The 144,179-nt window shown below is 39.3% G+C and overlaps 7 protein-coding genes across 10 annotated transcripts; 3 read left to right on the top strand and 4 right to left on the bottom strand.

Annotated features, from left to right (window-relative positions):
- Positions 1 to 27,417: 27,417 nt before the first annotated feature.
- On the bottom strand, positions 27,418 to 32,380 carry LOC131972997 (serine/threonine-protein kinase pim-3-like). Its single transcript, XM_059334833.1, has 7 exons — positions 32,377 to 32,380; positions 31,536 to 31,630; positions 31,394 to 31,441; positions 31,069 to 31,287; positions 28,225 to 28,402; positions 27,964 to 28,131; positions 27,418 to 27,855 (listed from the first exon to the last, which is right to left on the bottom strand). Exons 1-7 carry the CDS (start codon positions 32,378 to 32,380, stop codon positions 27,764 to 27,766), a joined length of 804 nt encoding a protein of 267 aa, XP_059190816.1. The 3' UTR covers positions 27,418 to 27,763.
- Positions 32,381 to 38,591: 6,211 nt separating this feature from the next.
- On the bottom strand, positions 38,592 to 46,019 carry hbp1 (HMG-box transcription factor 1). Of its 2 annotated transcripts, XM_059336128.1 has the most exons (11): positions 45,985 to 46,019; positions 44,496 to 44,657; positions 44,222 to 44,402; positions 43,777 to 43,897; positions 43,511 to 43,625; positions 42,833 to 42,951; positions 41,813 to 41,969; positions 41,480 to 41,624; positions 40,304 to 40,591; positions 39,758 to 39,899; positions 38,592 to 39,623 (listed from the first exon to the last, which is right to left on the bottom strand). In XM_059336128.1, the coding sequence occupies exons 2-11, from the start codon at positions 44,566 to 44,568 to the stop codon at positions 39,606 to 39,608; spliced, it is 1,359 nt and encodes a 452-aa protein (XP_059192111.1). In that variant the 5' UTR covers positions 44,569 to 44,657; positions 45,985 to 46,019; the 3' UTR covers positions 38,592 to 39,605. The 2 variants fall into 2 exon arrangements, with proteins under 2 accessions (XP_059192111.1, XP_059192109.1); XM_059336126.1 differs by lacking the exon at positions 45,985 to 46,019 and having other exon boundaries at positions 44,496 to 45,972.
- Positions 46,020 to 46,463: 444 nt separating this feature from the next.
- hsp90b1 (heat shock protein 90, beta (grp94), member 1) lies at positions 46,464 to 71,201 on the bottom strand. The gene is made up of 28 exons (XM_059334725.1): positions 71,048 to 71,201; positions 70,434 to 70,536; positions 69,962 to 70,103; positions 69,100 to 69,216; positions 68,674 to 69,005; positions 68,318 to 68,429; positions 68,058 to 68,186; positions 67,432 to 67,548; positions 67,211 to 67,348; positions 67,036 to 67,113; positions 66,884 to 66,949; positions 66,063 to 66,332; positions 65,670 to 65,915; positions 64,754 to 64,890; positions 64,537 to 64,615; positions 64,184 to 64,343; positions 63,819 to 63,880; positions 56,124 to 56,430; positions 55,046 to 55,081; positions 53,142 to 53,194; positions 52,905 to 52,988; positions 52,560 to 52,666; positions 51,527 to 51,680; positions 48,638 to 48,739; positions 48,464 to 48,538; positions 48,305 to 48,373; positions 48,058 to 48,193; positions 46,464 to 47,915 (listed from the first exon to the last, which is right to left on the bottom strand). The coding sequence occupies exons 1-28, from the start codon at positions 71,094 to 71,096 to the stop codon at positions 47,782 to 47,784; spliced, it is 3,594 nt and encodes a 1,197-aa protein (XP_059190708.1). The 5' UTR covers positions 71,097 to 71,201; the 3' UTR covers positions 46,464 to 47,781.
- Positions 71,202 to 73,663: 2,462 nt separating this feature from the next.
- nt5dc3 (5'-nucleotidase domain containing 3) lies at positions 73,664 to 84,284 on the top strand. Its single transcript, XM_059335925.1, has 14 exons — positions 73,664 to 74,135; positions 75,115 to 75,299; positions 77,446 to 77,520; positions 77,635 to 77,690; positions 77,910 to 78,000; positions 78,092 to 78,229; positions 79,084 to 79,144; positions 79,340 to 79,442; positions 80,413 to 80,514; positions 80,708 to 80,789; positions 80,887 to 80,973; positions 82,627 to 82,767; positions 82,858 to 82,922; positions 83,017 to 84,284. Exons 1-14 carry the CDS (start codon positions 73,850 to 73,852, stop codon positions 83,285 to 83,287), a joined length of 1,743 nt encoding a protein of 580 aa, XP_059191908.1. The 5' UTR covers positions 73,664 to 73,849; the 3' UTR covers positions 83,288 to 84,284.
- Positions 84,285 to 85,064: 780 nt separating this feature from the next.
- LOC131973317 (parapinopsin-like) lies at positions 85,065 to 87,997 on the top strand. The gene is made up of 4 exons (XM_059335284.1): positions 85,065 to 85,526; positions 86,566 to 86,894; positions 87,046 to 87,291; positions 87,835 to 87,997. The coding sequence occupies exons 1-4, from the start codon at positions 85,175 to 85,177 to the stop codon at positions 87,982 to 87,984; spliced, it is 1,077 nt and encodes a 358-aa protein (XP_059191267.1). The 5' UTR covers positions 85,065 to 85,174; the 3' UTR covers positions 87,985 to 87,997.
- A 3,326-nt stretch (positions 87,998 to 91,323) lies between these two features.
- LOC131973316 (octopamine receptor 2-like) lies at positions 91,324 to 94,036 on the top strand. Of its 2 annotated transcripts, none has more exons than XM_059335282.1 (2): positions 91,324 to 92,883; positions 93,579 to 94,036. In XM_059335282.1, exons 1-2 carry the CDS (start codon positions 91,324 to 91,326, stop codon positions 93,732 to 93,734), a joined length of 1,716 nt encoding a protein of 571 aa, XP_059191265.1. In that variant the 3' UTR covers positions 93,735 to 94,036. The 2 variants fall into 2 exon arrangements, with proteins under 2 accessions (XP_059191265.1, XP_059191266.1); XM_059335283.1 differs by having other exon boundaries at positions 92,989 to 93,722.
- Positions 94,037 to 94,447: 411 nt separating this feature from the next.
- On the bottom strand, positions 94,448 to 132,447 carry kcnd2 (potassium voltage-gated channel, Shal-related subfamily, member 2). 2 transcript variants are annotated; one of them, XM_059335280.1, is made up of 7 exons: positions 132,238 to 132,447; positions 130,806 to 131,987; positions 101,017 to 101,179; positions 100,468 to 100,563; positions 99,450 to 99,548; positions 98,212 to 98,432; positions 94,448 to 95,820 (listed from the first exon to the last, which is right to left on the bottom strand). In XM_059335280.1, exons 2-7 carry the CDS (start codon positions 131,915 to 131,917, stop codon positions 95,637 to 95,639), a joined length of 1,875 nt encoding a protein of 624 aa, XP_059191263.1. In that variant the 5' UTR covers positions 131,918 to 131,987; positions 132,238 to 132,447; the 3' UTR covers positions 94,448 to 95,636. The 2 variants fall into 2 exon arrangements, with proteins under 2 accessions (XP_059191263.1, XP_059191264.1); XM_059335281.1 differs by lacking the exon at positions 100,468 to 100,563.
- Positions 132,448 to 144,179: the final 11,732 nt, after the last annotated feature.

Raw genomic sequence — 144,179 nt, 5'->3', positions numbered from 1 at the left:
TGTATTTTATTGTTTACCTTGTTTAAATAAACATGTTCAGTCATAGTGAGCACAGATGAGTGTAAGAATAGACACTAATTACTTTTGTAATGTACAGTGGGAAACAAGCCAATGACGCTGTAGTTAATCAAAAGCTCTCAACTTTTTATGATGATTTTTTGCCTTTAATTTGATCATAAAAATGAAATATGAAAGACATATTTCATTGGGGCCCTAAAATGATTTTCCAATAGACTAACATTGGGAAAGAGACGAAAATCACAACCTTCAGAATTCGATTCATCAACAACAGTTGGAGTTCAAGAAAAGCCGCACAATTAAATAATTGTATTTCCATCCAAGTTAGTGGAGTGCTAACCTGGAAGTAGCTAAGTAAAGTTCTATAGGCCCAATAGATGCTGAAGAGACAAATAAGTTCCTGGTATTTTTACACACTGTTTGGCCTCATGCACCATCAAGTACCATACATAGGAATGAACAGGGCCCCACCTCCAATGCTGTATCCATGTCTCAGTATTATCATCTACCAGATTGGTTCTGTTTAGCTCAGAGATCTTTGCATAGAACAAAAGCTGTCCAGTTTTTTTAATCAGCATGTGATGTGTTTTTGGGTTTTTTTTGGAGGGCGGGCATAACACTCTCCTGTATTTACATAATATGTTAAAGCAGAAAAGAAGAGTAAGAAGTGGAGTACATTGATTCAATCACAACCTTTTATGGTGCAAACGGGCCTGCAATGTGCTCCTGTCCACTCTACTCTCTGGAGTTTGATACAAGAAGCATCTCATTCAGCTGCACATTGATGGAAGTGTGGAAGGCCCTGTTTATTTAAAATGCAGCGTGTAGCCTCTGGTCATCCTCAACCCTGGGAGCAAATAAAAAGATAAAGTAGGGTGTTCTGAGTCAGCACTGATGGATGAATTTCCATGTGCTTAGCACCGAGACATTACTTCCAGGGTAGCATTATATCATAAAAATAATGCACTGTAGCCATTGTCTTGCACTGGCCTTGTACAATGAAGGAAGAGTTGTGTAGCCCACAGGTTTACTGTGAACAAGCCTGAGAGTGAAATAAATATATAAATCTCAGTATCAATTTTCTTCAGAAGTGTGTGTCACACAGTTCATCACGCTCCATCTCTGACCTCAGAAATTGAAGTGAGTGAGCCACTTACAAACGTGACAAGTGTGTAAGACCTGTCTTTCTCTTTTACATCTCTTCTTAAAACTGTTTCACTGCATATCAGTTGTGTTTCTGGGTACTGTGCAATCACAATTCCTCACATTTGTCTGGCAAGGTTTTGACAGGACATTTTGAAACATAAAGCATCAGCATATGGCTGCACAGAGACTCTTAAAAACAAAGAAGGTGAATAAGGTAATGACTTTATGGTTAGCAGGTGGCAGAAGTAGTAAATGTTGCTTCCCAAAAGCAAAAAAAAGTGCATAATTTAGTTGCACCTATACTTTCACAGCTATTCAGGCTGATTGCTTTGTGCAGCATCTGGCAGTGATTTGATCAGATATGGGGAAATCTTTCTCTTTGAGCCCATTTTGCAGTACAAAACCTGATCCTACTTTATTTTCCTCCGCTGCAGCTGGCAGTTGCTTTGTCTGCATTTCGCCAGCTTTTAGGTCACTTCAAGGAGTCAGGTCAATTCCCCTTTTATCCTGGTTGCAATAATGAAACCAGAGCTGTCACCCATCTTTGATGAACTTGCAGTTTGTCTGAATAGTGACTAATTTGAGTCTGAAGACATGGTATTGACAGATATGACAGAGATTGACAGAGATAGATAGATTAGACTGAATAGCTAATTGCCTCAGTAAGTGAATCACGGCATATCTGGTTTGGAACAATATTGTAACAATACAGTGGACTGATAATGACATTCATGTAGTAGTAAATAGTTGTGTGATTGTAGTTGTTGTTATTAAATCAACTGGAATTTCATATTAATGTTGTAAAGGTCTTTGGGGGAATACTGCTTCTATGCTGCATGTAGAATGTAACCACCCAGATAGTGATGATAGTACAACTAGCAACCTTTAAACTGTCTCTGGCAAACTCTGCAGAGACCGCTTGTCAAGCCGTATCTCAGACAGCTAGAGCAGCAGATCTCTTGGTATTTCCCTCACACCTTCACATTTTCCTTATGTAGTGAAAAGAAAAGGAAAACTGGGCTAGTCTCCCGGCACACGGCGCTCCAGAAATACCTGCAGGTGATAACTAGCTGAGGTTTTGTAGCAGGTGTCCTGTCACCTTCGCCATTATGTATGCATCATACCTGTGGGTGGAGGTGGTAATTAACTGTTGCTTTGTCATTTTTAGAACGTTGCCATGACAGCTCTCTATGTGCTCTCTCTTTCTTCTCACCTTTATTTTCTCGATAACTGTCACCTACTTCTAGTGTCTCTCTGTTGCATTTTCCCTCTGTGCTGTTCCATTTTCTCGTTTCCTGTTGTCTTTATGTCATATATTTAGCGCATGTAGTGTTGTTGTAACATATAGTCAACATAAAATCCTACCACCTTATGTTCCTGGTGCATGTGTGATTGTGTGTTTCTGAGTTTGGGGTGGTCCTGACGGGCTGGCAGTACCATCCATCACGGTCAGATCAGGTCACAGCGTCTGTCCAGTGGGCTGTGACCTGCAGGTAGCTGCACCTGCAGCACAGCGTCTCGCTGTCATCCATCTACACAACGATGGTGTGACGAGCGCTGTCTACTTCAGTCGGCTGAAACCGGTCTTTTTATGGTCAAAGTCTGCAAATTATAGCAAATGTGTGGCCTGATTGACACTGAGATCCGTGGCTGATGATTTACAGTCTTTTCAGTCAGCATGTTTTTGTTCCGTTTCTGATAAATATGTATTCACCACTTTTTTAAATTTCACACCGTGATTTATTTAACATGTCCTCATACCTAATGGAGGACATGACTGTTCTAGTTAACATTGTGAAAAGGTCACACAGTCCCAGTTTTAAACACATGGTTAACATTGTGAAAGAAGCTGGTTGGTAATTATTTGGACAAAAGTTGAAATAACTCAAATATCCTGTTGACTTTTAGTTTTACACTGAACATGAACTGCGGTGTCCTGGATCAAAGTTCTGTGTTTGTTGACCCATTTGTGCATCGACCTCTCTACGTGGACTTTGTTGCTCTTTATAGTGTGTCACCTGACTTCCTCCTTTGCTCCTGCCACAATTATAACGGCCTCTACAGGTTGCCGCCTAACAATAAACATTAATATGGGTAGCACTAAGCTGCATGCACAGGTAACCTATACGACTGTTGTTGTTTCTTCTGAATAAAAATGAAAACATTTACAGTCCTGTATGTTTCATATAAAATAGTTAACGGGATTTGTGAATTAATCTTTGAGCTGCTGACTATTTTTCTGTCAATCAACTATTAATATAATTGATTAATACTTTCAAGTGATGTCAATCAAAATGTCAAACATTGTCTGTTTCCATGCTCTTCAGTATATTTGGTGTATTTCTCTGTTTTATATCATTTTAAACTGATTTTTTGGGGATTTTTGGACTGTAAAGATACATTTTGGACATTTATCACATTTCTCTTATCATAGACTAAACTTTTATATTTATTCTATAACTGATAGAATAATCAGCGGATTCATTGATAATAAAACACATTCTTATTCATAATACTAGCATTCGATTTATATAAGCAAAAAAAACAACCAAACCAGTTACACGAAGACTTATTCAGTCTATATAAATGTGGTAAACACTATTATAATTCAATTTATAGAATTTACAGGAAAGAGTAGCTCAACTTTAAATACTACTTTTTACTCTTTATTGAGATTGTATGAAGGACAGTAATTAAACTCATATTTCAGAAGTATTTATTCAGTATATATTTCAGTTTTGTTGCGTTGTAATGCGTACCTATTATTATAATAGGCTGTGGGCTGACCTTACAATAAGATGCAATCAGGCACTACAATAACACAAATTACAGCCTCAGAAATTATCCTGCACAATACCTGTCTGACGCATTGAAAAAAACCCAATAGTCTTTACATAAGTAGTATTTTATTTCAGTGCTATTGTATTAGATTGCCTTACATTATGATGCGTCCATCCCCTGTATGTATCGAGTACAACCTGTCACATTAAAATGATGATTCCCCGCCCTAGTCCACTGCCACTATTCTCTGACAAATGCAGTAATAAAATGAAATCGCTGTCCGTTCTGAAATATTTAATAACCAGGAGAGCAAATATTAATGTTTGAAAGTAGCAGTGAGATATCATCAAAAGGTGAGCATTAGTTTGAGGGGGAGGTGACGTTTGAGTGATGATATCTGAGGTCTGTGAAAGCTCTTCTGTGTCTGTTATTGCAGTGAAGATAGAGAACAGAGGAGATGTAGTCCAGACATGCCAACATTCACATGCTACTGTAAATCAGTCATGCGTCTCCCCTTTTCAGACCCATTTTATTCATTGGCTGCTAGGCTCAATCACGTGTTATCTATCAAGATCTGAAACACCTTACCATATCTGATTGTTTCTACCATGCAATCTTCAAGTAGTTGCTTAGACAGGATTACAGGTAATTAATGACTATAATATATATATATATATATATATATATATATATATATATATATATACAGTGCTAAAATGGAGAGTAATCCCGCACAAGGCCGGCTTAGATGACAGAAGAATGATAAAACATCTTAAAAATGGTGGCATCAGCCTGCAGTGTAATAAATCTACAGGACCATTACACCGATAGCCAATCTAAATGTTGCGAGGTTGTGAGGGCTTGGATGTCTCTGAGGTGATCAACTTTGCCATCATGGATGTCTTATTGAATTTTGCACACAGCACCTCAAGAACTACACAATAAGCCCCTAACCTGACATCATGCTGAATCTCAATTCTGCACCTTCAAAGAGGAAAATGTGCTGCCAGTGGTGCTGTAATGTGTTGCTACTATTGATAATACTGTACTATGTGTTTACAATACGTCACCTCAGGCAAGAGTTTTCCATAAGTGTCGGCTTTCAGCTGGTTGGCTGGACATTAAAACGTTTCCTTTTGTTATATTGAGTTGTACCTCGTTAAATAAATATAACATTAGATAGAATTGTAACCTAATCTCATTTAATCAGTCACGTCTCCTCTTGATGACCCTTACTATGACTATACAAAGATTTATATGACTTTAATGTACAATCTTTGGAAAATTTAGAGGTAAAGTCACCTCAAAATGCATTACAGCACTTTCATAGTTTCCTCATATTATAAATTTAATCTAAAATGTCCAATTGACCTCGATTTAGGGTGACCCTGACCATGCCCATATCTAATTTAATGGGTTTTCACTATGCAGTTTTCAGAAATTTAAATTTAAAGTCAAGTTTTTTTTTAGGTCTTTTGATTATTTGATGACATGAATCACTTTGTATGTTATTAATTGATAATAAGCATCAGCCCCATCCTGTCCTCAGCAGCCCCACCCAACTGGACATTGTCTGTACTTGTGATAAACCCTGCCTTAGGCTTGTTGAAACTTTAAACATTATCTGTTATTAAAACACTAAATTGAGAGACTTATCCTGCAGCTAAATTGCTAATGGAAAACAATTGTCAGTTTCAGCCTTAGTTTCTAATTTCTAAACAAAAAGTTGATTTAGATAGATTGGATAACTTCATTGAATTTAGCTCCCAAAATACACAGCTAGTCTCCTGAAAGACCAGTCTAAAAAAAAGCTGTAAAGTGTTTTGGACGACTAGTGTTGGATGTAATGTTCACATGTGATTGGCCGTCCAGATATCAGGGTTTGGCTCATACCACATGCAGGCCCAGAGCAGCAGCCTATTAGGTTTTTACTGATGTCTCCAAAGATTCAATAAAAGATAAGGCACCCATATCCAAAGCATTGCTCTCTTACCTTCTTCTGTGTCCTTGACACGCGCTAATTCTCACTCATGGTGACATATTTCTAATGTGAAGCACAAGTTGACTGCTAGGTTACAGAATGTGTCTTTTACTTTGGAATTATTGAGGAGGAACTTTGAACTACAGTTAGGCGATATAGGACAATATATTTAAATTTGTCATCAGAGATCATGACCTCATTGTTTATACTGCGGATCCTATCTTGCTAATGTATTAGTGTATTAGATATTTATGGGTAGTGTTACAAGTCAATGAAAAAAACTGTGTTATGACTATATTTGATATGCCCAGCTAGCAGTGTAGCTATCAGCTTTAGTTCAGACTAGAATATCTCAAGAGCTATGTGATGGATTGCCATGGAACTTGTAACAAATTCACAGGGTCCACAGAGAATTGTTGAATTGTTATGCCTTTGATGATCACTTATTCTTTCTACTGGCACAATAAGCAAATTTATCAACATCTAGTAGATGGATTGGCTGAGACATTCATGCCCACCTCAGGATGAATTGTAAAAACTATCTAACGTTTTTCTTTAATATTATCAAGACCAAATTACATTGGTTTGGTTTATGCAGAAGCCCTGAGAGGCAAGTGAGAAAAATAATTCTGGTGATTCATTTTTGTTAGTCTGATATAAACTGTTTTCTTTCCTGTGTTTGTGGCTGAAGAACAAGCAAAAAAAGGTATTACTGTCAGGATAATCTTTCAGTCACTGAAATTCACTTTTAAAAAAAGTTCATCAGAGAAACGAGTACAAAAATACATTTTTGGGGCTGATATTTATTTTTTTGTCGCATTTGCTGCATTAGCCACAACAGATTAAAGTGCACCACTACCTGATGTTCTATATAGGCATAACAGTTTGAATTTTTATTTCTCTATGCATTCTAAACAACAGGTTAATTTATTTTGTGTTATACAATATTAACTAAACAATACAAAACACATTGTACAAGACATGCACCTTGTGCATGGGGAATTAAAACACGTTTAAAACATTATGACCTGTACCCTTTTTAGTTAACAGTCTGCACAAGCATCCAGCAGCCACCACAGAGCACTCACAGTCCTAACCACTGATATTCTCTTTTTTTATTTAAATGTAAATATTAATTTGAGTTATTGTTATGATTAATGTCTGCCCTTCTTCTAAAATGATTTCCCACTGCACAGTCACAGCTTAATTACAAACTCTCGCTGCTTCTCTATGGAGATACAGTCAGTCAGTAGCTTGTGAACCAGCCCATGACCCATTATCATCTCGGTAGTTGTGCGTAACTCTGAAATTCAAGTACGCCCACGCTAGGTAATGATCATAACAGCATGTCATACCCCCGACAGCTGTTCTGCTGCAGCGAATGTCATGTTACAACCGATGGCTTCTCTGTTTTGATAAATTAGCCGGCTGCATGAGTTCAAATATCTTTATTGGTCTCCTGATAGCACTACAGCCAAGACTGAGGCCTCCTGGGTTAGATTAGAGGAGTTGCAATGGTGAGTCAATGACAACAATCTAATTATCTTTTAATTCACCCTAAAATATGTCAACAATCAATATGTATAATTTCCTGTTGAGATCTCACTAACTAGCATTTTATGGGGCCCTATAGGTGAAAATAAATCTATTTAGCCCCTGTTGACTCTCAGCATAACACCGGAGCATAATGTACAGTACGGTGTTGGTCTCCATCTGTCTGTCTCTCTTTCTGTCCATCTCTGTCATGTCTTGATGTCTCATTAGCGGTGTGCTCTGGGGTTATTGATCCCAGCGAGACGTTAATTACGTTATCAAAGCTTGAGTTGTATCTTTCGATATAGTAAACACAGGAAATGAGGATCTGAGGCTTATTATGTTGACCGTTTTCAGTCATGTGCTGGCTTGAGCCTCTGTCTGAACCCTCAATAGAATTTCTTGGAAAATATTAATCGATTAGTGTACAGGCAGGAATAAAAGCTGATTGCATCTCATTTAATTCATTTTCACAGGAGGGGTAGCTTTTCTTTTCTAACCTTCCCTCTTTTATTTCAATTATATTCAGGCTGCGATCAACAATTGTCTTGTTAAATATGGCAATTATTTTTTTGATTAGTTGTTAAAGGTATGCCCATCACATTTCCCACAGATGCACCGATCCAACTCTTTCTTTTCCTAAACTCCAAATACTCAAACTCAAAGTGTACACATGCACAGTAAAATAACACTGTAATTTCACATAACTTTATTATTATATTTATTATTATAAAAGGGGAAATAGACAACTATTTAACTGCAAAGACGAAAACACGTGCAAAAACGTAAGAAACACAATTTGAATTAGAAATCCTACTCTCAGTGCTTTGATAAAGGCACCGGTAGTATTGATCAGTACTAAGCTTTTGTTACTTACTGATCTCGGAGAGAGAATGCTATATGGCTGTAGGTTTGGAGCCCTCTTAAGTCCCAGAGTTGTCCCCATCAAGCGAATGTGTCTCCAAGGTCCACTTTGTTTTTAGCTCAGTTTTTATTACCCTCCCTCTCTGCCATCTTTGCCTCTTCCGTCAACAGGGCTGTTTTTCTTTTGCTGGGTAGAGTTTCAACCCTTTCCGCTACCTGGGGGATAGCAACCAAGAGCTACCGGGGAAATAATAAAGCACCACCCTCTTCCTGTTTGGTTGACACATTTCTTTTGGTGGTGTAAATCAAGTCTTCATTTTCCAGGAGATCATACCCGGTTGCAAACAGAATTGAATATTGAAAGAAAGCTTATAAGGAACCAATCTAAATGCAGATGGTGACATTATTCTTTAGCCATTATTCTACATTGTGCAATCAAAATGTAAATCATAATGATAAAGGTGTGAATTGCTACCGATACATTTTGATGACATGATGGATTAATTGATGAATCCGTTTAGCACTAGTTCATATGGTATTAAAAAGTTATGTCACACAACCTGCTCTGTTGGACTAAAAAAGCAGTCGTCTGGAAAGGGACTCGTCCAGACTGAGCTGAGCTCGTCTACATGAGCAACTGTGTAATCCAGGACAGCAGCTACAGTATAAGCATTAGCATGGATTAGTATGCCACGCAGCGATTGTGCTCCTGTTTTCCATTGTTTGACTCTACTGAGATTTCTGTCATTTTGGCTGTTTTGTTGTTCAGCTGTCAGAGCAAAGTGCAAATTCTATCAGCGGGGCTTTATTCAATTCGGTTCTTCGTTGCCTGAAACCTGTGGACCAAGAAAATGGAATGATTTTCCTCCTTTCACAGTGTTCACACACCATCCAATTAGGTCTCCGAAACACAAGGGAGAGAGCAATAGGCAGGCGGAGATGTGGGCAGTATAAAGAGACAAAAGACGAGCAGTAGTGTGACAGGTTATAGAATATAGTTAGAGAAAGGAAGAGACAAAGGAGAAAGGAAATATGCTGCCTTTGAGTACAATCATAATTGCTTGTATAGTATTTGCCTGTTTAAACAGAATTTGTGTTTTGTTCTTGAGCACTGTTTTTATTTGATCACTTTCAACGTTAAAAGCGTGTTTTCTATATTATGCAAAACTATCTCGCCATACCACCAATATATCAGTGCATAGTTTATTTATCTCAGCCAGTAATGAAGAAGAAATCCCACTATGAAAATGCCACAGATGTGTTTGAAGTCATTTAAAAACAGTGTCACTGTTACATACCAGAGAGCACTGCCAAGTTTATTTTTCACAAATTGAACAGATCCAAATGTGTGTGTGTGTGTGTGTGTGTGTGTGTGTGTGTGTGTGTGTGTGTGTGTGTGTGTGTGCGTGTGTGTGTGTGTTTATTTAGTTTTATCTAACTATGGGCAAATACATCAGTTGTTTAAAAAACTCTTAAATATCCATTGGTATCATCCTCAGAAATGCAATATAGGTTGCGTTATATTTGACTCCAAAGTCTTTTTACTTTTGTTAAAAGCAAGTTAGTGCAGCTACTAGATTTTAAGATGTATGGCAGTTTATTTTCACTAAGGCCAAATATACTAAGTGGCAGTGATTTCATTGCAGACCAGTACTATTTCAACACTGCCAAAATTGTACCATATATACATCACTCTAAAGCTTTCCCAGGTTTTGACAAATGTATGTTAAGTTCATGTAACATTTCAGTTTGTATGACAAAATTGGCAAAATTCTACTATTTTTGGAAATATATCCAGGTGTAGTTGTCAAATTCTTTTTTTCAAATGAGTCCATTCTTTAACTGCATGACAAGACATATATATTGTAAAATGCACATTATTTATGGCTCAAGTGTCTAAATCTCTCACATGACTACAACAGGTTGTTTGAAAACAAGGGGAAAACACAGTACATTCATCAACAATAAATATAGTGTTGTATTCATGTAAAGAATAGGTGATTCATAGACTTGAGCTTGATTCGATCCATTCGGGAAATCAAAGTGTTTTCCTCACTGCATCAGAATCTTGGCTTCAGCTTCTTCTGTGTGATCTGCACTTCAACATCAGACAGATTTCCACCAGCACCCTGCTGCTTTGGAGTGCACTCTGTATCAACAGCCCACTCCTGAGTGAAGGTTGAAGTCAGAGAGCACAGATTTGTGATTGTTGCTCTCTGTTGCCCCCTTGTCGTTGTAATGGGCAGAACCACTGCACCTTGTGCTGCTGCAGCTGGTTTCAAATTACTTGGTGACGGAGTGAAAGTGGCAGGATAAAATTCACTGCTCTTTGCTGGCCTCTTGCTGGGCTGAACAAAAGCGAAAGATTTAAGTTTTTTTTAGGTCAAGTGTTGGGCTGTCTGTCACACTTGTTGCAGAGCAGGCCACAGTCTGTGTTCAGCTGCAGGATTAGAAATGCAACGACAGACCATAACCACTGTAGTATTAAATTATTTTGTGCACAATAATTGACAGTACACACAAAAGTTTAATCAAGACACAATATTGGATTGACAACGATGCGATATTTGCCAAACTGCTAAATTTATATCAACTCACAAACACAATTTATTTCTGCACTCGAAAAAAAATCCTTTCTTTCTTACTACAAAGAATAAAAAATAGACCTTATGTTCACTATAAAGTGCCACATTGCATTTAAGTGAAAATGTTTCTATGGGTTAAAGAGCCTGTGATGATCTTTCAATTATGAACATTCCCAAGAAAAGTTCTGTCTGTTTGCTCAGTTTACTTCTCAGGGAGATTGTCAGAATAAAGCTTATATTAAAGATGGCAATATGCGTCGGTGTTTGTGGATGTTTTTGTAGTTTGATCATTCCCAGATTAATCCATATATCGATGTATTGTTACACCCATAATATGTAGCAGGATTGTCTAAAAAGAACCCATTTGTTACTCACTCCTTTACCTTATTCTTCCCCGTCATTGTTGTCAATCCTGTGAACCTGCAGAAATCTTCAGCTCTCTTCAAATGTCACAGCATCAGTGAGGTGCCAGTGATGGCTGTAAAAGAAGACAAAATAAATCCACTTATCTTTTTCCATTTCTTTCCTTTTTTACCTGCAGTCACCTCATAAATGTCAGCTCCTTTTTCCAAAATTGAGTATCTTGCACAGTGATTTGAGACGGGTAACAAATGAGCACGAACGTGCAAAGCGTTTTTTGTTCCGGTGAGTGATAATGTACTGATGTAAAAATGGAGACGCTCTATAAATCCAGCTCCTAGTTTCGTTTGAACGGATCATACAGAAAATGGTGACTCAATTATTGATGTAAAAAGCAAAAAAGAATCAGAAAAACAAAGTAATTTATCCACAACACTGTTCCATTTAGAGATGACTGCCACGCAAACACCTTGCTTCAGCAAAGACACAGTCTGCTATCTCTCACTGAATTACAAAAGCTAATTGCCCCTAATTAGGAAGCCTTGATTAAGATGCAGATTCTGATTTAAGAGGAAGCCAGCAGTGATGATCCCTGTCTCAGTTTTTCTCAATTAATTGTTAATTTTAGTATTCATTTCCACTTTAATTGTTCACGTCAAAAGACCTTATGCATAAATGCAAGAAATGTGTGCAAAACTACACTTTTCTCTGCAGATTGCAACCCATTGACCTTAAATAAATTAGATGACTGATTTACTTAAGGCTTAACCCCTGTTTTAAGCCAGGGTTGATGGATGCACTGGTCAGATGGTGGTCTTACCACTATCAGGGATCTGTGCATTGACAATCATTTTGCTTCTTTTGCTCGACTTCAGGCAAAGTTCAAACTCCCTACTAGTCAATTTTTTCGTTATTTGCAAATTAGGAATTTTTGCCAAGCAATCATTTTCTAGCCTAGATGTGATCCCGATACAACATGTCTTCTATGATATTATGACCAAACCTCCCACCTCCAACATTTGATCTCTCGATTACTTAATCTCTTCTCTATGGCAACCCCCTCTCCCCATATTAAAGAGGCGTGGATTAAGGACACCGCTGAAGTAATTTCTGATGATATGGACAAAAGGGTTAAATAGGATAAAGGCATGCTCTATTAATGCTCGACTTCAGCTCATTCAGTTTAAAGTAGTACATAGGTTGCACTACTCCAAGACTAAGTTGAATAGAATATTTCCTGCGGTCTCTCCCACTTGCTTTGATAAATGCAAATCAGCTGATGGAACTCTTGGGCATCTTTTCTGGTCCTGCTCTAAGCTCACAAGTTTTTTTGTTGATATTCTTGTATTTGTATAGTGCTGTATATGACAGTCCCTGACTGTCTCTTGGTTATACTGGGCTGCTCCAACAGATCATTGGCTCTTCCCTCTGCTTTACAACAAGCCCTCATGTTCGGTATGGCCATTGGCCAATGGCCAAAACGGGTCATCCTAAGGGAGTGGAAGTCCGCTTCCCCTCCCTGCTTCAAAAGGTGGCTGAATGATATGGTTTCCTGTTTATACCTCGATTTTCTATGTCCAATTCTCATGATAGGTTTAAAAAGATCTGGGGCCCTTTTATTGAATACATTAGAACAGATAGACCTCGAACTGGGACCTGAATGCACTACACATATATATATGTGCCAAACTTTGCATAAATAAATATAAATGATAAATATATATGTGCCAAAACTTTGCATAAATAAAATTTACAAAAAAAAAAGACCTCAGTGTTTAATTTTTTAAAGGAGACACATAATCCTCATTTTAAGGTTCATACTTGTATTTTATGTTCTGTTTAACATGTTTTAATGTTTAAAAAGTAACATAATATTTTTCTCATACTGACTGTATAGGTTTGTATTCACCCTCTGTCTGTTGAATAACATTTTCTGATCTACGCAGCACACTGGGGTGTCTTATTTCATAGTTTCACAGATACAGTACATAAATGTATGTTCACAAGCAATGACAATTTCATGAAATGAGTATAGTATGTTGTCCAAATATCATGAACAAAGTCATAGTATAGTATGTCGTCCAAATTGTACAAAAAACATCAGGTCGTCCAAATTTCACACAAAGAAGTAATTGTATGGTATGTCATCCAAATTTCATGAAAAAAAGTCATAGTAATTGCTCAATTGCTAGTTTTCTTCAATACAGCATAATGTTCAGTTTTTAAATAATGGCCCCATTCAGAGTAAAACAGATGGCCAACCTTATGATTGACAGGTCACTAGACAGTGCATTGTGTGTTTTCATCTTAGAGTTTTCACCCTTTCCTAGTGTGTTTTCAGTCAGTCAGAGTTAACTGTTACCTCTTAAAAATGTAGAGACAGACCAATTGTCTAACTAACTAACTAAGTAACTAACTCAGTAAAAAATAAAAAGTAACAAAGTACCAAAGTAGCTAAATACAATTGGAAATGCCGTCCACGGCTCACTTTTGTGCCTCTCCAGATGCTCTGTTTATGAAACCTGATCATTTGCATTGATTGCATAACACACCTATCTATAGGACCTGACTTTGATTATCATGACTTTTTCTTTAAAGACATAAACGATGTACCACTTTGTTTTGGTCTCAATCCAAATCTGCCATTTCTGTCTCCTTGTCTCCATCCCAGCAGCCCTTTTCAACATGAACGGGACAAGCCCACACATCTCCCTGTCAGAATTTCCTGGTGACCAGCGGAGAGACGTGGGACCGTTTGTCCAGCGATGTGAGGAATTGACTGGCAGGAAACAGACACACACTGGTTGATGTATTCGCCTTCCACAGACACATAGGGGACGCCTTTTAAGAGCAATTTACTTTTAATTCTCAAGAATGTTGAACATTGGCATTGAAATGTAGAACAATAAATAAAATATCTTTATGTAAATAAAATTGCACTTTAACAAATATTAAACATTTACCTTACCTGGGAATATCCTGCCAATCAAGTTTCCAGTTGGTTAAGAAAAAGTGCAAAGTAACAACATATTAATTTGGTAACAGTAACAACAAGTAACAGTAACAACAAGTAACATCACAACGAGCAGATCAAAGTAACCTGTTTTGTATAAAGAAAGTTTAAAACTCCTCCGTTTAAAAGTGCTCACAAGAGATCACTGAACCCTTTTCCCACAAACTACATAAAGTGGCCAAGACAATGAGGCATTGTGCTTTTTGAAAATTTGTAACATATATGAGAAAATAATGGTTCTGTGAATAAGCACATAATTGCTCACAAACAAAAGAAAATGTCCTCAAAACAAGTCAGGTGTAATGTCCCATATGAGCAAAGACAGACACCTCAAAAGGCCATATGCAAATCTGTATTTTAACAGTTCTGAGCAAGGAACACTAACATGTTTACCTTGTGAGGCTAAAGGCAGCATCTCTCTGAGGTAGCAATCTGACACGCTGTGCTGAACATTCTCTCTGAGCTAGTGCTTGTTGCACAAATGCATATGTATTTTTTTGCCAACTTGGCAATGACAGGAAGTCTTCTCAGGTTGTCACGCCACCACATTAAGGGATCAGATGATGCATCAAGTGCTTCTTCCTGGAGGAACTTTGTCAGCTCTGCATCAGCCTGCACTCTTAATGGCACCACAGCCTGGGTCTGACTGGTGAGATGGGCTCTTCTGTTCTGCAGGAGTCCACTCAGCCTCTTCTTCTTGGCAGGTGCTGGTGGGAGTTCAGCATCTCCTCCTGCAGCTTTACTGCAGCTCTTATCACTGCTGGCACCTTCTCTGCTTCCTTCTTGCTCTTTCATGTCAAGCAGCTCTTGCACAGCTGATGTTTGACATCATCCAAGACCTCTGCATCCTCCATGCTTCCACCATACCTCGGATCCAGGATGGTGGCCTTTCTCAACAGGAGTTGGATTTTAGGAGGGCTGTATTTCTCTGTCATTACCCTGCACACGTTGTCCTTTATTTTTTCTGTCAGTTCAGTGTCATTGGGGTGATAAAAGTTCACCTTTAAGTAGTTCCAACACAGGCTTTACTGAGGACACTGTGACATATTTTTCACCTGAAAGAACATATGTGAGGTCAGCCACTGGCTTCATTGCTGCATTAATGGGTTCCAACACAGAAACATCCTGCCAGGTTGAGTTGAGGTGCTCGTGTTTCCGATCTTCCACCAGGACATGTCTTATGGCTTGGAGTTGTTCCAACGCAGTCTCTATCATCTTTTGCTTGGTGCCCCACCCTGTGGCCACATCCTAAACATTTTCATTGTTTAGTCTAAATCAACATTATTAAACAAATGCTAGTTTTTACATTAACATTGTTTCTCACAAATAATTGTGCATCTTATATTAGAATGTAAATAGTGATCTAATACAAACATGCTAATGAAAGTATGCTATAGGCCCTGAATGAGTCATACAGTAAAAAAAATATACTTTAAAATTCACTTTTAATTGAAATTACTGTTAATATTTTGTGTTGCACATGTACACACCTCATGATTTTTCTTCCACTCACCAGTACTAGACTGTTGTGGGAGATTGGCTTCAGTCTGTGCCTTCCTCAGGTCTCTCTTCTTTATCCAGCTGAGGTTGAAGGTGTTTACAAGATTCCTAGAGTCCCATGGCACGTGCTGTGCGGTCCTTATCATTGTCCAAACCATGGCACACAGCCAAGTGGAGGTTGTGGCCAAGGCAATTGAGCCATGGCAGCCAAGATTGTGTATTGCAGCCACAATGTTAGCACCATTGTCTGTGGTTATACACGCCATTTTGCTCTCCTGCTGTGTCCAGTCTGATAAAGCAGACTGGAGATTTTCTGCAAGTGTGTCAGCAGTATGGTCCTCAGGTATGCATCTGGTCTCTAAACACTTCGACTGCAGAGTCCAGTCAGCAGTAATGAAATGTCCTGTCAATCTCATGTATAGGGTTATATTTGAGCTTGACCACATATCTGTAGTGGCAGAGCAAAATGACATGTGTTCTGTCTCCTTCAGAATGTACTCTTTTACCTGGATGTACAAGGCTGGACGGGCTGTTTGGGAAATGTAAGTTCTTTAAGGCAATTCATGCTGCCTATCAAAAGCATTTTTATAAGCGCTGGTTTCTCAACAGTGTTGAATGGCTGCATCTCTCTCGCTAGAAAGCGAGTTGCGCTATCAATGAGCGTGCACCATTTTGCGCTCCCCCGATCATATTTGCATTGTTGGGCAAAGGCATCCTTAATTGCAAGCTGTCAGGAAGTGGAGGGCCCTCCATGTCCCACAGTGTTTTTTGTTTTTGTTTTATGATATTGTGTCCATTTTATTTATCGAACGAAAAGTCGATATAGTAATTGCTGTGACAGGCCTACAAAATGGAACACAAGCAGCTCTCAGTAGCTCTCCCGAGAGAAGTCACCACACCTCTCCACTGTCTTCAGCATGGAGCCTTTGTAGTGGTAAAAGACTTCAGGACAAAAAAAATTGTAAGGCCAGGCGTTGGCAGGGGCCCTTCCAAATCCTGCTACCACTCACACAGCAATAAAGAAAACCCAGAGAGCAACTTGGATACATGCGAGTCACTGCAAGAAAGTACCCATCCTCTTCCCGCAGAAGCAAACAATGACCTCTACAGACCAGTAAGCATTAATCTACACAGGATCTAGGTGTGAGCCTAGCGCCGCCTGTTCTCACTCCAACACATCTTCACCACTCTGACCTGCAGTTCGTTCTGTTGGGCAAGGATGGAAAGCAAATCTCAACCATGACATCCCTTCAGACATCCAGGCTTCTGTGGCTTTAGAGGAACATTACTGTTTCTGTTTTTTGTGAGTATGATTATTGTAATACCAATATTATGGTTGCACTGACATACATCACCTGCCACTGACGTGTCTCCTGTAAATGTTACTGCTTATTCCCTTACATCCAATAGCGTGCTCTCCCTACACACTAGAGTATGACGTAGAACAGGGTATTCTTAATATTTTCATGGAAAATTTCCATGTTTGACCTTTTGTTCCTTATAATTTTTTTGTTTTTTTTGTTTTCATGCTTGCTCATGTTATTTTAGATTCTATCCCACAACAAAACCAGCATCTGACTTCACAGTTTGTCTCAATGAGGATGTGTTTCAAACCATTGTGTGACCTTATGTATCTGATATTGACATACTCTGTTTGTATTATACTGTTCTATGTGTTTATCTTGTTTACTTCACTTCAGGAGGCCCGGGGGGTTTTCCTCTGTTTGACGTGAGGTTTTTAACCCTGTTCCTGCCCTAGTGTAGCCAGAACACAGGTGGTCTTTTTGTCCTTCCAAGTCACTAGCAGAAGGATTTTTGGCTCCTGTGTTGCATGTGACCCATGACCCCTACTGTTTTTCTCTCTGGTGTTGTTGTCATCTCTGTATTTGTCTTTTGCAGTGTCCCCGTTGGCCCAGTGGAGCTCAAAGATCACATTGCTGGCTATTTTTCTGCTGTTCACTGCCTTGATTGATCTATGAATGATCAAAAGGGAGAATATGTAATAGAAATAACAATAGCACACAAACTGTCTTCAATATAACCTTTTCTGCCTCAGTTACAGGCAACAATTGTTCTCATGTTATTGAATTGTTTTTAATAACGAATAATGTTCTTGTTCTTATTTGTCTTGCAAGTTGTTACTTCAAAGGTGCAGCTACAGTAGGTCTGCAGGTGTTCTTCGTCAAACAATGACTCAAGTCTCTTTTCTCCTCTCCCTTTTCTCACGCACACACTTTGTATGTATAAATGACAGTGCTTGAACACAGAACCTCAGAACGATTTTGCAGGCTATATCTGACACTCTGTACAATTTGCTCTCATCTTGCAAGATTTAAAAAAAAATACAAAAGACAACTTCTTCCTCTCCAGTGTTTATTTCGGTGACTTCTCATTGAATATTGTTTCTTCAGTTATTTTCCACAGCAATAATTTTACAGAAATTAACTGTATTTTTAAGTTTAAAAGCCATAAAAATAGAGTAAATAACAAATGTAAACCATAAAATAAAGGTTGTAATGTGTAACTAAATATTGTGGAAAATAGAATCATTCAGTTGCTGAATGGTCTTGAATGAATTACATTTTACAGTAAAACTTAAAATTTTATATAAAAATGGTAAAGGTCTGGCAGGTTGGCAAGTTGTCCAACAGTTGCTGTCAAAAAATATGTGTATAAACATACATATACTTTCATAAATACAGATATTCATATATTAAATTGTCTGTATTTTTCAGTCAGTAACTAAGTACCATAGTAATTAAGTACCAAAGACTATCATTAGCATTTTTAGGCATTTTAAAATTTGACCATTTTTGACAAAAATCGACATACTATAGTATGACTTATTTTCATTTTTTGGACATCCCAAAGCCTTGGCTCCTTGCTGGTTGCTGGCTGTATGTGATCTACTGTCTGCAGTCAGGGTTACCCCCAGTGAACACCTAATCCCCATTTAGTATGCGAGTGAGTGAGTGAGTGAGTGAGTGAGTGAGTGAGTGAGTGAGTGAGTGAGTGAGTGAGTGAGTGAGTGAGTGGTAACCTTGGTACTTTGGTAAGAAATCTTGTGCCTTTTCGGCGGAGTTGATTTGAGGGGGCAAGGCATTTGTTTGAAGGGGCATTGCCCCCTATTGCCCTAGCGTATAGCCAGCCCTGGACAAGACCCAACTGATGTGTGTATTTTTACAGCAGCATGCCATGTCCCTTCACTGCATCCACAAATGGACATCTCTGCTTCCTTGTTGTGTAGTCAGCCTCATGACAGTGACACATTGTTTTCATTTACAAAACTGTGACAAGATTTGAAAAATGCTTTTAATTTCTGGCTGCAGTAACTACGATATTCTTTAATGCTCAATTTAAAACTTATATTAGTGTTGAGCCAGGAGCACATCCGACACAACTTTCCATTTTCTCCGATACTCCATAAAGTATTCAACTCGGATCATTTTGGAGTGGCCTGTTATGGAAATGCTATAATTAGATTCCTATGCTTGAGAGGTTTGCAGGGTGTTGATCATTGTTATTTTATGAGGCATAGAGTTCTATGAATCTCATATCATCCTTTCAGACTTTCTACTTGCACACAAGTAGGGCCCTCAAGATATTCATAAACATGAAAATAATAACTTCCCAATGTCCATAAATCTTTTCAGATATGTTGTTGGGTAGTTGTTTTTACATATTAACGAAAAATGCTGATCATTTACAGCTATTTTATATGTTTTAGAGACCTAAACCACAGATGCAGAATTGTCAATGTTATCTCTATGTTGACCTTATAATCATGTTAGAGAGAGGATTAAGATGAAAGATGTGTGAATGATGGGAGAAAAGTGGCATGTCTTCCACTGTACAAAAATGGAGTGACGGCGCCCTCTGGCTACGTAACGATGTAAATTATGTTGAAATAGAGTTGAAAAAAACAAAATGCTTATTACCAGTTGTCTTTATGCCTGTGTAAGCATCAAGCTGCAAGGTAAATCAATCAAATATTTTACATCTAACTACACTGCCTTAAAAAGAAAGTATTCACCCCCTTGGATGTTTCAACCTTTTATTGCTTTTACACAAACCATCATGATTAATCATGGTTAATATAATTTGCCTCTTTTTTTTTTTTTTTTTTTTACAATAATTTGCAAAAAAAAACTCTTTAAATAAGTTTTGGATCAAATTAAAGCTAGTAATTCATGCTAGCAAGGTTTGATACAGTAAGCTAGTTTTGCTCCAATTAATACTATTTCTATTTCTGTGTGTTTTATAATTGTTTTTGCAACTTTCCGTTTTGTGTCTCAGTTCAGTTATACTGATACGTAGTCAGAGATAAAAAATTAAAATAAAAAAATACATAGATCGATAAAAAATTCCACGTGATCGATCAAATTCTTAACGACCATTAATCATCATCGATTAATTATTCCAATCTCTACTTTGTCAAATAAACTATTTACACTCGCTATCAAGACACTTGCACATTTGACCTCAAAGTCACAAATAGTTTCCACCAGAGGCAGGGACCAACTGTCCTTGTATTGCATGTTACAAGTAGGTCCCAAGTCTTTACACTCAAGTCCCAAGTCAAGACAAATTAAGACAAACGGGTCCTGAGTTTTGTGTTTTAAGTCTTAAACAAGTTGAATGCTCTCTTGACTGAATTTAATGCCATTTCAATAACTTATGAATGCTTTTTAATGAGCAAAATAATTCACAATAATGATATTATTGCTGTATCTGAAGTGCTATCAGTCAAATTCATCTTTAATCATGTCATGCTTTTCCTTTTCTTTTTTTCTTCAAAGAATTAACAACTATGAACAGTGAAAAGTCAACTACATTAACTGATGGACAAAAAAATAAAAACAAGGTGCCTGATTTTTTACAGGATATTATCATACAACCTGTTAAAATAATTGATTATTTTCTATATTGGTAAATTATTTTATGCTTGATTTCTGCTTCTCTGTTGTTTGACTTCCTGGTGTCTGTCCCTGTGTCCCTGTGATTTTGATACAATGATTATGTTTGTGTGTTAATGTTATAACATATATTTCATTGTCTGTTTCATATTTTTTAGACTTTTAGAATCTATGTGAGACAGTAAAAATCCTTTGGCTCTGTAAGACATAATATCTTTGTAAGAGGTGAGGTTTTTTCTGTTGGTGACAGATTATCAATTTTCAAGGTTTCCTCATGCAATTTTTCTAACAGAGGGCACCCCCTCATTTACAATGATGTTGAGTACAGAGAAAACACAAAACAGCACGGACAAAACACATGCAAAAACATTAAAAACAGTTGCAGTGAAAGGCAGAGTTATTGGTTATCATAGTTTTAAACTGGCCCATAGTTATAATTGTGTTGAGTTTGAGTGAATGTTGTAAGATGTTCCAGGTAGATGCAGCAGAAAAACTGAAAGCAGCTTTTCCAAATTCAGTATTTGTCCGGGTAACATTGAGCATTAAGCAATAGAGCATGTTGGATAATTACTATTTGACCAGTTTAATAAAGTGCTGAGGTATAGTGGCATGTCGCCAATCAAGATTTTATAAATGAAATGAAAATACTGATTTGGGTACGATTGTACAATTTACATTCAGAAAGGTGAAAGGGGCTTAAAGTTTAGCTCTGATATAATCCATACATGGTTTTCACATTCTTTCAAAGTTATCAGCAGAGCCACATATTGTGACTCTTGATTTCTAAAGTTTAAGATGATGCTTCATATCCCTCAGCCATTGAGTGCAACTCTGTGGATGAGGTGTTTTCCAGTGATGAAGAATCAATCTCCGGGTTAACGGTGACAAATTTTACTATTTTGAGTTTAGTTCCAGAGAGGTTGTTGTTGTTGTTTTCTCCTACTATGTAAAAAAAAATGTTATCAATTGATAGCCATAAAGAGATCAAAATTAATTTCCATTTTGAAAATATCTGGCAGTGTTTTAAAGATTGAGCTCCAGACAGTGGACAGACTTGATGTTGATTGATGATGTCTATGAACTATTAATACTTAAATTTTTATATTGGCCACTTAAATGTATATAACTTTGTAAGACACAGGTGTGTGTATGCCACATGGGAATTTAAAGGACCTCAATCACATTTACGAGATGCAACTATCTAGATTTCATGTGGATTTTGACCAGTTTCCCCAAAAGATGACCTGGAAAAGAAAGAACATCAGGGCAGCTGTGACTATGACAAACAGTTGGAAAGTGGATGATTTTGCAGACAATAAATTTAGCATTAAACATCAATGTGACCTTACTGCTCTTTGTTATATAGAAAAATATAGTGATAATTATAGCAGTTATGTATTGAGCACATTTTTAGAAAGAGAAAAAATATGCATTAAAAACTGTATAGCTATAAAATACAATGTTGGACATCATCATGTATGATGAACTCCCACTTCAAAGTGTATTGGTTCATTAGGCCTCTCTGCTTCCATCTGTATCACAAACACAAACAAATCATTTAAAATGTAATGGGAGGAAAAGCCACACATCGCTGAATTAAAACGGGTTTAATTTAGTGTTTCAACAAACAGTACAGCAGATCTTATTGGTATGCAGCGCCCCCCAGTGGAATCTTAGCTGGATACAGTGGGATGTACACAAACTTGAATTAACCATAGTCTTAAAGTGAATATCTTAAAATCTTTCATTCAGTTCCTATTCTACAACCTGTGGTCAAAGGCCCCGAAGCAAACACAAACAGCATAAATATATCTGCAATATTTCTTTTTTTTAAAAGTGAGTTTCTGTGGCACTTTTTATTTGTTCTCCCTTTTTCCTTTGCTTTTATTAAAACCTTTCTTTTAATCTTCCTATATGTTACTGTTACCTAAGTTGTTACTTAGCAACAGTTAACTGCATATTTTTTATATCCAAGTCTATTAAATGTATTTTATTCTACTGCTATTATTATTACTTTTTCTTTTATCTCTTTTCCCTTTGCTTTTATTTAAACAGACAGTTTTAATTGGAGTTCAGTGTGACAGTGTGTCAGTAGATGAAAGCACCTTGGCACAGCTAAATATCCATAAAACCAACAACAACCTGTGGCTTCATTTATTGAATAGTGTTGCGTTCATTAGTTCAATAGTTAAATATGGACACAGCCAGGCTCACTGGTTCTCTGTACGGGTCTTTGTGCTAAACTAACGTAACAAGCTACTTCAGCTTGATATTGAATGTATAAATATAAATATTTGATTGGAATTAAAACTTTGCAGACAGTCACAATTTTTGTCCAGTGCTACCCCCGCGACCCGGCCCTGGATAAGCGGAGGAAAATGGATGGATGGATGGTTCACTTCAGCATAATACCTTTTGTCTGAACCTTCAGATGGTTTGTCAACCATTTACTAAATCATCAGGTTTCAAGATGAGATTCTGAAGTGAAGAAAGGTTTTATTTATTTACATATTACAAGCACTAACTAATAGTCTAGACGGATTTCAGAAAAAAAAGGCTTTCTATAAGAAGTGAGGAGCATTTCTGGGTACAACTCGGGAAGTAGTCGGGAGTCAAAAAAAAATTGTTCCAAAGCGAAATTTTGAGTTTTTGACCTTCTAATTTGCATATCAAAATGGCCGCCAAACTGCCCATCTAGCACAGTCATTGGACCATTTTCCCCTAGTTTTTTTGTAAGTAGGCAATCAAGATGACATGCAAAATACCAACTTTTAAGGTGAAGGTCATTTTTTAAGGCTGACATAAATATTCAATCAATATCACTTTTAAATGTTCCCAGTGTATATATGATATGTGATGTATTCCATATTCCATAATATTCCCTTGAACAGTTCCACAGATCACATCTGACAGGACATTGGTCATCACCCTGACATGCACACATTGCAGTGCATAACAGCCCCGATTTTCGGCATTTGCACTGGCGTGTTGTGCATTGTTTTTTACAGGCACACAGGATCATTTCCAGGCAACTTTTTAGGTATTGGATTCTGTGACATAAGAATGGGCTGTAGTCCTGAATTGCCATGTTTCCATCCCATTTCCAAGGGTGAATGAAGCTCAGGTTTGGCATAGTGAGCATTTCTCCAAACCATTGCCCTATAACTTGTTGTGATACGACATCATATTTATTTATTTAGCGAATGCAAAGAACTTAAGCCAAGCAGTTGCCTCCTGGTCTGCTGTATGGAGGGTAACTAATCCTCCTTTCAGTCTTTGGAGAGGACAAACTTCTATGATGTGTTCCATGGTTTGCTCCTCTCCAAAAGCACACAGTGGGGTAGGGCGACTGCCCCATTGTGAAGGCTGGCCAAGCAGGGGCCATGTCCAGTCCTGAAGCGACTGACCACTGTCTCCTTGGGAGGTTGGTGCCAGGGACCCGTTGGTTGGGGTCTGGCACCAGATGTTTGCTTGGGACTTCCTTGGACTCCCATTCCATTTTCCAGGCCAATTGGATGGTGAAATCAACTGGTGGGATGTTCTTCCAAATTGGTCATCTAGATGGAAGTCGAGCAGTGGGTGGGTTGTAGATGTCTGCATGGATTGGTAAATGGGGAGAGACTTTGACATTTTGAAGCATCTTGTGAGTGACTACTTCTCACTGGATATGTGTGGGGGCGGGGGTGTTTGATAGGACAGGAAGCCAGGGGAGTGGTGTTGAGCGGATAGTCCCAGTTCAAATCAAAATCAAATCAACTTTATTTCTATAGCCCTTTAAGACAGCGTTAGCTGATACAAAGTGCTGTACATGGCAGGACAGACCAAAAATAAAAACAAAGAACAAGCAAAAACAACTAAAACAAAGCAAGTCTCATGCTGGGTAAAACAAAAAACAGTAAATAAAAGTGGGTTTTAAAATTAATCTCAATTTTTAAAATTAATCTTAATTTTAAAAAGCCACAAAGAACAAATAAAAACAAAAAATAAAACAGAGCAAAGACTCATGTTGAGTTAAAAGCCAGTGAATAAAAATGGGTTTTAAGATTCCTTTTAAAAGCGGACAGTGAGGAGGCCTGCCTGATGTGCAAAGGTAAATTGTTCCAAAGGTTGGGAGCAGCGACAGCCGCGGCCCCCCACTTTGAAAACCAGAGCACAGATTTATCCAATGAGGCCCAACTGCTTGTGTACATTAGATTTATTTCCCAGGAAAGATTTGTGGAGGAAATACTATTTTGTAAAGCACTTGAAAGAAGAACCACTGGGAAAGACATTTTTCAAGTTTTGGACAATTACATGGAGTCTAACGGATTAGACTGGACCCGTTGTGTGGGGGTGTGTTCGGACCATAGACTGTATATAAATAATGGACGTAGTGACCGTGACGTCACCCATTGGTTTGTGGCCCGTTGGAAGCATCGAGTTCAGCGTTATACTCGTCGCCATCTTGCGTCGCCATCTTGTTTCCGATACAGGAAGCATGACCATATCTGGACTGTGGAGGAGGAGAGGGATCTGATCACTGACTACAGCCTCTCTACACCTCAACCTGACTGAGAGAAGCTGCTGCTAATTCATGTTAGCATTAACTGGAGCATTAACTGGGATGTTAGTTTTGGCTAGCAAAAAAACAAAAACAAAATGTTTGTTACTGACCTCAGAAAACTGAGCAGCGACTCCTTGGAGTGTCTGTTAGTCCAACCAAACACTGAACAAGACATTTTTACTGAACAAAACGTTCAAATAAACTCATTAAGTCATTAAGTGAAAATACAGTGAAAGGGTCAAAGTTATGAGACCAAACCGCTAAATGTCCTCTTTTTTATCTATACAACGTTATATATAACTTTATTGACACGTTGCCGTGGATACGCATTGCTCTGCTTCTCTCCTGATGACGGCTCGCCTTGTCAGTGACCTGTCAATCAAAGGTAGCCCCGCCCCAAATCATACGATTCTTTATCTTCTATCTTCTTCTAAATGGGGCCATTATTAGAACTATTGACATCAAATTGTCTTGAAGAAGATTTTTTACTAGCGATTGAGACCATAATGCTGTCCCTGAAATTTTTTTCTGAGGTAATAAATCAAGTGAGAAGTTTTCAAATTTAGTACTGAAATGAATGGGCAGATTTCTTTTGCAGCCAAACTTAGCACCCCCTGCTGGAATTTTCGGTGGATTGCAGGCTTTATGCACTTCCTGGTGGCTTCCATGCTCAGACACGGAGATTGCCGCCTGGTTCGGACGGAGCCGCGGCAATGAGCGGGAAGATCAGTGGAGTGACCGCTCTCATCCAGCAGAAAGCCCCGCATGTAGTGCTCCATCGCGAGGCACTTGTTGCAGAAAGGATGGATAACGAGTTGAATCAGGTACTACAGGAGGTCATACAAGTAGTGAATTTTATTAAAGCTCGTCCCATGAAACACAGACTGTTTACAGTGCTATGTAATGAGATGGGCGCCCGTTTTGAGGGGCTGCTGCTTTGCGGGGCGCAGTTTTAAACCGTGTCTATGAGCTGCGGAGGGAGATTGCAGAGTTCCTCTCATCTGAAAAGCATCAGCTGGCAGATCGGTTCACCTATGCAACCTGGATCCGCAAACTTGCATACATGTCAGACATTTTCCAGCATCTAAATGTACTGAATCAAAGCATGCAAGGGCGTGACACGTACATACTGCAGGTGCAAGACAAAGTGCGTGCCTTTTCCAAAAAGATGATGCTGTGGTCAAACAAGCTCCAGGAGGGAGTTACAGAAATGTTCCCACTACTTCACCAGGAGCTGCTGTCATGTGATGACTTGGGCTCCATCTCTCCATTGATCCAGTCCCACCTGGAGCACCTCCAAGGATATTTCAAAGACTATTTCCCTGACCTTGAAAACACACATTTAAACTGGGTTAGGAACCCCTTTGCCCCCGGTGTTGGTTCTAGTTTGGATTTAAAGTCACAGGAGGAGCTGATTGAGATGACAAACTGACCTTTGAGGCTCTTCCCCTGTCTAACTACTGGCTACATGTAAGAAAGGAGCATCCCACCTTGGCTGACAGGGCACTGAAATGCCTTCTCCCTTTTGCAACAACCTACTTGTGTGAGTCTGGCTTTTCCACTTTAAAAGTGCTTAATAGAGCACGTCTACACATGGACAATGACATGCGTATGGCACTGACAGACATTAAGCCCAGGCTGGACAAACTGTGTAGGAGCCACCAAGCCCATCCCTCCCACTAGTGTAATCTCTGTCTGTCACTCCCAGACACACACACACAATTGTCAGATGTGATCAGGTTCATTCTTATGTGACAAGGTCAGCTAATGGTGGTCAGATGATGTCACCATGTCCAAAATCAAATGCCTTAAAGAGAACAGTTATTTATCGTGCTATCAGTTATTGGAATAATTGCCCACTGAATATACGTGAACTGAATAGTAAAGTATCTTTTAATTATTACTTGAGAATGCACTATTTAAATTTGTGAGTAGTGAATTAACATATTTACTGTATGAAAGTGAGAATTAATGTAATAGATATGAATGTAATAACTTATTCTGAATGATTTCTGATGACGTATATAATAATGTCTACAATGTTTAATTGTTAAGTGATTTTTGTTTTGTCTTGTGGACCCCAGGAAGACTAGCTCCTCCCACTTTTGGTGACAGCTAATGGGGCTCTTTTTAACAATAAACAATAAACACACACACACACACACGAGAGGTTTGATTTCTTTTGTTCTGTTCTTATCTGTCAACAGTTTGTTGAAAAGTTTATCATTCATTGGGAATATACAGTGTTGAAAAGATGTTTGTTAATAATTTTCTTATGCAAAACAAATGTAATAATTATTGAATGGTAAATAAAAGTAAGAAAATACATTCTAAAAGTTGATGTTTATTTAGATATTTTGTAGCATTGTCGGTGGGTTTGGGGGTCCCCGGCCAGAAGCTAATGCTATTTGGGGGGCCTTGGCATGGAAAAGTTTGGGAACCCCTGGTCTAGACTATAAGACCAAAGGATGGAGTTCATTGGAGTCAGTTGGCTCAGCCCAATGGGTGGTCGGTTGTGCAGGATTAGGAGAACCAGGGGTGCAGCAGAATCTGCTCCAGAGTGCCGCGCTCCTGAGGGTTCACAGCCAAACACACCTTCAACAAGTCCTGGCAGTCTGAGAAGAAAGCAGAGTTTAAGCTGCAGTTCTTTGGAAAATGGAAGGAAGGAAATAACTTTTCACACTATAAGTACCACAACTCAGGACGGTATTGAGGCTTCTTACCTTTGGACAGCATAGTGTTTACGGTAATTTTCTTGCGAAGGAATTTTTTTGTGGCGAAACAGCTGTCCACCAGTTCATAGAGCAGAGCGCCCAGCTGCCAGACTGTGCTGGGGCCCGCCTCGTATGTGCCAAGCCGGTAAAACTCTGGAGGGACGTAGGCAGGGGTTCCTACAATACACAGAGAGAAACATATCATGAGTAAGACTGACTGATCAGTCCAGAGATCAACTGATGGATGAAGAGCAGATGCCAGCAGCGTACCAGAGAAGGAGCCTTTCGGTATTTCCGTCACCAAGCAGGCACTTCCAAAGTCTATGATTCTCACACGAGGGACCTCCGAGCTCAAATCAACGAGGACATTTTCTGCTTTAATGTCCCGATGGAAGACTCCAAGAGAGTGCATCTTATTTGCTGCTTCCACCAGCTGCTTCATGATGTTCTTCTTCATGAGATAAAGAGAAACAGATGAGTTGGAGCAGAGCGGAGAAGGAAGTGTAAGGAGACACTTAAACCATTATGGGACAGTTTTGCAGCTTTCACACAAAAACGTTAGTGATTGAGTTTGGTTTAGGGCTGCACGATTTGGGGGAAAAAAAACCATTATCATTATTTTGCACGTCACGGCTGTGTGCATCATCGATTAGTGTCCTCTGGAAACACTTTCCATTGTGTATGAGCTTCTTGCAGTGCTTTTTCTAACCTGGCGTTAATGTTTAGTGGGTTGTAAAGTCGGTTATTTTTTTCTAAATGCTACACATAAAGATGTTTCTTAATTTGCTAATTTTTTCTCTATTTGCTGCGTGCTGAGCTCTCAGGGCCGACGTACATTTTTCATTTTAGGAACCCTTTATGAAGGTGGATTACTATTAAGTGGTAACCAAATAGGCTAAGTTTGGTATGCACTGCATTGACGCCATTTCTAATGAGTACACTGTGCAAATACAGAAAAATCTGCATTCAACTTTTCCACATAACAAATACACACATGTAGTCTGGTGCGAATGATCCGCTAGATTGGAGCTAGTGTCAACAACTAGCGAATTTCGGGTCTTATTAATTTCTGCATTGGGTAGTTAATGTCATCTACATTATCATCTTCAGAGCATTCGAGACATATTGTCTTTTATTTAAAGGTTGAGGTTGTTGTTATGGTGTTTGTCGTACAAAATATGGATGTTGAGAAATAAAATCAATACTCTGGTGTGCACCAAAACAACCGGTCCGAGACCTCTTGCAGAGAGGGTCGCGGTCCGTTTCCAAACAGACCCTACTGCGGTTCTATTCCACTGTGAACATAAGCCGATCAGAATCCGACCCAGTAAAAGGAAATGAACCAAGACGCAGTGGATTGTGGGCCACCTGTGTCGCGGAATTTACTCAGATAATATTATAAAGATGAAATTTGTGTCATTCAGTTTCACTCTGGCTACCACTGAGCTAAAGCTAATTTGTCATTGCAGAATTATCATAATTGCTCAAAATAACTTAATATGTACACTACCGGTCAAAAGTTTTAGAACACACCAACTTTTCCAGAATTTAATTGAAAATTATGCAGTTTAATGTCTCAGTGTACTCTGAAATTAATGCACATTTGCAACATTTAAAATTCTTTATTGAGCATGATAGTGTTTTGAAAGTAAAAAAAAAGATTCAAAATCACATATTATGTTGGACTAAAGGACTAAAAAAAGACACAAAATGACTTACAAAGACATGAAAAGAATTCAAAAATGGACAAAATAGCCCAAGACTCCATAGAGTTAAGTTGTTAACCCATTTCTTGTTCCCTGAAAAAGGCCTACTTATAATAATATAATATATATTATATAGTATAATTCTGAAATGTACATTATTTTTCAGTTTTGGTTAACCTTACCTTTTTTTATTTACCTCTTGCAGTTCACCACTTACCTTTGTACCCTTTCAAGCTGTTCATTTGACTTGAACTGCTTGAATTTCAATAAAAAACTGGAAAAATTGGGGTGTTCTAAAACTTTTGACCGGTAGTGTACCTTTGTGGTAGAAGCAGATCGTTGTAGGAGCATCAAGGCTCGCCTTCTCTGATTATACAGCTGTCTGATCGCAGCTCGTTGTAAATAATGGATCAACACATTATTGACGACCCCGAGCCTCAACAGGAGCTCCTTCTGAGCGTTTCTCTCCAAATTAGTTTGGTCGGAACACCAGAGCAGATTAAGGCCAGTAAAATTAAACACACTCAGTTTGCGCTAGGTTCCACGTTGCTTTGTTTAAATTTTTCACCGCCAACTTTTCAACCAATAAAAAATAACAGTGTGAGTAGATTTCCAGCTCTCCACCTTCATACACGCCCCTCTTCAAATCTTTTTTTGTTATTTGGTCCGCTTATATTACTGCTCTTTGAAAGCAAACCAGACTAAATACAAAACGAAGCAAATGTAGCAAATTTAACGGATTGGGACCAAGGTTATAATAGTTTTGGAATTTTCATTAGTTTTAGTTTAAATTTCGTTGTGAATTTTTGTTTTCAAATTCAGTTCGTTTTAATACGTTTTTAGAGTGAGTTTGCTAGTTTTAATTAGTTTTTATTTTTTGGGAAAATGCTTAGTTTTAGTTTAGTTTTTATTAGTTTTAGTTTTTTCGTAATGGGGTATTTGTTGGGTGCCAGATCCAAAAAAGTCACAATAAACCTTTTATTTCCTTTGTCTGATCCATCTCAGCCCCAATATGTTTATTAAGTCATAAAACCAGATAGATGAAATGGATTTCATATCAACCAAAAAGGTTTACATATGAAAAAAAAGTTGACAAAGACGAAAAACGAACTTTAGTTAGTTTTAGTTAGTTTTGTAACCACACAATACAGTTTCAGTAAGTTATCGTTTTTTTAAAAAATCTCGTTTTTATTTTTATTTCAGTTAACGAAAATGTTTTTTCAATTCTAGTTTTCATTATTTCGTTTGTGCTCGTTAACTATAATAACCTTGATTGGGACGAACCAAACGGACTCGGGTCTTAAAACTCTCCTCTGACACTGACAAAATTCAAAATGATCTCAGTGCAGCTTTAAGGTCACCTCTTGCACACATAGACACAAAAACAAGCTCCAGCCAGCTCCAGTACCTTTGCCGGGTCTTCCCTCAGGAACAAATTCTTATTGAGGTAGGTCAGCAGGTCCTCACAGGGGACTGGTCTCTCCATGACAAGCAGGACCTCTGGGCCCAGATCATACCAGTCTAATAATGACACGGCAGCATGTTTCCCCAGTGACCCCGCTCCACCTGCCACTCTCAGCATGAGAAGCACCTCCAATGGCACCATGTGCGTCTTTCCATTTATAACCTACAAACAACACAATGTTTCAGTATAGATGTGGGTGTTTGTGGATGTTTTTCTAGCAAAGTTCAACATTGATTTTGGTGCTGAGACATCAGATCAAATCACTCACCACTGGTCGAGTCTTCTCATCAGCTTTAGGGATGTGTTTGATCGCCACCTACAGGACACAATCACCACACCTCTAGTTGGTGCAGGGAGAGACGGCTGTGTGTGCATGTGTGATGTGAGAATACCATATATTTATTACTTACTGGTAAGTTGTCAGTTTTTCTTTCTCCAGCATAAACCGTTCCTTGGCCACCTTCTCCGAGCTTGAGAAGCTGCAGGTACTTGGCCTCAAATTGTTCTTCAAACACAAACACAGATTCATGTTTTAATATTTTTAAACAAAAGATGAGCTTGATGGTTGAAATCAGTTATTGTTAACCTGTGGTTCAGTAAAGTCTTCTTCTAGTTTTTTCCCCCATTATAGCTGACAAAACTCACTTAAAAATCACAAACTTTTGCTTGTTTTGTATTAGTTTTCTTCAATCACAGAGGCAATACTTTGATATTTTGGGAAATACAGTTAATTGCTTTTTAGCCAAAAAATTAGAGCCAAAGATACTGCTCTCATGTCTGTACGGTCAATATAAAACTATATATATTTAAAGCTCAATCAAGAACTAATTGAAATATACTTTTAAAAAAAACATTGCAAAGTCAATATCTCTTTTTAATTTAATTATTTAAAGTATAGAAGGGATCCTATTCATTTTTATTTTGTCTCATTATTATACTTATTTACTTATTTTTCTTTTTGTCCAATTGTCCCTTGTTTCATCTGTTGTTGCTGTTTTGCCTGTATTAATGAAATCAATAAATAGATTTTTTTTTTTTTTTAAACATGACCTAATACCACCAGTAGCAGGTTAACTTAGCTTAAGACGAATAGCAGGGGGAAGCACCAGCACATCTAAAGCTCACTAATTAACACTTTATATCTTATGTGTTTTAGCTGTACAAAAAGGGTGAAAAACATGGTGTGGTTTTCCAGGGATTGTGTGCTAGCCTGTAGAGTGCTGCAGTGTTGACACATGTTTCTAAGCCAACCCATGAGTTAGAATCACCATGTTTCCCTGATTTTTTAAGCATTAATGCGATTGCGAGTAAATTGCAAGTGTTATAAACACTACAAACGACCTACACCACAGTCATATGACTTCAACAACAACACCGTATACGTAGACAATAGAGGTGGGGGAACTATCCATCCTGCATAGTATCGCAATATTTTGCGTGGCATCATGGTATCATATGAAACTAGAATATCTAAGGAATCTATAGGCACCATGTGTCAGGATATCATATATTTTGCGTGGCAATATTATATCGATTCATGGCCGCCAAGTATCGATATTCAGGAATATACTGGATTTACTGGTATCACATGAAACTACAAGATCTAGGGAATCTATAGGCACCATGTGTCAGGATATCCTGTCGTAATAAAGCTGCAAAGTTAGGCTTTTTTTATGTTTCAAAGTTGAGTTAGTTACATGTTTGATATCAGTTCAGTTCAGTTTGACTGAATACTTTGTTGGTCAGTCTGTGAGTTTGACTCTCATTGTGGAGAAATAAAAAGACTGAAGTGAGATGAACTGACTGAGAATTTTCTCTTATTTGACAAAACAATTCTTGATTGAATTCAATTTTGTAGACACAAAATGCAGTTAAACAGTTAAATCGCAATATATTGTATCGCAATACTTACCATATCCCAAAATGCTTAAAATCTGGATAAAATATGTATGTTTACATATGTTTGGACGGGTTGGTGGTCCTTTCTTTGTCCTAGTACTTGTTACTCTGTTCAATAACAATAAAGTTGAATCTCATCAAAATGGTATTGTGGGGCCTCTGGTGATTCACACCTCTAGTAGACGATGACCTTTTTATATCCCCAACAAACCTCTGTATCTCAGTTAGTCACCAACCAGAGACTCCCTTATCGGCTTATATTCTGTTGTAGAAGAAAATCTCTCAAGCTTGTTCTAACCATAGACCTTATTTCAGGCAACAAAACAAAAACTAATCGAATGAAATTGAATTTAGATGAGGGACCCAGAAGTGCAAAATTGCTGACTCAGTTCTGGGTGTTAGGAGTCCGACTACACACAGTATAGTACAGGCCAAAAGTTTGGACACACCTTCTCATTCAATGCGTTTCCTTCATTTTCATGACTATTGACATTGTAAATTCATCAAAACTATTAATGAACACATGTGGAATTATGTACTTAACAAAAAAGTGTGAAATAACTGAAAACATGTCTTATATTCTAGTAAGCAAAGGGTGGCTACTTTGAGGAATCTAAAATACAAGACATGTTTTCAGTTATTTCACACTTTTTTTGTTAAGTTCATAATTCCATATGTGTTCATTCATAGTTTTGATGCCTTCAGTGAGAATCTACAATGTAAATAGTCATGAAAATAAAGAAAAACGCATTGAATGAGAAGGTGTGTGTCCAAACTTTTGGCCTGTACTGTATGCTCACACACTCTCCTCTCATTCTCTTTCACACTGTCAGTGTACCTCTGCTGGTCCTGACGGAGCAGGATGGCGTCTCATTGTTCTGCCGGGAGGTTGAAGGGCTGCAGGAGCTCGGGGAGACTTCACTGGGAGACTCTGTTGCTGACACCTTGGTAGGTTCACAAGCGTTGGTGTCGTAGGTTCCAGTTCTCCGCCTCTTCGGGGGGGGACCGCTTTGGGTGCTGGCTTTTCTCTTGGTCCCTTTAGCTGTCACATCCTCCACTGTCACCTCAGGGGGTTCGCTGGCACACCTCTGCCTTTTTCTGGGTGTCTCTGAGTAATTTATGCCGGCCTTGCGTTTCTTACTTGTCACCCTACAGTCGTCCCCCATGCAGTAGTTGGGTTCAGTAGTGCTGCCACTGCTCTCTACACATGAAATAAACCCAGATAACTGGTTCTTATTGCATGATTCTGCAAAACTCTGTATTGTAAGTTCAACATTGTTTTGTAAATTTTTACTTTTTACTCCACTAAATTTATTTCACAGCTCTAGAATAATACTTAGCCATTAAGCCTACTGACTACCTTCATTTGTTCAGTTCATTTGGCTTATAAATACTTTATTACTTTTACTTGAGTCCAATCTTGTAACACTGGACTTGTAGTAGTGTTTTTGAAGAGTAGTTCTGATACTTTTAAGTGATTACTAACTCTTATTTAGCACACAGCCTACCTGCAAAATAATATTATCACACTGCAACTAAAGTCCAGCTGATAAAGTCACTATGTAGAGTCTTTCAAAAATGATTTATCAAAACAAGTGAAAAAAGTGACTATGAAGTCACAATTTAACTCGTTTAAAGAACCTTCTGTTTGTATGTTGAGACAAGTAAGAATAAACCAGGTATATATACATACTTAAATCAATATCAACAAAGTTCACGTCTCTTCAAGAAGACAGGAACTTTCTGTCTACAGTTATTTAACAGGATTTCACACTCACTTGAACCATTCTCTGAGTCCAGAGAATAAAGAGTCTTTTCATCCATGTTGCTTTGTAAGAGCGCTCGGTACAAATATTTGACAATAGAAAATATTTCACTGTGAGTATCAAGAAGTTGTGTCTCTCTCTGCTGATAATATGTAAGTGCGAGTGAATTATCATCCCTCTGAGAGTTCTGAGGTTCTGTGTTCTGATTTTTGAAGATCAGGGTTCTATTCCGTGACAATACTAATGGAACACAGGCTGAAATAACTAGAGTGGCCAAAATAACTGCTAAAAACACAAAATAGTCCAAAAGCTTAATCAAAAACAATAAAAAGAGATTAATAATGATTATCTCTGGATTGTTTGGGCACTGTAAGCACAACATCATAATGGTGAATGTGTTAGCGAGTTTTTTTTAACACACATCAGATAGTTATGGTCCAACATTAGCTTTTATTTGTAGCCGTTTTTCTATTCACCTGATGAATATAAGTAATATTCTCTCAAATTTAAGTGCAGATTTAGTCTCCACCAACTGAAAAGTACTTTTCACTTTGTTTATTAAACTATTTACACTTTTATATAAAGACACATTTGACCTCAAGGTCACAAATCGGCTTCTAGGGATGGGTGTTTGTAAGAAACCTGCCAACTCGAGAATCTATCGCATTAAGGATCAATTAATCAATTAATCGCTATGTTTTATCCATACTCCTTATAAATACTCCTCCTTATACATACTAAAACATGCATACTTGGGGAAAATCAAAGATAAATATACAGTCCTATGCAAACACCTGTTTTGATAACGGCCCTTTTTATTTTCAAAGAACGAAAAGGGACTTCCTGTTGATCGTTGAACTAATGTTAACTCTCGTGAGGTTAAACTGTAAAGATGACTTCAAGGAGTTCAAAGTTTTATGTTTTAGCCCCTGAAGAGGCATGAGGTTAGTTTTCACAGTAATATTGCGTATTTAAATGTGTTTTGTGTTTAACCCTTGTGTAATGTTCATATTGTAGTTACTCAGCCAGTGTTTGTGGGTCCGATGGACCCGTTGCATTTTGTGGCTTTTAATGCCTCACAATCAAACACTTTTATGTTAAAATACTGAACAGATGTTTACCTTATCCCAATTACAAGCAGTATAAACAATATATATGGTTAATATTTGCCCTTTACCTTTGTTAGGTCACATTTATAACTTATTATTTAAAACATAATAAAGCAAATCAATTAAAATCAAGATATGAGTGGAAACAAATTTACAAGTGAAGCAAGGTTTTTCAAAACTACTGACTTTTATTTCTTTGAACTTGAAATTTAACCCATTCAGGTGCACAACACAAGCTGAACACATGAACACAGAGTAAACATATCAGTCAAGACAACACATCAGCCCCATTGAACACATGGCCTTTAGCCACTAGCCTATACAACACATGAGGGGCAGAGCTTTACTGTGTGTGTGTTGCAGATATACTTTTTGCATGTGTGTGTGTGTGTGTGTGTGTGTGTGTGTGTCTGTGCGTGCGTGTGCGTGTGTGTGTGTGTGTGTGGTACACAGAATATCAATTTTCACATTTCTATTAGCCCCGGGTCCAGTGGACCCGGACATCTTATATGTAATAGAAATGTGTAGGGGGGTGTGGTCATTAAATATGTATTCTGATATATGTTCTCCACAGAAAATGAGCCAAAGTCAGTGAGTCTCAGTTTGAAAAATTAATTAACTGTATCATTTTTCTTTTAATAAAAAATGAAAACGGGTCCCACAGACCCGAACACCACACAAGGGTTAATATCTAAGCGAAAACATATTTTTACAAATAATTAAATTAATTAAAATATATAAGGTAAAGTAAATGATTGTATGAATATTCACCCCTTTAAAGTAACTGACCTAACTCAACAGAGGTCCAGCTAGTTGATGCCAGCAGTGTCACAGTTAGTGAAATGGAGGTCGACTGAGTGCAGTTGATGTGTGTTACATGATTTTAGTATTAAAAAAACATGTGTCTGGGAGGTCCAATCTCTGGTTCATTACTTTTCAGGTCAAGATTTAAAATGAAAAACATGATACATTTAAAATGATTACCCATTTTTATAAATTAAACGTTTATTAGGTAGTTAAAATGAGCGGAGTGGAGTCATTTCACAGTGTGGTATTAGTACTTTTACTGAAGTAAAGGATCTGAACACTTCTTCCACCACTGTCTTTTTTACTTCTTTACTTTTCGTTTTACTTTATTTATTTATTTATTTTTGTTTTTTTATTTATTTTTTATTAAATTTTTTTGGTAATAATTTTTTTCTGCGTTGCGGCCGTTTTCGCTTCTGCGCATGCGCGGCTTTTGTGTGTTTGTTTCTGCGCATGCGCGGCTTTTCTGCGCTACTGCGCGGCCTTTTTCTGCTTCTGCGCAATGCTCATGCAAGCGGAAAAGGCCACGCATGCGCAGAAACGCAGAAAAAATAAAAAATAAAATTAAAAATTATAAAAAAATAGAAATGAAAATGAAAATGAAAATAAAAATAAAATAAATTAAATTAAAGAAAGAAAGAAAAATTAATGGAAAAAAAAGTTTTTTAAAAAAGTACAGAAGTAAAAAAGACAGTGGTGGAAGAAGTGTTCAGATCCTTTACTTCAGTAAAAGTACTAATACCACACTGTGAAATGACTCCACTCTGCTCATTTTAACTACCTAATAAACTTTTAAGTGGTTTAATTTATAAAAATGGGTAATAATTTTAAATGTATTATGTTTTTCATTTTAAATCTTGACCTGAAAAGTAAGTAAAGCTGTCAGCTAAATGTAGAGGAATAAAAAGTACAATATATGTCTCAAAATGTAGTGGAGTAGAAGTATAAAGTTACATAAAATGTACATAAAAGTACCTCAAAATTTTACTTTAAGTCCAGTACTTGAGTAAATGTACATACTACTTTCCACCATTGCTACCTGCCTCTTCTAACTTATACATATCAGTTAACAGTCCTCCTTCAGACGCTGTATGAGGATCAAAGGGATAGTTTGTGCATTATTATACAAAATTTGGTACAATTATTGTCAATGCCCTCCTGAGGATAACCCTTTGAGGTTTTATTGATCGGCCCCTAGGTGGCACTGTGGTGGCAGTCTAATTTCATATTTGGTACCGTGGCCACACTAGAACACTTAAGGCAATGAAATTAATAGTGGTGGTATAGACTGGCCCGTCACGCACACATCCCAATGGCAGCATGCCCCGACACGCGTGTATTGCGAGGGCCCGTTCAGTACTGCTTGCAGTCCTAGTTATGTTTATTTTTCTGTCTTCTTTTTTTTTATTGCTGATATTTTAATGAGGCTTGTTTCCAGCCACCACATTTACGCTGTGATTGGAGAGATAAATCGTTTTATGAATCATGTGAACCCTGTCGTAAGACGATATATAAGCTCAGATCTGCGATGGTTTCTATGTTCATTTGATAAATGAGGGCCAGTGTCTCCAGTTGAATCTCCAGAGGTAGAGGCCAGGCTCTCAGTGAGTATAAGATTCAATTAAAACCTTTAGTCTGTCCTCGTTCAGTCAAAGAGTGAATTGTCTTGCTACAGTACAACTGCTCTCTGGTAGGCTTTGGTAGCATATGTGCTCTGGTGGTTTTGATGTGCCTGAGTTACCTTGAAACATCAGGTTTTACTGTTCTACCATCTGTATCAGTGGTGGATATTCAAGAGCTCTCAAACCTTGAAATTCAGCACGTAATTAAACATACTTTTCACAAGAGGAATAATGACAATTATTTAAAACAAAAGACAGGCAAGAAAATGTAAGCATGTATTGAAACACAAAGTCAAGCATCTCGACAGGTTGTGATTACAGCTTATGAAAAAGAACCAAACACTTTGATAAGATGCAAGTTTAAAAAACAATTATTTATAATATGATACAAGGATATTGTGTGCAAGAGGTTGTTGGGGCTGTGAAACCTGTACATTATGAACAAAGCACTTAAAATTCAAGAGCAACCTGAAAGCAGAACACGGCTACTGGGCCATGATTGTGTCGAACGGCTAAATGTCAAGATACTAGCTGTATTATACAAATGGTTTTCACCAGTATACAATGGCTGTATAGGATTAGATTACATATTTATATAAAGTGCAAAAGAAACAAACACTTGCAGCAAAGGCCTGAAGTGCTCTGTGACTGAGTGTAAACCCACCACCACATGCTGAAAGCCCTCTCATCATATGGCCTGGTGGTTGGGCAGAAATCTAAAAACTTGGCAGGGCAGCCTCACAAACTGTTGGCAATAGTTCAGCTATAGAATATATACTGTATTACAAAATGTATGAAAGGGTTACCAATCTGTGCAATATATTGAATCTTACAAATATAATCAATTTGAACAGTTGTGAAAAAAGTTAGCGAAAATTACCCTTTTTACAATTATAAATATACACTTGTTGTTTACTGCTCCTTCTACACCGAAGCATAGCACCACATGCTCTCATATGTCAACCTTGAATATGAAATAACCTGAAATAAATGAGAAGGTCCATTCTTATTTCAGGGGAATAAGACGTCTTTGACATAGAAGATATAAGAAAATATATGCACATATGTTAGTGACTAGATTACATGTTTGTTTATAGTTCATAATTCTGGTTTGTCTCTAATAACGTTTCAAGGTTACAAAAAGCGTGAAGTGAATTCAGCATCACAGTTGAGTCTCAAGAATACAGGAGAGCAAAGAGGCATTAAGCGGTCCATCAGACTCTGTCCAACACCTCTCCATGTCAAAATGCCAGCAGCTGGGGTTTCTGCAGGATTATTTAGGTCTGCTGGGAACCCTGTTGAAAGACAAAGGTGGGCACATGATTGAACCAAAGACTAGGTAAAGTAATTAAATTTGCAATATCAACGTACATCGTGCAAGCTATAAAAATGCTAATAGATGTAATAGTACAGTGACTTTGGTCCTTACTGAGTTGGTTCTTTTACGTTTCCAGCAGTCTGGATTGAGTCTTTTCTGCTCCTCGGCCAGAGCCTTGGCCTCCATGGTGTACATCCTCCTCTCCTCGTTCTTCATCTTCTTCCACTTGTCACCCAGGATGACACTAATGGCTCTGGAGCGTGAGGTGAGAGGCAGAAGATCAAGGACTCGCCTTTTACAGAATATTCTCTTATTAGGATCTATCTAACTTTATGTTATTTAATGTCTTCTAGCCGAGCACAGCTTCTGTTTTTTTAATATATTACACGGAAGCTCTACTATAAAATCAGTATATGCAGAAGTCCATAAAAAATATAAAATTGGAATGTCAATTGCCATAACAGTTTCATAAAATTAATAGAATAACATGCTACACGGTGGTGTAGTGGCAAGAGGATACTGAGTTTGAATCCTTCTTGGGGAAAAATATGATAAGACAATGCACCATAACAATAGTATGATATGTCCAAATTTCACAGAAAAAAGTCATAGTATGACATGTCGTCCAATTTTCACGAAAAACATCATGGTATGTACCTGTTGTCCTTCCCAGGATACATCTGTGTGTACTCCACTCTGTACTTCTTGGCGAAGAGCATGAAGGCATTCATTGGCCGCTTGCATTTTGTAGGCGTAGCACCACTGGCTGTCCCTGAGGTGTTGCTCCTGTTTGATTTGCCAGTTGAGGATTGTGGGGAGCTGGAGCGCTCAAGTTTATCGCAGTCTGGGCTGACTGCACCCCCGCTGGACAGGGAGGTCCTGCGCTGACGAGCCATGCTGCTGAGAACATACACTGCTGAGGAGTCAAGTGGGGTGAAGTCATAACTGCAAGAGAAAAGAGAGACAGACATTAATATTCTGTTTTCCTAATCTGTTGCATTTCATCTGATATTTGTTTTTGTCTAGCATGTGTACATGTGCTGTTTGTAACAAAATGTCACTCTGTAATTTTAAACATTCTTCAATAAAACTCAAATTTTCCTTTTTCATTTGTCTTTTTTTTTTTTAAATGTCTGAAATATACAAAAACTGGAGATGAGAATGATTGTAGGTATGCTATAGAATGAATAAAGGCTATTACAAATGTACGAACCAATTTAGTTTTTCAGGGAACAAATCCTATTTCTAACTAATCTGTCTTTTTTTTATTTGATGCAATTAATACTTCACGTTCTCTTGCAGTATAATTTTGTTCAGCAAAACCACAAAGGTGCGATCTAAGGGTGAGAATACTATATGGATAAAATAATTGTAAAGAGTCTTTACTAAAGGATACTGTTACTATTGTGAAAAAAACTCATTGTTTAGCTGCCTAAGTGTTTTAATTCATTCTCACTGCTCTCACAGCAACACTTTCAACTGCAGCAAGCAACTGTTTTCAGTGAAAAACAGCAGGCATATGTAAATAATGTGACCACAATTTATTATGCCTAAGTGGCCAAAAAGGTCATTGCAGGTTTAAACCTGCCTGCTGTCACAACAGTAAAGTTACAGGTGGACAGCTAAACAATGAGCTGAAATTCATTATAAAACTCTATTAAGCTGTGCGGAGCTGCAGAGTCGGGACGTAATTGTCTGTTCATGCATGATTTATCACTACAAGTAAGCCCTTTCACACTGTCACTTTATACATTTTCATTATCTAAAAATATCAATTATAGCCACTTAGTCTCTTGATTACACAAAGCAAGATCACATTAGTTCGGAGTGTACCTTCTGAAAGTGTCAAAGACGACAGAGTCATCGCAGTTAATGGCTTCTGGATGGTTTGGTGGCAGGCACACATTGCCCAAATGCATCTCATAGCAAGGGATCCCATGGTGCACCACAGTTAGGCTCGGATAAAAGGAAGACCACCCTGAAAAACGCAGACAGTAAATCACAGGTTACTTTGATCATAAAGCTGTTTGTTAAAGGAAAAAGCTAACCGGTATGTCAATTTTCCTTTTTGTTAATTGACAACAAAGCTGCTAAAGAGATAACCTGCAGTCAACATTTGTACTGCTTCTAAACCCAAATCATCTGAGGAAAAAAACTCTTAGTTACCTTTATTTTTGACAAAAAATGGGTGATCCAACCGGCATTCAGCTGTTAAAAGGCCGTCATCGGGTGAACCAGGGTCAAAGGTTAGTTTAAGAACTGCCTGGCCAAAAGATACGGTCTCTTCGTGGCTCACCAACTTCAGACCCTCTGAACCATACCTCTGTAAATGAAGCAGAAGACCAATAAGGAGTCTGAAGAGCAAGAAGAGCTCGTGGACATCATTAACAAAGAAGAACTGCTGTATCAACTCAGTGACATAACTTGAATTATATTATGCTAAATAGAGCCTGGCAGATTTATCGTCCTATCACAGACATATCTGTATGTTGTCCGACATGAAAACTATTTTTCAGACCATATAATGCAGATAACAATGCTTGGGCTGATTTAAAAAAAGGTGTTAGCTATATATTTTATTTTTGTTTATTCTTTATTTATTGTATTGACTAAAACTGACCATACATTACTGTTTTGTATTGAGCTAACTTACTTTAATTCATCTTTATACTCTTAGTTTTAATTTCTAGAATTGGTTGGCAATGTAATGCATTGTCTGTATAATGTAACTTAATGTAAAACAATGTCCTTAAATTAAGTTATCTGTTTAGGAAAGCTGCCTTCTGAGTGCCTTTGCATAGTCATACGGCTGCAAAATCCATGCACAATGTATAGATACATCGAAAAGGTATTTTTTTATTCAAGCTAAAAAATCACTATATTGGCAGCCATTCCTGTAATCAGGCAATCCCCAGGCAATAAGACCACCACTGCAAATCATCAAGGGTGTTACACGTTTCTTTCCTGCACTCTCTCACTTTCTGTACCTCCACTGTTAGCCAGACTGCCACCTTGTGGCCATTACAAACCATTGTTATGTCTACTGGTATCACAATGAATCATGCACTGATCTAGCCAGCAATGCAACAATAGTAAACATAATGTGTACACAGCAGGATAGTAATCCTCAGTATAGCAGACCCTTATGAAATATTTTATGGCATTCTATCACTACTTGTTGCCTACCTTAAGAGAGGAGGATGACTGCATCATGTTTTCATCATCCGAGTCATCATCAGAATCCCGGAGTTCATCAGCTTCCTGCCACTCCACATTAGGACCTCGATGGAAACGCAGGCGAGTTCCTGAATATCAAACAACAATGTGACATGATGAATAAGCAGATGTGTTTTGATGCTGAGAAGAGAATGCTGGAAAATAGATGCAATACTGTTGTTTAGACACCAGAGGTCAAGATCATTCTCATCCTGGTTGCAAAGGGAGCAACCTTTTACAAAAGATTTGGTGTCACCTGTTCAGCTTCTGTCCAATGTGTTTGATCATCATAAGCAAATTTCTTTAACCAACAGTGCTGTTTTTACCATATTAATTACCGGTCTGATCATAAAAATTTTGTGAAAGTAAGCTTCACTTAAAGAGAAAAATTGTGTTTACACATTACTTAAAAGATAACAGATTTGGGAAAATATGCATGACTGATTGTTTTCTTACAGGGAGTACTTGTTTACACTAAACTGTCAATTGTGCCTTGAGCTGTGAGGCATCATTCTCAAGAACATTTTTCCTTGCCAAGACATTCTTAGAGAAGCTCTGGTTCAACTTCATTGTATGTGAGTGAGGTGCAAGTGTCTGTGTTTGCACTGTTGGTGCCTTCTGTATTTACATGAGCGTCTATGTATGCACCTTTAAGGAAACAATGCCAGGCTGTTGAGGGCCAGTTGTGAGACCAAGCCATGTCTTCGTCATCAGAAAAGGAAGAGGACATTGAGAAAACTCCAGACTCAGATTCACTGCTGGCCTGTGAATAATAAGAAAGACATCTTACAATGACATCAGTAAAGAATAAACAATTTCAGTATACATGAAGATACTTTTGGAGGTAACAATCACATGATCTACAGGAATGATTCTTAGGTTTTCAAAGGTTGAGGTTAGAAGTGAAATGTTACCCTGACACGCCTGCGCTCCCTGAGGTGGCCTCTGGACGGGTTGGGTGCACTACTGGCTAATGGGGGACGGGCGTAGGAATGTAAACTATTACTGTTGCCAAAGATGTGGACTGGAGATGATCTGGAATGAAATATAATGTCATAAACATATATCAACATCATATACAGTAATTTGTGATATATTTTCAGTCAAGTATAAGTGATATTAAAAAATCTACAGACAGCTGAATGTATTTCTATTGTTCACCAACAGCAGGGGCATTTAACAATACCAGATTAGTCAGTTAGCAAAACAGAAAAAACAGAATTTCAAAGATAAGTCATGACACATTTTCTAAGACACTTGCCAATCCGGCTTTGTGGAACATCTCTCTGGGGTAATAGTGTGTACTCATGTTCTTACATAACTTTGTTGATGTTCATCCACTTTTGCCTTGATACAAACCTTTTATGTGGGGCGGTCTTCAACAGGGGGCTCTGAGGACTTGTGGCAATGTTGGCCAGCTCAGTGAGCCAGTTGGTGTTTGGGGAGCAGCTGAGCTCCTGGTGGGACACTCCTGCTCCAACCTGAAATAACCCTGGAGACCTCTGGTCCTCCTCCACTTCCTGCAGCTCTGGCAAGTCATCTGGGGAGGCGGCAACAGTAATATACATAATTAACATGCATAAAAGCTCAGCTAACTTAAATATAGGATGTGACTTCTTGCTTTAAGATTTACCATAATCCATGTGGCACCCAGGTGAGGAAGGTAGGTCCTCGTTGCACTTAAGTGGATCAAAAGACTCGTCCATTCCAACAATTTTCTGTAGTTTGTCTCTTTGTTTTTAACAGGCTGCAGCTCAGTTTAAGCAGCTTCCATCATCATATTCTGCCACATCAGCTGGTTTTATGCAAAACAAACAGGACAAATCAGAGCTTTCACAAACCAAGGGAAATTGCTGCAGTTCTATTTGCAATGCAGTTTCAGTTGAACTTCAACAATAACTGTTCAAGTACCATGGAAAACGATTATTTGTAATTGCAAACACGAGTCTAAATGATGCTATGCGGGGTTTTTTAATATATAATTATGGCTTCATTCAGACATAACGAATGGACCTATGGTGTTAAAGAAAACATATATACATAACTCAATCAGTAAAATGTTTCTGGCCGTGGCGAATAAAAAACAACCCAGACAGTATGTTATCATAGCATAACATGTTAACGTTATGTATTGTATGAATGTAATGGAAAACGTAGGCAGCCTTTAGGGAATCCTTTGTCTCTCAATCGACACAGTATACCTCTGTGACTAGTCATGTGACCCGCTGCGTGGAGGCCTTGTTTATAAACTTAAAAGGGTTTGGCGCATGCGCACCAGAGCTCATTCATTCATAACTGCGTAGCAATAGTGAGAAATAGCAGAAATTTGTTTCGAAAAAGTGGAATAAAGAGGCTCGAAAACACGAAGGTGAAAAAATGCTAAAGAATATCAATGACAGAGAAAAATATTGCATCCCAATTTAAACATTATTTGGTCTTTCGAGATATACAAATGGCAAAAAAAATCGTTAAAATATAAAATGAGCTGTAAACATCAAATTAATCCGTTTTTAAGGAAGGAACTAACGGTTATTCGCGCTCTGACAGCCGTTCAACGGCCGTCGTTCGCTCTGACAAACCGTCGCTTTGACTTCGGGGATACGGATATACATATGACATACCGTTAATAAAAAGTTTTAAAAGTAATCATGTCCAAAAAGACACTTCGAAGTTCGGGCCTACTGTTTTTCTCACTACCCCAAAGCAGCAGCAGTGTCCTCAGCTCAAACCTAGAGGCTGTCGGGTCTAACACTGTAAACAAAAGAATGTCAACAAGTTGAGGCATGACGCAACCTCTCTGCCCCGTTCTAAATGAATGACACGAAAACATCGAACGGACGTTTGAAGACATTTTCACACGAATAAAAGCGAGTTTTACTAAATAAAAGACTTGTTTTGACACAAGAAACTGCTGTCGGATTGGCCTGTTATCAGCAAAACAAGCGTCACAGCGAAAAAAACATTGTCGAGTACAACCAGTGATTCGACATCGAAAAAACGCGTGACAACATCGCTAAAATACTACAATACGAGTGCCAAGACACGGATCACATAACGCTCGGGTTAAAAATTAGTTTGAACCTTTAATTTCTTCGAAAAAATGTAGTCAACTTCCCACTTACCAAACCTGTCGCCATCAAGAAACTCTCTGGCATTCACTCGAGGGGTGGGAATGAATGGTTCCAGACAAAGCTTCCTATTGGTGAACGAGAGCGTCAATAACAAGAATACAGGTATTCTATTGGGCGATACTGTTGAGAAAAATATCTAAGGCGGAGTCTAGTTTGTTGATTTTCGTATGATTGGATGGAAGTACATGCCTGTTACTACCCAGTAACAGCTGATTGGCAATAACAGGAACAATACATGGTTATTTTTTATCTGCAATGTTGCAACTACAGCAAAAAAAACAACTTACCAACAATGGTTTCTAGATTTTTTGCATCTCCCTTGTAACTAAATCATTGTTTTAACTGTTTTACCACAAAATATAGTGAATGGCCAAATGAATTACTGTATAAGTGAATGAATGAACGAATGAATGAATACGTAGCTGAATGGTGAATGAAAAGCTGTTTCAAATAATTATGTAACACTCAAATATAAAAATGTTTTTTATTGACATGAAAAGTGAAACATACAGTACTTTCAGTCAGTATTATGGGTTTGCCTTCAAAATTTACCAGCACTACCTGCACAAAGGGGTAAATCAATTCAGAATGTTTAAATGTTAAACCAGCTTTTAACAGTTAAGCTGCAGTAAACCACAGACAAAATACAGAAGACTTCAATTATTAATTTTAAAAAGAGAGAGAAGAAGAAGAGAGAGAAGACCCACTTTAGATTCCTGTTTAGGAACATCAGAATATGTGTTTCCAAACAGTATACGTTGTTGGCAGAGGTAGACAGCAATAATGGATGTCATAATCAGATGTATGCTTCACTGACACGAAAACAATATGACTTAAATTTTACATTAAAATACAGGAAAACCAATTGTTTCAAGACACTGCCTATAATGACTACAGTCTAGTGGGGCAACTTATTAAATTAAAGCTGGGCCTATATTATAACAGTAAATACTCAGTTTCAAATTGTACAGCAATGTGTTGTATATTCTTACAAAACTATCAGCTATCTTTCTGAAGTTTGTTTTTTTGCAAAAGCATAGTATTAGGCTAACAGCCACAAACACACTTACCAACAATGATACAGTTTATGAACATGTATTCAAGGGATTAAATCTTATGAGAAACAGAAATGTATTTGGTAAAAATGTCAAAGTACTGCCAAGTCTACATTCTGTCATGATCAAAATGTGAAATATGTTATCAAATCTGTTTCTTTTACAAATTGTTTATTCTTTCTCATGTTGGGGCACGTTTGTACCAGTGTGCCTCATGGTGCCAGTGTTAGTGCTCTGGCCAAAAATTACAAGAGATTGTGAGATATTTGCTCACATTTATCCAGTAAGAAATTAGCTTTGGCATCTGATTTTAACAAACAATGTTTAGAAATTTACAAACGATATTATACTGTAGGTGTAGCCATAACACTGTGGAAAAAAGGTGAGTGTTAACAAAAGTGTTCAGTATACAAACAAATAATGTGTCCGACACTTACAAGTAAAATGTACGCTTACATTTTAAGGTGAAAGTCGTGAGAAATCTAATTCAAACAAGCGTTAAGCAACTCTGCTTTGGCTTACTTCACTTCAGTCATTACACTCTGTGGCAAACTCTGCTAAAATGAACCTTGACTCATATGGGATTCTGGCGTAGTCTGTTTTGTTTATCTAACACACAAATGTTGAAGAGGATATTCACATTTGCTGTAAGAAAAGCGTAAGTGATTATGGGGAAAAACATCCATACAAGCCTTTTTTTTCCATCCATGATTCATGGTCCATTGGAGCTGTCTCATGCACTCTGTTTCTCAATCTCAGTGCTACTCCCAAACAGGGTCACCAGCTGCTCCTCATAGTTAGCAATGTTTCTCTTCATGATGTCCATGCACGGGCCCAGCAGTCTCTCGAAGGCTTTGACGTCCATCACTGACCAAAAAAACAAGAACACAAGAGTAAGACATAGTTTAAGGAAAGTTATCGAGAGTAATGTAAAGTATTAGGGCCTATTCTGAGAAGTTTACATGCTTGGTGTAAAACATGAATAGTCGTAAAACTACACAAAATATACCCAAGCATTTGACGCTCCCAACAGCATAGGCTGATGCAGCTCTGGGCTTGTTTGTGACAAGTGCCAGCTCCCCAAAATACTGGCCCCGAGAACAAGTGGCGATATCCACCTCCTCATCCTCCTGGTCTTTTTTCGTCTGGCACGATTAAAAAAAATAGACACGATGAAATACCAAGATGCACAAACAAAAGGTTTTTGATTTTTTTTTTTTACATCTTAAAATGAAGGTTATACTGGGCAAACATACCCTGCTTCTTTTCATGGTGATTCTAACTTGACCAGACTCAACAATGTAGAAACAATCTGCTAAATCACCCTGGAATACAAAGCACACACAGAAAAATAAGCAACTCAAAGTTCTCCATTGTAGCAGAAAATGAAATTATGTTACAAAGAGATTCATCACCTGAGCAATAATCTGCTGTGTGTCATTGTACACCTTGGTGGATATTACGTCCACTACCTTCATTCTCTCTGAGAGCTGTGGGTGAAAGGATATTTGGTTGACAACGGGTAATTCTTTTTATGGGAAATACATCCGGTACTTTCTTCACACTTTAAGGACCAAGCTAATCTTAACCTCTAATGACGTAAGCAGTGGTAGCGTTTCAATGAATGCCTCATACAGCCTCCTTTTCTTGGCATTGTTCTTCACTATAATCCTCCTGAATGTCAGACGATCCTGAAACACAGAATTAAAGAAAAAGAAAAAGATTCAGGTTCACCTTTAAAGACAGTGTAATTCTGCTACCCTATTTTGTTAACTGTACCAGAATTGACAATTATAGTTATACTTAAAAATAAATAAATAATAATATCATGTTAATAATACACCTATTATAATATCATGTTAATATTCAGTGTCTCTCAAATAATTTGGGGGGTTTTGTGTTCAGGCTTTTACTTTAAATTTTTGGCATTAGATTAACCCCAAAAGAGACAAAACACACAGAAAAATAGGATGTAACTAACTGATAGCATTAGGTTTTTTTTCTACATACTTTTTAAAATCAATATCACAATATTGTAAGTTCTTCTGGCCACAATAATCATGTGGTGAAAATTAATGAATATTAATACTGTGACAGAAAATTATTTTGGATTCCTCTCTTTTCTTTTCTTGGAAAATGTAACAATGTTTTTGATGACTCACACAACACATAATGGAGAAAATATCCAGGATGCCCAGAAAGTCTGGCATCGCCATCATTTTTTGAATTTTTTGCTCACATTCCCTGCACTCTTTGGCTAGGTACTCGCTTTCATTTTGCCTACAGTTCCAGACCATTCTGGCACCCATTCATTCACAATAACTCATGAAACAACATTTTGCACTAAGGGGCGCTGTAACCCACTTTTTTTAAAGCAAGCAGGGCATAATTGATGCAGCAGCAACTATGTGATCGTGTCATCCTGCTGCTTAGTGATAATCATTTTGAAATATCTTAGTTGTATTTCACCAGGATGATTTATAGTTTAGACTCAATTAATGCCAAGCCACATGTTTAATGCCAACACAGATGGTAGGAAACACAAGCAGTTGACTGCAGCGCCCTCTAGCTGCGAAGATGTCCCTAAACAGCTTTTATCTTGTAGTGAAGTGGTCAGTAGGGTCAAACTTAGCTTACAGTCAATTCAAGTCAATTTTATTTATATAGCCCAAAATCACAAATCATAGATTTGCCTCAAAGGGCTTTACAGACTGTACATGGTACGACATCCTCTGTCCTTAGACCCTCACATCGGCCAGGGAAAAACTCTTTGAAAAAACCTTTTAGCAGGGGAAAAAGAAGAAGAAACCTCAGGGAGAGCGACAGAGGAGGGATCTATCTCCCAGGACGGACAGACGTGCAATAGATGTCATTGTACAGGGCAGATCAACAGAGTAGAATAGAGTAGATAGAGGAGTTTTATTATTCACAAACTATATACAATTTAAATTACAGTACTAAAACTCTGACTATAAACTACTGTTTGCTCAGAGGCCCTTCAGCAGCAGCGTCCATCCTCGACCTCAGCAGCTTGTCTGTTGAACAAGTCCGACTGCTTGTTCACAGATTCGAACATGCACTACAAGTCCCCAGGTCAACAGGGGATACAGCTGCAACCTGCCCGGTGCACACACAGATGACATAACAAAGCTGTTCCCCACCGTTTAAGGACACGACCCTCGCTGAGTCATTCATAAACAAGCTGTATCACAGATTAAGTAGCAACTCAATATTCACAACTGCTGTTCTGGATCTGCTCTGGAGAACTGCTGTTCTCAATTACTTAAAATAGTTGGAACAAAAATGCTGAAATTATTCATTAAAAATACAGGACAAAGTTTTCAACTTTACTTGTGTCTTTTTTCATGATGTTGGTGACATTTTAAAAAAACGGTTTCTTGAGTATTGAACTATCTGAGTTCATTTTAAGATATAAAACTGACAAGTGTAGCCTTGTTTGTCTGAGTATGGGCCAGTTCCATGAAGCGAGTTTACCAAATGTGCCAGGCTTATTTCGGCTCGTCTGAATCATTTTCTCTTGATTTGGTTCCATGAAGCAAATTCAACTTTTGTTACCATGGCAATTTATGCAGAGAAACTAGCTGAATTTGCTTTATGAAAATGAATCAACTGTAAATGAGTCAGACTAACCAGAACGAGCCTGACTTATCTGGTAAACTCGCTTTATGTAACAGGTCCCTGATCTGATAGCTGAGCTTGCTGAATAAGCCACACAAAAACATGAATAGGCCTAAATTATATAAATAAAATAAAATAAAATATCTCCCATTAAGTTAGAATAATAATAATATTTTTACCTCTTTCCATTAAATAATTGTGACAATGTGATTAAAGTGTATATCTTCTCAAAATATTTTCTCAACAATATCTTATAGTGATTAGTTTTGCAATTGTGATATGGTTCACAATACTGAGTGGAATGACATTTTTTTGTGTAAAAAATATTCTAAATTGTATTGAAAAATATATCAAAATTATATTAAAATGGTAGGATAATTTTTGTACAAAGCAAAGTTTTTCCTAAATCTGTAGAATATAATTTAGGGTCAAGAATATCTCTGCAGCACAACAATATTTATTTCAGAATGGTATTTTGACACATATTTTACCTTCAACACATATTGTGCCTCTTGCAATTTAGCTATTGCACTAGTCAATACTTAATTTTCCATACATTTCTGATTAATTGTGCAGCTCGGATATATATTTTAAGATATTCAGTTTGCACATCCATTAGCTTTAATCAATGCATTCATAACCATATGAATTCATATCCAGGAGCATTAGAGCACATTTTGTTTGTGTTATCTCAACATGGTCTCACCTCAGGTGCCAACACTGCCACAGACAACTTGGATATTTACTGTAAATCATAACAACTGACAGCACAGCAGGTCATAAAAACCTGAATACGGAGCCAACTGTGCTCTCGCATGAGGATTTAATGGTTTACTCACTAGGCACCAAAGGGCTCCAGGCGAGGTGGCGATTATTGTGGCTGCCCTGGGGGTGTTGTACATCAGCGCCAGTTCTCCAAAGCTGCCTCGGTTGTCATAGCAGCCTACCAGCTTGTCTGCACCGTCAACCTTCACGAAAATGTTAAACTTCCCACTGAATGGAAACACAAAGGTAAAATCAGAGAAAATTGAAACACAAGACAGACATACAAGTATGTCCTGAACTGTAATCAACAGGAAACACTGATTTTATGGATTCTTTCACTAATATATTCATTTTCATTCATAAAGTTATATATAACAGAGCTGTCATGATATTAGATTTTTGGGTAACGCTTTATAATAAGGTCCTTAATAACCATTAATTAACAAGTAATAAGGCATTGTTCTCGCTTTAGATCCGGTAATTGCAAATAGCATAGTTAACTTATAGTTAACTTATAATAGATGAGCAATAAAGTATATTTTAATATCAATAAGCAAACAAAATAAGATTAATAAAGGCATGGCAAAGACATAATGGGTGGGTCATGGGTGTTTGTAATGCCATTATTAACACTTATATAAGCTTATAAACACACAATAATGTTAATAAGCATCTTGTAAGCACTTACACGGGCCTTATTACTTGTTAATTAATGTTATTACAAGGACCTTAATATAAAGTGTTACCGATTTTTGTAATTATTAGGATTATTGTGGTCAAAGAATACATGATAATAACATTATCTATAGAAAATAAATAAATACATAAATAAATAATAATAATAAGTCAAATTATCTTTGTTTATCTATGCTTGTATCTTTTTATTCAAATTAATTACACTCAATATGAGTATAGGGAAGTGGAGAAAACAATTACATGGGAAAAAAAGAGAGATGCAGGATTATTTGCACAATTTTATCATGTGTGTATTATTAACATAATATCAATATTTATTTTTCTTTTTCTACATCATGGTTATTATATGTATCAGTATAGTGCAACAGCCTGAATATACAACAGTCAATAAGCCAGGTAATGATTGCTCACCTTTCAATAACATAAAAGTTGTCCCCATCATCATCTTGATCAATGATATGCTCGCCTTCAGTGAAGAACTTCTCAAACATGGCATCCAGCACCTGAGACATCTCCTCCTGTGACGGTGTGAAACATCGGTCAAATATATTCATTTAAGCGCGTTGAAACAATCATGCAGAATCCACTCGATGTGCCGCTTCAGCTATTTTAAAATAACCATCTTTGCAAATCATGCATAGTGCACTGAGCTGTGGCAAAAAGAAAGCTGCTGGCCTCAGGACATGTTCTCCTTTGTGTAATTTAAGAGATGGCAGAGTGTAAACCAGAGGAGTGCTTATGGAATAATCCACTCACCGGATCCAAATTCTTGAACAGAAGAATGTCCCAACATGATTCCTGTAGTCTCTGTCTCTGCTCATCGGTTTTTGGGTAGGTGACCTGCAAATTGAATCCCAGATCTTGTGATATGAGTCAATGATGGACTTCACATTAAAGTACAGAAAACTTTATAATGTTTACTGTTTGATTCAGATGAAGAGCTATAATTCATATGGTGGAGACAGGAACTTTGAGGTAAGAAACACAGTTTACCCTTGGCTCTTTATCCTCATCATCTTCATCTGGATTGAAAGCTTCAGCACACACTGAATGACAGAGATCAACAAATTAATGAACTGTACACTCACTACCAAAAAGCAAAAATCCACCATAAAAGGGTCAACCTCCTGCTCAAGTAAAGAACCTTTGGAAATAACAACATTTGAACTAAAACACTAAGGAGTAATGCTTCATATTCAAGTGACCCAACAGCACAACTTTCATCCCAACAAAAGTCATATCTGGGGGATGATTCAGCCGTTTTATGCAATAAATCTTTCAAAAAAACACAACTTTTCTCATCTTAAGTGGGGGGATGATGCGGTTATGCACTCATACCACATTTCCTTCCTGTTTTAACAGCAAAATACTGCTCTGTCAAAACAAACTTGTGCTTGAATGAACCTTGCTTCTTACAGGACACAAATTACAAATGCTTTGTTTCAATTATGTATTGCACATCTGTCCGTCCCTCCTCCTGAGGTTTGTTCCATTTTTTCTCTGTTAAAGGATTTTTGGGGAGTTTCTACTTAATCGAAGCAAAGGTTGAAAAGCACAAGGCTTCTGATGCTGTTCAGCTTGTAATGTACTGAAACACTGTTAATCAAATATCTATACCATGTATCAGTACTTTTTATTTAGTATATAATGACACTTTCTTTGGTTTAATACAAAAACCCTGAAAGGCAAGGTGAAAAAAAAATTCACCTTGCCTTTCAGAACTTCTGTAGTTTAATGTTTAGTTTGAGGATGTTAATAATTTCCAGTCTGTAGTAATAAAAGGTAAGAAATATGTTACTGAATACTTTCACTTTCCATTCAGGCTGTGAGACCTGCAGCTACAACTAGTGGTGGAATGTAACTAAGTACATTTACTCAAGTACTGTACTTAAGTATAATTTGAGACTTGTACCTGAATTTCCATTTTATGTAACTTTATACTTCGACTTCACTACATTCTAAGGCAAATATTGTACTTCTTACTCCACTACATTTAGCTGCCAGATTTAGTTACTTTTCAGGTGAAGATTTCACATAAAAACACAATAAATTGATTAGACTTTTTTTAAATTCAACTTCATAACAGTATATTACCTTGAGAAAATTAAGATATTGCTTACATAAATGCATCATTAACAATAATCCAATGATATATTCAGAGTATACATAACAATCTGAGCGGGGCCATTCTGCACAACAAGAGCTTTTACTTTTGATACTTCAAGTACATTTTGAATCTGAAACTTTTGTATTTTTAAGTAAGTTTTGAATGCAGGACTTTAACTTCTGCTTTTACTTAAGTAGGGGATCTGAATACTTACTTTTTAAAAAATCAGGATAAAATCCTGATTAGAAAAAACGTTGTGGCCTTGTCTAAAACTTCAGTAAAACAGAATGTGATCATTTGCTAATCCTTTGTAACATAAGTTAAATTTAAAACTGTATAAAGACAATATGATTAATGTTCAAACTTTATTTTATTTTTTTAAATATACACTCATGTATACATATTCACTGTGTTACAATATGTTATTTATGTTTGACACATCGTCCTAACTGTCGGAATTGGAGTTGCATATCAGTCCCCATTCATCAAAATTTTTCTTTTGAAGCCACAACGTTATTATTATGATGAGTAGGAGATTATTATTAGTAGTACTTGTCCTCATCTCGCCGCCTACGTCACTCACTGACATTATTAACCAGGCTTGAGACAAAGTGGTTTTACAGACTCTATACATCAACGCTATTATTATTATATTAAGCTGAGAACAGTGAGAAAAGACAGATGGAAAAAACTTCAAAATCACTTGCACTGGAACGTCAATAATGTCAAAGCGGTTTTATGTTTCCAGACATTGTGCAGTTTTCCTCTCGACAGACTCTAAACAACTCACCTGATGCTCTTCTGATGAATCTGTTTATCACCGGGGCTGCAAAAGCATAAAAGAGTTACATGTTTGATGTCCTTATAAAGTATATTTTCACATTATCTGAATCATTGCTAGAAAGTATTATGTTAATGCACTATGTTTCTACATCAGGAGGACATGTGTAGTGGAGTACAACCAGCAGTGAGCTCATTAAGGAGCCATATTCATTTGGGTAAAACCTGAATAAGGACAGCTGCTTTGAAGTGCGTTTGAATCTCATTTGAATGGGAAGAAATTCAAATGCAAAACAGCATAAAGTGCCAAGCCCAAACACAATAGTCTCAGTATGAAATAGACATGAGATAGGAGGTGTCGTCCATTAAAGCCAAGTGTTGTCAGACGAGGCACATTGGAATATGATTAAGTGAGGGCAGCTGAGGTGTGATGGGGCAGTATCAGGACCAAGAAATACTCAAATATTAGCTTAAAGACTGTGTATTTGTACTTATGTAACCATTGCAGCCAGCCTTGCAGACCCCACCACTCATTGGGATGCTGTGTCAGAGCTCTGGGTTGCTATGCTACTTGCTGCACCTTATGGCAATACTGCACCGGCCGTTGTGCTACATATGACCACAGAAATTAATCTAGGGCGAGAAAAGTCAAATTTTGCATTGCATGCATCACAACAGAGGTTTCTATCTGAATCTGCGTTGTCATATTTCTGACACATAATGAGGAAGGCCCATCAGGCCTGCACCTGAAACTGAAAATTCAAATTCAAATGACCTAGAGGTGCATGGTCTGGATAGAAAACACAGTTTTCCTTTTTTCTTTTCTTCCTTCAGCTCCTATGCCTTAAAGCTGCCTTTTTTCACAAAAGCGTGTCTGCACAGATACAGACCAAGACACGTTCATTAACCATCACTGAGCCTCCGTGACCATATATGGCAAATGACAGAGCCGTGGTGGAGGCAAGGTGGCGAGCGCTGGAGCATCACTGCGCTCAATGTGCGTCTCAGATACTTGCTCATTGTTCTAAATACAATAAATTCACTGTCACAATCCTCCTCACATACATACTGTAAATCTATCAGCCTACCTATGAATTCCTCGTCATCGTCGTCGTCCTCCTCTCCGTTTTCCGAATCGATCTGCATGGCTTCGTCAATGAAATTGACCGCTTTTCCAGGTCTTGGGGCCGAATTTTGGTCATTGCCAAATGAGGCCTCTTTGGTCTCACTCTCCTTCAGCTGGGTGAAGTACTGTAGCGCAAACTCGAGTAAATCCCTGGGCTGATTCCTCAACACTTCCACGGTAAAGCTCTGTAACAGCTCCGTCAGTCCTTCAGGAATTTCTATACTCATTCCTGTTATCAGTCTATGGATGTGGACAAAACCCGGTTTGCTGCGAATTTGATGGAATAAAAAAAAGCACACTGTTGAGATGGGAGAATAAAAATCTCAAAATCAGCAGACGGGGTGTAGTCAGGCCACCCAGTCAGCAAGCCATGCACAGCGAATCCTCTCTTTTTCTTGAATGAAAATGGCTCTGGATTTTTCGTCCAAGCATCTTCTTCTTCTGCTGCTTCTGGCTACAGGAAACCCACGCATGTGACCCACGAATCCATGGCAACCACCTATCCAGGGATTGCGTATGAGCAGTAGCGGCGCAGAAACTGCAGTCAGACGCAAAATACAAATGATGGTTAAGAGAAACCCTCGGGTGTATCAGCCAGAGATCGATTCTCACTGACAGACATGAGATAACCGTGTTATGTCTGTTGTCTAGTACGTGTTGGATTTCTGGAATCTGTGTTTATTTTTAATTTTTAAAATAATCCATAACCTACTGAAAAAAATGGGCATGTAAAATAAGAAATATATAAAAAATAATTAAAAAGATACAGAAAAATCTAAAAATATAATAGAATAATTATTATTTAAAAATACTTTATAAAAGGTGTTCTATCTACTTTATATAACCCCTCATTTAAAATGAGATATAGCCTAACAGATACAAGTTAAAGCCACTAAAACGGTAAAAAAAAAAAAAAAATTGTAAAAAAAAAATCTAGTCCTCCACCATCAAATCAAATCATTAATCATATTTCTAAACTAATTAATAGCCGCAATACAAAGGCTCATTATAGAGGGACTGTCTCTTTAATATCCCCGGCAGTTTAGGACCTATTTCTTGTTCCAGAGGGAGAAAAATTAATAAATCTGATGCATATTTTAGGGACCTTTCAGAATTGTCACTCCCAGGCGATCACTGTGTGCTGCCAGAAACACCCCAATTACACCAAGGCAATTTCCTTGTATATGGAAACCTGCTTGGTGATAAACCGGATTTTGAAGTAACATATGACAGTCGATGCAATCTATGTCATGTCCTTTACATGTAGAGGCTTTGACAAGTGAAGCGGTCATTTGGGTTTTAAAAAATAATTATGTGTTTCTGAAATGCATAAAACAGCACTTTTAAGAAAGTAGACTTCTTTTACACTTTCTCAAAATTCCAATTGAGACTCCTTAAACCTGTAAAACTGGCAACTGTGCTCTTAACTTTAACTTCTTGGTTTATTCAACTTAAAACACATTACAGCTAATCAGGGAGAAAGACAACAAAAGCAATCATATGTTAACAATGGTGAACATGGAGATGACAAACTCCTGCAGCGAGTGCAAACATTTAGCGTCAGGAGAAATACTGGAGTAAGAAAATAAAAATGTGTTTTAAGTAATGGTGTAAGGTAGTCCCAGTGCACACGTGTTACTAGTTAACACACAGTCAGTATGACATGTAGTCAGATGACTTACATAGGCCATTGTATTCAGAATGTACAGAGGCCAAAGTGAAAGCTATCAGAACCAGTGTGGCTGACTTAAATCTGTATAAAGCAAATGGCAGCATTCTTACATTAATAGTCCTCCTTTAAACACAGGTGTATTACTAAGGTGGCAATCTGAATCTGCCTGCACTATATTTATGCCTCTGCTTCTAAGTGAATTTCAAAAGCATCAATAAGCGGAAAAGATCATACTGTAGGGCAGCTATTCTCAACCTTGGGGTCCCGACCCAAATTGGGGTCGTGAGATGATTTCTGGGGGTCGCCAAATCATTTTGGAAGTCAGCTCTGTCTCCACTGTGTTAAAGTGTTCATGTGTTAATGTGTTTTTGTCTTTATGTGTTTTTTTTGTCATTTTGGTCATTTTGTGTCTTTTTTGGTCATTTTGTGTCTTTTCTGATCATTTTGTGTCTTGTTTTTGGTCATTTTGTGTCTTTTTTGATCATTTTGTGGTCAATTTGTGTCTTTTTTGATCATTTTGTGGTCAATTTGTGTCTTTTTTGGTCATTTTGTTTCCTTTTTTTGGTCATTTTGTGTCTTTTTTTGTTCATTTTGTTTCTTTTTTTGGGTCATTTTGTGCTTCATTATTTGTCCAAAATTTGTTGTATCAACTGAGTTTGTATGATCTGAACTGTGCATGTGAGATTCTGTTCAGTGAGCGGGGGTCGCGGACAACATGCATGTTAGATTGGGGGTGGCAACTCAAAAAGGTTGAGAACTACTGCTGTAGGGGAAAGGGATAGAGATTATTTTGGGGCAACAGAAAGCCCGGTCACCAAAGCATTTAGTCCTGATTTAGTGACATACTGAAGTCCTTGGTCAGAGTCTCTGAGGCCGTGCAACTGCTACTGTATGAAAAAATCTCAAAAGCCAAATGTACAACAATCCTCCTCTGTATGTGGCACGTTGTTGGTATTATTATGCTTTGTTGGAATGAGAGATGAAGGAATAAATCTACAGGTTTGCAACAGGGGTTCATTTGACGAAGAAAAGAAATACCAAAAGAGCACAGCTATTAGCTCTCTGCCATGGTTGTCAGCCCTCTTTGACTCCGCTATGATACCCTTCCCCCTGCTGTGGCCCACATCTGTCACTCTTTATTAAGTAAGCACAACATTTATTCTCACTCAGGCAAACATATGGGGGAACGTCCGTGGAGTAACCAGTAGTGCTACGCTGCTGCTGCTGCTGCTTAGCTGCTAGTTCCCAAACGCACCATTCAAGACCTTTTATGTGTGCAGTACAACCTAAATGATCATGCCTACTGTAAGAAAACATCAGTTGTTAGTAAAGAGCAAACACTGTGCATCAGTGCTGCTCTCTGAAGCGTAGATCCTGAAGATTGTTAGCGCCTAATGCTTCTCAACAGACCAACAGAGCTCGCAGCTGTGGAATTATCACACTTTAAAATGCAAAGAACGTCTGAATCGCCTTAGGGTTGCAATACAATTTTGGATTGTAATTCACAAAATGCAATAAGGAAGGAAAGAATACAGTATATCCAAGCAGGAATTTTGCCTCTATAGACCTTTGGAATAACGCTCAGTAATCATACAGTACAACAGCAGGCTGTGGATCTACTGTAATTGAAGAGTCAACATTTTGATGACATGTTGAACACAAATATTTATTCAGAGTCAAATACTAAGTTTATTATAAGGTAGCTGATATTAATGCACTAATACCACAAATCCTAACTTCATGGAGGTTATAATGTTCATTTTTATTTTATTCACATTTAGCTCACCTGTTAATGAAGTAAATAAAACCATCTTTAGTACAACAAAAAATACACCAAAGCAAAGAAAACGTTAAATAAACACCTCTTTAAAACACTTACAATAAAGACTGAATCATGAATGTACAGTCTGTGCTGCCATCTGCAGCTAAAGACAAGCAGTGTGAGGTCAAGCATTGCAAATTAAACTACTACAGTAGCATTTAACATACATTTTAATCTATGTTAAGGGCTTTTACATATTACCACCAATACTGTATAAGTAGTATAAGCAGGTGCAACTCTTTGCCGATTTCATGTAAAAACATGTGCACAGTATCAGTCATTTCCAACAGGCTCACTTTTCTGTTTCAGCTTCAGACCAGGTTTTGGAATCCATTCATCTCAAAATGTGGGCCACACCTCAGCCCATATTTTACACATCCAAAGGAAATGTGCTGACTGGGTTTCTTACCCACACATCTACCACATAATGCTGAGTGTTTTCTTTCTCTCTCAACAGTTAAAATCTGCACTCCTGATACATGTGATGACATAAACAATCTTCACCGGACCTCTCTAGCCTCTTTAATGGTGTAAAGTGCATTATGTTTAGCTTGTTTATGACACAACTGTATTAAGACACCAGACTGAATTGCTTATAATAATTTTGTGTGTGTGTGTGTGTGTGTGTGTGATATTTTATTCCTACTTAAACTAATTCACATTTCTTATAGCCAAATAGGAAAAATAATAAATTGCAGATAAAACCTGCACATTCACCATATATACTTTATCATCATTATATGCTTGCATATATATGAATATGCAAAAACATATGTGATGACCTTAAAAGGTACTGAAGTTAACTTAAAGGTCCCATATTACAAAAAGTAAGATCTCTTTCTATTTGATTATAAAACAGATCTAGTTGCTATAAAAAATACAGTGAAAGTATCAAAACACTAAATCCATAAATAAATGCTCATATAATCCATATTTAGGAATCTTTAAATGAGCTGTCAGGACTTCTGTAAGGTGATGATGTCACAACTGTACGAGTTGTATAAATATATATATAGGTAAAGAGTGCCAAACCACAGCAGTTACAGTTATTCCAGGACTGCAATGACAGTGCAGAGACAGGTTATGGTTATGGTGTTTCTTTTGTTTAGCCTTTACTTGATATAAATGGGTTAGACAAAATATTAAATGCCTGTAAGTATTACTTTTCAAACCTCCAGTAAGGTAGGATTTATTGCGTTTATTCTTGGCTGTATTAGTAAACTGGCATTGAGTGCAGTTGCATCTTGTCCTGCCTTAACACTTTTCTTCCTTCTGATAAACACACAATAGTGCCTTTCATAGTTTCAAAATGTGGGTTACCGGGCCACCTACTGGCTCAGTTTTGTAATACAATGTTAAAATACATTAATGATATTTTCCATCGTTATCATTTTTAGCCTATACTTGGTATTAACTTATATATGTAATTCAAATGTAATGTGAAAATTTGCAGGAAAAAAAATATTTTTGGGTTGTAGAACAAAGAAGTCACTGACTCAATGCTTCAGTACAAAGATTTTCATTAGGTTATAATTTATTATAATACTATAGTCAGCCCACAGTCTTCTCAGATGCACTTGTCAAAAAAGTAGTTTGGATGTTTTTCCTTTTTAGTCTATTGCTAGCATAAACGATAAAATTAACTGGAATTACAAGCATAATTAAAGGTGTAACCCAAGATGCCTGCAGGTAATTAAATATATATATATATATATATATATATATATATATATATATATATATATATATAAGTAAATATAGTATATAAGTAAAATTGTATTTTCAGTCAAGTTTTGTTTCGTATTGTGCTTTGTAGAAAACTCACTGGTTCACTGACGGCTTTCAAGTTTCTACTACAGACAGATGTTAAGATAAGGCCATAGGATCTTATCACACACAGACTGCACTGATAACAAATGTTAAGCATGCAGTTTCAACTGAAGTCATTACAATTACTCAGTGAAAAAACATTAAAAAATGCCTGGACCTCATGAGATGAAACAATTTGTTTTCCTGCCTGATTTTGATGTTGCATTGATTGAAAAATGATTGCAAAGATACAATCACTTTCTGTGGATGCATTAATGGACTCTGCATTGCTGCGTCTCCTTGATTTAAACCTGGATTTGTATTTACACACTTTTTGGACCTGCAACAACTACCGTAATCAAACTTAAAGCAACCAGCAATTCTGTCAGTAGTTGAGAGACTCTTACCTGGAGGAACTTCCTCTCCATTGATTTTGTTCACCCTCTGTAAATGAAAGACTATCATTGAACTGCAACATGCTCAGTGAAACTGTTCAGTGAAGACATAGTACTTTACAATTCCTCTGCAGTAAATCAAGCCTTACCAGTAGGATGTCTTCCTTTAGGGATGCTGTAAAGACACCAAAAAGGGCAGCCGTGTCCAGCTTATCACAAGTTTATTTTCTCAAAGATGTTATACATCAGGGGTGGGCAACCTTCACTAACTAAAGCCACTGGCCAAAAAAAAGAGAAAATCGCGGAATGGAGCCGCAAACCTTATATTGAGCAAAAATTGAGAAAATTAAACAGCCTAATAAGTCTAAATCAGCCTACAAACATTAATAGTCAAATTGTGCATTTATTAATACGATTTTGAAAACTAGTCTATATAGGGGAACTCAAAACTAAACTCAAAGTTGGCAAAACTTAAAAGTTAAGGCGCCGGGCCGGAGACTTTCGTAAGCCATGAAGCACATTTTAGTTGACTTAAATGTCAAAACTTTTTAAATATTAAAGATTAATATACTTTTTTTTTTTTTTTTACAATTAAAGAATACAAATAGTTTTTGGTCTACACCATTGCTTAATTAAATTTTTTATGTAAAAATATATATGTTTTTTTTTGTCTCAGCCACAGCAGGTGGCCTAAAGAGCCACATGAGGCTCTGGAGCCACAGGTTGACCACCCCTGTTATACATTCTACTTTGAATCTGCAATGCAGGTAACAGAAAACATAATGGAATAATCAATGCCCCCGAAACTTCTATTTCCCCCCCAGCTTCTCTGCAGCATACCAGCAGATTTATTCACTTACAGCTTTTGTTTTTTTCCTTTGCTTGGCTAGTTTAGCACCAGGTGCAGAGACAGCAGTGATCCAGTAGGAAGGCCAGGACACAGTAGCAGCAGCAGCAGGGGATCATGGGTAAAACATGAGTACACACTTCAAAATGCAACCAGATGCAGTAGGACCCTGGTATTTGACACAAGACTTTTTTTTTTTCCTGTAATAATCAATAGGATCATGTGGGTATTGAATGCATCTCATTTCTGATGTTTCAGTGAAACAATAAGTACCAACTTGATAGTGTGATGATTCAAGGAAGCTCAAACAGCTTTTTTTCTGTTTAAGTTTTTGTTTCATCAGTTTTCCTTGTCCATTCAATTTTGCAGTATTTTTGCATTCTGAGCGTTAGATTTGGCCTCTTAAAGAGATTTTTGGTTGATGCACGTTACATTTACACACCAAGCGCTGATGGATTGATGGCTCTGTACCTGCCAAAGAATCGGACAGTCATTTTAGAAATGCAAATTCAAGCTGGCTAGAAACCTTTTCTATAAAGTGTCCATCCCTTGTTATAGTCATTTACAAACCACCAAAATCTGTACCCTTAAACCACAAAAAACAAACGGCTTACCCCCCCCCCCTTTACTTACAATGACATCTAATTTTCTTCCGTTAAGTCAAAGCAACTTCCTTTTAGTTATTTGTGTATTTGACCATCACCAGACAGACACCATGTCCTTTTTCCAGGAAACATTTATTCGATCAAGAGACAGGATCGCTTCTTTCCATGAACAGGTCAGTTAAATATTAACAAATTTACAGTCATGAGGAATGTAATAAAAAAAAAGAAAACGAAAAAACAAACAATGCTCGCCTTAAAAAACCCCAACCCAGGGACCCCACCCAGGACAACGTCGACCACGGAGGCGCTGGAATAAGACTTAAATCCGTTTCCAGCGTCGTTGTTTCATGCTCTTCGATTCAGTGCTTCACAGTTCATCTTTGTCTGATTTTGTCTGTAAAAGAACAAAATGAAAGTTATGAAAAAACAACCAAAGAAAAAGTAGGCATCTAATTTGTTTTAACTTTATGTCTTAAAATACTGCAGCATGTTAGGTGTTCTCACCGTTTCTTCATCATCTTCATCATCCATAATTTCCTCTTTATCTTCAGAGTCGTCCTCTGCTGCCTCTTCTGCCTCTTCTGGTTCCTCCTCTGGCTCTTCTTCAACCTGTAGAACAATCACATCATTTAAGCATAAAAATCCCTCCATTTTAACCGAGCCGATTTAAAATGACCCAACTGAGCAACCTGCAGGAAGCAGAGATGCCTAAAATGTTTGTAAAAGACAGAAAATACAGCAAAAAACTGAAGTGGAACCATTTCTGATGCAAAAAACAAACAAACGCATACTGAAACACTGCACACTGAAACTGAAAACTTTGATATGCAAATGTTCCCAAAGTAATACAGTATGTGGCAGCCGGCATTGACTTGCCTGTTCGTCCAGAGGTACATTCATGCTGAGTCGGAGCATGCGCTCTATCCTGTCTCCATAAGCCTTTGTGTCTGCCAGTTGGTAGCCTGAGCGCAGCGTAGCCGTCTCAAACAGGACCACCGCCAGATCTGACGCAGTCTGGTCCTCACCGTCGGTCTGAAAGACACAAAGGAAAAGAAACTGATCAGTAGTCTGCTCCAATTGTTCCGTTTCATGTTGAAATATGCTGCGTAGAAGACAATACATGTCCGTTCCCATTCCATAAAAGCAACAAGTTATTTTCCATGCGTCACATAATGTCATCATTAAAACAGTATAAATGTCGGGAAATGACAGTAGTCAGACTTACATTGATTCTATTCAGCATCTGCTTGATGAGAGGATGTTTGGGGTTGATTTCTAATGTTTTCTTCTGGCTGGCATAATAGCTAAAAGGAGAGAGAAGAGGAGAAATACCAGACAAGCTCAGTAAACATTCAGGCAGACCACAACATGTTCCACATTTGCATTTTACAACTGTGATAATGAGGATCAACAGAGAAGAAGAGCACAGGAACATTACTCACTTTGTGGAAATGTCTTTTCCCGTCTGGTAAGCCTGTGCCTTCATGATCCTCTCCATGTTTCCTGACCAGCCGTACTGACTGGCGATCAGAGCGCAGGGTGAGTCGGTTAGCCTTTGAGAGAGGACGGCCTTCTCGATCTGTGAGAAAGACAGTATGGTATTACATAAAGTGACTGCAGAGCTTTCTGTAAGCGCTGGCTGCAAGGCAAACAGCAGACGCATAATAAAGTAGCCTGCTGGACTTGAATGAATAAAGTTTGATTCTAATAAAATAACTTTTATTAAGGTTGCACGTGTAGCCTCTGATTCAAAACACTGCGTGCATGATGATAGAAATGTAATAGTCTGTCCCCCAAAAGCCCTTTATAAATGTGTGAGTGTGCTCAGCTGAGAGGTTGTGTCCTAAGAAGAGAGCCGAGAGTAGTCCTCAGTGTTTGACAAATATTAGCATAATAATTGACGACAAAACACATTAAGAATTGTATTGATTACACCAACAATGGACATCCTCATTAGACGAGTACTTCAGAAAACGCTGATGGCAGCAACTTCACCATTGAGCAATAAACATTAAAAAGTCCACTAAAAGTGCTTCACGTTCCATATACGCCACAAAGACATTTTTGGGATTTAATGACTTCACAAATTTATATCTCTTTACATCATGATTTTTTTTTTTTTTTTTTTTTTTTTTTTTTACAGCAGCCCAATCTTCAACTGCACGTCTTATCTGAATCAGATGTGTTTTTCACATGCCTGCACCTGCAACCCCATAGCTGGCTACTCCATATCCTTATGAGAAGCCCTGTGACTGATCAGACTGAACAGAAATACCTTGGCAGCTAAAGCCAAATTTTATTGTTTGTTTCTAGCATTTATTTCTCCTTTGTAAGGAATATTATAAAATAGTTCTCTACCTTGTCCTTCAGGGCCTTGTCCTTCAGCCAAGTGGTGAGAGGTTCAAACTCCTTCTCCTGGGCCTCCCTCTTCTCCTTGGTCTTGTCGCTCTCATCGAATTTGACGCCCTCCTTTGCGACGTTCTGAAAGCGCTTTCCGTCAAACTCGGGCAGTGCCTGGATGCAGTACTCATCCACAGGCTCTGTCAGGTAGATCACCTCGTAGCCCTTCTTCAGCAGCCTCTCCACGAAGGGAGAAGACTCAGCCTGCAGAGGGAAAACAGGACACATGATCAATGTATCTGAAATGCTTGGGTTATTTAGAGTGCGTTATTCCAGAATACGGTTTGTTTGGTCAGGTTAAATCAACACTGGTAATGTAAACTGTCAAACAATCCAAATATGTCGACTCACCTCCTTCCTGCTGGTGCCAGCCATGAAGTAGATCTTGTCCTGCTTCTCCTTCATGCGCTCCACATACTGCTCCAGGCTGGCCACTTCTGTGTCGCTGTTGGAGGTCTGGAAGCGGAGCAGCTTGGCCAGACGGGTCCTGTTGGAGTGATCCTCAATGACACCCAGCTTGATGTTGGTTCCAAACTCCTTCCAGAACTTCTCGTTGTAGTGCTCCTCTGCAATCTTCTTGATCATGTCCAAAGTCTTACGCACCAGCTTCTTGCGAATAACCTGAATAGGGAGTAGAACATTACATCTTCTGTCACTTTTCCTTTACTTCTAGTTTTCTACTTATTCATAACCTTTTTACTTTAAAGCTTTTATTTTCCTACTGTTTTCCATTACCCTCTCCCCTTCCTGCACAGCACTTACCGGCTTCGGTTTTGAAATGAAATGAGAAATAAAGCTCCTTTCCTGCTCGCTTATCAATAATCATTTTGCATTTAATGAAAACAAAAAAGGAAATTAAAAAGCTTTAACCTTCTGTTCCACAAATCCACCAGTGGGTTTGAAAAGCACATTTTCTTCAAAAGGTCCTTGAACAGATCATGTTGAAGGTAAACTAACCAAACAGAAGTTTTAAATTTTTTTTTTTTTCATAACGTTTGCAACAACTGTGACTAATGACCCTCATAACAAATATTCAGTGGAAAGCGAACAATAAAAAATAAATAATACAACATGCAAAAAAAAAAAAAAGTGCAGTAAAAAGTGATCTTTACAGAAACATTTTTTTTTTTTTACCAAGATGGTGTTGTGGTAATGCTAGAAGTGAAACTCACCTTGAGCAGTTTGTGCTGCTGCAGAGTCTCTCTTGACACATTCAGGGGAAGGTCATCAGAGTCAACCTAACAAAATACATTTCCATTAATAATAGTGCATATTCTAGCTAGGATAAACCAAACAGTTAGCACTCAAATAACCAAAAACTCACCACTCCCTTGACAAAGTTCAGGTACTTGGGCATCATGTCATTGAAGTCATCTGTGATGAAAACTCTCCTCACAAACAGCTGTGACAGAAAGACAGTGAATTAGAAAGTGAGTCAAGGCAATTCATGCTTATAGAGTGATAATCAGAACACAATCTCTAAAATTCCTAGAAAATACCTTGATGTAGTCGTTCTTCTTGGAGCCGTACTCGTCAAACAGTCCGCGGGGTGCTGAAGTGGGCACGAACAGGATGGACTTGAAGGTAACCTCACCCTCAGCCGTGAAGTGGATGTGGGCCAGAGGGTTGTCGCTGTCCTGTAATAAAAAGATACATGTTGAGCCTAAAAGGAAGGCAAACAATCTATATGGCTATTTGACAACGCTGTTCAGGTGGCCACCTTAGAGAAGGTCTTGTAGAAAGCGTTGTACTCATCCTCCTCAACCTCCTTCGCTGGTCTCTGCCAGATGGGCTTGATATCATTCATCAGCTCCCAGTCCCACACAGTCTTCTCAACCTACAACACACATGATTAGACATTTTTTTTTTTTTTTTAAATATGGCCCAAAAGGTTAATCTGCATTTATTATCTACACAAGTTACTAAAAGGAACCACAGAAACATTTGGCTTAAAGTCCTCAGTTATGACAATCACTTGTTAAAACGAAATACTGGAAATTCCTTTTGCTATGATGATTTTCTTCAATTAAACATGTTTTTCCAAAAAGTGTGACCATGAGAAGCCCTTGAACATGCAGTCATAAATGTGCAAAAAAAATTAGGCTGATCGGTCAAATAGTATGCAAATTTAGCTTGGACACATAGAGAGGCTAGTGTTTAATCAAATATAATTTACTGCCTCTGCAAATATTCATATAATAATTTCTTAGGCGGTATCACACTTCAAAGCCCAAATGTTGCAAGAAATGTGATAATTAAGTTAATATTAACATTTTTAACTTGCAAATAAAATTTAACACAACACTAATTTTGTCCCCATCATCCACCCCTATATAAACAGCTTACCTTCTTTGTCTTTGGTTTGTCTTTGTCCTCCTCCTCTTCCTCTACCTCAGCCTCATCTTCAGCAGCCTCTTTCTCGGGTTCCTCTGCTGCCTCAGCATCTTCCTCAATGGGCTCCTCAACTGTCTCAGTCTGGCATTTGGACAGGAAGAAATTATGCAACGGCCATTTGTTCATTTCCATATTTTCATCAGTTTCGTAATATAATTGCGCTGGGATCAAGTATGAGTCAAAGTGTGGGAGGAAGTGTCTGAAGTTATCACCTTGCTGGCCCAAACGTAGATGGGGAAGTTGATGAACTGAGAGTATTTCTTTACGAGGTTCTTGATGGTCTCCAGCTCCAGATAGTCTGAGGCCTCCTCTTTCAGGACCAGTCTGACGTTAGAAAAAGATGGGAAGGATTTAAATTAAAAGTAAATACTACAAAGACATTTTGAATGTAATGTTGCAAAAAAAAAAACCCCAATGCATTCAAGATCTAATTGAGTAAGTGTTACAGTATTCTGGGCACAGAATTAGAGGTGTGAAGAGCAACACGACCAGCAATAGTTATTTAGAACGCTAAAGAGTAATTAAAATCACTACAGGTGTTTTGAGTATGAACCAAATGTAAACTTACGAGATGGTGGTTCCTCTGCCCAGTGTGTCCCCACGTGGGTCCTCAATGACGGAGAACTGGTTGGAGTCGGACTCCCAGATGTGCTGGGTGTCATTGTTGTGTTTGGATGTCACGATGACTTTGTCGGCAATGAGGAAAGCAGAGTAGAAACCCACACCGAACTGTCCAATCAGCTCTGAGGTTGACTGCTCCTCAGCCTGCATCTCTGTCATCTTGTTAAGGAACTCGCTGGTGCCAGACTTGGCGATGGTACCCAGGTTCTTCACAAGCTCCTCTTTGGTCATTCCAATACCGGTGTCAGTGATGTGGAGCATGTTCTTTTCCTTGTCAGACTGGAGATGGGAAAAATACAGTTAAGTTATCAACTGAGCAAGAAGCATCAACATTACCAAGAAGGACTGCAACATACTCCATTCTTTTGCATACTTTTATTTTGATGGTCAGCTCCTCATTGGCAGCCATTGCAGCATCATTGGTCAGTGACAACAAGCGGATCTTATCCAGAGCGTCTGAGGCGTTGGAAATCAGCTCCCTGAGGAAGATCTGAAACAGAAAAAAAAAAAAAATCATGAGCTCAGCCTTTTCTGTAGACGTCTCTAAAACATAATAATGGTGACAGTAATCCTGCCTAGTCTGAGTCCAACCAGCCGACACACAGACTCGCCCCCTCCCAACAAATCTCAAACAATGTTGACACACCTGCAGGAGTGTAATGTATTATATGTGTATAACATGCATCTTAGCTTATATCCTACACTTCAGTATTATTTATATGACTTTGTTTATTCTGCCTTAATGTGATCGAGGTGTTTTAATGTTGTTTATTACAATTATGTAGTGATGCTATTTTGTATTATATTAGTTTTACTGGGGACTTTAGTGTCTGGAGCACTGGACCAGACAAATTCACCTGTCAGGGATTATAGTTAATTTTATACATTGTTTAAAATTCAGATCAGTTTTAATTTGTTTTATACACACAGCATATAACAGCTTAGCCATAAATGCTACCACTGTTAAATAATAATAGTTATCTGTGTTCTTAAGGTGGTAGTTTGCAGTACTAAACTCCATCATAGTAAGAGGCATTTTCAATAGTATGCCCACCCCTTTTACAAACATGAAGGTGAAATAATATCAGATTGAAACAAAATTCAATATACCAGAAACTACAACCTCGATAATAAGCAATATGTTAAATTAACACCTCTGTGATCCAAGGGAATTCACAGAAATCCTCTTCCAAAACTGGTGATCATACATCAAGATGTAATTTATTCCTGCTCACCTCCTTGTTCTTGTAGAGGGAGTTGATAATCAGCTTCATCATACGGTTGACTTCAGCCTGAAAGACATGTTTTTCAGACTTTTCTCTGAGTTCCTTAATCTGAGCTGCATTCAATCCATCCAGCTGGATAGCCTCCTCCTCTCTGGGGATAGACAGATGCACACGCACAGGTAAGATCAGGGAAACGCACAACAACAAATCATAGCTGCAAACAACAAACAGGAAAATCTGTTCTCTTCCCTCGAGGGATCAGTACTGTAGTTAAAGCAACGACAAGATTCCCTAGTCTTAATGAGGGACGTGCAATAAACATTGCAAAGCTTTACCACCACTACTACTATTCAAGGTTTGTGTGCACAAGTGAGTCATGTTGACCTTGTGCTGTTAACTCTAGGTTTAGTCGACCTTTCCTGATAGGGACACAGTTCACACAACAGGCATATTCTGAAAAGATATTCAAAGTGACACCTACCTCTGCACCACCTCATCGTCGGTTCTGGAGCCATCTCTGCTTTTACCAAAGTCCTCCTCTACTGTCCCATCGATGTCAACTTCATCATCTGCCTTTACAGCAGCTGTAATGGGTCACAAGGGAGTTAGATTTAATTTAATAAAACGCATTTTCTGCAGGTGTTTCTGGAGACATACTTATTTAGTATTGTTTCATTGAGCACGAAGCTCTGCAAAGACATGGATTGAAATCACCAAATAAGTAAGGTGTGATTTTAAGTAGCGTTGGGATGTTTAAGCCTGAATATGGATTTTTCTCCATCTATGCAACAGCACCGGTTTTTAACGGGTATGTTAGCTAGCATCAATCAGCTTTTGGTGGTTCTGATAGAAACTTCTGGAAAGGCAATTAGAAATAACGGATACTAGCTTCAAGAAATGTGTTGAAAGCAAGTTAAACACGCTGCATTTCTCTAATAAATGGACAAAATGAATCTTTATAACTACAAATGTATGAAGGCTCGTAGCAACGAATGAAGCCCAAACGCAAGTTAACGCTAGCTTACTGGCTAACGCTAGCTAAAATGTTGGGTAATAAAAAGTAAGACGAAATAGTAAAATCGTTCCGCCACTCACCAAAGGCAAAGAGTGCGACAAGAAGACCTATCACCCAGACTCGTTTCATTTTGAGGCACTGCTTGAACGCCGATGTGTATCTTCAGCTCCTGAAACAAAAGCCGGGAGATAAGTGCACGCAGCACTGCCTTAACAAGAGACTGACAAGCTGCCTCTCCCACCAAAAGAGCCCACTCTCTTAAACCCGTGACGACCGACCAATGGCCGCGCACCACGCACAACCTCTGACCAATCACAGCGCAGCATTCGGTACATGCTGTCCAATCAGATTCTTCAACATAAGTCAAGACCCGAAAATCGTGGCTAGACACTATTGGCCAAGAATGAATAATCAGCACATCACTTCCTAAATTTACCTCTCAATATGGGAAGAAAAAAATCTCTGTCAACACGTTAGTTAAATGTTGATTTTCTTATGCAATGTCACAGCCAAGTGACATTGAAGATCTTATTTATGGCTCTATTGAGTGGATAATTTACGTGTCTGTTTCTGTCTATATGTATTTATATGTATCACGTGTGTCTACTTTTATGTATATGGTATATTGTGTATTTGTTGTGTCAAAGAACAATCACGATTATCTGGCTGTGTTTTGTTGCTTCCTGTGATTTGCTTGCATGGATATATGTACTGCATAGTGTAAATTTTTTGTGTATTACTGCAGGTTATGTTTGCTGCTTCTTGCTGTCTCGTTGTCTTCTGACTGTAAATTTTAAGCATCACCTCACTGGTTTTAAAACACCTCACCAAAGGACCACAGTTGGAAGTTGACAAAAATGTTGTTGTCCTTATAATTAAATAAGTAAAACGAAATAAAACTGCTGTAGATATCCTGCTGTGGAAGCATACACTGAATGATGATTGCACACTAACTGCGCACCACTGACTTTTGTCCACATGATGTCACTGTTCAGTTGCAAAGTTGAAAATGGAGACGATGGCAAAGATTCTAAAACATAATCTGAACAAATTTGTGAAAAACTGAGATTTTGTCATACTGGAATCTCTAGTGGTTGGATAAATAGTGTCTAACATTATCATGCAAATATGCGCATTGCCTTAAATATGCTGCTTGCTCAGCCTGTCTGGGTGTATGCACCCAGTTGTGTGAGTATATGATTACGCTACAGGTGTCAAATAGCAGTTATAGTTCCAGTGATGGGTGTGGTGTGTGGTATGTATTGTGAGTGTGTATGTGTATGTGTATGTGTAAGTGTAGGTGTAGGTGTATGTGTGTGCATACAAATATGTGTGACAGAAAAGTGGTAGATTCAGTTACATTTAATATAGTATGGACATTATTATAAAATACACAGTACATTTAAAACCTTATTGGTCCTTTGAAGACACTTTTGAAACCAGTTCGTACATATTTAGCTGTATTTAGATTAGATTAGATTAGATTAACACAAGGTCAGCTGCTACTAAATGGTTTAAATCCATGAGGAATTATTATTAATTAAGAAAATATAACATTTCTCCCCACATAATGTAAACTTACCAGGAGGAATGAAAAAGAAAATACTTATAGTAAAACGAAATTATTACTATTATTATTACGAGTCAAAATCTCAAAATAAAATTTATATTTTGCTATTAAAATTCAAAGCTTTGATCAGTGATCTAATTGTTTTATGATCGATGTAGTCTCCTCAATACAAAGGTGGGATTCTAATTTAGAATAATATGAAATAAACTAATATCAATTTACGGTATACAGAATTCCTGGTAAACAAGAATATACTTTTTAGGTTGTCCCTAGATTTTTATTTTTTTTTAATTTTGTCTCTGCATAATGTACTTTATTACCCGTGTCTTTTTTATCTACTGCTGATTTTAATGAGTTTTTCTCTTTCTTGTTTCTGGTTTCTGTAGCACTTTGAGATTTCTGTATGAAAAGTGATTTACAAATAAAATGTATTATTATTATTATTATTATTATTATTATTATTATTATACTAAATGTATCTGCACAATGAGAAATATATTAGTAAGTAAGTAAAGATGTACTGTGTATATATTTGGCCAGCCAATATCTGTGTTAGATAATGTGAGATAAAGAGAAACCTCCAGGCCTGTACTTTAATGTAGCTTTATATAATAATGGTTCCTTTCCTGGATTAGGGTTAGCTTTATTAAATAAATAATATCCATCTATCCATCTGTATAGATAGATAATGAGAGATAGATCTATAGAGAGAGATATAGACACACACACACACACACACACACACACACACACACACACACACACGTGTGTATATATATATGTGTATATATATATATTTATATATATATATATATATAACATATATATATATACACACACACACACACACATATATATATAAATATGTATATATATATGTGTATATATATATATATATATATATATATATATATATATATATATATATATATATATATATATATATATATATATATATATATACATATACATATATACATGCAGGCCTGTACTTTACATTAGCTCCATATAATAATGGGTCCTTTTCTGGATAATACATATTTAATGCATGTATCTGGTTACATATCGCAGCAGTTTAGTGGACAGCAGGAAGCGACTGAGGCTCCAGACCTCCAGACCTTAGACTGTAGAAGACGCAGACGCATCAGCCTCTGATTCGCTGGTTGGCTGGGACCTTGCCAACGCGGAAGTGACGCAAAGAGCAACATCCAGGGACACTTACGGTATTTACAGAAGAGCCTGTCAACTGCATGCAGTCGCCCGGGAGTCCACCGCGACCTACTCACGGGCGGCCACCCTCAACAGCAGAGTCATGACGCCCTTGTCTCTGCCCCTGTCGTCTCTCCTGAGGCACAGGGACTGTTTACAGAAGGCGAATAGTTTCTGTAAGGCGCTGCAGAGTTTACACCACCGGCCGTTCGCATCTCACTCATGGAGGCGGAATTTCGGTGCGGTAGCGCATGGAGTCGGTCAACTCCTGTCACAGCAACCCCGAGCCAAAAACTACGCAGCATCTGTTTGCAGCAGCTCTTCAGATGGCCGGGACATGACAGAGAGACTGTGGTCTATTTACAAAGAGACCAAAAGGCAAACTGAAGGTACGGACATTGATAAAACAGCAGCGTTCATTCAGTAGTATGCTACAGCACTGCGATAGATACAGCAACGTTGTTGCCTTATAACCCAGTTATGACTAATGTTTCCTGTCAGTTCTGGGTACAGCCGCACAATAGCAGCCTACTAAAACTATAAACTCGTCTTGCACAAATGGTGAGAATAATATGTTGTAGCTAAGCTAAGCTATAATACTTTATTGCAAACATACAGGGGGTAGACTGAAAATATAGTATGCAGATCAATATCTACCCCCAGTATCTGCCGAGACATATTTTATGCACAGCTAACAAATAGACCACATACCTCAAACAGCTCTGCAAGTTTGCCTCCTCTCCAGGCTTGTTTGAGCAGGAGAAAAAACAGCCTGAACTATAAAACTACAGTTTTGTTTACACTATAATTTACAATTGGCAGCACACAGAATAATTAGTCAAACTTTGGTCTTTTAAAGTCAAAGTTATGAGATATTAGAGCAATTAAAATGAGTTATTTCCTAAGTGTATATTAAAAAGATTAAGTTTAGACTTAAATATAGACTTAATTAGTGTTTCATTTTTGTCATTCCTTACATTTGATCAATTATTCGGATCCATGAGTTGCAAAAGAAGTCTATGTCTTTTAATGAGAGAAATAGAACACCTTGGATATTTACTTATGCATTATTCATATATCCTGCATATTTAATGCATGTATCTGCTATCTTATTGTAGTTGTTTAGTTGATAGAAGGAAGTGACTGAACTCCAGACACATCAAGTATACATCATGAATACTCGTGTTCTTTAGAAAGTGGTGTAACTGAGAAATACGTAATACAGAAGTTGCCAAAAGCATCAAATCAATATAAAGGATCGATGTACTTATTTCCTAACATGTGCTTTTCTGTCATAGCAGCATATAATATTCCCAAATGGAAGGAAACTACAAAATAACTTTATGTTTCATGTGTCTCTCTTCTTAGATTTGATCCCAGCCATTTCCACCAATTCAGTCAACCCTGACACCATTTTTGCAAACAATGAGATGAGCCTGCGAGACACAGAAGTGTACGGCTTCGACTATGACTACACCCTGGCGTTCTACTCCAGACACCTCCACACCCTCATCTTCAACATAGCACGGGATATTCTCATCAATAACCACAGGGTGTGTGTACGCTGTGCAACACTTAGAAACCTGGCACTTTAAAACACATTCTTGCTCCAAATACAAACAGGCTCTTCGATCTTGGCTGAAATTGACTCTTAAACTAATAGAGCAAAACACACAACTGGACAACAAAGAATCACGTTTTTATGATTGTCCTTAGTGATATTAACCTGACGCGCCAGATGGTTTATTACATAGAACCATCCAAGAAGCAGTCAATGGAAACTGTTTGTAAAAATAAAAATCTTGGCAGGTGATTGAATGAACCATCTGTCATCACCGTCTATCACGTCCTTTACTACCAGCAGAGCCAGTTGGTAAATCTAACTCTAACCAAAGCCAGGCGGGGGAAGAAATGCTCTCCAGCTCTAATATAATTGATGCTATTGCAGCCTCTCGGCCCACCTCTTCAGCAGCAGCTACGCCATTGTTGTTTTGTCAACACACACACCTAAACTACACCTGAAGCTCCTCACAAGATGCTGATTGGTCTAAACCACTGGTGGTTCAGACACATTAGTCGTGTTTCCATTAGGGGAAAGAGTGGCCGCTGGGAAAGTCTCCGGCCACACCCTCTCAGATGGACGCTCACTCAGCATGTCTCCATTGCAAAAAAAGGCCCTAGAGGAATTTACAAGACTCGGGAGGTGACGTATGGTTTTCGATCATTGCGTAATCGATTAGAGACAGTTTCGACCGTGACATCACATACGCGACGGATTAAACACGGGAGACGCAACGGTGGCCACCGTTGCTAACTGTGCACAACCTCCACCACTGATCATAATAAACCAGCATGGCTAATTGTGCACAGCAAAGCCGCTGATCATAAACAAAGGGGCATGCTAACTGTTGTAAACAGAGATCGCGAAGTGAACACCTCCTGCAGCAGCAGCACATACACATTGTACTGCTACAGAGCTAACTGTTAGCCTATTAGCACTGTGCTACTGTGCGCCTCTTTCACGATGCCAGACTGCACTGTGAAAGGGCAGAAAATCACACCTTTGCAGGATCACTATGAACGGCCTAAGACAAAGAGCTGGCACAGATCTTTCCAGCAATATAACAGGGATTTGCGGGACGACATTATGAAAGGGGCTTATGTTTATTGTTGCTTGTGACTACTCGCTACTTCGCCAGCTTTTACAAATGGCACGTGTTGTTTTGTCGTCGAGTACTACGTAACATCCTGCTTAGCGTTCTATCCAATCAGCAACCAGGCTTTTTTCAGGTGAGAGAAACGGTCCTGCTCTTCTACAGGGCCAAAAAAAGTCAGAACAAACGACCGCTCGGGATGGCTCATATTCAAATTCAAATTAGAGGCGTTTCGGTGAGTGAGACCCGCCTCATTCCGGGTGTTTGACTGTAGTGGAAACCTGGCCATTACTTGAAGCCAGACCAGAGGTGTTTTCATGTGATCTCTGATATAAGAATCCAGCTGCTGTGTAAACTCATAATATGTCATAAAATCAGGATCCCACTAGAAAAACTGTGCGACTGAATTAGGCAGTTAACCCCCAAAACTTTTCCAGTAAAGAAGCTAAGAGATTGGTAGCATAAACATTTAGCATTTATGGCTGATTGTGATTTAAAGAAGGTGCACTTTGTTAATCCCTTGAGAGGAAATTAACTGTTTTTATACTCATAAACAAACAGGACCGTAGACTGGCACTAAGCAGTTGGGGACTCGGCATCTTGCTCAGCCTCAGTAGTTCCCAGGAGACAAACTGGCGCCTCTCCAGCTACCAGTCCACACTCACTACTTGATCACAGCGGGACTTCAAATGGTCACCCTTTGGTTCCCAAGCCAAGTCCCCAGAGACTACGCAACTGCCACACTGAGTTGGATAGCTAATCAGCCACATTTAAAGGGACAGTTAACCAATAAATAAAAAAAATACATACTGAACACATATACATAAACTTAGTTCAACAGCAATGTCTCTTACCAGAAATCATGACCCAGTTACTGAGGAGTGTAGGAACTATACTAGAAAGAAAAAAGTTAAGTGTTGCACCATCAAGCACCAATTGTGGTGTACTCCATTGCTCAATTTTTTTCAGGTTCAGTAGATTAAATGTTTGAATTTGTCGTCACTAAAATTCTAAACCTAATTTTTTTAATTCTCTTTTGTATTAGTATCCAGAGGGTCTGCGGAATTATGAATATATTCCTAATTTTGCTGTCCGAGGACTTCACTATGATGTTCAGAAGGTGAGAAAGCCTTTGGTTGTCTAACTCCATTGTTTTTTATTTTCCATCAATTGCACTCTAGGCTGAGTGTTTATTCAGGATCATTTTTGTGGAAATATTTATGATTTTCAACAGGCCCTGCTGATGAAGATTGATGCTTTTCACTACATCCAGTTGGGAACCGTATACAGGTATCTTTGCACTGACATCAGGGTAGTGGGTAATAAATAATACACAGATACGTAAAATTGACACATAAACTGCTTTTCTCACCAGGCTAAATATGTAGATAGTTAAAGGCAATCATTCAGCATTTCACACTACACATCTTAAAGCTTTTCTGGAGGTTGTCATGCTACTAATGATACAGCATGAGTTCTATAACGGTTTATTTTGTGTTTCTTGTACAGGGGTCTTCATCCAGTTCCTGATGAGGAAGTTATTGCCATGTATGAAGGTAGTCATGTTCCTCTAGAAATCATGAGCGACTTCTATGGCAAGGTAATGATCATTTCCTCTCTTATCCATTAAAAGATAGACCCTACTGTACAGAAATACAACCAATATAATGATGTTATTCACTGACCTGCAGAGTTCTCATGGCCACACCATGAAACAATTCATGGACATATTCTCCCTGCCTGAGATGACCCTCCTGTCCTGTGTCAATGACTTCTTCATGAGGCACAACATTGACTATGAGCCAGTGCATCTCTACAAAGACGTAAAGGTGAACCATCTTATTATTATTCTACCATGTTTGTCTTTGGAAACTCACCGCCAAGGTGATCCAGTCGAACTCTCTTCATCACAGTTATTGTATCTCCCAGGGGTCAGTGTGTGTAAAGCCACATGGTCATAAATTTATTTCTGTGTTTACTGCTGTGTTACTTCAGCCATTCAATCCCCATCTTAATTTTAGCTCTGAAAACCGGTGTCTAATTTTAGTCAAGCAGGCCCGCCTCCAGCCATCTGCGTCTGTTCTCTGGTGGCTCTGCTGCATCAGAGGGAGAGGGGCGAGAAATCAGCACTGCGTTCCCCCTTTGAGGGCAGCTGTCATGCTGGTCCTGTCTATTCTGTGGTGACACTGCAGCGTTTTTGACAGATCGCTGTCATTAAAAGCTCTCACACACGCTCTCAGTTCCACGAGTGCCTCTCATATCTTTTCAAGGACACCCTGCTTAATCTTTTTTTTTTCCAGCCAAGCGTGATTTATTATTCAGCATTAACCCTGTTTTCTGCTTGCTTTTCTGTGTACATCAAATTAATCTTTGTATATGATAAAGTTACTTAAAATTTGCCTCATAGATGTGCAACTTTGCAAGAGTCTATTTACTGATTCACTGATTGAAAAACACACGTTACACTTTTTATAATGTGGTGGAAACTTTCACTGTGTCACCAAAGTAACTAAACTCCAGGGTCTGCTTTCTTCATCTTTAATTTGTATTCAGAAATGCACCTTCTTTGTACTTTCAAGTCAACCATTTATATAAAGAGCAAAGAGTTGCTACTGGAGCTGAATTCTAACATTGTGTCACTGAAGTCATGACTTCCCGGCTGTTTACTTTTTCCTCTTCACAGGAAGCCATTAGAGATGTTCACGTCAAAGGGATAATGTACCGAGCCGTGGAGGCAGATATTGGTAATGTTTGATTTATACTACTTTATTTCAGCTAATGTAAAATAAATGATACAGCCACTTCTGAGTTGCTGCCAAGACATAAACAATTAATTCATAAATGATGAGGCTGTGATGTGCAAATAAAAATAGTTTTATCTGTGTAAATTATATCAGCATCACACATCCCTACCCTCTCTCTGTTTTCTCATTTTCCAGAGAAATACATTTGCTATGGTGAGCAAAGCCACGCTGTGCTGAAGAAGCTGTCAGAGCATGGAAAAAAGATGTTCCTCATTACCAATAGCCCATTTGACTTTGTGTAAGTGTAAGCAAACAGAGCGCAAGTGCTTGTTGCAGTAATTAATTAAAATGTCTTGTATCGGTGTACTAATATTTAATTGGCGCTACTGTATAATGCCTCAACTTTTGTAGATAGGCAGCTGCACATCAAAGGGCTTTCCCCCCGCAAGTATTTGTAATTCATTGTAAGTCATTGACTAATAGCCTCTTTTGAAGTCTTGCTTAATTGCACAGAATGAACAGCTATGCATATCCAACCTCAAAAGGCTTCTCAGAGCAAAAACATTAAACCTGCATCATTGATTTAATAGTTTCTTACATTCAGTCATCAAAGCACCAAACAGTGAACAAAGGCAAAGAAGAGGCTGTCCACACCCTAAAGTCCTCAAGTTGTTACCAGTGTAGTGTTATGACCTCGACATTCCCCTAGATCCATATTATTCATACAAGTTTACAATCTATTTATGATATTGTCATCCCCAGTCTCTTATTTTCTCCTGATGTTACTGCTTTTTGTCCTGCACCTGGACTGAGCTGAGGCTAAATGTGATCGATCCCCCTTTTTTCATGTTTGTAACAAACATGGAACAGCCATAATACAATTTTTTACTTTTTTCTCTAAAGAAAATATCCCCCTGGTTCCTTTCAGCTGGCTAATGTGGTACTCACTGCCAGAATTTGCCTGGGAAAATGTGAAGATAGCCTTTTTCTGTATGCAGCCTGTGAATTGCTATGTAAAATGGTCTCATTTTCTAATATACTTTATATAGAGACATCAGTATTAAATTGAAACAGTTTATAATATAGTATAGTATACAGACTATAGTTTATAGTAACCATTTGAAAACTCATTGTAGTTGCTTAAAAGTCTAACAATATACCAGATAGACATTTTATTGCTGAGCCCTCAGCTCAAGTGTTTGTACCCTCATGATGAGCTTTAAGATGTTGCTGACAAAGGAAATCTGTTGACTCTTTGTCCTTCTCAGGGATCGAGGAATGAACTACATAGTGGGGAAGGACTGGCGGGACCTGTTTGATGTTGTGATCGTTCAGGCCGACAAACCTGGGTTCTTCAACGACAGGAGAAAGTGAGTGTGAATGTGTCAGCGGGTCGTGCTGTGGCCAGGCTGTGCCTCTTTTATCCCACTAGGGGCCTCACTAGCAGCAGTTACCTGCAGACTTTGCTCACTGCTTGCACTATACACAGACTTTGCATAGGTTTATGTTTGCTTTGGAGCTGCCAATATTGGGTAAGATTTGTCTTTGTGTATTTTTCCCTAGACCTTTCAGGCGAGTGACAGACAAAGGTGCACTGCTGTGGGATCGGATTCACAAGTTGGAAAAAGGGAAGATCTACAAACAGGTGTTTAAAATAGCTGAAAAAGTTCACTTGTATACACTTTACAAAATACATGGTTGACTTTTTATTTGACGTGTGTTTGTGTTTTTGATCACTGTAGGGAAACCTTTATGAGTTCCTGAGACTCACCGGCTGGCGAGGATCCAAAGTGCTCTATTTTGGTGATCACATCTACAGTGATTTGGCAGTAAGCAGCATCCCGGCATATTTAGAACAAAGGGCTCATTATGACTACACAAAACACTGCATTATGAAAGATTACAATATAATGAACAAAGAGGAGAACCCTGCTTTGACCATGCTCCATTTAAGACGAGCTTGTCTCCTGAATTTAAAGGGCTCTCGCTGACTGAGTTAGTCTTTATCTGCAACAAAGTTCTGAAGCACATAATGAGATAGCGAACAAATGCTTGAAGCAGGACAAGGATACTAAAATAACTGGGTTGAGAATGTGACTCTTCATACATTAAACCACAGTGACTGTAGCTGTACATTGGGTTTGGTTGACAGGTATTTTAATGAGTGTCCATGTCTCCTGATGTATCACACCTCCCACATCCCACTGCACCTTGTTTACCTTTTTATACCTGTAACGTAGAAACCTGCCAACAGCTGCCCGCATCCATGATAAACAAAACAAACTAGCATGGGTTTTTTTTGCTTTTCGAACAATGATTTATCACGACTTTCATATATTAATTTGTCTGATTGGCTGTAAATGGTGATAATTAAATACTGAGTTTACATTTCTGGCGTAATGACTTGCTGGTGGCGGGCAGCCAGCTGTCAAACGTGTCTACTTGCTTATTATGAAAGATGGCACATGGCATTTGTGGTTTAAACCAACAACAGCTCCCTGTCAGCCTCTCTGGCTGTAGGATGGGATTGTTACAGAAGCAGAAGCATCTCTGAGTAGCTAAGGAGTTACAGGGGAGGGAAGGATGGAGCAATATTTAAATTCTGCAGTTTTATTGAAGAATCCAAAACTATTTTTCTCACCTCCCTGATCCACTTTTTCAGTTGCCCATCTTTCATACCTTTTACTTTCTCTTCTGTTTTAATTGGTGCTGTCTGTCACCTAATGTCACCTACTTGAGCTTTAGGTGCATTTCTGCAACCTTTTTCAATCTTATCTTATTTGTCCTATACTAACTATATTATATATATTATAGATTGCGTATGCAACGCTAGGCTGGCTGTGATATACATTCATACAGTGGCATTGTAGCCGTGCTGCTGATGTACTGTTAGGCCTGGGAGTCATTTAAAAAAACTACAGTACCAATATCAATACCCTTAAAGTGATACCAATAGAGTGCTTAATTTGATTTCTCCTTAATTGGATACCTTTATGCGAAAGGAAGCATTCAGTTGGGTGAAATGCCACGACCGCTCCTCCCCAACCGAATTAGTTTTACACAAATACATTACACACTGACTTCCAACTCACCACGCTCGACTTCACCACACCGCAGACTGTGTGGATTGTAGCTGCTGAGGTAGTGGGCCAGTCACACTCGCATCTCGCATTAAATAGAAGGACACTTCCAGCGATCAGCTGCAAGAAAAACAATACAAATAGTCTTTTTTTGTATTGATTGACTGGAAGAAGTTTTGACAGGAGTTATTTTTGTTGACACCCTAAAGGCAACACCTACATGCTGTGTTTACTACATGGCTGGTAGAGTAGATTTATGTTAGCTATACTGTAAATGTACAAATCTAGTGCATGTTTTTAGCACTCAGTTATTATTGCTTATTTCTTGCATGTAAAAACATGACTCGGACACAAACACGTAAATTCTTCAATTATTGATAATTCTGGTCTTTTGTTTTGCAGGATCTGACTCTGAAACATGGCTGGAGGACAGGCGCCATCATCCCTGAGCTGAGGAAGGAGATTAAGATCATGAACACGGAGCAGTACGTGCACATGATGGCCTGGCTGCAGGCACTAACTGGACTTATCGAACAGATGCAGGTCAGGAAACTTTAGAAAAAAAGAAAAATCTTACCCTTCTTGCCTCTATCTACGTTTTGTGCTTAACTTCTCTGCACTGCTCTCAAACAGGTGCACAGGGATCCAGCATCTCAAGCTGTCGTCGAGGAGTGGATCAGAGAGAGAGAAGAGATGAGGTAATGGAGATAATTACTTTGGCAGGCAGGAGCAGCTTAGAAAATTTATTGAAGTCTTTTTCATCTTGATGGTGTGAATGTGTTTTAATGGCAGGTCACAGACGAAGGACATCTTCAACTGTCAGTTCGGGAGTCTCTTCCGGACGTACCACAACCCCACCTACTTCTCACGCCGACTCTCGCGCTTTGCTGACGTCTACATGGCGTCCATCAGCTGCCTGCTCAACTACGACTTCCAGCACACCTTCTTCCCCCGCCGTACTCCCCTGCAGCACGAATCCCCCTTCTGGCCTGAACACAGTCCTGCTGGCAATAGCCTGTCCTCAGAGCTCAGCAGGACCAAAGCAGAGTCCGATGAGAGATGAGAGACAGAGAGGGTTAGATGATCGGATGGAAGATGCATGCCACATTTAAAGATCTGTACATAAACTGCTGATGTTTATTAAGCTTTAGTTCGTTATGTACTTCTTCTTACAGAATCCAGTCTTCAAGTGGACTTAGTGCTTTTTAAAGTAAAATAACAGAATGTGCTTTTGACATAGACACCCTTTTACATTTTTATCGCAGAATTTGAAACATTTAATGCACTGATTGTTTGAGGTTTGCGTTTATGCGTGTGTTTGTGTGTGTGTGTGTGTGTGTGTGAGAGACATAGAGGGGGTTGGGCAAAGATGCTGCATGTACACAGTCTAAACAATAGGGGGCAGTCACACATCATCATAGATCTCTGTAGTAGGAATTGTGCACACTGCCTAAAGATGATTTGTTCTTTCTATCCTTTACAGCTGTAAAACTGCAAGAGACTGTAAGTTAAATACTGAGACGTGACATTTACATTACAAACTGTTGCCTTAATCTATTTTTCACATTACTGCAGTGTTTCTATTTTTGTAATAGTAATTTATGGTAATCAAGCTTCTCAAATTTTTTTGCATCATTTCATTTTGAGCTGCACATTGTAATACATGTTGCAAAGTTATGCTCTGAGATCTTTGTATTTTAATTGTCTGAACCAGTTCCACACAACACAGTCTGTACAGTATGTCTCATTTTGTTATATTTGTCAGGAAAAAAATAGAGCATCATTGCTATATTTAGCACGGTGTTGCTATTTGATCTGTTAAGGCAGCGTTGAGTTTCATGGGTTTGACACTTCTGCAGAAAATGTGTGAAATGTTTTCACACATGCTGGGATGGAGACTTGAGATGAATATATTTGATATATATAATCTAGAAAAAGGGAATTCATTAATACTAGCCGCCACAACCAGGACCTCATGGGTTATTTGTGTTTTTGTAGTTACTATGTGTTGATTAAGTGTATTTTTATTTCACTATTTATTAAAATGGAAATGGCTTCATGATCTTAATGTCTTAATTTCATGAATTTAAAGCTAAATGATATGGTTGGATAACTGGCATGCAATTGAATTTAATTACAGTGGTGAAATCAGATATTTTACTTAAGTAAATGAAGATATATTCTGTTTCAACTAAAAGTCCTGCATTAAATATTTTCCTCCACAAAAACATTGGCATCAAAAGATAAGCCCATTTTTGGAGGAAAAAAAATGTATAACTAGATTATAAATATTGATGGATTTATGTGTTCATCACTTTGTTGGAGCTGGTGAACTTGCAAGGGATCAATAAAGTCTAATATTTATCCATAAAAATGTATTTGTTGATTGTATTTTGTATAAATGATCTGAATCTGCAAAGTACCTTATCAAATAAATATAGCTGAGTAAAAAACTGCAATATTTGTCACTGAGATGTAATGGAGTACGAGTATAAACTAGCAGAACATGGAAATACTCAAGTACCTTATTGTGCTAAGTGCAGTTGAATTAATGTACTTATTTACTTTCTATCACTTTAATATGCAGGTAAGTGTTTTGATGTGCTCATTTTTTCTATCAGCTATATAAAGAAAGAAATATTTTATAATTTGAAAATTCAATTTCAGTGCCAATTCATCCCTCCGTAATATCCCTCAACTTTCCAATTACCATTATAGCAGTGGGCTTATTGGGCTTAATCCATTCAAATCGTGTTACAAACCAATTTCCCATATTGCACTTGTGGCTTTCTCGATCAGACAGGTGCACAATCTGAGGTCTTGGAGAATAAGCAGAGCTGAGTGGTTTAATAGGGATCAGAAATGATAAGATCTATGACGCCGTGTGTCCCTCTGGCTCACTCTCTGGCCTCACAGTTGTTTCACCAAAGCTGGACTTCATTTAGGCACCATGGACAGCAGCAGCGCGCCGTGGAGCTCCGGCTCTCACCCTCCATCCACCCACATAGACATGGCGACCATTACGCCCACCATCTTCCCCCGGGTGGGCTACAGTATACTGTCTTTCCTCATGTTCATCAACACCGTGCTAACAGTTTTTAACAACGGGCTCGTGATTACCGTCATCCTGAAGAACCCGTCTCTGCTGCAGCCTATGAACTCTTTTATCCTCAGCCTGGCGGTGTCTGACCTCATGATCGGCCTGTGCGGCTCCCTGGTGGTCACCATCACTAACTACCAAGGCTCCTTCTTTATCGGCCACGCAGCCTGCGTGTTTCAGGGGTTTGCAGTCAATTATTTTGGTAAGTGGAGTTGAGAGAGAGAGAGAGAGAGAGGGAGAGAGAGTCAGTCAGCTTGAGACAGAGCTACACTTCCTCACCCAATGTCAAAAATATAAACTAATTAGAGAAACATATTTCCAAAAATTTGAATCTGTCAAAAAAGGTTTTTTAAAATGGTCAGATGAGGAAAAACTGCCGCTCCTCCTCGGGGAAGAGTCACAGAGCTGTAGATTAGCAGCAGTCTATGTTTCTGCCTGTCACACACTGAGAGACAGCGAGTGACACACAGCAGTTGTTTGTTTTGTTTTTATTTATTTATTTATTTTATTTTTTTCTTCTTCTTTGCTGGGACGGTTAGATTGAATGAATGTTGGATTGATTGTAATTCAACGATTGTAAATATTGCGAATTCTTTTATTGTTATTCGTTTTAGTAACCTAGAGGAGGTTTGGCTGTGTGCAATTTTGTTTTCTCTGTTCCTGGAGGTCAATCGTTGAGAAACACAATAAGCACAACCCTGTAGTTACTTAATCTCAGAATGTTCTGTTGGCATACAGACATCTTTATGTTGAAGGCTTCTGGGTGACACTTTTTGAAAAAAAAAAATCTTTCTACTGTTATCTTGAAAATGTCATGCTCCTTTCTTTAAAATTTAGTTTTTCTGACTTGAATTTCATTCTTTGGAATAAGAGTTGTCACAATACTAGACTTTTAAACGTCAGTACAATAGCAAAGCAAAACAATGATGACACTTCGACTCCAAGAGTTGTCGTTTAAATCTGCAGACAACTCTAGTAAGTGATAGATAGAAAGCTTTATTGTCATTTTATTTGAGGTGCTCCACCTGATCAGTGCAGTTATAAATAAATATAAAACAAAACAGACAGCTTTAGTATACATTCAGTCCTTCCATAATACATATATAACTCACACAGTACCCATGGTTTAAAAGTTTAAAGTATGTCTCTGTTAAATTCAGTCAGTGGCAGTGCAGATCAGTGCAGTAGTGCAGGTAGATTGGATTTATTTCCTTTAATTAAGATATGTTTTTCTTTCTGAGGTCTGGTGTCTCTCTGCACTCTGACCCTGCTTGCCTACGAGCGTTACCACGTGGTGTGTAAGCCGAGGGCCGGTCTGAAGATGAGCATGCGGAGATGCTCCATCGGCCTGCTGTGTGTCTGGCTGTACTGCTTGATTTGGGCGGTGGCTCCATTATTTGGCTGGAGCGGCTACGGACCTGAGGGGGTCCAGACCTCCTGCTCTCTGGCCTGGGAGGAGAGATCGTGGAGCAACTACAGCTACCTCATCCTCTACACACTCCTCTGCTTCATTCTCCCCGTTATCGTCATTATCTACTGCTACTGCAAAGTGCTCACGTCCATGAATAAGGTGGGCTCATGATGCCTTTTCTGTGTGTTTATTACACTTTTACACCATTAGATTTAAAGATCATAACCTCCATCCTCATCTGTTTGCAATTCACCACCTACGGACTGAAACAAGCTATTAGCTTTTAACGGGTGTTAAATTTATTTTCTAGCTGAACAGGAGTGTGGAGCTGCAGGGTGGGCGTTCCAGCCAGAAGGAGAATGATCACGCCATCAGTATGGTCCTGTCCATGATTATCGCTTTTTTTATCTGCTGGCTGCCCTACACTGTGTTGTCAGTTGTAGTTGTCGTGGATCCAGAGCTCTATATCCCTCCACTGGTCGCCACCATGCCTATGTACTTTGCCAAGACCAGCCCGGTCTATAACCCCATCATCTACTTCCTTTCCAACAAGCAGGTAAGCAGCTGAAGCCTATAGCTGCTGGGAAATTAAAGGGACACTTCACGCCAAAATAAAAAATACATATGTTTCCTCTCATCTGTAGTGCTATTTATCAGTCTAGATTGTTTTGGCATAAATGTTGGAGATATCTGCCTTCTCTCTAATATAGCAAGTTCATGCAGGAGCTATACTGGAATGAAAATAGTTCCTGCATGAAACTACAAGGTCTGAGGATTATCTTAAGTAACTGGGTCATCATTTCTGGAAAGAGACATTGCTTTGATGTGTTTTTTTGTTTTGTTATTTGTGCACAAAAAAGTGTCATATAGTTCCATAAGCAGACATCTCTGTTGCAGATATCTCCAGTTCTCTACAACGCACCTAAAACCAATCTATTATAATAAATAGCTTTAAATGTGAAAGAAGTTTTAGGGTGAACCGCCCCTTTAAGATTCAAAGGAGGACCATACACAAAGATTTGCACAAGGAAAACAGATTTCAGTTTAGCTGTCAAACTGATGCTCATATATTTCCTGAATGTGTTTTTATGTCCAACAGTTCCGTGATGCTGCTCTGGAGGTGCTGTCATGCGGCCGCTACATTCCCCACGTGCTCCCCACTGTCAGCATCAACATGCGCACCTTGAACAGGAGGAGCCGGCTGTCTACCTTAACCAGGAACGCCAACAGCAAGGTGTTGCCCCTGTGACTTTCTCCGGTGAAAAACAAGAATCTTCCATGATTGATGTCAGTGTTCATCTGTGCTTCGTCAAGGACGCAGACCTGCACGTCTACAGGCGCATGTCTCTCACAGATGTCTTCACTGTAGCCCAGTGAGAACAGAATCAGCTCAGAGACTGACAGCTGATATTGAGGAGGTGGAAATAAATGCAATCCACTCCAAAACACCTGAAAAAGTGCTTATTTTGTACACTTGTTATGAACAAAAGAGAGGAGTTGATTCATCTTAAAACTAAATTGTTAACGTTTTATTGGATTGCATTAGACTGCAATGTTCCTGTAGTTACAATTCATCACATTTTTCTAGAACAAAAACAGTGTTCAGTAAGGTAATTTTACTTCTGTGATTGGTTTAGATCAATGAACTTTTTCATATTGATGTTTGCACATGTGTACTGTATGTATGTGGAAAAACTAGCCAAAAATAAAGGATATTTTGCATTTTAACAAATATAGGCAAGTCAAATACAGCTGGACTGAAGAGAGAGAAACTGACCTTTGACCCGTGATGTTTTGTTCATAAATAAAATGCACTTGAGTGTGAAAAGATACTTCTTCCTTTCTGAAAGTTATTTGTTGGTGTTTAGGACTCTAGGACTAGACTTTGCAATATTACAAGGCCTTCTGCCACTTTCTGAAAAAAAATACTCTGTTTTTATATAAGTTATACACGTACTGCAGAGCTCCGCTTCCTGTGAAATATTATTATGTACATAAATAAAGTCAGTGTCAACAACAGGCAGCTCCATCATATCATCAACACTGACAGCAAGGCCAAATAATGTATAAGTCCTGCCTCACACTTCCCAGAAGTCTGCTACACAAAACACAGAATATTAGATTGCTGCAGTGTATACAGGTGTAATTTCACTCTCAAGCACCTGTGTGAATACAAGACTTACTTATCATCTGCAAAAGCAACATAATATGCTTTCTCACAGATTGTGCCACCAGCCTAATACATAAAAACAACACAATGAGTGTAAATAACTTCTGTAACACCCACAATAAACACAAACATGGGAAATGTAGGTGCACTTGTTAAGCCAAGCCTGCAGCACATCTCACCTAGTGCATTTTTTTAAAAGTGAGAAGTCAGTCAGGCCGTAAAAAAAAAACAACTTGTATTTTTCTTGGCTGGCCTACTCTGTTTGGACAATTTGTATTTATAGACAGTTCAGAGTGGGATTAGTTTGTTCAGAAAAGGACAAAATAATGACAAAGGCTCCGAGCCTGATTCAGACCCAGGACACATAGCACACGTCTGAGCCACCACTGAGTTATAAGCATCACTGAATAAAGATGAAGTAAAAGGGCACAATTAAAAAGAGTTTTCACTTATGAGTTAGTGCTAGGAAATAGATGATTTATATTTGGCTGAGGATTTAATTCACTCTTCACTAGTTGATGGGTTGAAAGGGGAGCATTTATTGACTCACTTAACTGTTTCTTTTTTAATGAATTTTTTGTTAGTGTTTGTTTTTTGAATTACATTTGTTAAATCATTATTTAATTAAGCAACTTTCAACAAAAAAGTTTTGCAATAACGTCAGTGGACAAAACCGACAGAAGTTTTTTCAAATCAATTCCTGTTTTCCGCCGTATAAGCCAACATCTTGTTTCAGTCTGAGAGTCCTTCTCGGATCCTCTTTTTGCAAACTCAAGGCTTTCATGTGTTTTAAGGAGAGTCTATCTGACCACTCGTAAAGCCAATACAAGTGAAGTGTTGCAGCGATGGCTGGTGACCTACCTCAACGAGGCTCTTCTTCTCCAGCCAGCTCTACAAAGAGTCCTACTTGTTCAAAACTTCTTTAATTTCAGAATTATGTGTGCTTGTGGGAACCTTCAATGCAGCAAAGCTGTATTTGTAGCCTTCCTCAGGTCTGTGTCTCAACACCATCCTGTCTCTGAGCTCTGCAGGCAGATATGCATTGTCAGCTGTGGGACATTGTGTCCAATCAGTTGAATTTACAGGTGCACTCCAATCAAGGTGAAGACTTGCTGAAAGATGATCAAGAGAAATGGGAGACGCCTGGGCTAACTTTCAAGAGTAATACCTGAAAAATAAATTAACCTATTTCTTTTAAATCTGCAACAAAATAATGAAAATCCTGTCTTTGCTTTGTCATTATGGGGCATTTATGTATATTAATTCCTTTAAACAATTTATGGATTAGCATGCAACAAAATTAAATGTGAAAACTTTCTGAATACACTGTAAGATATTTATGTTACTGTACATACAACAGCAGTGGTGGTTGTATTGTTTTCCAGTGTTAATTTTGTACTTATGTAAGGCCTTGAGTTTGTCTACAATAAATAGTCTGGATGATATTTTAGTTTTGCTGCTTATTTTGTCCTGTTCCCTCCCACTTGCTTGGCACGCTTGATATAAATATTGTAAATGGAAGTCTGTTTCTAAATAAAGTGTTTTTCATTTGCAACTACTCTTTTGTCTTGTCATTTCTATTTCAGCAAGTTGCTCATTATGTTGTCCAAGTTTATGATGCCCGAAAATATATATACAGTTATTTATTTAGCACCAGATGTCTGAGGACTTTTTGTTTTTGTTTTTTCGCCAAAGTTTATTTTCCACTACTTCCAACTATTATCAACATGATTCTTGATGGACATATGATCAGTCTAATATGGTGGATGGTCAGCATGAAAAATGCATTGTGTTGATCTAATCCCAGATTTGGCATAGTCCATAAGCTTGCACATTTGAAGCAAAGAGCATTTCACACTTTATCTCTAAACAGGATTACACAATGTCATGCTATAATCCAGCAGCATGGCTCCCTTTATTTCCTCAGCCAACACAAGAACTCCCAAGTCATCCATCTGGCATGCTTAATGCACAGCTTTTAACCTTTGTTAAGGTGCTGTATTCAATTAAATGGACAGCTGTCCACTTCACACACATCCTAATACATCAAAGTTCCACAACACCATCCTTACTGCATTTGTGCTTTAAGCCCCTGCTTGTAAAGTTATACAGGATTGAGACAGTAGTGACGCAAATACTTTTCAATTAACAACCATCCTTTTCCGGTTGTCTATGCTGTGAATACACAGCACAGTCTTTAATGAATGTGAACAGCGAGGACTCCCCGGTGACTTGCTGCTGCAGTGGAGTGATAATGAAAAGGGCGGATACTTGTCCAAGCTACAGGTTCACCCATTAATATCATTCACTCAGTGGGAGAATCGCTTGCCAACAAACAAAGCAGGCTTACTGTATGTCCGGCCGCCGTAGAGAGAATTAAGAAACAGAACTAAACATGTTGACTCTTTGAACCTGGAGATGAGAGGCGAGCCTATGCCTGCATGGGACTCTGGGAACAACACGGTTTGGGAGGACTACACTGACATCGCCTTTGTTGTAGCAAACAGCTTGATCCTGTTGATCACTTCTGCTGTGGGGATTGCAGCAAATCTTTTTGTCCTGCTCGCCGTTTATCACCAAAAGTCACTGCAAACTGTGAATAATGCACTGGTGGTGAATCTTGCAGTCATAGACATCCTGAGGTGTGTAATTGACTGCCCCATTCTCCTCACCATCATCATGACTGTGTATCAAAGAGGACACGGGGACCGGGTGATCTGTGATACACAAGTAGCCTCTTTCTCTTTCAGCTGCTGCATCCAACTGTTGACCCTGGCCTGCATAAGTGCAGAGAGGTACCAGGCCATCGCCCGACCCTTCAATACAACTCAAAGGCGGAGACGGATTATGGTCCTGATTCCTCTCACATGGACCTTGGCTATTCTGGTGGCTGTTTTTTGTCTGATGTTTGTGAAGGACTCACCGGTGCATGAAAGATGCAAAGGATTATCAAGAGAAGCATCATCTTCCTATGACACCTTTGGACTTTACATGCTGTTCCCACTGTGGGCAGCTTGCTTTAGTGTTATCATTGGATTCTATGCACGCATATTTAACCTTGTGAGATCACACAATCGCAAAATATTTGACAACGGAACTTTTCCTTTATCTAAAAAGGACAAAGCAGAAGATAAGCAGAAAAAAAAAGAAACCCCTGCAGTGGAAAATGGAAAATCAGAGCAAAACCAGACCCCAAGCAAAAGTGTGGCTCAGGTGGAAGTATTGGCACAAGCCGAATCAAATTTATCCAAAAAAGACACTGAGGCTGCTCAACTGGCCTCAACAAAAGCTCCACAATGCACCTCAATCGGTTCAGAGAATAAAAAAGAACTAAAAATTAAATTGGAGATAACAGACTTGGAAACAGAACAAGTTTGCTCTCCTTCAATGCAGGTTGCAGTGCAGATTGAGGAGAAACCTGTTAAAACAGAGCAGCCCAATCCCTGTGGCACAAAAGCTGAAGCAAAACCATCAAGTGGAGACGCTGCTGCTAGTGTTAAGAGCTCAACAGCAAAGCCACAGAAGGTGTCAAGCAATTTTGACACAGAAAAGCAGTCCAAAGAGAGAGTGAAAATTGACAGGGTGCCCTTAGAAATGAAAGAAAGCAGCCCCCATGTTCTCACGTCTGCACAGACAGAAAATCCTGAATCCACTTCTGTTTCACTGATTGAACCAAAACAAACTAAGAGCAGCAATGGAGGAGAAACAGTGACTGTTGCTGCAGTCGATCAAGTGTCTTCATTACCTCCTGTCTCAAGCAATGTCCCTGACACAGAAGCAGCGAAACCAAATGTGGAGGTGGAAGGTGCTGTTTGCATGATGCCTTCCAGAGCAGGAAAAGAGAGAGCGAATAAAAGGAAGGAGAGTAAAATGGCGAAGCGTGCTGGCTACATAATTATAACCTTCATCTTATTCTGGCTCCCACTGATCACAACTATCCTGATGAACTTTGTTGTTCACGGAAACAAAAGAACACAGGTAAGTGCTAGTGAGGTAGGGATGCATCTTTAACTTGCATGCTTTATGTCAAAATGTGGAAAGTTTTTGTGAGTAGTAGGTGAATGACTCAGCGTTATACTGCAGTGTGAAGTGGAACTCAACTGAACTCTTTCAGGCCCCAAAATGTCATGATGCCAGAAATGATAAAATTGTGAGTAAGACATGGGGCATGGGGAGATTTAAACAGAGTGTATATATAAATATGTGATATAGTTTTATTCTGCTTACTTCATATACTCTCATCGTCTCCTTGTCAAAGTTTCATTTCATTTGGTAAAAAATAAGTTTAATGACGTCTTAAGATTAAGAGATAAAAATTACACACCAAAGTACGGTTTACATTTTGTCATTTGCAAGTGTTAATTTTAAAAAAGAAATGTAAATTTGTATATGTGCTGCTTACAACCTCAAACTAATTATATTTCATATGCATCAAGCTCAAAGTGCTCTTGGTTACATTAGACATTAATGAGTTATGCAACTTGTTTTTGTATTCTTTCTTTCCTTTTATTAAAGTATGCTATTGAATATTAATGTGATTTGATTTAATATGAAAGGTATCTTCATAATCAAGTTTTGGCTTTTAACCTATCCTCCACAATGTGTAAACTTTTTTCTGTTTATGTGCAAATAAACCACCTAATTATTCATTGATTTTCTATGATTTTTTTCAGATGACAATCCTTCAGGAGGTGGAGATTCTGTCAGTCTCCGTCGCCTGTATTACATCCCTGAGCGACCCGATAATATATGCTGCAGTGAACCCTCAGTTTCGGACAGAGTTTTATCGGCTTAAAAGGAAGTTTGTGTCCATATTCAATAAGAAATGATAATGTTTCCACTTCTATCTACTTTTGAGTGGCACTAGACCAAATGACCATATTCAATTTCCACAATGTAACTGAATATTACAATGGTTAACATTTGTCTAGTCATTGTTCAAATATTAACTGAATTAAAACCGCAGACGTCAAAGTGTGAATTTTATTTGGGTATAGGAGGTGCATAATTTTACATGCCGCTGTGTGATGTGAGACTTTATTCAGGCGAGCTCTGCAGAGCCGAGAAGCCGCATGCTGCCAGAGACAGTCTGGACTGACTCGATCAGCTCAGCAGGGGGACGCTGCTGAGTCCTCTGTCAAACAATCACTGAGGCCTGCATGTCTGTCTCCAGAGACCCTGCAGGCATGACCCACCACTGAGCCAGTCAGGTCCTCACATGTCCTGCAGCAACAGCTAATTATCATCCCTCCCTCTTATTAGTGGTGCTCTCCGAGTAATCAGGCAAAACATAATGAAATCCACCTGATTGTGCTCTGGTAAAAAAAAAAAAAAGAAAAAAAAAAGACATGGGTCATTAAAGGGATGTTTCAGTAGAGCTACAGTATTTATTCTATCCACTGCACCAAATGCACAATGTGTGTTTATTTTGTCCCTTTTTCCTTACCCTTTATATATGTACTCCATGACAAGATTTGCATTTCATTAAAAGCAAAGCGTTGCAGAATTTACATCATAACATACCAGCCTCATTGTGTTTTCCTTCCATCAATCTCATTTTTACTGACAAACCTCCAACAAGAAGACATACTTTTAATAAAACAGAATTCTGCAATGAAAGCATGCAAATTCTTAATTCAACCAGGTAACAGACAGAAATAGTATGCCAACAACTGTCAACTAAATCTAGAAATAAGAGGAGCCAACTTCAAATGCAGTTGATAAAGTTCTGAGATATTTACAATATGAAAAATGTACAAAATGGCCCTTTAACACAGTGAAATTTACCAATTCTTGCTTCTTATAATGAATTTTATAATTTAAGAGCAACTCAATGGAATTGATGTTCAACACTCTTTCATATGGTTTTCCAGGTCAATACTATGAGTCCACATTAGGGTTAGTATTAGTTCACTGATACTTCTACCTTGTGACCTAACTAACATGTACCCTGTATAGTTCTCAATATCAATCGTTATTGAATGACAGTGGCTTTCACATAGATCCATATCAGAATGTCAAATATGTAAGTTAACACAGATTTTGTCATTTTCACTTGCACATTTCACAAACATGTCAGGATGCGTAGTATATTCATCAAGCGATGACATCAACCAGTTAATGAGTCAGTTAATGAATATTCACAACAGTTATCCATTCCAGTGGATGTATGTTTTCTGAATTTACAACAGTGAGGGGACTATTAGCAACCAGTTAATTGAGGGGTTTCAAAACAATCTATTTAACTGGGTGGTGAGTGAAGTGAACGTTTCTAATGTGTAATTAGATGATTTAATATTCACAATGATGGCCCTCAGGTAATGAATATGTGTGCTTTGTCATCAGAGGCCATCAACAATGACCTTGTAACGTCTGCCTTTCCTCCTTTGAATCAGAAGACAACAAATACAACTACAATACATATTCAAAAATAAAGTTTTTTCTCAGTATTTTTAGGCAACAACGATAACCACGCAATCCCAACACTTCCTTGCTCTGCTGTGCTTAATGGAGCAAGATCTGCTGGTTTCGCTTTTATTTCCACGGCAGTCGTCCACATCATTCTAATACCATGCAGAGTTTGACATCAGATGAGATCACTACTTCAAAAAACCCAGACTTCTGCTAATTTTATAATCCCTCTAGATTATGGCAGGTTGATGCTCGGTGGTCCCTCTCCTCAGCATCTGGTGCTTCTTGAGACCAGTTAGCTGATCAGATAAGCATGACATCTACAAGGCAGATACTCGGACAATGTTGCTCTGAGAGTATGCGGTGGTGGTGGTGGTGGAGGAGCCGTGTCCGTCCGATGAGGTCACCACCGGTGCAGATAGGCTGACCATGGAAGGAGTGATGTAAGATCCGTCACATTTCAAGGGCACAGTCTCATCGAGTTTGGCATTCAGGCTGGAGCGGCTGTAAAAGAAACACAGGATGAAAGAAGGTAAGAGGCTTGACCTTGAGAATGTTTTACAGAAAGCCTCTATTACACAGAGTCCTTTTTTCTTATACTGTACAGTATAAAAGCCAGGCTTTTTTGTACAGAGTGAGTTTAAAGAAGCTTTGGCTTATGTTGCTCATTAAGTTATATCTCTTAGTTTTCATTACGGCCCTCTGCAGCTTTTGAGAGTCTATAGAGAATATATTGTATAGACGGACAGTAGCTGTTAAAACACCCACCTGTCACTCAAAGCGCCCTTATCCTTCATTAAGCATAACTTTAAGCCTTAGAATAACTTAAACAGGTGAGATGAATAAAAATGTAGGGAAAATAGGGGATTTTATGGTCATGTTTTCAACTGCAGAAATAGCGGTCTGACATATTGTGTGAAAGGGGAAAAATATTGGGTAAAGATCTAGAAATTGATCCAACATGTTTGATTTTGGCCTCCTGAGAAGAATTAACCACTGTAGCTGGCAAACGATTATATAATATCAGGAAAAATATATAATTACAATGGATTAGTGATAAGGCCCCTAAAAGTTTTACTATTTTACTAATATTTTGCATAACATAGTAGACCAAGTCTTGCAGCCCTAATTGGACTATCTTGGACATGACTCTTCCTCTATTTTTGTATAAGGACTCTCCTGAATCTGGATTTTTGTGATCTGAAATATGGATCACAGGACTGTCTTCTCTGAGCTGTATTGTTCGTTTGTTGTAAATACTGTTCACATGTCTTTTGTTGTTATTGTTGTCAAAGCTAAATAAATAGACTTATTTAAAAAATGTATGGGAAATTAGCTACCAGGCTGTAAACATGTCAACATAGGGGTCTATGGGGGTTGATTCACTTTCAGAGCCAGCCTCATGTGGCCATTCAAGGAACTGCAGTTTTTGTCATTTCTGCCTTCTGCGTTGGCTTCATTGTTCAGCCCTGGAGGTTGCTGGTTGTATATATAAAAAACAAATCTTTTCATATGTTTTTTTTAATGTATTTTTTTGTGTATTGTTAGTTGCAGGGGGAAAAAAAAAATCTCATCCATGTATGAAATCTTTTACACCGAGATAATGGGTGTCACGTTATCCAATTTATGGAATAGTTTTTGTCTCATATTGAGATTTCCATCTCTGTCTGATGTCTGCTGTGCTCCAGTATAATAGAGGTTAGCTGAATTTCACTTGTGCTGTTTACAACATTGAAAAATTACTTGCACCAGCCATTCCAGATAGAGTGTCCTAGTTCCAGCAGATAATCCACAAGCTGTTAAACAGTTTTCACAGAGAGAAGGGACTATTTATTTGGGAGAAAGTAGTTCCACAGAAAACTGTGATGTCTGTGGATTACCTTCAGTAACATAGACACCTTGTTGGAAGGACAGGTTGCTGTTTTTCTATTTTTCTTTGAACATCACAGTTATTTTCACTATTGGGTTGAAAGCAGAAATCTCAGAGACAGATGTCTTCAAATAACTTAATGACAAAGCATTTTATCATAAAGCTTAAAAACTAAATATGGAGAAACCTGATCATCACTGGACAGAGAGAATATGTTCTTTTTTCCTTATATGCTATAAAGTGCAAGGGTGAAACTCACTGCTGAAGCTGTAATGTGTTTTTGTTCCCACTCTTCTTCTTTTCTCCTCTCTCATTGACCTCGGGGTGACGCTATTTCAATCAAGTTGATGTTTTGGCAATAATGTTGAAAACAGCTTGGCCTAGAGTCAAATTTATTTCATCATTTTAATCTCTTGAGCCATCTGCATCATACTCCAATGGTTTTCTGCTCTAAAAAGGTCAAGTTTTGCAAGTTTTTCTCTCAAAACCCTTTTTCTTTTACAGTTCTTCAGGAACGGTTGGGGTAATAGTCCCAAAACTCAGTCAGGATTATGTACTTAATGGACTTACTTATCTTAAATTGTTAAAAAAAATTAAACAATATGTCAGTCCACCATGTTGTTTCTCTATCAAAATCGCTTCAAATGTCAAAGTGTTATAACAGGTCATAAGCTACGTCAAATGTTTCTGAAAGTAGATTTATACACCTCAACAGAGAATCAGAATATAGTCAAGGCTAAGATGAATTACTTTGAAGAAAATCAAGTATATTTTTTCTTGCCAATTAAATAAGAAACAAAAATCCAAATGCTCCAATTGGACCCCAACCATTGGCATTTGTGGCTGTATTTGTTCATCTATCTTTATAAATAAATTATTCATTGAATTTCTCACCGTGGAATCAATTGAGTCTATATATATATATTTATCTCTATTCTCATATAGCATAGGATTCATGCATATGTGTGTATTTGATGTGAGTGAGTCTAGAGATACAGACAAAGATCTAAAGACTGGGAGACTACCTGTTGGCCACTGGCCTCTCTCTGATCTGTATGGTGCTGAGCTCCTGGTTGTTTGTGCTGGGCAGGCTGAAGCTGCTCTTCTTCCTGTGGCGCCGGGAGCAGCACGAGCTGAGGCCGTGCGGAGACGAGGACAGAGAGGACCCCCGGGACCCCGACTTGTTCATCACAGAGATCTCCATGCAGTTGGCCTGAAACGTCTGCTCGTCCACAAACTCATGATTCTGCAGAGGAAGATGGTGGAAAATTTGGATTCAATGTTGCTCATGAATCACTCTATTACATCAATGATTGGCTCTGCTAGATAATGAGTAAAGATGTTTCACAGTGAAGACTAAACAGACTGAACAGAATCCACAGCAAAATTGTTTAATAATTGGAAAATGAATCATCAAGGGAATAGAAATATATTGGCCCAGATGTCCATATTAAGTGCCATCTGTGAAAACATTCACAACTGTTATCCCTGTGACAAATGAGCATGACTTGAAGGTCAGACACCAAGTGTGTATCAGGCTCAGCCAGCAGGTGGCAGAGTGACACTGTGCAGCGTCGAATGCCATGACTTGAATCATGTCTTCTTTCTTATACCTTCCATCTGTCACTCCTGCCATATATAATGCACACCATGAGAAGCCTAATGTAAACATGTGCGCTGCCATATGAATGGCATGAAGCCTTTATGGAGCTTTTCCCAGACGACCAGCGAGTCTTTCTCTGGGTGGAGGAGGAGGATCTTCCATGAGGAGGGACACTGATTTACTGCCTCTCCATGTCTCTGTACAGTATTTAGAGCTGCACGTGTAAAACTCATGTCACAGCCGAGCACTAAAGACGCTCTTACATCTCTAAATTATGGATACTGTAAAATGAAGTATGCTGGTTTGTTTGGAGGAAATGATGTTACTGGCTGGCTGAGTCATGTTATCTTTAGCATGTTGCTGGAGAGGGGACTCAACATTTCCCAGCCCCATTTACATCTATTTTTAACTTATGCTGCATGTAAAATAGATTGTACAGTTTTTGCATGGATGAAAAAGCTCACTTTGTTTCTATTTGCAACACACTGTAACGGGCTGTCACTACTGATGATACAGCACAGATACAAGTGATGCAATTCTACAGGAAACAAACTGTTCCTTACCATTTTAAACTGTCTAAACCCTGTTACCAAGACAGTAAGAATGACAGACGCCACAGTGATGGTGTTTGATGGTGGACATAAAAAGAAGAGATTTTACCGTGGTTTTCTCCAGGCAGTGCAGCAGGTGATTATGTTGGCTCTCAAAAGGAGGGCTGGGGGCCTTCGCCACCAGGGCTTGTCCTGCCTCCTTGGAGGCCTTCAAACAAAAGTAAAAAAACAACAGTGTAGATAAGCAGGTTCAGATACTGCACCGAAACAAGAGTCTCAGGCAACAGCTAGCTCGGTGATGTAGTGGAGAGTACGCAAAGCATTGACGGTTAAGATGCTGATCTGTAGCACGGCAGCCAATCTACTGAGAACCTAGCGAGATGGGGATGTTTTCGAGATGCAAAGAGACAGTGGCTGACTACAAGATGTTTCACTGATAGAATTGGTTTAGCCATTCTTTCGCTGATTTGGTGGAAAGGACCAGAAAAGTCAAATTAGAGCTTACTTCAGTGCAACAGCAGTGGCACACCTAGACACAGATCGAACAGACTGCACCAAACACATCACAGATTCTGAACCACAACAACACCACACAATTTGATGAAGCTCTGCACGGCTCTGGGATGGAAGGTATGTCGTGTTAGTTTGCACTACAACCCGGATGCTCTAGAAATAACACACAGAACACACACAGCAGATCAGAAACAGAGTTTAGAGGAGATGCAGGACGAGCAGACAGCCTCCACAGACGACCTACTGTCCAGTAAGCCTTTGGTTCCCTCCTTCCCCTCCAAACCCTGTTGGACAGACATGCAGAGCTTGGTCATGAGTCAGTGTGACTGTAATGGCTGTGCTCCACCAGAAGGCAAGTGTGCCTGCCTGGCCCTCCTGCTGTTTGGAAGAGAGAGAGTGTTGAGGAAGCATGTCAATGCTGCAGCTGAGAGGTGTGATGTAAGAGAGAGGACGATCACACTGAAGCACTGGAATGACAGCAGCCCCTGTGTTAGAGCATGAGAAGCCCACCCCCCTCCCCTATGTGTGGTGGCATGGCCCCCGAGCAGAGCGGCATGCAAGCGCGAGCGAGGCCCCGGTCAGTCAGCCCCCAAGCCGCCGCTTGGTCCCGTTACCTCCAGTGAGTCGATCAGGAGCCCATTTTGTTTGTAGCGCATATAGGCATTAGTGCCTCGAATCTTCGCCGCACGGATTCTAGCAAGCCGAGTTTTCTGTTTGAACAAACAGACCTCTGTTTTAGCCTCTGACGGTTTGTCTGTCACACTAATTGACTCTGTCTCCCTCTGGCAGCCACAGTATTTAGTAGGGAGAGGCCATGCTTAACTCTACGATTAGGAAATTCTGCCTTAGCAAACACTTTTAGGAAGAAATGCACATATTGCCACTAAAAAGCTGCTGACACAATATTCTGAAGATCATTTGTTCAGTCATTGTCATTCCCTTTCTTATTTCTTTCTCCCACTGAAATATACTCAAGGAAGTTGAGCCCACCCAATACACAGAAACACAATAAAGATTAATATTCTAGAAGATAGTGTTTGCCCTGTCATTCTGTTACGTGCGGATAAGACAGGGACAGAGGAAAGAGGCAGATAGAGGCAAAATAAAGAGAGATAGAGAGGAAGAGGAAGAAAGAGAGGCGGAGGCAGGGGGAGAGTCAGTACCCTCTGGGCTCGTCGTTTCTCCGCCCGCTGGCTTTGGTGGTAGATACGGCTGAAGTTTGACACTATGACAGGGACAGGCAAGGCGATGACCAGCACCCCACTCAGAGAGCATATGGACCCAAACACCTTCCCCACGATTGTTTTTGGCACCATGTCACCATACCTGAAACATAGAAAACAGACAACAGTGAGCACGCTGGGCAGAAAAACAAAAAGAAACAATATCCCTTTAAGAGAATAGCGCCCTGGAGGCTTGTTTCATCATGGTAAGTTGTTGTGTGTTTCATGTTATTTTTAATAGTCTTGAAATAGTTACAGTGACCTTGGATTATTTCACAACTTCAAATAAGAAGTCACACATTTGAAGTGGGTGAGGAATAAATAGGACTTTTCTGAAGTCTCATTCTTCCTGGCCTACTTTCTACATGCCATCATGATGCTCCTCTTTTAAAACCCTGTTTCATATATAATTACACACCTGCTGGCACCGGCTAATGCTTTCACATCATGACCAAATGCGCTACATATCCCCTGTGACCTCGGTTAGCCAAACAGCTTGTGAAAGATACATAGAGTAGTATCACATCAAGTAAAAGCAAAAGGGGACGGGAACAGTGTGGTGGCGAACCCTGGAGAAATGTTTTTTACGTGTGGGCCTCAGTAACAGCCTCTCGTGTGTTTTGTTCTTCTTCCCACATCAAAACGGACCTTGAATACTGAATGCAGATACGCAGTGAAACCACATTAAGCAATTCATGTTCTAGATAAAGCGAATTAAAAAAAAAAGGCAGCTCTTTGGAAACTGTACACGACATTGATCTGATTTAAACACAAGCATGCAATATTTCAACATTACACAAATGTTGAACAGGCCACATTCAGCATGAGCAGATTAATGGTTGTACATATGTCAGATGGGGCCGAATCATCCCCATTAAAGAGATTAATGTGCCTGTCTTCTATCACGCAGTCAGACCTGTCTGTGCTCAAGGTAAAGCTAAAATCAAACTGTCTTCATGATCTCACTTTCTTTACATTTACAAGTCCAGCAGCACTTACGAGAGCTCACTTCGCTGATTTGACTTGTTTCGTTAACTTCAAAGATTCTTAGTGACTATTTAGTTTGCTCACTTCTTTTCTATTTGTATTGCCGTTAAAATGCACTTCAGTAATGAATGAATCTCTGTTCTTGCTGCCACAACGATCAGCACTGACTGGTACGTTTGGTTCGGTACAAAACAGAGGTGTGAACTCGAATCACATGACTTTGACTTGAGTCACAAACTTGATGACTTTTGACTCAAGTCAACTTGTACTTTAACACTAGTGACTCATGACTTCACCTGGACTGCATACCTTCCCCCAAGTCGTGCTATATGCTGTGAGAGTGCAATGCCAGCACTACCTTTTAAAGATTAGAACATAATGAAAGTTTAGTTGCACTTGTTTTAACAAGTAAATACAAATTTTGAAAAGCACAATTCACAATTTTAGTAAATTAATATATAATTTCTCTGTTATCCCCACGACCAGATTCGGATTAGCGGTTAAAGATAACGAATGAATAAATTACTCTTTTGTTAATACAGTACTACATTTAGAGAGCATTACAACTCGTTTGGGACTCAAAACCCAAAGATTAGGACTTGGGGCCTATACTTGCGACTTGCAAAACAGTATGAATAGATGTGTTTTTAAGTGTCTTGTAGGAGTACAAAAACCTAATTTACAGGTGGTCCAGACCTGTTGTGTGCAGTTTTCCACTCATGGATTGCATATTTCATTACTTTGACGTGATCTTGAGTTTGAAAACCTAGCCCATATAAAAGATGAAATTCATCATAGGTAAGAGAAAGTTAAGTTAAGGATATGAAAATGTTCTTGCATTAGGCTGAGTGACTGAAAACTAGGCGAGACTTTACAGACACTGTTGGGTTAATGGCTCAGCAGCCAAATTTATGAGACAAAGTTATTGCTTCATGATTGTTTCTATGGCCTTTTGGTCTTTTAATAAGCTTTTGATGAGGAAGCAACATACATACATTCAGCAACCAGTGCAGAGAGCTCCACTGCTAAAAATACAGATTCATTCAGTGATGATTCAGTAAAGTTGGGTCAGTTTTAACATTCTGTTTTTAAGATGTCTGTACATCAAGTGAACACTTCTCCCACTTACCAGCTAGAACTAACAAACTAAACACTTAGCCGCATTTAGTCATTCCATTGCCACACTGGGAAGTGATTATCATTCAACATCATGAAATAATTAGGTAACAAACCCTGATTTCTCCAAGGCACCACTGAGCAAATTATAGCCACAAATCATTTGAACATAACCTGCATGCTCATGAATAGCCCTCTGCAGACACTTTAGGCCACAGGCACCACCGGGATTTTAGGAGAGTGCAAATGAATGATTCAAAGCATGTATGTTTTCCTTGTCTTCTAAACATCGCTGTACGTGCTGCCGAGGACCAGCAATGCAGGATTGCAGGTGGGTGAGATGAATGATCGGGACCTTAATGCGCAAATGACCTGAGAAGACCATTACCCACTGAGAGTAAGATGAATGCAGGTAGGAAAGGACATCAGCATTGCTCAGTGGCTGTGACAGCCGCGCGTCTCTCAAGTGAGGCAGGGTAATGTGAATGTATCGCTACACGGGAGGTTGACTATTTCATAAATGAAGTTGTCTAATGCCCACGGCCGTCTGCTTGAGTCATTAGCCTCAGGTTTCCATCACGTTGGGCCCAACAGCCTGGGCTTTTACAGAGCTTGGGTGGAAAGATGTAAAAGTGGACATTTTAATATCACGCTTGATGAGACTTCATGTACAACAGTTTGCTTTCAAGTTGAGTAATCTCACACAGATGTCATTAGTTTTACAGTTCATTACAGGTCAAGTCATTTTCCTATGTAATCACCGACAAAGCCTGACAGCAGGTGTCAATTATAGATTCCGGATGTACTGTTAAAAGCCTATTAAGAGATCCGCATAAAAAATGCAGGAAAGCTTTCTCTCACACAAATGTGACTGCTCACGTGTGTTTTATTTCAATAGCAGGATGCTGCTGCTGCTGGATGAGAAAATAAGACTGAACAATCATCTGTGGAATACAATATATTGCAGTCCTTTCTTCTAAAAGCAAAGCAGAGCAGTGAGCAGGTGAAAAAAGAAAGGAGCAAGCGCACTCTGGAGAGAAACACTAACAGTGATGGATTGTTCATAAGGGGGAAGCTGAGATACACAAAGCTCTGCCTCCTGGATGACGGCAGAGCTAGGAATTAGCAGCAACGAGAGATTAAAGTAATGTTCCTGCTTTGTTCTTGTTGTCTCTGACTACCAGGTACCCACGTTTGCTACCCCAAGCTGACATGGGTGAGACACGAAGATGGATGGCCAGATCCTTATCCACCCTGCAGAGGAGGAAGAGGAGTGTCGGAATGACTGAGTATCAATTCCCCAGTTCCACCCACCTGAAACCATACTGCGCTCGCACTCGCACCGGTCTTAAAAACAGCGCATTCAGTAGAATTGTCCTACAGTGAGATGACAGCATTGCAGATGAAGCCCGGCGCGGCGGCGAGAGAGTAAAACTGGGGGTTCGCTTCAGACAGTGTGGGAAAAATGTCAGACTAAAAGGAATATTTGAATTCCAGAAGCGGGGGATGAATGTTCCCACCCGGCTCGGATAATAGACCAATCAAACATTCATGAGTCCCTGTATCAACCTGCGTGGCAAGAGTTTGTGCGGTTGACCTTAAAGGTGGTGCGGTATTCCATCAGGGGGTGCTCAGAGACAGATTTCTGTACATGACCTCATCGCCTCACAGCGAGCACCGACACCTAAAAACATGGACACGCCTGGACGGACAGGAACACACACACATGCAAGCAGTCACGAGAACATGCACTTGTTTGTTCGTGTGTGTGCATGTGTGTGTGTGTGTGTGTGTGTGTGTGTGTGTGTGTGTGTGTGTGTGTCTGAAAAGGCCTTTAATTTGACATCTAGTTAAACCAATCCCCCTTCCTAAAAAAGCAATCTTGTTCCTTGATTGTCTTCCAGAACCCTGTGTCTGAAATCTGACTGCCATCTGGTTAGTGGGAAGTGGGAAGAAAAAAAAACGAAAAAAAAAAACAAGATATCTGGATGACTTTACAGACACGTCATTTGTTTATTTCTCCTCTCAGAGACATGGGAGGTCTTTTTTTTTTTCTTAAATTAAACAAAATGAAATAAAATCGTTTCAGGTAAAATCAGCCGAAGTTGTTAAAATCTGACCTGCTGCTGTGCAATAATGAACCAACCTATCAAAGGGTTTGGAGATTGGCAGGAAAAAGGCAACACTTACATTAAAAAAAACCTTTTAAGTTAGCACAGGCTTAAGTTTCTGATGTAATCACAGAGGTCTGAAGTAAGTCCTGCTGTCCCGCAGACTCGCATGCCAGTTGAGATCACCGCCAGCAGCTTAGCAGTGCTGACAATTAGGATCCAAGACGGATTGTGGCAGATCTTTCAGCTGAGAGGGCTTTGTCACCAGCGTTAAAATCCAATCATCCACTGGCACCTCTGTCATGGTACTTCTAGCTTCCACTTCCTGGCTTTTACCGTGAAACTAACTTGCCTCCTGCTGAAGTGATGGCAGTAAAGTGCAATAATAAAAGCAAAAGGAATGAATGGCCTCACGGCATTTGATTCCACTGATGTGAGCGACGAAGGTCAAAGTGTTCAGATGAAGAAAACCCCTCTGATAAAGAAAGTGGAGCTGCTGAACTGTGTGCTGCTGTTCTATTAAATCTGTCATGGTTAAGACATTGAATCTCATCAAACTGCACTTTGATCTAGTCCACTTTGATATTTCAGGGAGAAGCAAAGCAATGAAACTAATTTGATTAATACATTAAGCATTTTTGATTCATCAGCTGATTAGAATCAGGACGAATTAAGCACACTGCCCTATCTCGTGCATCATCTATAGCCCTTGTTTCATGCCAATAATTACTGAGGGGGCCTGCAATCTGATAATCTGAATCTCAAATTAATTCCAATCTCACCTTCCTGCATGAGATTGTTTTGAATTCACATCCAACACTGCGTTTGTTTCTTATTATCTGCAGGCAGGGGAAAACGCCCTGAGGCACATACATTGGACTCACTGGCATCTGTTGTGCATGTTGAGTCACAGTGAACTTACTATGAAATGCTCTTTGAGATGCTAAAACAAGACATTAATTTAAAAAAGCACTTTATTGGGGGAAAAAAGTCAAGGTCATCCACTTTTAGTCCGACGTTGCATTAGCATTTTTTATCATTTCAGAAAGATGAGATTCCAAACATGTTCTCTCTGCATCGAGTGTCATCAGCATGTCTTTGATAATTCGGTGAAGGCATGAATTTCTGTTTGACCTTCACCAACCATCCCATCACACACTGAGCTTCCTATCAGTGCTTCCTGAGGTAATTCACTCGCTCAGTTTCACAGTTCAATGGTTTCTACAGCACAGACAAGCCCTCCAAACCTGTGAGACCAAAACCTGTCAATTATCCTGAAACTCCGATACTGCCACTGACTGTACCAATCAAAAGTTGATAACGACAGAGGGGCATTAAAATGGTGCAGGGACATTGGGAGAGTGGCAAGGTCGGGAAGTATCGGATATCCTTAAAGTGGTGACATGTCCTGCGGGCGTGACATGAAATGTAAAGCCACAGCAGCGGATCAAGGAGTGTCAGAGCGAACACAGCATTAAAATGTTATCGGAGGACCTGACATAGAAGTGATGAAGCCTTACACTGACCAACCGAGAAAAGCTCCATTTCTTTGCTCCAAGTCATGACAAGGAGCAAATGGAGCAATGCTCCATGACAATACGGTTCTCTGTTCCTTCTCCACAAGGCTGAAAGAGCACAATATTCATCCTTGCTGACAGTTAAATAATAGATGTACCAAAAAAATGTAATTTTCCTCCTGAACTCCATCATGCGCATACAACTATGAATTCAGAATCTCAAGAAAATGGATTGCGCTGCCCGGATGTCGCAGAGGCATACTAACATGAGTGACAAGAAGATATAAATTTTTCTGGGGTGTTTTTGTGAAGATTTATGAAGTGCCGCAGGAGAGGTCTTGAGGGTGGTTATGTCATATTAAGAGCTCTCATAAAAAATTTAGTGTGTAAAAACAAGAAAGGGAAGGCTATATGATCGTTCTTTTCTGTGCCAATAGGCATCATGAATCTGACCACAGTGGAAGAACTGCAGCAAACACAGACTGCTGCATTTACAGATAAACAAGGGTAAGTGAAGCTAGCTGAATAAAAGAAAACTCTCTCTTGTGTACCATAAATCTATATTATTGATGAAGCAAATGTAAATCTGTTTTGTGTTTCGGTCAGCATGTTAAAATATTAAGCGCATTGTGTATTTATCTATCTCCGCCATGAACAGACTGTAAAATGGAATTGTTGCAATGCCAGAGAGACTGGCAGCATCACTGGTGGCTATCACCCTGCAGGAATTTTCCAATGCAGTGGCACAGCTACAGTGTGTACGGCTGCTGCAATGCAATCCTTGGGGGAGGTACACCACAAGGTTTCAAGAATCAGAAGCACAATAAATGAACATGATCTCCAACATGATCCCTAAACGCCACGTATCATTCCTGATGTTCTGCACTGCATCTCTGGCTGCAGCCCGGGAGCACAACATCCAAAACGTTGCCTCTCTCGGGTTTGGACACCAAAGACTGATGGGATTAAGAGTGTGTGGGCTGATAGGGCTCTGCTCTGATGCTATCCCTCAGATATACATCATTATAGAGGGGGGAATCCCACAGGCGCTGGGATTAGCCTGCTAGATTTTCACTGCAGGTGATAAGGGATAGAGGAGAGGCTGGCTGGCAGGACTACACAACATAATGGGGAGATGGGAAGGCAGAGATAGGAGGGAGCCAGAGGACCGCACTGCCTGGTGTAATACGTGCAGTAGGAAAAACAGAGCACTCAAGTATGAGTAACTGCGAACAATAGCTACAGGGAAGGACAACTTTGAGATAGGTGAACATCGCCCGGCTCTGTGGGCATAAATGCACAGACTATGCTGCTCTGACTGGATGTTGAAATGCAGTAAAATGAAGCACGGCTGAGATGTGAGAGATTGTTTTTTATGCTTCCCGCAATCCAGCTGAGATCAAGTCTCAGATTTGTGGAAGGCGAGCTGAAGGTTAGCATGTGAAGTTCAAGGAGACAGCTATGGCACGCATGGCTACATGCCAGTCGGTGTTAATGCATTGTAAATGAAGACTTTGTGATGCAGCAGTGTCAATGTGGCTTTGATCTTCCAGCTGAGGGTTCACAGTGGAGTCTCAGGAACTACACAGAACCAATAAAGGCTGGTGAAATTCCTCTCTTTTTAACCATGCAGACACAGATAAACCATATAGAATAATCCCCCACGTATAGCTCTGGCAAAGGCACCTCATCTCTGCCGCTCACATATCAAACATGTATTCCCTCAGCCCTCCAAATCCCAGCTTAACCCTCACCCTGCGAAACCAGGCGGCTAGTTATCACCGCGGCTTTGACATTAGCATGCACGCCCTCTCTCATTTGGGAGATCTTCTTAAGAGTCAGGGATGATAAAAAGCTTTCCTCTCTACCGCTCTTCCATTCCTGACTTTGACTCACCCTTCCTCTGCCTGGACCTGCCTGCCTCTAACTATGAGATGGAGATGAAACGCTTCATTCTCTTTCTTTTTCTCCTCCTTTTCTATTATCATGCAGTGCTAGCACAGCCCTGCTTGACATTTTTCTTTTCTTCTACTCTTCTCCAGTCTCCCAGTCTACACCTGCTGACACTTGAGAAACAACTGCTGTCCTATGCAAAAAAGCAGCCCTATTCCACTGCCATTATGTGCCAAGTCACCTCTACTACGGCTTCTCACCGTCATGATTACAACCAATTCCTTGTGGCAATTCCTTTTAATTACAAGATGAATGGCTGTTCTGTATTAATAGAAGTTTTACGAGGGTTAAGTATCCACATGGACCCATAAAATAGCATGCTATCTTGCAAACAGCAAATGTGAGAGCAGTAATTTGTGTGTCAGGAGGAGGTCTGGATGATGCAAGTCTTCAATCAGGCAGGACATGATGAAACGAGGTAAACTGACTCAAACATTGCTCACCATCTCATTTGTCACTCCATGTTTAGATATCTACCCACCCTCCTTACATTACTTGAGAAAGCCAGAGGCTAAAAATATATTCCCCCATCGTCAGTATAATACTTTGATAATGCAATTACATTGCTTCGTGGCTGAATGGGGAGGGCAAAGGCACATGAAAGAGGGGCTGGAAGCACGGAGGGGCGCCAGAGCTATGGATTATGAGAGAACGTGATAATAAAATGAAATCATCAGACACTCAAGCGATTATGCTAATGAACTCATTCCGTATTCATCATAGGTTAATCGGCATGCGGTCGAGAGAGGGGTGGCATTTTCTTCAACACAGAAAGCTTTGATCGAGCATGCGGCGAGTTACATCACCTCTGCTGCGTGAAGGCCTGAGGAGGGGGTTAAAGGGGGCCGCCACCTTAATTAACAATTCCAATATGTTATGTCCATGGCCGAGGTGAGGGCAATCAATATCTGTGAACATGACCTAGTCCCTCTCAAAGCCAGAAACTTGTGATGTCATCAATTTAAAGTCTGGAGCGGCTGCATAAACAATTGCTGACTGTGAAATCCCATACTGTGCACTACAGACTCAATATGTGAATATGTCAACAGGCTTTAAGTAAATAAATATTAGTATGATTTCAGATGAACTGAACTGTATTCATCACATAATTTTGAGAGAGCCTCTTTGCTGGTTGGAGACATGCAACAATGGTGATCTGTGCCAACCTCAACTCTACTGTCTCTGACAGCCAGCAGTGAACTTTTTGAGTTCTTGGCTTTTCCTTGACCTCTGTAGGAGGACTGCAGCTATTAGAAAATACAAACTTATAGTCTATCTTGTTAGAGAGCTAACTTGTTGCTGTCCTTTAAAAAAAACATTGTACATAGTATCAAACAATGTGTTCTCATAAATAGGTTTGTAGGATTTCTCACAGCAAATTTTTTCCTGCCCAAATCAAAAGATATTTTACAAACTCTGGCATGTAATGATGTCTGTCTAAACGTTTGAAAAACAAACACTTGGTTAAGGTAAGGCACCAAAGCCACTTGGTTGACATGAGGAAAAGGTTAAAGGTTAGTTAAAAAAAATCAATTCCCAACTTAACTTCCAACAGCTCTACACTTCTACACAAACACTGGGCAGACAAAATTCTGTGGGATAACTACAAATTTGCCATCCGTTACTGTCTGTAATGAACTGGTCTTCACCACTGAATTGCATTGTGGGATATTTATGTTAAGGTGTTTGCAAACTATAATATTTCTCCAGGAATAGTATGCTATTCATGTTCCATTTGGTTCATACTGAGGATTTGGACATACTTTAATAGCTCACACACTGTTTGAGCATGCTAAATAGCATGTTTTAACATAAAATTTCAGATGCAGCCAATGAACGGGAGACAGGTTTTATGGACCCACGGGGTGTTTGCTCTCTTAGCTTTTTTCTATGTAGAGTTCTCAGTTCTGAAACAGATAATGTACCCATAAACTGAAAACATTCCTCTGAGAGTGCTCAGAGTCATTATTATCTTTCCCAAATCATTGTCTATGGAGCAGTTCCACACTTTATACTTGATAACATCACAAATTTGAGTTTTAGCACTCCAGTGTTTTGAATTGGGAGAGAGTTTGTCAGGTTTACTTATATTTTAGGACTGTCTTTGACCATACTTCCCTTTTAAAGGTGAGTCATTTTACAGATGACCAATTAAGAAAAACCTACAATGGTCTTCATTTCAACATAAAAATGTGAAAGGCTGCCTCTTGAGCAAGTGTTGGGTTTGTTTGTTCCTTAGAAACATGGCAGCGTCTGTGGGGTTCAGTCTCTGCTAACGAAAAAACACAACAACTCTTAGTGTCAGGTGGTTAAACTCTAATGAAAACATACATTTTAAATATTCTATTTCTGCCCATAGATCCCCCTGAAACGTACACATTGGTCCTTTAAGTAGCAATTTTAGAAGTGTTGTATTAGTAGAGGGACCGAGACCAGAAACTGCAACAAAACGTTAACAGATCTCATGTTGTGGATCCAATTTCTGTGTGGCAGTCTTGTGAATGGAGCATTATGTGCTTCAAATGGTGTTGGGCAGACAGAGACGTCAGGAGGAGTGGCAAGAAGGAAGGAGAGGAGGTTGTGATGCTTGTGAACACCAGGTAGTGTAACCACAGGTAGAAATCATTAAAGAGAGCAGCTGTAACCTGGATATCGAACTGTTAGCTACGAGTCTCCATCCATATTATCTCCCTGCACTGTGTTATATTGTTTACATCCCTCCATCTGCTCAATGTAGTGAGTGAAGCAGTCCACTCGTCATTGCAAAAATACAGACTCAAGTGAGATTTCCCCTGAGATTGCATTCTACAGAGAGAAAACAATGTGCAAATATTGTCTTGGTCAAGGATGTAATATGGTAAATGGAGTGCACTTATATAGCACTTTTATCCAAAGCGCTTTACACTACAGACTGCGCTCATTTACCCATTCACACTCACATCTTGCTCAAGGATACTTCGACATGTAGGCTGCCATGGTCGGGAATCGAACCACAATCATTCCGATCAGTAGGCGACTGCTCTACCAACTGAGCCACAGCCGCCCCTAATACATAATTTAATTTGTCTTTGATTTTGTGGAATAATTTATTATTTTTGTAAGTTGCAGCAATGTGTAGACTGATCGTCTATATTTAGTTAATTTATGTGAAGTTAATTTATAAAGTTAATCTACCTGAGGGTTCTTCAGTGCTCTTGAAGTGTTTCTGTAGTTGATTTAATAAAAACCTAGATTTTTTTCCCTTGTTGTTTCTTATTAATTGCCACAAAAAAGGTCTGAACTGAACCATGTATTTGGAGAATCATTATACCCCCTAAGCTTTATTAATATCAGTGTTAATAGTATTAGTTGTGTTGTTGTTTTATTAAATTCTGCGATGTGTAAAACAGACCCAGTTGTCCTCCTACTGGCTCTTATTGTACACAGAGATCTATGCAAATGATCAGCTGGTATTGACCAGAAGAGATTTCAAAGTGACCTCTGTGACCTTTGTTGTGTGCTCAGGTGATGGAGAAGAGGGAAAACGTGAAAGGTCTTGCGGATTAGTGCCTCTGTGCTGGAAAGGAGAACTGGTCCAGGAGCCTCATTACACTGACAGCAGATTAGTGCTCTGCGGTGCCAGAGCAGACGGTGCAAGATTAACTTTGATGTGCGATTCCACACAGAGCAGCCGCTGGATATCAGTTCCCTCCACCAAATGGCCCCTTAACTCTGAGTTTGCAGCGTGTGCATTCATGAGCTACAGTATCTAAAAATCTGCTTTTTTAACGGCAGGGAACAGAGTCACCAGATTCTGGGCCCAGTGGATTTTTTTTCTCTTGGACAAATTGCAACTACTGTAAAGAAACATTAAGATCATGTTTCATTTAAATATGCCAGTTTTATTCATTCAGAGCTAGAGTATTTTAAGTATTTATTAATTTATCAGGTCTTTTTTTTTAATTAAAAGGGGCACTCTGCCAACTTTCCACATGATGATTAGTACTCAGTTTGTAAAAACAGATGTGTAATGTCTGAGAAAATAACCCTAATGGTGTTGGTCATCAGGGTTATCTATGCTCTTCATATTTCAAACTTAAGGCCTGGGTTATAAACTAGAGGCGTGGAGTTCAAGAAGTGGGCATTTTTCCAGGCAGGGAGGGTTTATTGAAAGATGCTTTCTAATTGCATTTTGGGAGTTGAAAATCCTGTTTACTCATGCTATGGAAAGATCAGGATATCTGGCCTCTGCCGTTCCAGTTTTGACAATTCCTTTTTTAATTTGTCTCTCACAAGCCCAAACTTTATGGGAATGTAGCAATAAATCACTGGTTACCCTTAAAAATGTTAACTGTTTAAACTGTTAAATCTAAATGTCAAAAAATAATTGAAAATGCCCATCACCAGACCTGAAGTCTGATGTCTTGACCAACAGTTCACAACCAAAAGGTTATTTAATTTCCAATTATAGTAGACAAAGAAAAGCAGCACTTCCTCTGATTTAAGAACCTGCGATTGTTTTGATATTAGAACTACTGATCTCGCATGTCAACAAATCTCAGACAACTGAGCAAACTCCCTCCACTGATGAAGAAAAAACTTGATCTTATAGTGGGATTGTTCAATCAAATATTTAAAAAGTCAAAAGTGAACTTTTGCATTTGATTGACTATCATTCTGCAGTCTCCGGGCAGATCACCACTATAAAAGCTTGAAAAAGACTAAAGAACAAAAGAAATGCCCAGCAGGTCAAGTATATTTCTAGAGTTCAGAGAAAAAGAGAAAGTCTCAGGATAATACATTTTAGAGAGAAAGGATTGATTTTCCTCATGCTCAACACCAGAAAACTTCTAGATTCTGTTTGAGTTGCAACTTTAAATTGTCTATATCAGCTCTTTACAGCAAACAGCTGCAGCCCCTCATCCTCAAATTTGCTTCCTGTACATGCAAAACTACACTCTCATGCAGGATAGCTGATGATTGTATGGGATGCTGTAAGGAGATAAAGGACTCAATACAGAAATGGCCTCGAATATTTGTCACACCAGTGAAAGAAGCATTTTAAATTCCTCGGAGTGTGTGTCTTTGAAACAAACATCAAGGTACAAATTCCAGCCGTTTAGAAAAAACAGCTGCAAGTTCAAAGGAACACTTCAAAATCTCACAGTGAAGCTGAGGGGAATAGCGGAGGTTGGGATGAGACAGAAAGAGTGGTGAAGCGTAAAAATGTACTGAGCACTCTCTCAGAGAGTGTGGACAGCAGCCAGGCTGGCGACAGCAGCGAGCGCAGATAACAGCGAGCACGAGGAACCAGCGAGAACCTGTGGGGAAGTCTTGGGAAGAGCTGCATCTCTTGTAACAGCTGCTGACTGGCCCCTGGGGCAGAGTAGAGCTGCTGCTAGCTGCAGCCATATCCACCATCTCCCCACCTGCACCACGATACTTCATGTGCGCACGGGGACATCATTACTTTTTCCATTTCACTCCACGAGACTTCTCCTGTCACATCAAAATATGACACGAAAAATAATAACTCAGGGCCATGGGCGGAACAACAACAACACAACCGAAAGGTCATTTTGCCAATGAAAATTGGACTTGCATCGCACACAATCTATCAGTCATCAACGGGTTTCACAGCAGGGGTGGCTGCAGCCTGAATTAAACTGACCCCAGGCCAGCGGGAGAAAGCATGTGTACTTAATAACACAACTCCCATTATTTATAACTTCAGCATCTTCGTCAGCGCGGAGGACAGGCCTCCTGATGAATAACGATGTTAAACCTCTGAAGACAGGCGGTGTAAAGACTCAGCTTTGGCTCCACCACACAGCACATTCGAATGTACCGTTAACAATCGTGACTGAATGAAGGTTATTCATTTTAATCACACTACAGCACGCCCTCCCTCCCACTATCCCAGGGGGTTGCTATATTTAAGCACTTTTTCATTTCTTCTCCTTTTTTTGGTCTTGGCTGATGGCAAGGCAATTGCTTTGTGGGACGTCTGCCCTTGAAGAATCAGACAACAGAAGGAGATATTTTTACATACTGTAGATGTGGAGTGAGAGCAAGCTGTATCAAATTCAACGCGTTCCTCTTTGACTGTGTAGAGTTAAGAAATCAAATCACAGGCGCTTTTTCCCCCCCGCCTGCTTTCTAGCTTTTATTTTCCTTCTCGCGTTTTTTTTGTTTTTCATTTTACAATTTCCCCTCCAAAACAGAAGTGATGTTGGTTTTGTACCTGTACTCTAAGATTAGCAGTCTGTCCTGGGGGAGAGAAAAAGAGTTGGAACGTTTGTCTCCCATCTCTCCCATTAATTCGCCGCTTTCTAATTGGACTTCTCCATCTGTTGAGGTCTACAAATTGTCTTCTGGGGACACTAGAGCTAAAACATCCTATCAAACACACAAATACTTCAGGGACAGTCTTCTTGGAGCGATGCCATACCAGGCACTGAAAGAGTAGTCTGTGTGTGTGTGTGTGTGTGTGTGTGTGTGTGTGTGTGTGTGTGCCTGTGTGATGTATAATCAGACGTCCAGCAGCATACAGCCCGGAGATAAGTAGATATATAGTATACGCTGAACCCTGATTTGAAGCTGGCAGGATCGGCTGCTTGGGAAAATTAATCTACCACACAGCAGATCTGTCAGTAGTGAGTGACATACTTTAATAAGAATTATTTCACAAGATGACAACATTGATAAGTTCCCGAAATACAGTGTCAGTGGTATTGACTGTATGTCACATGCACATCTGATGAATGTTCCTCCTCTGCAGTCCCCGAAGACAAGATTCTTAAATTCTGAAAAATGGCCAAGTTTTTGTGGATTCTCTTCCAATTCTTACTTGGAGTCGTTAATGATATGGGAAATTGTGTTCCTCACGCTTGTCACTCTTTACATCCCATTGACTGGGAGTTGAATACTCAGGAGCGAGCAGTGGGACGTGTGACAGTGTATTTGTGGTGATGATTACAGCCCATTAACTTTGATGGATGCCATTTCATAGAAAAGACGATGGGAGTTGGAACGTCGGAGACGCAGCTTGTTTTCTGCCACCAACATGTGTACACAAAAGTCTGGAGAAGAGCCTGGAGGTGTAAACTGCGGCAAAGTCCATGCAAAATTGATTTTTGGATCCGAATGAGACCATTTCACCTTTGGAGGTAATTGAATGTCACATTAGAGAAGCTGATGCGGGATCCGTCTCCCAGGATGCTCAGGCGTGTGAGTCCCCTGTGACCTCCAGAGGACAGCGAGGACCCGGGGATCAAGCATCTCCACGAATGCTAACAGCATTTGCATCAGGAATGTACATAGTGCGTGGGTTTCCATGCATGTGCAAGTAAATGACACTGAGCTGGCCCTGGAATTGATTGCAGTGTCCGGCTTTATTAATGCTAACTGTCTTAGCTGCTTTCTTCTCTGCTCGACTCGCTTGCTTTTCTTTGCCTTTCAGCCCAAATGTGTGGCTTAGTCGAAATGAGACACACTCCATTTGTCTGTGGCCGTTATGTAAAGATAAGGCCATGCATGCCAGAAATCTAACTCTTAAGCTCCTCCACAGGGATTACGGACAATTGGCTAAGGGGAAAAATACAAATAATAATCAACTGTTTACGGTTTTCCACTAATACCTTGAAAAAGGAGCGAAAAATCCCCACATGGAAATGCAATCCTTAAGCAGTTGAGATACTCCTGTGTAGGACGCCTGCAGAGAGACACGCAGGCAAGAAATCCTTTAGGTGGGAGCAGAACCCACACTTCAATAACACCTCAGTGAACATATCAATCTACAGTAACTATCAGCTATCCCATTCTAAATAAAGCTTTTAAATTGTTGCCATTTTTAAATAAATGAAATCCGACCATTAACAGCATCAGAAGGCATTGACAGGATAAGATGAGGATTTGTCATTTCAATATGCTTACCTGGTGTGAACTTGTTAGTTGGTAGCCTAACTTACCCCCTGAAGTGTGTATTCACTACCTGCATGTAGGCTTAAGAAACACCTGAACTGAATACACAAAGACTTGTTTTGGAATTTTACATTTTCACAAGTACAGCTTGTGAAAGGACCCAGCCAGGTGGAAGAAGTCCTTAGATCCTTTTCTTAAAGGGATAGACAGGAGATTTTTTAAGATTTTTTGGGGTTGTATGAGGTACTCATCCATAGTTGGTTTATTACCTACAGTAGATGGCGAAGCAGGAAGGCGTACTGACATGGAAATTAAGCAGTGTAGTGCTGTGGATGGAGGCAGCAGCCAAACGTACATTAGCCACCAAAAATATAAATAACACTTGAAATGCATGCTATATCTAAAATATTTGACCCCCTTTACATTACAATCAGACATCGCTTTCCTTTCGCACTGCATTTTGCAGTTTTTGCATATGCATCTGTGCTGTGCACTGTATTATGGCTGTTTGGGTCAGTTTATGGAAACAACACTACAAGAAATGAAGACCACGGTGACAAAATGTCACTCAGCATGGCGACAAGAAGATACCTTAATGAACCAAAGTATAAAGAAGAAGAACTTCTGCAAAGAGAGAGCGAAGGAGCCGTAAGATATAGAGGAAAGTGACTGTATGAAGGTAAAGTGGTGAAAATATTCTAAATATAGCATACACTTAAACTGATATTGATTTCTTTAGGTGGCTATAATAAGTTTTGTTACAGCACATGTAGCTTCAGTATCCATACTCCTGCCTGCTCCTCCAAACTGGAGGCTTGCTGCCGACCACCATCTGCTGTAGTAAAACACTGAATATGGACAAGTACCTCATGCAACCCCACTTAAAAAAAAGCCAAACTATCATTAAATATAGTTATTCTCCATCACAAGATCCTGCTCTGTGACAAAATGGTAAAACACCTAATGTGAAGCTACAACACAATGACAGCAAACTGTCCTGAACTGAGCGTACTTCACTGACAGTATGTCTTTTAGCAGTGATGTTGAAATGATCTGTGATAGCACAATGAAATGTGAAAATCATTCAGTGTGATGGTGGAGCGAGAAGAAGCAGGTCTTACCATTTTTAGACTTGTCGTACAGTTACCTTGACAGACTGTAGTTACTACTGACAGAAGTTAAAACCAGCAGCTGTGTGAGGCTGCACTGAACATTACATAAAAAGTGGATGTAGCCACTGTTAGGTAGAGGAATATAATTTTGAAGACTCTAGTTTAGCATTTTGGCCATTTTGGCCACATGTGGATGAGAGGGTGAAGCTGGTGAGGGCTTATCAACCAACGTTAGCGCTAACAAGCGGACTTGGTTAGCACTGTGCACCCGTCTCCTTAGAGTGTTTATAATAACAACCAAATGCTGAACAAGACAGTCTTAGGCAAGCAAAACTGAAAAAATACTGCGAAAGGGTCAAGTTTGAAGACAAAAACACACAGTGCACGTGGTAGCGACTTCTAAATCACAAGCATTCCCGGCTTCATCGTCTTTTTCACTCTAAACGAAGGCTTATACTATAAACTGTATAAAAATAGGCTAATACATACTCCGTAAGAACAGAGAAATGTGTTCTCTTTCCCAGGGCTGCGTGAAAAGAATGACGTCATTCACAGCGCTGGTTTGGGAGTTCTCGCAGCTTGACACATCATCTGGGCAGAACTTTTTTTCTCATGAGGTGTCCTATAGTACTATAGTGCTGCAGTGAGAGGGCCCTTTGAGGACTTCCCAGGAGTTCTGCATTTGAGTTTGTAGTATGAAATGTTCTGGCCAGAACTAACATTGGTTTTAGCAAATTTTCTGTTCTTGCGGAGTATGTATTAGCCTTTAGAACATAACTTACAAAAATGAACATCATGCTATATCGAAGAAGACTTAAAACTAGCAATTAGAATCATATATTCATTTGAGTTATTTTCTTATAGACTTTCATACAATCAGTGGAGTGGCCATTAGAAACAATGCAAGTTTAAGGCACTTCTGCATTGGCTTCACATTTCAGACACAGAGGTTTTTTCTTAATTAGCACTAAATACAAGAACAACTGAGGCTGATGGGGATGTCATTAGTTTTTAGGAATTTGGTCATAAACCAAATTTCTGACTGGTCTATGGCTCTAGATGAAACCTGAGTGGATCACAGCTCATTATTGGGAGCACTCAAATCTAAGAATGTGGGCCACTAAACTAGAGGAAAAAAAATTGGGGATCACCGAGTCAGTTGGCTTCATCCTTTGGGGGACATTAATATCTGTACAAAATATCATGGAAATCCATCCAACAGTTGTGGTGATATTTCAGTCTGGGCTAAAGATGTGGGCCACGCAGCTGAGAGACAAACATTGCCATTCATAGAACGAGGCTGCTGAAGTGTTGCTAAAAAAAACCTACTGTGTGCTTATGCAGAAACCTGGAAAAATACTATGGTTTATCACTGTGGGATAGTAAATTACGCTCAGAGACAGACACTGATATGTGATGCCTTTAACCTGCCATCTGACTGCTCTGAATTACAGGTGGCGGGCACAATAAAAGCATCATCACCATTTCGCTTTGTGAAGATTTAATGCTCAATCCCTGTTGTGACTGTGGCAGTGAAGTGTTGATTTAACACTGTGGTAATTCTTTAAGACCATACTTTGTGGTAATCCAATTGCATCATATTGTTGTGTGTGATTAAAATTTTGACTGCCTTCGTAATAAGAACCAACACCTAAAGGGAAAAAAATAACTAAAAAACAAAGCACTTTTCACAAGCTGGTATTTATTGCAGGGATATTGTATTGGAAGGCTTTATATTGTATGGGTTTTATTGTGTCCACCATCAATATACAGAAGCCCAGGGTTACCAGGTTTGCTCAGGGATCACTTTTGCAATAGGGGCAAGTTAATAAACAAACATTAATATGTATCAGATAAAATTAATAAACATTTCAAGGCCTATAACTCCTCTTTCTTTAAAATACTTTATTTTCAATTTATTAACTAAATTAATGGCTCAAGAATTGACACTTGGCCTATTTGACAGATAAATCAGATTTTTACTGCCCATCAGGTATACATTTCTATGATTTGAGGATATTCAGGGTTCAGCCAGTTTTATTGCTGAGCTCTATTTGGATGCTTTTTTTTTAATGCACTCTGGTATTTATATTCAAAGACTAACCCTCATTGTTGTCTAAAATGTAAATAAAACACAATGTGATAATTTGGTAATTCTATATTCAATTAAACTGTACAAAGACAATATATTTATTGTTTCAATCGATTAACTTTTGTTTTGGCAAATATCATTTTGAATTTTAAACTTGATGAACTCTGGACACGGCCTTCTTTTTGATATCAGGGTTGTACAAAAGAAAATCCCACTCTGAATCAAATAATTTAATTGGTCTGCATAAAAATATATATTTTTATCCTAATTATTAGAGCCCTGTTAGCCAATTTTATCAGCCCATATTGGCCTATCACAGGCTTATCAACATTTACTGATATTGGCGTATATTGTCGAAAATGTGCCAACTTTTTATTGCAGAACATATAATACAGAAATTATGTTTGGGATGATTTAGAAATTGTGTCAGCGATTATATTTGTATTTATTTTATTCAATTTATTTAAATGCTCAGAAATTGACTGATACCAAACATAGAGAACTAATGTTTATTTAACCACTTGTTTTATTGTCATTTATTCTTTATGTTCTTGGTTTTTATTTCTAGAATCTCTAGAATTGATTGGCAATGGTATACTCAGTATTCATACTGTATAATAATTTGAATTATTGTTTATTAAAGTTATTTGTTAACAAAGAAAAGCAGCCTTCCGAGTACCTTTGCAAAGTCATATTGATGCAAAACTAGTGCACGATCCATGTAGTAATGACTATTATTTTGTTTAAAAATTCACTATTTCGGCCACAGCTGAATGTATCTGAAGGTCTGAACTTGACACAAAATTAAAGCACCACATATGATCACAACTTTATATTTCATCAATCCATCTGAGACCGCATGGAGACCATGAAAGAAGACAAAGACACTGATACACCTGCACACGAGAAATTAGTTTGTGTTGAAAGAGGAAAATATAGCCCCGGAGCACATGCCCTGTTTAGTTTCTGTTTGACCAAATGGCCTACATTAGGTGATATATTTAGCTATTTATAGAAGCTGGGGCAGGCAGGAAACAGCTGCCATGCGTCAGGGTGACAGGCTGACATCCCTCATCTCAGCAGGACCTCCCTGCCAGGCAGACAGGAGGAAGCTCTTTATACCTTAACTGAAATGGGACATCCATCGCCTCTTATCATTCATACTGCATGCAGAAACTAATAATCTATGGAGCCCGTGGCAAAGGCTGAACAATGAAAGTGGGTTAACAGTGGCATGTATGGGCGGCTTGATTGGAAGCCGCATTCGCAGAGATCTGTATTCCGCCTTTACAGCGAGCACCGTGGATTTCATTCAAGTGGGATCAGTATTGATCATGAGGAGCTTTTATTGTGGTATCCTGCCGCTGTAAACTGGCACAAGATGCCTCAGCTCTGACAAAAAGGAGACGGTTCATCAAGAGTGAAACAGAGCTTTAAGCTGACAAACAGGCTGAATCAATATTCATGCCTTTGCTCAGAAGCTGCTCACGTTCACGTATTATGAATGGGCTGTAAACCAAATTTCAATTAATGCGTTTGCATCAAAGTTTCCCTGCTCTCCCCGAAACTGATGACAAGCTATGCCTTCTGTTTGTCTTTGGTACATCTGTATTGATTTAAACGCTCTCACAGGATACAAGACGGTATCTGGTGTTAACATTACACACTATTATACATTGAAAGTGTGTCACTACCCAGGAAATAAATGTATGCTACACTGCATTTAAGTGTAGGTACTTTAAAACTGAGGTTACTGTCAAAGTAATGTATTTCCCTCATTTCACCTCAGTTCATGTTTTGCTGAGAGGCTTTAAAAACAGCATAACTTTCTTTTTAAAGCGTTATCTAGCAATATCCTATCGCTCTTCAGATGAGGTGTCGGACCAGCAGAAGTTACATCACTCTTTGAATTCTTTTTCGTTCACACAGCAGACTGATGATTGCTGTTAGCTATAATCTCTGAATCTCTGCTGATCACAGATGTTGGCTTGTTGGCTGAGGGGCGTTTTTGATAAAGAGACAAATGTCAGGGGGAGGGATACTCACAGTCTGGCATTATAAAAGCTGGCACCGATTCAAGATGTTGTGTTTGCTATGCTGTCCCATGCGCCTGAGTGAAAAAAACGGTGCAAAGTGCAATTCACCCCTCCCATACTCCTCGCTGTGACGGGTGGGACTATCATCACCTCCCTCATAACTTTTTGTTCCTACATCTGTGCTGCAGAGATGGATTTCGAGGTCAGGAAGGGGGCAAAGGCTGGATCGGGTGTGGGAAATGCCGCATAATGAATGCTAGTTCTGTGTTTACCGTAGTTACAGTGGCATCTAAAAATAAAGGAACAACTGTTTCTCCCTCAACCAGCGCTCATTACATGCCAATGTGGGGAGTAGTGTAATGTTCAGACAGGCATAGCGGGCATTAAAAACGCTAGAGCTCTCTGTGAAAACAAACCACAGCCTGTTCTTTGTATGCCGATTAGCTCAAGTGTTGCAAAGAAGTAACAATGCAAGGCCAGTGACTTGCATATGTTTAACTCCACGGTTTTTTCTCTCCACAATGCTAATGTGATCGTGTGGGAATTATTCATATCAATTCATTCCTCTGTTGTTTTAACACCATGTTGAGTTGATAATTAGTTTGCTGACCTTACAGTGAAACCCTGACCATGAAAATTTTAACAAGTGAGTGGTAGTGACTACAGTTCGTCTCTCCAAGGAAACTTTCATCGGCTGAACTTGAACTTATAAAAAAGGTTTCTGCAGTGTGTGAAAATGGTGTATTGAAAGTCAGGTCCCCCTAAAATGAAAGGACATAGTAACATATTTCTAATATTTTTATTAATAAGATATTTTCAGAATAAGAGGAAGAGAACACAAAAATGCCAATTAGGTGTTTCTATCAGCTGCTGTGGAGCGAACAACCAAGGCTACTGTGTCGTTTTGTAAAGCACCAGTAAAAAGAGCAGAAGAAGAAGAGAAAGAAAACAAAAAATGCCTTGGCCCTCTGATCCATGTATGGTAGATACATGGAGAGCGGTCTTCAGGAATTTGGTTCAATTGGAAACAGTAAGAATTGGTAAAGTTTACTGAAAATATTATTATAATATCAGGAAGATGCCGACAGTGGAAATAGCTGACTTGTCAAGTGAGTTAAATGTACGTGAGTACTTATTCTGCAAAGGTTTCAATCTCCCTTTTAGCACATCAACTCCTTTTCAACAAAGACTACTTCAAGTGAGCATAAAAACATTTCTGGAGGGCAATTTTCCCATTTCCATCCAGCTTTTCTAATGCCATACATAAAGATGCAAATAAAAAATATGTGCATGGAAACACAGCTATAGAAGTGCTTCCTGATCTGATGCCTTTTTTCCAGTAGGCAGGACAACGGGTTAGAGCTCAGTTAGGTTAAGTCAAAAAATGAGTTGGTTAGGTTTAAGGAAACATTGTGGTTTGGGTTAAAATAGTTAGAAAACGATCATGGTCATGGTTTAAAAAATAAATAAATGCTGCCCTCCCTACTTGGATTTTGTTGGCCCATAATTCCGTCACATGGCTTCCTCAATGTTTGCCATAATAACTGTGGGTGTTTTTGCTTGATAAATGTGAACATAAATTGTTTTCGGGCACTTAGTGAAATAAATTATGCTTTTGTTCTTCTGGGGCGGAGAGTCTCAGATTGGATGCCACTTATCATGAAAAGCAAGCAAAATCGAAAGGTGGTTGTCTTACCTTCATGTAAAGACTAAAACAAGGGAAACAACTAGCCAGGCTCTGTCTAAAGGTAACACAATTCTGCCTACTAGCACCTCCAAAGTACCACTTCTTAACAGTACACATCTTGATTGTTAATCAGTACAGAAGCTGTTTAAAAGTGACCCATTGTGGGTTTAAAGAGTGCCTGGATGCAGTAAAAAAAAAAAAACCCACTCCAGGTAGAAAAACACAAATGCAAAAAAAGACTTAGACAAGTAGGTTGCATTCAGAAAAAAAAAGATGCTCTAAACAAAGTTTTTGTGCAATCAAATCAAGAAACTAATTTCTTGACATCACTTAGTATAAAAATATACACAGTGAAAATCATGGAAGTCAGACGTTAACAAGGAGATGCTAAAAAATTGATTTCCAAAACAACTACAAGTGTTGTGAAAATTTCTCCACCAATATTGCAATCATGACATTAGAGCATTGCACATATTTCAAGCTCATACTAGCGTATCCAGTACATACTTCAGTCAGTTTTTAGTTATTACCTCAACAATGATGTTATGTTTTTGGTTTGGTTTTGCTGAAACTTGATTTGCATAAAATCTACAGCTCCGATTTTTATGAATCTTGGTGGACAGGTGTAGCATGAGCCGAGAAAGCACCAATTCAATTTTGGAGAAGATCTGTATCACAGGGTGGGTGCAAAAATTATTTTTACTTTTTTTAATATTGCGAGATGGGGCATGGCCTTGGCGAAGGTCTGTACTCGTCAGCTACCCATCTAGTTTAATTGTTGTATTGCTTTATTTTCATTTGTGCATATATTTAAGTCACATTTGCATTAAAGTGGTAAAAATATTTCCTTCACATGACTGTGTTTTGTTAAGTTGCATTGAGCTGTAGGGGTGGGTGGATCGATACCTACAGGACTGATAGGACAGACACTAAGTCTTACTTTCAGTATCGATAGTTGCATCAATAAGATTGATACGAAAAGAAAATGGAACGAACGCTGTTATTAATACATGGACTCTTTGCCTCTCTGCTGTATTCAAACGGCAAACAATTTGTTCGCTCACAGAAGACACACAATACACATTTTTGTTGTTTACCACTAAACCCTGATGAAATTTTTTTCAGAAGTATCATATTAATAATGAAAAGGTGATAATGTTGACCTCATAAATCATGACCTGTTGTCCTCCCCTTCATGATATTACATTATCGCCTTTAATAATGAAAAGTCTCCGATCGATATCAGTGATTCTGGTCCTGGTATTAACTTGGTATCGGACTGAAACCAAATTACTTGGTGTCGCTCACCCCTTCATCTCTCAGCCACCATATCATAGCCTCTCTAGACAACTTAAACAGTATCCAGCTTTGTCAGCAAAGACAGTAATATTAATAAAAGTAATGATAAGGATATGTGTTAAGATTAACAAGCTCAGCATTTCCCCGGACAGTCCTAAAATCTTTCTTACATACATTTTGGCGATCGTGACATGACAATTGCGTGGATCCAATGCTAAGCACGCTGTAATCTACTTAAAATACAGTTGTACATCTCAACAAAGTGATGAGCAGGCATTATGTGTGTCTGCATACCAATCTCCATGACCAGACAAGCCATTTTCATCTGTATGTAAATGCTGAGTATGTAAATAAGGCATGCAGCACCAGAGGAGAAGATAGCTGTTGGGCTTGGGTTTATCATCCGCACACCATTTGATCCACTGATCTCATGGCGTACACTTTACATCCGATATCTTTTACAACATATCAACTTTCAAGATAGGACACAGTCCCATAATGGGCAATATTTCCCCATTTCAATCATTCTCTCAAGCTGGGTCAGGGTTTCTGGGCTGTTAGATTGGATGAAAGTGGAGCCAGGCGGAGCAAATACTTTCTAACAACAATGAAATCGAGGTGATGTGTTTTCTCACATATCTCCTTATTTCCTAATGCAGTGATGCTGCATTCATTCGGAGTAACTTTAATCTTGTTCCGGAAAATTCCATTAATCTTTGACGTTGCCTGCAATACAAAGAAGATGAGGAAAATGCTGAGCAATGAAAAAAACACTGATGCCATATTTTATGTCCTCACACTACGTTACCCAGGCCCCAAGTGCAGAACATGCTAGTCTATTTCCCTGCTTAATGCAGCACATTCAAAGTGAATTAATGAAAAACCCCCCGCATGGAATGAGTGTTATTGGCGCTGCCTCGAAGACGGGTTGTCAAAGAAATCGAATCAAATGGAGGGACAGCCATTTTGTCCTTGCCATATAGATTATTTATCAATCTGACCATCCGCAGTGACGCATGCCTGCTTTTAGAGTCAGTTCACACACACAGTATCCTCACATCAACCTACCAGCTGGCCATAATCTGTTTTCAGTTCAGGGTTGACTGACCGCAAATACATTTTCTTTTTGACATTGTATTATTTAATAGAAATATATACGCCATCATTAAAATGTAATTTAAGGTGCAAATGGAAGTCTTTGAAGTTTCTGCTGAGTAAAGTACATAAATATGATGTAATAAATCTGTAATATATGAATGCCTATAAAATGTTAATCAATCATTCAACTCACACCTCCATAGCACCCTTTTTAAATCTCGAGCTGCCAGTGTGAAACTGTTTCAGTGTGAGGAAAACAAAGAGAATAAAGAAAATGCAGGGGCTTGCGTATTTTCAATTTAGCTAGAAAAAAAAAGAGCATCACTGTTTTTTTTTCACAAATTCTGTCTTTCACAATGATCTTAATCTCTGAGGAAGGCTGCCTGTTCCCGCCCCTCGCTCTCACTCCTCCATTTCGCAGTCATTTGCATGGGCAGAAAGGAGATTTGCACAGAACACATTTCAGTGCCAGGTTCCCCTCATTAAGTCACCTGTCACTTCAGGACCATTATACCAGCCTCATATTAGCATCACCTCTCCTCCCCAATAAAGCACCTGGAGAGGCACTATGAGCCTACAGGCTAATGGCAGCCTACACATCTCACATCAGCCACTTCTGCGTTACACAGTAATTCATCACATAGCTCATAATGGATTGCTGATTTTCATAATGTGCATAACATACACAATGCCAAGTGGTGTAATGTATTCTAGTGAACACAAAAATTACACCCATTGCAGTACATAATCAACCACACCAAATGTTCTCGCTGACAGTCGTGCTCAGTCGGGGAGGAAAAAAAAAAAGAGTGAAAATCCTCTGCATTGGCTGCGAGGGGCTTGGTAACTTATCCAACCACACGAGTGCTATATCATTAAGAATGCATTTGCTATCTCGTGGGTGCAGATACAGTAAAAGGCCCTCCAGATTGTTCCTGTACATTTCAATTATATTTGACGTGTAGGGAAGGGTTTGGACTTCAAAAAGCTTTGCTCTGCACCATATTGAAGCATGAAGTTAAAGCTTTGCATTGTAGGCTTTGATTGCAATGGGGTTGAGGTGTCAAAACTGGCAAGCATGATAATGCTTATACTTCTGGTAGTTTATGGGCCTGACAGTGACCCCCATGTCTGTTAACCTTGCCTCCTCTGTCTTATAAATCCTATCTTGAGAGGTTTATAGGGCTCACTTGTCAAGCCTTTCCAGTCGTATTTGGTGGGCGGAGCTGTAGCACAGACAAACGACATGGTGATAAATTCTGCATCTGTTGAGCGACTGCATGTACAGCCGTGTTCGTTGCACCGTAGGACAATGCACATAAATGTCACAACAAATCAGTAATTACAATAATCGTGCCTCTCAGCATTATTCAGAGGCAGAAAGAGGGATATTGATATGAGGAGTAGGAGAAAAGTGTGTTTGTTTGGGGAAAAATGTTTGTGCCGGATGCTACATCCCTTTACGTCTATCAAAGGTAATGTCTGTTTGTGTCCAGAGGAACGTGTGTGCCGCTGTGCCACACTAAACTCTGTCCTCCCCACTCCTCTTCCCTTGTGGGTTGCGCTTGACTTCCACCGTTTTCACAGCTGCTCTCAGCAGTGCACTCCATTACACCTTAAATCACTTAAAAGATCTGAAGCACCAAAAAGTCCCTCTGCAGCTAATTCACCCTGACTGTGTGGATCATCCAGAGAAAACAAGAGCAAGAAAACACTGCAAAGTCTGATTCCAGCCTAATAAAGTGGAGTGCTATCTTTATATTGGAATCTATCGGCGCCTTAAATGGGACAGTATTAAATCAAGTCACAAAATTATACTCTCAGAGCGCAGTTTTTAAAGATGTTACAAAACACAATACCGCAGATAAAAATCTCTTATTTTACACCGAGGAACCCAAAAGATCTTGGCAGGAGCATCCTGAGAGAGGCAGATTCCTCTTTGTTAGGTATCCGAAAGCAGCCACAGAGATTAGGCTCAATAAATAAGGAGGGATAAGTGGGTCTTGTCCTGTGTTTGGTGGCACAGAGCAGTAGACACACAGAGGCGTGACACGCAGCTGCACAGTGCTATTGATTCTCCGCTGGTCTCCAGGCACCCTTCCCTTTCATTCAGGCTGCCTGCCAAGTGCCTCTGAACAGGAGCCCCTGCTCTCCCAATGTCTGCACGTCTGCTTAAGCACAATCAATGGGCCATCAGCAGGGGAGAGAACGCATGCCACTGTCTTTACTTCCACAGGGTGTGAGTCAGGGAAATTGAAAATATATGTAGTGGAAAGGCATCATGATACCATGCAGGAAAAAGGCATCATTGACTGTCAGAATGAAATCAAATGCCTCAAATGGAGGTTACAGCCAGCAGCGCCCCTGCCAGTCTTTAAAGAGCTTATTTGCGACCGAAGGAAAAGACTACCACATTCAAATCTGACTTAAATAACTATTTGTTAGACGTGGATCAATTTTTCTGCATGGCGAGATGTGAAGCCATCACAACAGCTCATTTCCCCAGATCAGATAAGCATTTGAAGGTTACTGGAGGAGAGTACAACAACAGGATATTTTCCTCACTTCAGTGTGTTCAGCAGACATTTCAGCTCCACTGTATGTTTTTTAAAAGCACACCTCAAGACAATGATGGATCATGAGAAGGAGCCGACTTTGTCTTTCAGTGATGGGTATTCAGCCTCTCCACCGGTGGTCCACTATGCAGCATTCTGCACCACTGCAAGGCTTCAGTTCAGGTTGCAAATCTGTCAGCCTGGCTGTCATGGTTCACAATGGAGTGACAGAAACGTCCCCATTACCAAGGACATTTCAGTTTTGTTCTCGCACGGCCGAACATCTTTTTCAAATCCATCTTGAGCAACACAAAGGGGATTCCGAGCTGAATGCAGCAATATCTTTGTTGCTCCCCAAAGATAAATAATGTACCCTCTTACACAACTCATCTCTCATCTGCGCTTTGAATCTGAATGGAAAGCATGGCCAATGCAGCATTACGTCTGAGCTGGCAGCTTCAATCACCGGATCATGCATATTACTAATTATGCACTCATTGGTCATTTCGAGGGTGAGTGGTAGTTCGACTGGTATTGAGCGAGCGCAGGGGGAAGCTTTGTGTGCCATTAAGAAGACAGGGAATCCACTAACTCAGTGTCGCCTGCTTTATGAGATAGACAGAGGCTGGCGAGGTCACAATAAATAATAATATTAATGACAATAATGATAACAACAATAAAAAGCAGATATGTTGTCTGCAGAGCTGAAAGGTAAGCAGGTGCAGAGTACCTGCATCAATGCAGATATGAGCATCAGGAAGGAGCCATTTCCCAAAAAGTGAAGCGTACAATTCAGTTTGTTTTTTATGAAGCATTCCTGCATCAAATAAAACACAAATTATGCAAAAAAAGTGTGCAGCTCAACTTTATATTCACAGAATTAGCTATGCCTGACACATCTCAAGCACACACTTAAACACACAAGCGCACACAGCCAGTGGCAATTTGTTTTTGCAATGTTTGATCTGTGATGTTATGACTTTGAAATTAAAAGACAACATTATTTCAACAGGACCTCATTTCTGTGTCATCAGTGGAGAGCGGCGCCTGAGGACTAACATTGGCTGAGTGGCTGTTCAGCCTCATACGTGCAGCAGTAGCAGAGTAAAGAAAAAGCAACCGGGATATTTTTACACACGAATTAGAAACGGTCCGATTATTATTTCCCACTGTATAACTTAATCGCGCTCCAGGCACTCAAACGCCACGTTCACTTTATTCATTTGAACGGATAAAAACCAAATGTCAGCCAGTCTGCTCATTGATAACAACTTTTTCAGCACCTTGGAAAGCGCGCCGCCCCCAGAATGCTGAGCTGGAGTGAATAATGGTAATAATAACAATAATAATAATAACCCACGCGAGCTTCTGAGCGGTTGACTGAGCTCATCAATACAAATTAATTTGATGTAATCGTTTTAACCGCTTTTAATTATTTTATGCTACATCAGCACATAGTACAGCTGACGTTGTTCATGAGCATGAAATTAGCATTCAAATATTTACTGTAGCTCGTTAAAGGAAGAGAGAGGAGCTGGGAGAGAATGAGTGAGAGGCAGAGGAGAGGTGGTGTATGGAGGGGGGAGGTGTGTGTGTGTGTGTGTGCAGTCTATACATTCTGTAAACTACTTTGCCTTCAATTCAATCACTGCACTTGTGCCTCTGTTTGGCCCCGTGAATGCGGTATGCAGGATCTTGTCCAGCGTTTTTTTTCTTTCTTTCATTGCAGATGCTTTCCTGTAACGTGGAATTTCTTTTTTTTTAAGCATAAAAAGACCACAGTGTTTGTGTTCACTGCAGTAACCTTTCCAAAAGAGCGCGTCTAATAAAAGACCCTTGAAAAAACAGGCAGGGACGAGGCCTAACCTTCGGATCAGGGCTGTTTGTGAGGTGCAGGCTCATTGATAGGCAGTGAATGGCGCACAGAAGCTTCTATAAAGCAAAACCACTGCTGCACTCATATTGGCTGAGCTGCAGCCTCCAGGCCGTTAATATGTCCACTAAATGCACACCTGTGGCCGCAGTACAATTAGCTCAAACAATGGCCGAAGATTTGTGTTAATTAGGCTCTGTGTGCCAATTTTACTCCTTAAGATTTAGAAAAATTGTTGATTATTACTATAATTAAGCAATTTATGGGTTGGGTTGGTTTGTACTGTGGTTTGCTATAAATATGGATGTTTCATAGAGGCAGTGAGCTGGTTTAGGCAGTGATTTATGGTGAAAGCTTAAAGGGTTTAATGGACTTATATGCAGCCACCTACCCCAGTGTTGTCATGGTGACAATGGTGTACCAAAACGCTGCAGGGATACTGGTGAACTTGCTGGCTGTGGAGCCTTTTTCTGCATAAAACATGACCGTTGCAAAGATAATGATGGCCATGGTGAGGGAGAATAGTAGGAAGCCCAGCTCGGAGGCGCAGCTCTTCAAGGTGTAGCCCAGGATGCGCAGACCAGCGGAGTGCCGGGAGAACTTGAAAATCCGAAAGACCCGGAAGACTCTCAGCGTGACGAAAGCGCCGCTCACCTGGTCATTGTCGGTCATGACCAGGCCGATGTAGTAAGGCATGATGGCGACCACGTCGATGACGCTCATCACACTTTTCATGAACTTGTACCGGCTGGGAGCTGCTATCAAACGGAGGAGATACTCGACCGTAAATATCATGACGCACGCAGTGTCTAAACAAAAGAAGGCCAGCGCGTAACGGTCTCCACAGGACATCTCCTTCGACCTGTTGGGCATAGTCCCACACGGAACCGTCTCCACCACGTTGGCCATTACTGATATGGCAATGAAGAAGCCTGTGACATAGTAGAAGACCAGAGCTAAGGTGCTGGTGTGAGGGTTTTCAAAAGCCCGCCACAGGAACTCCCGGGGCGTCAGGTTCACCGGCGTGACGTCATTACTCATGTCCATTTCCTCGTCGTCTTGGAGCCTCTCTGCATTCTCGCGCCTCCGGTCCTTGTACTCCTCATAACAGCAGTCCCCGATGATCTCGGGGATGATACCAAAGAAAGCGAGCTCCTCGTCGTACGCTGATATGCATTCTTGGCGCGGGTAGTGTAGTTTCCCCGTGCGGTAAAAATTGAGGATGTGTCTAAAGATGTCAGGGTCACGGTCGAAAAAGTACTCGTTTGTCTCCTCGTGGAAGAAGAAGTCTCTCTCCGTGCTCCCCAGCAAAGTGTCCGGGTACCTCTGTAAAGTGGTTCGCCACGTCTGAAACTTGGTGCCACTCACGTTGAGGATGATGAGCCCGTCCTTGCCTTTCGACTTCTCTTGCGGAGGGATGGGCATCGGGGTGCTCGCCACGGGCATCCATCCTATGGCCGCCGCTCGGGCAAAAGGGAGCCATGCCGCTACACCTGCTGCCATGCTGGCCTGTAGTGTTTAATACAACCCTGCTCCGGTTATCACAGTGCTATGGTTCAGAGATGAATTGCATCTGCAGGAAGAACAGCAGACAGAGACACTGGTGGTTAGGCTCCCGAAGCACCTCGGCTTAACAAGAAAACACACAAACCCATTTAGTTATACTGACACTGCGCATAGCACTGTTGAGTCTCACTCTCAAGCCTTTTCCTCGTTGTAACTGTTGTGATATGGAAGCCTACTTTGCGGCAGAATATGAATTGGATTTCGAAAAACGTCACCCATCAATAAGCAGGAATGAAAGTAAAAAGAAAACCACCCACCGTAAGGGAAGGCTGCTCTTTAAACTGCATCCACGGCGAGTTTAATAAAAAAAATACCTATCCTCGGACGAGAATGCTGCAGCCAGACGATAGAGGAAAAACAGTAGAATAACGTCGCATCAACAAGTTAAACAATCGGAGCAGCAGTTTTCTCAGCAGAGAGTGGCCAGGCGTCCAAGCGCGATCTTTTTTTCTTTTCTCTCTCTTCTTTCCATCCGCAAGATAACGGCGCTCAGCTTGCATGCGTTTTTCCTCCCGTTGCAGCTACTCCTCAATAAACTCCTGTTCCTCTCGTCGACTGCAAGACCACCCTCCCCCCCCTCCTCACCACACCGAGCCCCGACTGTGGAGAGAGGAGAGAAAATCATATGCAGAGAGAGAGGAGTGGTCCTATCTGCACCCAGAAATTCCTCTGCTGCTTCGCTGTGGGGGGACTAATCAATGCGTAATGGTCGTCCAAGTAGGCGGCATCTCCAGAACATCAAGTTAACGCTGTTTGTGTGTTTTCTCCCGCTGCACACCGTGAACCCGCAAAATTCGACTTACTCCATATGTATAATAATGTATATGATACAAATAATGGAATATATGAAATAAAGGGGTGTTATTTTCTGTGGACGAAATAAATCTTGTTTTTTTCTGCCTACATTAATGCACAAAGTCCTTTGAAGTTTTTCCTTTCAAAAATCCTCAGTACAAAGGAAAATAATACCTCCCAGTTCAATTAAGAGCGATATCGTTGTTTGTTTAACGCTGTTAAAGTCTTACATGTTATGCGCACGGTTTCTCGGCGAAAAATATTGGTTTCCGGGCTTATTAGTTGTTGTTTTTCCTTCAGAGAAATTAATATACGGATTCCAGATCTGCAACAAATCGTGATCAATATTATTTCTTGAATTGCGTCGTTTTTGATGCTGCTCAACAGAGTAACACAGCTTAAAAGGTCAACATCATTGGTCTACACTGTTGTACTGACATTTTCCAAAATAACCATAATCAATGAAATGTCTCTTGTGTTCCATAACACAACACTGCCATCTCCAAGGGGATTCGTGACAGCTGCGTCCACTGTGAAGCATGTGTTGACCGTATTTGGCTTTACATCTACGTTTTCAGGACATAAAGAGTGTGTTCCCATTCAGCCTTCAGCATCTCTCTTCCTCGTTTTTACCATTTTTCTGTTTTTCAGCACCATGGAGAGCACCAGAGCTTCTCAGTGCTCCTGTGTGCGTGCAGGTTACAGATGTGTTTTACACTCTAGTCACTTAGCTGTAGATCTTCTGCAGCTTCAGCGACGCACGCAGGGCTTCAGAGTCATGGTTAACTACACACAGCTGCTGAGCTTCGAGAAAATGTACGATCTCTCTGACCGTTGACCCACACTCCCAACCACAACTGAATTGGAAAGTGTAGATTTATTCTACTAAAAAACACCACAGCTGTTGCTCTTATTCAAAGCACTGTATCCGCAACAGGAGAGAATGAAGCTGCCCAGTATTTTGCTCAAGGACAGTTTGACAGTATAAGTGGCTGCTGATGGACACATTAGATGTCACACCAGTCAGACCTGTGGCCTTTTGTTCTCCACATCTTCAGCCAGTGCACTACATTCACACCCAGCCTCTGGTCCCCTCTGGCACAATGCTGAGTTTTTGTAGGATGAATGCACAAGACTGTCAGAAGTCCCATTAGTGTATGCTGAGCATGTCAGAGCACACTCAGTGTTCAGTTTGAGCAGTCAGGCCCAGGGGCTATGTATTCATCAGGGCATTTAAATATTCCAGTGGTTGCCAAATGGCACCAAACGCAGGCGTCCCAGCTGAGCTGGATGCCAGACTATAGCTGCAAGCTTGTCAGAGCACAGATAGCCACAGTGTTTTAATTTAAAAGGTAGTCAAAGTGGTTATTTAGAATTTACATATCCTGTAATTTAAGCAAAGCAATTTGTCAAAAACGTCCTGAATTTCTGATATGTAATAAAACCAGGGTAATCATTCACTCAGAAGAGGATTATGAATTGAAATGCATATCAGATTTTTATTTTTGTTCCTAATATATCATTTGGTTTGTTAATTCTCTAAAATCACTAGTAGGTTACATTCAGACTGCAGGCAAAATTGACCCAAATGTTTTTGCTCACATTTGACTCAGATCTGAACAGACTTTGGCCACGTTTTAATCACATGAAATCCAGTTTTTTCAAATCAGACTTGGGCCTCTTTTATATGTAGTCTGCAATCGGATACAGTTATACAGGGGTGACACTTCTGTGCGAGCTAAATTTGAAGGGTTTTATTGTAAGCGGTTTGTGTTTGAAAGCATATTGAACACAGCTGAATGTGGCTACAGGGTCAGGGAAGACCCTCAAAGCCAAGTTTACAGAAGCTAAAGACACAAACCAAACAAAGCCTCCGTGTTCGGATCACGTGACTGTTTTGGGCGATAAACCCAGGTGTCAGCCGATAGAGCAGCTTGACAATGGCAGCATGTAATGTGTTTGTCATTGTTCTTCTGCACATGAGGGTCAGGACCGTGAGCAGTTCCCACTGGAGTCTGATATAGGCCACATTTAAAAAATGATGTGAACAGCCAAACAAAAAATGAGCAAGATTTAGCATTAAGACCTGTAGTGTTAATGTGGCCTTTGATCTTTCAAGTGTAACTACAGTTCTGTGGTGATTTGCCTTTAACTGTATATTGACGGATACATTATATAGGACTAGTCTTTTTATACACTGGATGGTCAGAATGACACCCTCCAAGGTGCTGACATACTTCACAAACACACTCAATTCCAAGAAGTTCCAAGGTCATTTCAGATGATTGGTGTTGACACAGAGCCGTGCAGATGATTTAATTACATCGTCTGTGTGTTTATGGATTTACTCTTTGGATCAAGTAATTAGCATGTGTCCTCAACAAGGTTGAACAACTCATCCAGCATTTTTTTGAGGGATTTTTGTGTGGACATCAGTTCAAAGATGGAAAAATGCTGATCTGGATGTAAGATAAACGCATAAATCTCAACAAATACGCAGTCATGGTGTTCCGTAGCTTCCAGTAATAATAATCATGCTCCTGCCCCGCCCAGCCAGATAGTGTGAGCCGACATTTTGAACTTGTACCACTGAAGTGACGCTGAAGCCTTTGGGATTAGGGTTGTGTAACAGGATACATTTTGTAAACAGGTCTGTAAGTGTGCTTAGTGTTGTAACTCAAAGGCACGCACCCAAAACAAACACAGACAGACTGATAAAACCTTCAGACTTTCATGTCGGCACACACACACACACACACACACACACGCAGCCATCTTTTCTGTATTTGATCCATTGACAGTAACAGTCTGTCCACTGTAGTACACTGGTGCAGCCCACACTGCCGCCTGTTTTCTGTATTCTATATTTAGTCAGGTCCAGCTCAGTGATTGAGATGATTAAGCAGATGAGTCCCCTTCACTGGAGACGTGCCAGGGCTTGTTAAGGAAGAAGTGAAGGGGCAGCAGCCATTTGCTTCGGGTCATCAATAAAGAAACTCAACATATTTGAAACTATTGAAGCGATGTTGTAAGTTAAAGCCAGAAATAACAAGTGAGCAGAATGAATCATGTACAGTATAAATGTTTGCTCCAATGCTTGCAGCGCCTTTAAAGACAATCATGTATGCCAATGCTCTGCACTGCGTTGGTAGTGGGACAGAGATCCAGTTTCACCTCATAATAAACTTTATTTTTATGGAGCATTTCAACGAGATGCAAAGTTCATGACAAGCAATAAAAGGGTAATAAATAAAAGGCCAATAGGATGAGCAGTAAAAATCCCAGAAAGGCAGAAAAAGGTTAGAGACGAATAAAACAGGCAAATTACACACAGTACCCTATTTCAGGCCTGGAAACACCTTGGCATGTTTTATGACATGCTGCTAATGAAGTCGTGAATCGTCCTCATGACCTCTGGGCACAATGACATGCTGATATCCTCAGGTGAACAGCCCACAGCCACACAGCCCATCTCCCACCACGTCATCTCCCTCAGCTGCCTCTGCCGCTCCTCGGCTCTAATGAGTTATTGACCCCCCGCGGATGTGTAAAATAGAGTAGGTCTTCTTCGTTCTTCATTGCATACGGCAGCTGGTGTGTTTGTGTGACTGCATCGTACATGCATCATGTGTGTGTACAGAAGCAAGCATTCATGTGTGAAGCTATTTATATGTGTGCTCATGTGTATGTGTGTGTGTGTGTGTGCTATGTACTGCAGGGAAGGGAGGTGCCGGGAGTGGGAGGCTGATGTTTGTGCTTGAGGACTGTATGACTAGTTTCATCCCTGTCAGGATTGCTGGGATAATCTGCAATTTAACAACTGCTGCTTGTCAGAAAGCTACAAATTGGCCATATGGGTATGTGTGGTTCACAGCACTTGCAATAACACCTGTGTGTCTGTTTTTGTAGCATTAAATGCATATAAATTGTTGTGTAACACTATGGTAAGAGTACATGGTACAGGGAATTATCATGAAATCAGGCATGACTTAATACATGAAAAAACATGAATTCATTCAAGTATGAACAAGCAGGAATATACAAGAACTAATAGTATTTCATGCATGAGTTAATGTAAGAATAATATGTTAATTAAAGCAACAATTAAGGTATCTCTGACATCATGATTTATGTGCTATTAATGATGTTAAAGTCTTCTTCATAGGCAAGTCTGCAGTTAAAATGATCGTGACAGCAATCTACATGAACTGTCATAGTCCTATTTTTTTTTTTTTAAACATATATTTACCTAAACATTACCTTTTCATGACTTCTCCGTGTGTCTTTGAATAATCTGATGACCTGATCAGGCATTAACATTGACATATAATATATGATTATGTGTTTTTTTTTACCAGTTGTTGGTTATATGTATGATGTCATCATTTTTATAACAAAGTATTTAACAATATGGACAGTGTTTGCAATTTACATGTATGTAGTGTCTTTGCCAAAACAGATTATTGCCTCTTATGTGAACTAGTATGTGAAAGTATTACATGTTGGGCTATGAATTACCAATTCAACATTTGAAAATAGTATGCATTAGTTATCCTGAATGGTTTGTGAGCTTTAATACAATTTGATATGATACATAAGACGAACAACTAAGTAGGATGACAAGTGGTTCATACACCACCTTTAATCATAGGTTACTCATCAGTGTTGAAAATAGACCAGGCAACCACTATTTAAAAGGCTAAAAACATGATGGAGTCATAAAATAGTAATGCTTAGTTAATCATAACAACACTTGGACTTTAACAGAATACACGTGCATGTTTTTTTTTTGCCTGTCCCTTTAACTGCAGACTAAAAAGACATGCACATTATTAAAAACTCAGAAATCACGGTAATACAGATATCAAAGTTTTAGCATTAATTGACGCATTGTGCTTGCATTTACTCATGCATGAATACTATTAATAATTCTTGTATAGATAGTACAGATTGTTCATAAAGCACTACATGAATTAATTCACACTTTTTTCATGCATTAAGTTATGCATGACTTTATAATTCATGTACTCTTACCAATTACTGTAACTAAGAGGCGACCAAATATGTTAAAGCCTGTCTTACTAGCACCATTACAAGCTGGCAAAGACACAAAAAGTGCTGTTTAAATATGGTCTTACTCATTAAATCACTCTATCATTTATATACAGTACATCTTGGATGGGAAACAATAAGATGGGGACAAGTGTTCCACCCACTAGCGCCTTTTTAATTGTTTTTCACCTCGCTCTTTCTCACTGTGTCTATAGGGAAAGTAGCTCTTGTCATCTGGTGAAGAGGTGTAGAAGGGATTAGAACAGAAAGGGAGGTGTCTGTCACTGTGAGTGCTTGTGCCTATAGCTAGAGTACATACACTGCAGCATGTGTCTGGGGCTTTGAGAACTCCTCGAGTGCAGTACATCACTGCACGATCAGCCGCGAGTCCCTTAACTGCCACTGCACATCGGCTTGAAAATGTAAAGTGCGACCATGAAGCTAAGCTGAACCATACTTTTACTCACCTTGCCTTGTCAGTTCAACCTTGTAGTGTTTCTTATGGCCTTGTAGCAGAGCAGAAAAATACAGATGTGCGTTTATCTCATGGTGTGTAATTAAAAACCAAAGACAGCATGGCGCCCGACTGGAAAACCCTCATTGAAACAGTAATTCTTTTCCAAGGACGTTTCATTGTTTACCCGCCTCATCTGTTGAACACAATTCCCACTGCAGAGGTGTTGAGCAGATGCTATGTGAACTTCTAAACACGAGGCTTTTAACAGGTTCACTCTGTCTGTGCAGCCGCAGCCCCAAATTGAAAGGAAGCTTGTTTTTCAACTGAGACGAGAAGTGTTGAAACCTTTATGTTCCAGCTGCTTCTCTGCACCGAAGTGATGACGAAAAGGCAGAAATTAGCTGCAAAGTTCAGCTCAGGATCAGCTCAGATATTATCCAGAGTTCACTGCCCGTCATTGGTGCACGTAGATTTGTATGACAGTTATGTAGGAGCACACGGGATTGCATCCAAGATAAAAAAAAATTAATCTGCTTCTGCATCGAAATCATATTTGTTTGGCAGATGTGAAGCATCGTTTCACTGGACCCTGTTCAGGATTTCATTGCCATTTCAGCTGATTGATACTTAAATGTCACTGGCTTTAATACAGTTGGCTCAGATGTGGTTATTCAATCTATTTTTTTGGACGCTTTTGTCTTTCCAGACTTTCTGAGTGGGGAGACAGTCCATGAATGACCCAGGCCATCAGTTTTTTCTCCACACTCCCTAAACTTCTCTCCAATCCCGAAAGATATATTCGACTTGTTTTAAGGCTTATCCAGAAGGGACTTTCTGAGCGCTACAGTAGGATAAGCTTTAATTCCTAGATCACCATCGCGATCATTACAAGTAACCGACGGTCAGGAAGGTCAGGAGGGGATGGGACTTGATGGCAGGCTTGTTTGTTTGGGCAGTGGCAGTGTGGGCTTCTCCTGACGTCATTTGTCGGGACTTGGCATTGGCTGGCCTGACCAGTGACATTTGCTTTCCCACCATGTGGCCCCTGTACTTTGAGGCCAGATGGCAGATGATGCCTCCAAAGCAGACGACACACAAACACTCTAGCGAGCGTATCCGCACACACACAGACACATTTACATAAGCACACACACATACACACACTGCTCACAATCAAGTTTCCCTTCACTCAGCAGAGAGAGGGGGCAAAGCAACAGATCGATTTGTCACCCAAAATAATTTATAAAGTCCTGATAGAATGCCAGAAAGTAAACTTGGGGAAAAGTGGATGTATTATGATTGGAGCCGGGTAGATCGATGCTTTCCTCTCTCTGTGAGGCTCAGCTTGTTTGTTCAGGGTGAAATATCATCATGAAGGCACAACACACAGAGCTGCCACCTCCCCTTTATCTGAACTGCAAAATTTGTTTCTCCTCTGCTCTCCGTCTCATGTCCCCTCCTCTTTTTTTTGCCCCTGTTCCTTAGTCCCAAATGAAGGAATCGTCAGTCATGTGTGAATAGTATTCAGTGGAACAGCCAGTGAGCTGAGATTTGTCATTGAACCAGATACCTTGTGATGTAGTCCAGAGGCCGCGGGAGACATGAGTTGAAAAGCAAACTGAACACTTTATAGGTGGATATAAGTGTGGCCTATTAATCCTGCTAGGAGGAGGCAAATCAATTTACTCCTTTTGAAAGTTTTATCAATCATGAGCATCGCAGCTCGGAGGAAGACTAAATGAAGGAGGGCTTTCTCTAAATACATCATATCAGTAAACCGCGATAAGCATCAGCACTTTAATCTAAAGCTTCTTTGAGCTGCTTTTGTAAAATCGTTTCTGCGTTACTAGAAAGCACACAAACCACAGAGTCACAGGAAATTATATGGACAGAGAGGCGATGACAGGGAATGCACACGGTGATCAATCCATAAGAAAGCCCAGTGCGAGTTGCTTCTCTTTGCATATTTCATTATTTCCACATTCACTTCCCACTGCTTTTGTTGTGTAAGCCACCAGACTATAAATGAACAATTATTTTCTGTGGGGAACTGAGCCCAAGCAATCCCGAATTTTAACCAAGTGAATGCACACGGCATCACATAGAAGGCTGATGTTTCCACCAGTGACAGTTAAAGAAATAGATCTGCATTTTGGGAAATACAGTTTCTGGCAGAGAATTAGATGAGAAGATCGATACCACTCTCACATCTGTCTGTTTAATTTAAGGCTACGGCCAGATTAGCTTAGTTTAACCTAAAAGAGTGGACACACAGAGGGGAACAGCTAGCCTGGCTCTGCATCTGAAGCTCATTAATAACACAATATATCAGCTTCTTTAATCCGTAGAAGTTTGAAACAAAGCTCATGGAACGGAATATTTTCTTGGTTGGGAGCAATAACTTGCTGTTGTCGTTGCTGGTTGCCTGGCAACTGCTAAGAGCCAAAACATAGTTTGGCAGGCACCCCCCTCCATAAAACAAAGAATTGTCATTTTAAGTGGAGACACTGCAGGTGAACATGTTGACAAGTTTAACTAATAAATATCACCAAGAAACTTCCCCGGTTGATCGCTTATGATAATTTTGTTTTTGTTTTACAAGTTTACTGAAATTTGATGTTTAAATATGCAAATGAGACATTAACTTATTAAATATATTGTAATTTGCATAGATTTCCAGAACAGAAATCTGAATATTGCATTCATTTTGTTGACATATTAAGTTTTTACTGAGGTAATTTTGGATATATCTTCTCAACACTCCATAAATCATGAAATACTGTCAACAGCCCATTTTCGGCATGTTTTGGTTGCTATAAATCAGGCTATGAATGATACAGTACGAATAAACTTTTCAGTAGAAACCTTCAGAATATAAATACGAATAAAACTGGAAATTGTGGTGTGTGTAAGTGTTACTGAAGTGGAGTTTCTGGCTCACAATATGACAAAAACTCATTTTGAGAAAATGGCCTTCATAACATTTCCAAACATTCACACTACAGGTGAAAAGGGTGAAACATTTCAACAGGTAGCACCATGAAACATCCCTAGTTGAAGGATGTTTAAATATGAAAGTGGGGCATTATCTAGGAAAAATACAGATGCAAATATACTAACTACAGTAAAATAAACACCTTAATAAGCATTTTGGATGTTTTCTTTCCATTCGTGTGAATAAAAATGGAAGCAAAACAGCCCCTAATCTCAAAATTGACCACTGCAATTCAGTAGTTAATATGGATTGAACAAATAACTGTATGTTTGTGTTACGTTATGTTGTGAACTTTAAGCTTTGCTACTGTCAAACAGAAACAAGCTAGCAGTTTACCTCTGTTTCCAGTCTTTGTGCTCAGCTAAGCTAACCAGCTGCTGGCTGCTTCATATTCAAAGGACAGATATGACAGTGACATCGAACTCTCACATATTTATTCCCCAAGATGTCACACTAGTCCCTCAAAATGTATTGAGGTCTAAGACATCTGCGGCTATTTTCAGAGTAATGTATTAATAAAGAGAGCTTGTAATCAGAATGTTTAGTGATGTGTGCAGTGAAAGTGAAAAGACCTGTGTAGATAGGCTATGTGTCATAAACTCAATTGAAATTCCATTGAGCACACAATTGTCTTACCCTTTAAAGAAAATCTTTACATGGAACAGCTTGATACAAAGATAATGATGTATTTCAGTCTTGCAGAAAGAGCAATATTGCAAATGAACGGGTGAGCTGCAATGAATAAAGAGATAACCTGCCTATTAAAGATAAAGGGGAGGTGTTGAGGTCATCAGCTCCAGAGCAGCTGCTATTGGATGGCAGTTCAATTTAAGAGGGGGTGGACCGTCCTTTGAGAGTTTTGTAATTAATCAAAGTCCCCCTTTTAAACTCAACTATTTCACGTTCAATTTTATCTGCTCGTCTCCCACGTGCAAAGCCCTTGTGTGATGTGAGCCCATATCTTAATTACTCTCAGATCACTGATACCCCCCCCACACACACTCGCGGTATCTCTTGAGGAGACAGAAAATCATTTTACAGCTGAGCAGATAAGTCCCCGTGCTCCCTTTAACAGCCCCCCTAGCCAAAGCACATCTGACAGTGTTGTAATGACAGACAGGCAGCAAAGGGCCTTGTTCCGATAATTCCTCGGCTACATACTAGTAATGAGCCCCCCACACCCGTGATGGATTTCAAATTGAGCCCCTGCAAAAATATTATAATTTCAAAGCAGACATACATCGTTAATATGTTATTAATAGCAATGGCTGCTGGAACTGGCCTGCTGCTGCAGAAGTTTCTCAAGCTGAGTGAAGGATCATTATCGAATGTATGTTTGGGCATGGCTATGTGCATTCGTGGGGGTTTACTGAAGATGTGTCCTGCTTTATTACTGACCTATACTGAGGCCACTAATCACTGAGTCTAATTTGGTGTCATGTTCTACTTAATGCAACATTTGATCGCATTCGGTCGCCTGCACGAGAACAGTAGAGTCTGTGGTTTACTTCATTTCAAGTGCAGATCAGTCACCCAGAGCGTTCAAGACATCATGTGGCTGGCTCTCTCTTGCTCTTTTTTCCTTTTGTTCTCCTGCTGTGGTGCAGTCAACTCCCTGTAAAATGGTCAGAGGAAAGCTGGTAAAACTTAATGTATGTTTCATGGGTAATTAAAGATTTGTGGACCCATAGGAGCGACTGTGGTGGCTGTAAAAGTGATTGCAAAGGTATGTTTTCCTACTCATGAATATCTAAATGGAATAAGGTTGTTTTTCTCTTTTTTTCATGGTGTGATAAAGTGAGTACCGAACAAGACAAGCACAGGGACACGTAAACAGCCAAAAAGGTGTCATACAAAGACAAATGACAAAAACAAACAGGGGCTAAAATGAATGCCAAATAAATAAATAAATTATAAATTATAATAATAAATAAATAAATGGGAAAAGTTTGGACAGGGAGCATTATTAAAATCTCACAAATACCCTGTAAGAATTGGACTCTTGCCCTACAGTACACAGTGAAGGGGCCTGGAGCTGCTTGTCAGATATTATGATGGCAAGTAGCACATACAAGCTTTAGAGAGATGCAATCCAGCATATCTATTGATGCTAAAATAATTATAAATCTTTCGTTCTATAAATAAACCTGCCACATTAAAGTGCAATATTTTTGATATGCTAAGCCAGGGGTTTCTTTATCTGTAAAGGGAAAAAAACGCCAGAGGGCAACGCTGGGGCTTTGAGCGTAGCTCAGGGGCTACGCTGACAACACAAGCTTGCGGTTAAATTAAACAACAGACTGAAATAAACACAAGGTGAACACCCCAAACTGAACTGCTGATATTAAATAGATTTCAACGTTGTGATCTGCCTGAGCACACACAGCTACATAACAGCACTTCCGTTTCATTGTGCCTTGGTGTGCCTTCGGTCTAAATTATAGTAGTAAAACCACATTTTATTACAATTTAAGATTCTCATTATGGTTAGGCTTTCCACCACGAATATAAACATCGTTAGAGCAACTATTACAGCATAGCGCAACACAAATATTCACCTGCAGTGGTTTGGTTTTTCCCACTGGCGGATGAATCAGCACGCAGTTGTCTAATCACCTCCTTTCACTCTTTCAGCTTGTTACTGGCTAATTTAAATGGCTCACATGTGTAATTACCGCCGTCAAGCAGTCCCAGGCCTAACAGGTCAGCTTGCTTAGAGGGCCAAGCCTATTATGGAGACGTTAAGTTATGATCACAGCTGTAGGCCAGCTGTAGTAATACAACCCCGGGGAACAAATGCCAGCCCTTCTCATTGGGAAAATAAAGTGTTTGTTTAACATAGAACGAGGTGTGTGTAGTGGGTAGCTTCGATTAGCATAAATGACCATAACTCATTTATG

Source organism: Centropristis striata, chromosome 6 (assembly GCF_030273125.1).
Source record: "Centropristis striata isolate RG_2023a ecotype Rhode Island chromosome 6, C.striata_1.0, whole genome shotgun sequence".
Taxonomy (NCBI): domain Eukaryota; kingdom Metazoa; phylum Chordata; class Actinopteri; order Perciformes; family Serranidae; genus Centropristis; species Centropristis striata.
This window is presented reverse-complemented; position numbering and strand designations above follow the sequence as displayed.

Bases quoted from the DNA above. Each gene is read 5' to 3' on its own strand.
- LOC131972997 (XM_059334833.1), bottom strand. The intron at 31,288-31,393 runs GTGAGTGATTTG...TGTTGTTTGTAG, and splicing joins ATGAGAAGACTCGACCAGTG to GTTATAAATGGAAAGACGCA. The intron at 27,856-27,963 runs GTAAGAAGCCTC...CTTTCTTCTCAG, and splicing joins AAACACTATGCTGTCCAAAG to ACTGCCAGGACTTGTTGAAG.
- hbp1 (XM_059336128.1), bottom strand. From the start codon at position 44,568: ATGGACGAGTCTTTTGATCCACTTAAGTGCAACGAGGACCTACCTTCC. The intron at 43,626-43,776 runs GTAACATTTCAC...TATTATTCACAG, and splicing joins GGGAGCGCAGGCGTGTCAGG to GCCAGCAGTGAATCTGAGTC. The intron at 41,625-41,812 runs GTAACTAAGAGT...TGCGTTTTTCAG, and splicing joins ATTTTTTGTCAAAAATAAAG to GGTGGTCTTCCTTTTATCCG.
- hsp90b1 (XM_059334725.1), bottom strand. From the start codon at position 71,096: ATGAAACGAGTCTGGGTGATAGGTCTTCTTGTCGCACTCTTTGCCTTT. The intron at 48,539-48,637 runs GTTAAGATTAGC...TTTCACCCACAG, and splicing joins CACTGCTTACGTCATTAGAG to CTCTCAGAGAGAATGAAGGT. The intron at 47,916-48,057 runs GTATATTTTGTG...TTTTTTGGTCAG, and splicing joins TGGGAGCGTCAAATGCTTGG to TGATGGACGTCAAAGCCTTC.
- nt5dc3 (XM_059335925.1), top strand. From the start codon at position 73,850: ATGACGCCCTTGTCTCTGCCCCTGTCGTCTCTCCTGAGGCACAGGGAC. The intron at 78,230-79,083 runs GTGAACCATCTT...TCCTCTTCACAG, and splicing joins ATCTCTACAAAGACGTAAAG to GAAGCCATTAGAGATGTTCA. The intron at 80,790-80,886 runs GTGTTTAAAATA...TGATCACTGTAG, and splicing joins AAGGGAAGATCTACAAACAG to GGAAACCTTTATGAGTTCCT.
- LOC131973317 (XM_059335284.1), top strand. From the start codon at position 85,175: ATGGACAGCAGCAGCGCGCCGTGGAGCTCCGGCTCTCACCCTCCATCC. The intron at 85,527-86,565 runs GTAAGTGGAGTT...TTTCTTTCTGAG, and splicing joins GTTTGCAGTCAATTATTTTG to GTCTGGTGTCTCTCTGCACT. The intron at 87,292-87,834 runs GTAAGCAGCTGA...TATGTCCAACAG, and splicing joins ACTTCCTTTCCAACAAGCAG to TTCCGTGATGCTGCTCTGGA.
- LOC131973316 (XM_059335282.1), top strand. From the start codon at position 91,324: ATGAGAGGCGAGCCTATGCCTGCATGGGACTCTGGGAACAACACGGTT. The intron at 92,884-93,578 runs GTAAGTGCTAGT...GATTTTTTTCAG, and splicing joins ACGGAAACAAAAGAACACAG to ATGACAATCCTTCAGGAGGT.
- kcnd2 (XM_059335280.1), bottom strand. From the start codon at position 131,917: ATGGCAGCAGGTGTAGCGGCATGGCTCCCTTTTGCCCGAGCGGCGGCC. The intron at 100,564-101,016 runs GTACTGACTCTC...TTGTTCAAACAG, and splicing joins AGAAACGACGAGCCCAGAGG to AAAACTCGGCTTGCTAGAAT. The intron at 98,433-99,449 runs GTAAAATCTCTT...CTTCCTCTGCAG, and splicing joins ACTGCCTGGAGAAAACCACG to AATCATGAGTTTGTGGACGA.